The 144,179-nt window shown below is 44.4% G+C and overlaps 1 protein-coding gene across 1 annotated transcript; it reads right to left on the reverse strand.

The window, feature by feature from the left end:
• Nucleotides 1-7,412: 7,412 nt before the first annotated feature.
• LOC147897222 (GABA transporter 1-like) lies at nucleotides 7,413-110,195 on the reverse strand. The gene is made up of 7 exons (XM_087381773.1): nucleotides 109,845-110,195; nucleotides 109,526-109,756; nucleotides 78,185-78,282; nucleotides 38,309-38,498; nucleotides 28,957-29,087; nucleotides 8,278-8,514; nucleotides 7,413-7,884 (listed from the first exon to the last, which is right to left on the reverse strand). The coding sequence occupies exons 1-7, from the start codon at nucleotides 109,954-109,956 to the stop codon at nucleotides 7,495-7,497; spliced, it is 1,389 nt and encodes a 462-aa protein (XP_087237899.1). The 5' UTR covers nucleotides 109,957-110,195; the 3' UTR covers nucleotides 7,413-7,494.
• Between the last annotated feature and the right edge of the window lie 33,984 nt (nucleotides 110,196-144,179).

Consider the following 144,179-nt stretch of genomic DNA (forward strand, 5'->3'; position numbering starts at 1 on the left):
TGTGTAGAGATCATATGGAATTGTGTCAATCTCTGTGGAGAATGCCACCAATGCAGAATAGCAGTGGTGCCAATCTCATATTATGACCTGAAAACATGCACAAGGAATCCTAAACTCACATGTGCATTGGCACTTTTGCCATTATCCTACTGTAGCCAATAAAACTAGTGGAATGTCAATCTATAGGTTTAGTTTATCTAGATTACCACTAGGGAGAATGGCAGTGATGCCAATCTCATGCTGGCAACTACATAATGACACTGAGATCATCAAACTCACATGTGGAATGGAATAGGACACCACTCTCCTATGATCACTGGAATACCCCTCCTAGAATAGTAGGGTAAACATTTGTAGAAGTGGAGAATGGCAGTGATGCCAATCTCTTACTAGCCCCTAAGAAATGGCATTGAGAAGCCTAAACTCACATGTGCATTCTTTTATGTAGTGATCACTCTCTCCGTTGTGTAGAGATCATATGGAATTGTGTTAATCTCTGTGGAGAATGCCACCAGTGGAGAATGGCAGTGGTGCCAATCTCATACCATGACCCAAAAACATGCAGAAGGAATCCTAAACTCACATGTGCATTGGCAATCCTACTGCACCCAATAAAATTAGAGGAATGTCAATCTATAGGAGAGTGGCAGTGATGCCAATCTCTTATTAGGCCCTAAGAAATGGCATTGAGAAGCCTAAACTCACATGTGCATTCTTCTATGTAGTGATCACTGTCTCCGGTGTGTAGAGATCATATGGAATTGTGTCAACCTCTGTGGAGAATGCCACCAGTGGAGAATGGCAGTGGTGCCAATCTCATATTATGACCTGAAAACATGCACAAGGAATCCTAAACTCACATGTGCATTAGCACTTCTGCCATTATCCTACTGTAGCCAATAAAACTAGTGGAATGTCAATCTATAGGTTTAGTTTGTCTAGATTACCACTAGCGGAGAATGGCAGTGATGCCAATCTCATGCTGGCAACTACATAATGATACTGAGATCATCAAACTCACATGTCGAATGGAATAGGACACCACTCTCCTATGATCACTGGAATACCCCTCCTAGAATAGTAGGGTAAACTCACATGTGCATTGGCACTTTTGCCATTATCCAACTGTAGCCAATAAAACTAGTGGAATGTCAATCTATAGGTTTAGTTTGTCTAGATTACCACTAGCGGAGAATGGCAGTGATGCCAATCTCATGCTGGCAACTACATAATGACACTGATATCATCAAACTCACATGTGGAATGGAATAGGACACCACTCTACTATGATCACTGGAATACCCCTCCTAGAATAGTAGGGTAAACATTTGTACAAGTGGAGAGTGGCAGTGATGCCAATCTCTTATTAGGCCCTAGGAAATGGCATTAAGAAGCCTAAACTCACATTTGCATTTTTCTATGTAGTGATCACTGTCTCCACTGTGTAGAGATCATATGGAATTGTGTCAATCTCTGTGGAGAATGCCACCAGTGGAGAATGGTAGTGGTGCCAATCTCATACCATGAACTGAAAACTTGCACAAGGAATCCTAAATTCACATGTGCATTCTTCTATGTAGTGATCACTGTCTCCACTGTGTAGAGATCATATGGAATTGTGTCAATCTCTGAGATCATCAGACTCACATGTGGAATGGAATAGGACACCACTCGCCTAGGATCACTGGAATACCCCTCGTAGAATAGTAGGGTAAGCATTTGTACAAGTGGAGAATGGCAGTGGTGCCAATCTCTTATTAGGCCCTAAGAAATGCATTGAGAAGCCTAAACTCACATGTGCAGAGATCATATAGATTTGTGTCAATCTCTGTGGATAATGGAACTAGTGCAAAATGGCGGTGGTGCCGATCTGATACCATGACCCGAAAACATGCACAAGGAATCCTAAACTCACATGTGCATTCTTCTATGTAGTGATCACTGTCTCCGCTGTGTAGAGATCATATCGAATTGTGTCAATCTCTGTGGAGAATGCCACCAGTGGAGAATGGCAGTGGTACCAATCTCATACCATGACCTGAAAACATGCACAAGGAATCCTAAACTCACATGTGCATTGGCACTTTTGCCATTATCCTACTGCAGCCAATAAAATTAGTGGAATGTTAGTCTATAGGTTTTGTTTGTCTAATGACTAGTAGCGGAGAAAGGCAGTGATGCCAATCTCATGCTGGCAACTACATAATGACACTGAGATCATCAAACTCACATGTGGAATGGAATAGGACATCATCAAACTTTTACCCTACTATTCTAGGAAGGGTATTCTTAACACAAAACTTGAAACTAAAGTTTTTTTTGTGTTTCTACAGATGACATACAAAAGCTATGATGATCAATTTGTGTTAAACTTCAAAGCTAGGATGATCGTTGATCTCCTTCAATATGCCTCCTTATTACCACAAGAGAAAAGCAGGGAGGAGGAGGAAAACTCTAAGAAATTAGACCGAGCTCAAAATAGATGGAGGACCTCACTCGAGAGCAGGATGAGGACCCTTTGATAGGACTAAAGGACCCTAAGGCCCAACCTCAGATGCCTCCACAATCCACCGAGCTTGGACATGAATGTGGACATGAGTACTCTCATCTAGCCCCTCAAAATACTGAGCCTGGACCTGAGGATCGTGAGCCCCTTCCCCATCCATTTACTAATCTTGGACTTGGGAATACTTTAACTACTTCAGAGCCTCCTAGTTGAGTTGAGGCACAATGTACTCTTGGAAGTTTGTAATGCATAATGACGTTTAATGAAATTCATCTATATATGAGACTCTGGTTTGTAATAGAGCAAGAGCGAGAGAGAGAGAGAGAGAGAGAGAGAGAGAGAGAGAGAGGCTTGACTCATGAATATAGATGTATCTATTACAAACTTTTAATGACAAATTGTTACAATACTAGAGAAACTGATTCTCCATTGTTGTTTCTAAATGATAAAAATATAGTTGCAATGTTGATTATGGATGTAACTTTAGAGCCAAAACTATTGTAGAGCTTCTTTGACTCCAGCAAAATGACCCTATAAAGGCTGAACTACTAGAGAGAAGGTGAGATCAGAACATGGAAAAGAAGGTGGTGGATGAGGAAAAGGCACAACAAAAGCTCCTTGATCAACCTTCTTCATAGGATCATCCTAGGCATTGGATGCCAACTCTTCATAGCATCCACCATCGCCTAAACGGCAGTGATTGTCTGAGAATCATTAGTTTGTTTGACATTATAATGTATAATTTTTATCTGTTTCCTCACAATTTTATACCATGTAAATAATCATTTCGTACCTGTGTGCTGTATTAATACAGTATTTGTGTAATCATGAATTTTGAATTATCTCAATAACCCCATTTGGGATATCTCTACACAGAATTCTCCTTTCCCTTCATTGCAATACCTGTCAACATGTAGTTTTAATCAATGATTCTTTCAAGAATAAATAAAAAACATTGAGTCATATTCAACTCTTTGTTTACCTGCTTGTTATACTAAATGAATGAGAATCTTTCTGCAACAAGGCCCTCTTTCTCCACTTGAATGTCTTGGCATAATTGAGTGAGTGTTTAGCATTGTCTCAGTGATAGAATTGAATGCCACCAGTGGAGAATGGCAGTGGTGCCAATCTCATATTATGACCTGAAAACATGCACAAGGAATCCTAACTCACATGTGCATTGGCACTTTTGCCATTATCCTACTGCAGCCAATAAAACTAGTGGAATGTCAATCTATAGGTTTAGTTTGTCTAGATTACCACTAGCGGAGAATGGCAGTGATGCCAATCTCATGCTGGCAACTACATAATGACACTAAGATCATCAAACTCACATGTGGAACGGAATAGGACACCACTCTCCTATGATCACTGGAATACCCCTCCTAGAATAGTAGGGTAAACTCACATGTGCATTGGCACTTTTGCCATTATCCTACTGCAGCCAATAAAACTAGTGGAATGTCAATCTATAGGTTTAGTTTGTCTAGATTACCACTAGCGGAGAATGGCAGTGATGCCAATCTCATGTTGGCAACTACATAATGACACTGAGATCATCAAACTCACATGTGGAATGGAATAGGACACCACTCTCCTATGATCACTGGAATACCCCTCCTAGAATAGTAGGGTAAACATTTGTACAAGTGGAGAATGGCAGTGATGCCAATCTCTTATTAGGCCCTAAGAAATGACATTGAGAAGCCTAAACTCACATGTGCATTCTTCTATGTAGTGATCACTGTCTCTGTTGTGTAGAGATCATATGGAATTGTGTCAATCTCTGTGGAGAATGCCACCAGTGGAGAATGGCAGTGGTGCCAATCTCATACCATGACCTGAAAACATGCACAAGGAATCCTAAACTCACATGTGCATTGGCACTTTTGCCATTATCCTACTACAGCCAATAAAATTAGAGGAATGTCAATCTATAGGTTTAATTTGTCTAGATTACCACTAGCGGAGAATGGTAGTGATGCCAATCTCATGCTGGCAACTACATAATGACACTGAGATCGTCAAACTCACATGTGGAATGGAATCGGACACCACTCTCCTATGATCACTGGAATACCCCTCCTAGAATAGTAGGGTAAACATTTGTACAAGTGGAGAATGGCAGTAGTGCCAATCTCTTATTAGGCCCTAAGAAATGGCATTGAGAAGCCTAAAATCACATGTGTAGAGATCATATGGATTTGTGTCAATCTCTGTGGAGAATGCCACTAGTGGAGAATGGAAGTGGTGCCAATCTCATACCATGACCTGAAAACATGCACAAGGAATCCTAAACTCACATGTGCATTCTTCTATGTAGTGATCACTGTCTCTGCTGTGTAGAGATCATATGGAATTGTGTCAATCTCTGTGGAGAATGCCACAAGTGGAGAATGGCAGTGGCGCCAATCTCATATCATGACCTGAAAACATGCACAAGGATTACTAAACTCACATGTGCATTGGCACTTTTGCCATTATCCTACTGCAGCCGATAAAACTAGTGGAATGTCAATCTATAGGTTTAGTTTGTCTAGATTACCACTAGCGAAGAATGGCAGTGATGCCAATCTCATGCTGGCAACTACATAATGACACTAAGATCATCAAACGCACATGTGGAATGGAATAGGACACCACTCTCCTATGATCACTGGAATACCCCTCCCAGAATAGTAGGGTAAACTCACATGTGCATTGGCACTTTTGCCATGATCCTACTGTAGCCAATAAAACTAGTGGAATGTCAATCTATAGGTTTCATTTGTCTAGATTAGCACTAGCGAAGAATGGCAGTGATGCCAATCTCATGCTGGCAACTACATAATGACACTGATATCATCAAACTCACATGTGGAATGGAATAGGACACGACTCTGCTATGATCACTGGAATACCCCTCCTAGAATAGTAGTGTAAACATTTGTACAAGTGGAGAGTGGCAGTGATGCCAATCTCTTATTAGGCCCTAAGAAATGGCATTGAGAAGCCTAAACTCACATGTGCATTGTGTCAATCTCTGTGGAGAGACATAAGATCTTGCTTTAGGTATCTCAAATCGGTCCACATTCACATTTACAGTAGGATGTAAGATTGTATGGAGGACTTTAAAAGATATATGCTTCAAAGAGTCAAGATAGTAGCTCAATATTAAAGGAGATAACATTGATCCAAATCCATGGGATGGGGATGTGTGTTTGTACATACATACATACACAATCTTTTTTTTCTCATGAAAACACACACAAAGGATTGAACAAGTGGTTTACATACATCATGTTTTTTTATATTGTAAAGTCATTGGGAAGAAATATTTTCCTTAGTGTCCATCCCACTAAGGAGTTCCCACAATAGAATTTTTTTCCTGAAAAAAAAATGTATTTTAGGTCCTCACTTTGGACATTTTTATTCAATTATTGGTTGACATATCTTGCTATCTATTCCATGTCTAAGCGTGGTTTACATTTCTTTGTACATGTGCACATCATGAGTAGGATCTAGAGTCTTGTGATCTCATTAAGGATTCAAATTTTTGGTGCATGTTCTAACACGGTACCAAAAGCTAGATAAGAGGCCATGTCCTTGGTATTTGAGATGATAATCATCTTATGTTGTGATCCCACAAAATAAGATTGCAAGCTGTCCATGTTGCTAGACTCAAGGTTCTCTCTCTTGGACAACTGTGGCAAGTTGACTTACCAAGGTCCAGCTTTGCAATACAAGGGAAACTGCACCCTCATCATGATAGGCACATTGACGTGGCATGATCTTTTGGTTCTAACACAGCACCCTTAGAGAGATTGGCAACTTGGTTGTGTGCATATTTGGAAGGCCTGTGGTTTGCACATTATTGACGATAAATTTCCAAAAGGTTGACATGCTACTACTACGCTCAGATCTCATTTTAACTGCCTCCAATGGAACATAAGGTGGTTCCAAAGTCAGCTCAAGATTTTTTGAGGAAATAATGGCATTTATTAGATTTTCCAATTCCATTGGGCTATATAATGGCAAGACTTTTCCCTTCTTCTGGTTTTTTTGTCCTGTCTTTCTTTGCCCACACAATCAAAACCTGTGCAACCAGGGAAAGAGACTATTTCCTTTGTCTTTGCACGACTTCTTAGTTCCTTTGGCCTTTACTGTCAGCAAGGTTGTGCAGCAAAGGAAGAATTTTGCTGCTGTATTTTCTCCCAGACTTGTATGCTGAATCACGTGTGACTACAAGAAAACTTTTGATCCACAAATGAAGAATTCAACGTCATGAAGCTTAGAATGTATCTAAATGGCAGCCAGAGCAAAAGGTTTTAAAGAGACCTACATTTGCATGTGTCATCTTGTTATATGAACATATGTGCACAGATGTCAATGCATGCTTGTCTCTGGAAAAGCTTCAGAGATCTCTATTAATTGCATTATTGATTTCCTTCCACATATTTACCTGCAGGGAACTTTGCATTTGTAATCTTATGTGCCTTGATCCTTACAGATGTCTATCAATTGCTATACTATAATCCATGTACTGAGGCAACTACATGCCTCTCAAAAAGCTTCTATTTTCTGTGCATATACTCACAATCGAGCCTTTAAACAGATGTTGGTTGCAAATATGGATGAGTTGGACCTTACCCACATACATGCCACTGCACAGTGACAGCCACAACCTCGCCTGATTATGCAATGCAAGAGAAATCATATTAGACCACCTGTTTCTTGATATTTAGATGAAACAACCTTTTAAATATAGTACTTGAGCTTCCAACATCATTGCAAGTCCAAACTAATGAAGCTTCTCTGTTTAAAGAACCTCTTCGTACAGTGCAAATTTCAACGTGGAAATGTAAGATGCATTATTGCAGACAACTCTTTTTCCTGAATCATTCTACTTGCCCTTGAGATGTGGCAATGCATTTATTATAAATCAAATTCTCGTGGCAGGAAACCAGATACGGAAAGGGCACTGCAGTTGCAAACTGAAATCTGAAAGCTTATGAAAAAATGTCATTAGCAAAGATTTTGTACTTTTTGGCATCAACCGCAAGCTGCCCAATGGCTGCTAAAGAACCTACCAATGTCAGTAAAGAGAACACAATGATCAATCCAAAGTTTAACCAGAATTTGAAACTGCACTTAGAAGGTTTCAAGATTATAAGATAAAAGATGAGTGGAAAGACAAAAACTATAGGGGTGTATCCTAATGCTCCCATTAGTGCATTGATGTCTCCAAAGAAAGGAAGCATGGCTGCAAAAAATGTTGCCAGTCCAACAAACAAAGATCGTCCTAACAAACGAGGTAGCACATTGCGCATGGAGAACTTTCCCTTGTTGACATCTGCAAGATGTCCCTCCAAGACTTCGAAGGCAGGCTGCAGATAGACCTTCACATAGATACAATTGCAACAATAAAATGAGAACAGTGCATCTTCACATTCAAAAGGATAAAATAAAAAGAATGCTTTATATCAGATCCCGCTCTTCCCCCCACCCCCTCCAATCTTCTTAACTTTTATCCATGGAACTCTTGGAGGCCTCCAAAAAGTATAAAAAATGAACTCTTGCAGTGCTGAAGGACTTATTTATTATGAACAGAGAGGGGCAAGCAAACTACAAGAATAGAAAGATGTCAAACTTAGCGCTGGAGAATTTATTTTAACCTTGGGATCCTAAGCAAATCACCATAGCTTTATTGTAACGTCAATGTACAGAAAAAAGTACAAATCCTTTCAAACTTAACCATTGTATGAAGCGTTATCAGAGATTAAAGGGAATACCACTGATATTGCTATCAGCTGCAGAAAGACTAAGGTGTATGCTGTGACAAGTAATGTCCTTGGTACCAAGCGGGCACCATCGCCTGGTGACATGCTGTCAAATATGTTACTTTTTGCAGAGTTTCCAAAAGCCCAATATCCTGACACAGCAACAGAGATGAAAGTGGAGACGACAACACTGTAGCAAAAGCATAAACCCTTCACCATTTTGGCTGTCACAGGAGGAGCTACAGTAGCCTGCAATAAAGGCACATCACAGAACTAAGATGAAAATATGCATTTGACTTTCTATTGGTGACTCCATCCCTTAATTTAAAAACAGAAAGTGACAAGAAGAAATGGAAATTCATTTAAGTGCTTGAACCATCTTCATTTCCTTGGAAAATTGTTGTGCCACCCATTCCCCTGCAAATGCACATACTGCAACCCACAAGGCAAGCCCATACCCATTGCAGGAGAGAAAAATCTCTCTTTCTGGAATTTCCCTCATGTGCTCCAATCACAGAGACATTTTGCACATCCCACCCTTCAAAATGCAACAATAGAACCAACAGCACTATGGCTGGTGTATGCAGAGTACAAGCCTACAAATGCCGGGATCCAAAGAGCAGAGCTGAGACCTTAATAATATCCCTCCAGAAAAGTAAAGTGGTCCTTTCAGTCAACACAAATCAATTGGCACAACCTCTCCAAGAAGTGCCATCCAAATGTTCAATGAACATGTAACAAGGGCCTATTCCCACTACCATTTAGGGAGAACTAGTTAAGGCTGTTATGGAGTGTTCACATGAGTGTGCATTTCCATTCTCATTTAGAGAGTCCAGTTAAATTGAATCTCTTAACAGCTTGTTAAAAATGCTTGCAAATTTGAAACCCAAATGAGGTACTTTAAGGGCTTCTATGAAGAGAAATAAGTTGGAATGTAGAAATTCAATGGTTAAGGCTGAGTAGTGGGAATGCCACTTTAAGCAAGATTCTTGTTAGGAAACTTTCATGGTCAAAGGAAAATCAAAACGACACAACATGGGTACTCTTTTGAAAGGTCTTGAAAAGAGAGTCTATTGTGACCTTCATTTAAAGAACAGAATTTGGATTGATTAAATAAACCATTTTGTTAAAAAAAAAGCCTCAAGACTTTTAGTCAAGACCACTTAGTGAATAACATAGTGGTACCAATGGGAATGTAATTCCCTTGTTATCTTTAATTTAATGGAATTGGTTATGTTAAGCTCACTAATATAGCCTGACTGTATGTGGGGAAGGGCCCTAAATTACCAAATGGCATCAAGCACCCTACAATAAAATCTGCACTGCACACAACTAGGCTGCCTGAGAATCTTTGTTAGAGGTAGTGACCTAAAATCTCATAGGCATGTGCAATGTAACTAATTTGGGGTGGCATGCTATGGCTCCACGCCATAGGGCCACTTATGCAAGGACATAGTTCACTTGGTTGGTATGACACATGTCCGCTATAAGCTGGATATCCACCTACAAAAGACAAGTGCATGCAAAAGAACGTACAAGGACTTGCGAGATGGGACATTGAGTGGGACATCTACAGCCAATAGACAAAAACTAGAACTTACAAATGATTATACAAAGCACGCTATTGTCTTCAAACTTCAGCCTGTACCATTCTCCCCTAATCCTGACATACTCCCTAGTCCTACCATGGTGTCTTTCTTGGTGGAGTCTATGCCCACTCCACTGTCAAGCACAGTTCCCCATTGCTTGGGTGAAACACCTACTCCTCTTCACCATTGGTTGGCAGCTTCCCACCTCTCTTGCCTTGTATACTCATCTTCAGCCAAGCGTGGCATGGATACTCATCTTCAACAAAGTGTGTCTAAACCAGTGGTGGCCAAGCAATTAAGTATGCAATAGAGCAAAGCTAAAATTGACTTCTCAATCCTCTATGGGTACAATGCAATCATGCACTTTTCTAGTGTGTGATCCTCGTGAGGCCGTTGCACAAGTCTTTCCTCTTCATTGGTAATCCCCTTACCTCAATTCATAGTTAGGGAAACACACACAGGGAAATGGGAAATGGAAACGGAAATGGAAACAAAGAAATTCCTACGCTCTGCAGACTAGTAACTAGTCCCAGCCAGCCTAGCATGAGCCCTCAACCTGCGCGTCGAAACTACATCCCTTTTGCTGCAGATGTAGAACGTGTTTCGACTCTATTGGTCATGGTTGTTCCCCGTTGCAGGCCATGCAGTAAGTGGCATGAGGCAAGCAAAAACCTCTTTACTGCTTGTGTTGGCAAAGAATGAGCCAGGCTGGCCGAAGGCATGCACAACCTTTCTGGTGTTTGTGTTGGCGAAAAATAAGCCAGATCCCCGCCAATCAATCTGAAATCTAGTGCTATGAATAGTTACCAGAAACGGCCGTTTCTGGCCTAGAAATGAAACGCCGTTTCGTAATCACTATTTTTTTTTATTTTTTAAGTTTTGTGGGAGAGGGGGGGGGAGGGGGATGGCTCTTTTGATAAAACTGTTTTTGGCCTTCTTTTGATTAAACCGTTTTTCGCCGATTCGTCACCTCTTGTCATCATTTCCGCCGCCTCTCGTGTTCCTGCTCTCCATCCTGTTGCTTTCCAACCTCTCCATCTTTGATTCCTGGGCCCTGGCACCCGCAGCCTGCTCTCCTCTCCATCCCTCCATCCTGCAGGCTGCTCTCCACCCTACAGGCTGCAGCCAACTCTCCATCTTGCAGGTTGGCAGCTGCTCTCCATCGTCAGCCTGCTCTCAGCTCTCTATCCCTCCACTACCTCTCCATCCCCCTTCTACCTCTCATCCTCCTCTGACTCCTTTTACCTCTCCATCCTCTTTCACCTCCCCATCCTCCTTCTACCTCTCCATCCTCTCTCTCACCTCTCCATCCTCCCTCTCAAACTTCAGATTGTTGTAACTTCAAACTTGTTGAAGTGAGTTAGAACTTAGTTCATGACACATGTTGATGGTTGAAGCATCATTCATGCATAATAGATGATACTAGATAGATCAATCATCATAGGAATTTAGAATCATAGATGCATGCATGATGTTTCAAGTATAGATAATTGTATTATGTATAATTTGCACTCTATTGATAATTGTATTATGTATAAAAAATAAAATTTTATACATAAATTGTACCATATTTCCGTTTCCGTTTCCACGGGGGCCGGAAACTCTGTTTCCCTGATTCTTTACGTTTTCGTTCGGCTGGCAACTATGGTGCTATGGACATTTACACATAAACCAAGCAAAGCGGTTCACTTGGGTTCCTAATGGAGGAGTAATTAAGCCTTCATCTCGAGTTTTTTTTTTCTAGTTGCAGAACCGCTGAAGAACCCAACCTTTGCAAGAACCAACAAGCTATTCCTTTTTGGGATTTCTGGGAGTGCTGAAACGGGGAAACACCATGTCATCAAGGGGTTTAGAAAACGTGAGCTCAAACACACTTTAAATACTACATACCTGAAAGAGACATACTTTATAAGGTTCAAACATAGGACGGAACATGGCTTAAGAGTTCTTTTTTAGGGTCATCGTTGTGCCGTGTATGATAACCGGCACGATAATTGTATGTTAAAGGAAAATTCTGAGCTACTCCTGCTCCCTGGCTGCTCCCGCTTCCCGACCTGCCTGCCTCCGCCTCACCATTGCCTCCTCTCCGCCCTTCCGCCTCCACCTCTGCCCCGGCTCCTCTCCGCCTCCTCTCTGCCATCCCTCGCCTCCACCCCCTCTCCGCCTTCTCCCCTGCCTGCATCCCGTCTTCCCTCCTCGACTCCACCTTCATCTCCATCTCCACCTTCGTCTCTGCCCCCGCCTCCACCTCCGTCCCCCTCCACCTCCCTCTCCGTCTCCACCTTCGTCTCCGCCCCCGCCTCCATCTCCGCCCCCCTCCACCTCCTCCGCCTCCTCCCCGCCCCCTTTGCGCCCCTCCCCTGCCTCGTTCCCACTCTCTTTTTGCCTCCTTTCCCGACCCCACGAGTGCGTTCTCCGCCCCACCTCTCCACGCTGCCCCCCGCCTCCTCCCGCTCCTTTCCTGCCTTCCTTCTTCGCCTCCTCCCCCCGCCTTCTCCGCCTCTTCTTCTCCTTCCTTCCTCTCCTTCATTCGTAGCAGGAGCATTTGTGTTTGTTAGGAGAAAGAAGATCTTGGTGGTGACCTTTGGTCTAGCCAGAGGGGCTCTATGGTAGCACCTTCAAATCTCACAGCCATTAAGGTCCTTCTTTCTCCAACCGACAAACAACAGGTACAGCATGCAGTTCAGTCCCTCCAGGACAAGGCGATTGTGGGCCTCACGCCCACAAGGCGACAGGTGCGAGAGTGGATCCACGTGAGCTTAGCACTAGAGGGTGACCACATTTAAGAGGTCACTATCTATGGAAGAGGCGTCTTTCTCATCTAGCTGAGCTCCCCCGATACTGCCTTGACACTTGTGGAGCAGAGCCCCATCCTCCTTGGTCCACATTTGGTGTACCTCTTTCCTTGGTACCATGGCTTTATAGTGGAGGACATGGACTCAACACATCATGTTTCCCGTTTTTCGATTACGCTCCACTTCCCAGGGCTCTCATAGGAGTATAGAGCCATCCTCCCCTCAATTGGTCGGGCATTTGGCACCGTGCTCGAGTCTCCGCCAGATTCGGCCGGATCAGTGGTAGCAAATGATGGGGTCCCCCCCACGATCAGACTGGTTAAAAAGAAAAAGAAACCAAGCAAACATGCCCGAAAGCACCACAAACAAGGGGCTAGAAGCAAAGAGAGAGACACGGTTTTTCGAGAGGCACCTGAGGAGGAGCAACAGCAGGAGCCCTTACATGAAGACCCACCTCCCCCAGCTCTCTCCCTCTCCCTAATTCTCTCTCTCTCTCTCTCCCTCCCTCTCTCTCTCTCTCTCCAGTGAGGCCATCAGGAGGGACCGCCTCATGGAGCTCTTTCCTCTAAATGCTTTGACCCTGTATCCGGTAAGCTGGGGAGATCTCATCAATCTGGAATGCGTGTCCTCCCTAAGTCAACCAAGCCACCACCCCGCAAGTATAGTCCCTCTGAAGACTCTGCATACGGGTCATAATCCTGAGGGCTCCCATTCAAATCCTCGCTACGCTACGCTAGCTCCACAGGCAATGTGGGATCATCTCCAGAAAACCAGCAGAGCAACAATGACACTGCCCCTCCACCCGTATCTGCGCCAACCACAGGCCGATGGGAAAGCATCCGTGGGCAGCCATCCAGAAGAAGTAGATCTTCCTCCGCCGCAAACTGGACCATAAACGCATCCAAAACCTAGAACGGACATCGCGGGACACTCTCTGGGACAATGCCTCTCCCTCGAAGGGGTCCACATCAAAGATGCACTAAGGCATCAAGCCTCGCCTCTGCCTCCATGGGTAATCTGCTAGGTCAATCTCTCTCATCCGCTACCCTACCCCTCATAGAGGCACTAAGGCACCAAGCCTCGCCTCTGCCTCCATGGGTAATCTACCACTGTCCCACTGTGCCCAGCCAATGTGGGTCTGCTGCCCGAGCATACGTCCCTCCTGATCTCGGATCTCGTGGAAACAACGGGCTGACGCTCAAACTCCTCTCTACATCTGAATTGGGCACAAATAAGGCCCCTTGCTAATCTCTACTAGACCCTATGGAGGTTCCTCATCAAGGGGGAACCCTTCCCTGTAAGGGGAGCCTCTGAGAAGATCCTTCTGTGTGAATGTTGCCACTGCCCCCCACTGTATGGGGTGTTCCTGAGAATCCCTCGCTGTAAGAGGAGCTTCCAAGGCTCTACACTTGGGGTGAGGCCACAAACAACCAACTTGCCTAAAAGGGCTCTGCTCTGCATCTTCGGATCAATGATACCCAAGCCTTCCAGTGCCTATGGTATGGTCACTGTCTGCCAAGCAACCCGGGCTCTAGTATTCCTCGTGCCATTTGAACCTGCCCAGAGGAAGTTTCAAACCAACCATCGTAGTTGCCCAATGCACCCTCTGTGAAAACACCAGTAGGAGGTGATAAACCAGGCCATGGCAAGAAGGAGGACCTGGTTTGCCACCAAGGCACGGCCCAATAGGCAGAGTTTGATCGAGCTCTAGTAGAGAAGCTTGCGCCGAACACTCTCGAGGACCGAGGCGATCTGTTGCTCTGCTGTAATGTCAATACGAACTTGACATCCGAGGTATCTCGTTGTCTGGCCCCACGGTATCCATTTGAAGCCAAAGTCGCTCCCCCACTCATGAGTGTCCTATGTCTCCTCAGAGTTTGTGAAGAAACCTATGGACTTTGTCCAGTTGACTCGCACACCCAAGGCGTCACAGTAGATAGCCAGGGCTCCCCTGACTCTCTCCAAACTCGTTGTGGTGTCCTCTACATACAAGGCCGTGTCATGCAAACTCAGAGTCCATTAGCTCATCCTCCTGCCTGATTGGGAGCCTCAACCCTGTGAGGCCCGCCACCTGTGATGTCAAGTAGTAGCCCAAAGCCTCCGCCACAAACAAGAAGAGGAAGGGAGAGAGGGGGCAGCCCTAGCAGACCGAGCGAGAGAGAGGAAAGGCCTCGCTCGTATGTCCTCCAATAAGCATCTGGCTAGAGCTCCCCGTATAAAGCACAAAAACTTCTTTGATCCATCTGTCTGAAAAACCCAATCTCCACATAGTAACCTCCAAGAAAGACCACTCCACCCTAGCATAGGCCTTCTCAAAATCCAAGAGAAGTACGGACAACGGCTATGACTCCTCCCTGGACCAATCCACTGCCTCCCAGAACATGAAGATGTTGTCGAGGATGTTGCGCTCCTAGACGAGCCCGATCTGTGTCGTGAATGATGTCAGTAAGATGGGGCCATAACCACAAACTCAAGACCTTGGCGAGGATCTTGTATGCAGTATCAAGCCAAGTGATTGGTCTCCACTGTCGGATGTCTGACCTATCTCCCCCTTTCGGGATCAAACAAATCCACCCTGCCCAAAAACCATGGGGTAAGGCAGCATGAGACAGCATACTACGGACTCTATTTTAAATAGTCCGATTTGTTCGCTCTGCAACTCCATTCTGTGGAGGATTATGAGGGGGCTTGTGAGTTCCCTCTTTATCCCTTTCATGTCACAAAATTCCTGAAATATTTTGGAGACATATTCTCCACCATTATCAGAGCGTAAGCATTTCAATTTCTTGCCTGTCTGATTTTTAACCAAGGCAACAAACTTTTGAAATGCACCAAAAACTTCATCCTTCCTCTTGATGAAATAGACCCACACTTTCCTTGTGGCATCATCTGTAAATGTAACAAAGTATTCATGACCACCCATAGACAACTGAGGCATTTGACATACATCACTATGTACCAAATCTAAGGGTGTCAATCTTTGTTGGAATGTCACTTTATGTGGTGACTGTGAATGCTTACCAAAAATGCAATGCTCACAATGCTTAAATTCTGAAAATTTCAGAGACGGTAAATAACCCAATTGAGATAGTACTTGCATTCCTTTAACACTCATGTGTCCTAACCGGCCATGCCACAATGAAACCTTTGGCACCTCAGTTACGGCAACCACATGATTCTTTACATCAGGAACATGCAAAGTATACAAAGTATCACACTTGTACCCCTTTGCAATGACTCTGGCTCCCTTGGTTATCTTCCACCTACTATTACCAAACACAGTGTAGTAGCCTTGATCATCCCATAGACCAGTACTAACCAAGTTCTTTTTCAGCTTTGGCACATGCTTAACATCATGAAGTATAAAATGTGTGCCATCAGAAAATGCAAGTTTCACATCTCCGATCCCTGCAATAGAGCATGCATAATTCTTTCCAAGATGCACAACACCCTGTAAACCACCATTATATGAGCAAAACCACTCCCTGTGTGGTGTCACATGAAAGGAAGCACCTGAATCAATGATCCAAGTAGTCATGTCACCGTCTTCTTCTGTGACCAAAGCATGTGCATCAAGTGATGAAACAAACAAAATGTCATCCTCACTCTCATGAGTGACTGCATGTACCTCTTCAATCTTCACACCACTATTACTACTCTCTACTTGTTGCTTGCCTTTATCATATTTGGCATCCTGATTGTTGTTGTTGCTCTTTTTCAGCTATCTTTTCAGCTTAAAGCAATCTTTCTTCATGTGCCCCTTTTTGCCACAGTGAAAACATTCAATATCCTTCTTAGGACGTGACTTATTGCGGGATCTGTTCCTTTGGCTGTCATTGCCTCTATTCTGAGGTCTTCCTCTTGTGTTAAGGGCAGTGGAAGACTTACTTGAAGAATTGTTCTTCTTGTTCATCTCCTCCATGAGAAGCTGACTCTCAACATCTACATAAATAAGAATAGGATTTGAATTGCTCAAAGCTGTTCTGAAAATATCCCAACTCTCAGGAAGAGTGCAAAGCAAGAATGTTGCTTTAAACTCTCATCAATGTTGAATTTCTGATTTGCCAACTGCTTGATGATAGAGTTGAACTCATTGAGGTGCACACTCATAGTTGTGCCCTCCTTCATCCTAAGATCCATGAGCTTCTTGAGCCAATAAACCTTGCTTGCTGCACTTTGTTGAGCATACAAGTCTTCCAACCTTTTCCACATATCCCATGCAGTGTTCTCATTTTCAACATTAAATAGAAGCACATCTGAAATAGAAAGCATGATTGTAGATCGTGCCAATTCATCAACACTTTCCCAATCATCATCTAATATATTTGCCGGCTTCACTCCCTTTTCCTTGATAGGACGGGGCTTGATGCTTTTGAAGAAGCACATTATAGCACTGCTTTTGCCAAATGGCAAAATTGTGTGCTCCTTCCAACTTCTTGATGTTAAGAAGTGAACCACCTTCACTCCCACTTGAAGCCATATCTCAGTAAATAAAAAATCAGCAAAGGAAATTAAAAAAGCTTGTAAAATCTGTCCTCTACTGGAGAGAACTTGCAGCCAATATATATTCCAACTTTGAATGCATAAACAGTACCAAAACTGTAATTAATTTCCTGCACCGATATAACTCCAAAACTGAGTGAAATATGCCTGCAAAACTGAGTGTAACTCACTCAAAATTCTGTCCCAACTTGTGACAGAGATAGAGGCATCCAAAACTCAGAGAAACTGTCCCAAAATGACAGTAAAAACAGTCATAAATCTGCAGCAAACAATATTCTTGTTTTTCTCAACACAAAGGCATCCAAAATTGGCATCCAAGACACTATTCCAGTGTCACAAAAATTGCTGAGCACTTGTGCACCAAAAGCCCCAATTTCTGAGATCAAAAGTCAAACTTTGACTACCACAAATGTGCACAATCCAAGCATAAAGGAAATCAATACCGCTTTTGCAACAATGTCAATGCATCCAAGTGCTCCAAGCACTACTTCACAAATGCATAACCTCTGGCATCAAGCTCAAGGAATATTCTTGGAATATTCTGAATTCTTTGAGATTCCTCTTCCAATGTGTCCCAAACTGAGAATTTCTTGCTTCAATGTGCAAGAGCAAGCTTTCCAATGCATAAAATTGCAAAAGCCCCAAATTTATGTGCCTTATCCACTGCCACGTGTCACTTTCTGAAAGGCTGAACCCTAAAAGTGATGATAACTCAGCACCACGAAGGCGAAATTCAACCAAACTTGGCAGACAGTGTCCCTTCAAGTAGGCGACCACTTTTATGATGTCAAATCAGCAGTAGAATGTGCGAAATCCACAGATGTGCAACTTGCCCTGTGGCTGGAAACTAAAAATCAGCAAGAACTTCACAACGGGCAGTCAAAATCCAACCAAACTTGGCAGGATTCCTCTACAGGTGTAGGCGACCAGATTTAGTGCAAAAACTGGAGGAAAAACCCCAAAATGACAGACGAAATTCAGCTCCTGTGTGGCTGAAAACTGTCGCCCAGCATAAACAGCACCAGATCTGACCAAATGTGATCCAAATGTAGTCGCCCTGCTGTAGGAGGTGTAGCAATACCAAAAGCTCCAACTGGAAAGTGTCCTTGACCACTTTCTCGCTGTATTTCACTTGCTACAGCCCAAAAACCAGTCAAAAATGCTGAAAAACAGCAAGTACACTCACCCAAAAGATGTCTCCAAGGAGCACGAGAATAGAAGTGATTCATGCGATGAAACTCCACGAAACAACTGGGGGCAGCGAGGGAGAGTGGCTGGACTGCGTGGGCAGCAAGAACAAGTGACTTCCTGCGATGGAGAGGTCACACAGTGCGAGGGGAGGCTAGGGAACGAGGAGAAGCTGGTGGGTAGGGAGGCTCTGATACCAATTGATGGGAGCAAGGAGCGGAAGCAAGAGGGAGATGGAGAAAGGTGAGAGAGAAAAAGAGAGAACACAAGTTTGTGGGAAGCAAAAGTCTACGATGTGACTTCCCTTATTGCCTTTTATACAAAGAATAGAAAAGGTGATGACGTGGCATTATAAGTACCACTTATACAAGGGATAGCACATTATGCCTTTATCCCCAACACTAACGTTTGCAGCCTCTACCATCACAGCGTCGAGAGCTCCTGGGGCTCGCTACTGATGCAAGGGTGAATGTGGATGATGAATCTCCATTACGGGAGGATTATCTAGCTGGACAGTGGCTTCTTCTGAGATGGAGAGGACACCCCTCCTTCTCCGGAGGACAGCGTATGGGAGGTAGTAGCCAGTATCACTGTGTGGAACATTTGGGTTGCTCGCTACAGTCTGGTGATGGGTGAGCATCCAGTTCCACCCTCAGCTACCATAGTCGCCATCTAGCAAGATATCATCTACACCCTCCGCTCCACCTGAGAGCATGGGAGCCCAAGCTCTAGGGCGACTGTGTCGCAAGGCGTGCTCGATTCTGCAAGGCTTGGCCTGCAGGAGTTTTTTACATTTTCACTCCGCGAGGGATTCGCTGGTTGTATAGTTCCCCCCACCTAGCTGTTAGCCCCAGTACCGGAGATCCCCTAGGTAGTGAGCTGGGTTTCTCTGGAACAGGCCGGTTTTTCTTTCAGCCTTTTCCGGGTTTATAGTCCGGATTCGTTGGTTGTATAGTCCCCCCACCTGGCTGTTAGCCCTAGTACCAGAGATCCCCTAGGCAGTGAGCTAGGTTTCTCTAGAACAGGCCGATTTTTCTTTCAACCTTTTCCGGTCTTTCCCATACTCAGCACCTTCGGGGCTGCTGTTTTGTATGAAGCCTTTCAAGCATTAATAGAAGGTTCTTTTCTTTTTCTTTTTTTGGGGGGGAGGGGGGGGAGAACGGAAGAGAGAGCTCAAGTCCGAAAGAGAGAGCTTAAAGAGGGGGCTAAAGGAGGGTTGAAAGAGGGCTGAAAGAGAGGGCTGAAGCAATGGAGGCCGAGTGAAGGATGATGGAGGAGGGCTGAAGCAGCCTGCACGAGTGAAAGGACTTCAAAGGAGAGAATGCGGCACCAGGAGGGCTGGAAAACCCTCAGAAGTGCAAGAGTTTGAGGCTGGAGTCGAGGGAGTGCAAGGCTGGAAGTGGAGGCCAAAATGGAGGTAGAAACAGCAAAAGGAAGGAGTGGAGGGGGTGATTGTCTGAAACGGTACATTTTAGCTGGCTCAAATGCGTTTCAGACCTGACTGAAACGTTTGAAACACTGTTTCAAAAGTCTAAAACGTTTCAAACCTGGACCCTTTCTAAAACGCCATTTTGGGGCAGGCTAGGCCCGGAAACGCGTTTCAGCATAACTATGTCTTGGTTACTCCTCCTGAAGCGCAGTTGGCTTCACTCCACAACACGGGTCTCCTACCACCTAGAGTTCACCTTTAGGCCACTAAGTGCCCAATCTCTATGCTATCTCAGACCTATCTCCTAGCCACCAAGCAGTCACCTACATGCTACCTAGCTCTTGGTCACCAAGTAGTTGACTCTTTGCTACCGTTCGTGGCTGCCAAGCAGCTCCTGCATTTAATGGTTGTGCTTACTGCATACTTTGCTTTTATTTTTTCCCTTGCTGCATCTCTTCTTACATGCGAACATCTTGGGTGAGGCATGGTATACAGTGGAGGGAGCAACAAGACAATGTAGGCAGACGAAAGTGACGAGTGCACTACTGCAGCATTGAAGAGTTGCTTGTGTCCAAACAAGTGGAATTGATCGGAATGATCATGCCAAATGTGTGGATAGCCTTGTGTACCCATGTATTATGGGATCTAGTATGTCTCAGTGTAGAGTATGAGATCTTTTCCATGAAGGTCGTGGTGAAGTTGCCTCATTAGGACATATTCATGTTTCCATCCTAAAAAGCAACTGAAAAAACACTAATGGTCCAAAGCAGTGTATCCCTATTTAATGAGAGGAAAGATTTGCATGCACCTCCATGTCACCTACCCTAAGGTGCATACAAAGTATCGTGCCACGAGATATGGTTTGCATGGTTAGGGACGCATTATACATGTTTTTCACCAGTATCATGCACAAGGGTCAGAAAACACGCTTTTGGGTAGCTTATTCAAACGTGTGAGTCTCTAATGAGTACAATACTTTGCACGCATGCATTGCAAGATGCACATGAGGATACCCTTGTCTTTGATGTTCAGTCAGGAGGCAGACTTATCAGATCTTCTAATGGTATTCTTTTGGAGGTTGCATTTCAGTCTGACAGGATTGCAGGATTCATGGCGTGGGGCAGGGATTCACAGTGGTATCTTGACCCTGATCCTATTCTCCTTGCACTAGGGTCTTGGAGACTCTGGCTGTATGGTGGTTCCCCTATTAGGTTCTTGCAGTGGGACCCAAGGGAGTGGGAATGGATTGATGAGGAGCACCGAGAGAAGAGCTTTCCCTTCTTTCGCTACACAGTTAGAAATGCCCGAAGGTTTTAGCTCATCAGTTGAGATTGGAGGCCCTCCAAAGTGCCACATTGGGATAGTTTTCAGATTTCCGCAGTTGTGCAGAAGAACTTTTGGCGTAGGCTCTAGAAATCCCTCAGGAATAGAAAGATCACTCTTTTATTTTGGCTTTCTATTCATGGAGGGATTGCAGTGAACCTGTGGAGATCCAGGTTCGAGGCTGACCCTACTTGTCCTCGTCGTCACATGGCAATTGAGTCAATACAACATTGCCTTTGGGAGTGCAAACATGCAAGGACGATCTGGAAAGGTGTTGCTAGGATTTTCAGCATCTTTCATACAGCACCTTTCTATATGACCTGGAGTTCAGTGGCTTGGTTATCTCTTACTGGCCCACAGGTGTTTTTCGAGGGACATGATCCAGATCCAGCTTTCATTGTACGACAACACTCAGTGGAGTCTTGTTCCCTCCAGGATGTTCCCCTCACTCCTTTCAGAGCTGCTCATGCCTTAGTAGACACGTCTTGGGAGATTTTGGCTAGCATTGCAACTTGGCATATTTGGAGAGCTTGGTGTACAGAGGCGATGGAGGGTATCCAAGTTCACCCTTCCCAGACTATGGCCAGTATTTGGACCGGCACAGTACACACTCTGATGGCCATTTGAGCGAGCATGCAAGGATCCTCTAGAGCAACCACTACCAGGAGAGTTACTTTTTTCAGAGATTGGAGGGGATCTCCTTTCTTCTCTGATTTTCCTTCAGGGTTGAGATGGCATTTTTAGCCTCCTCCTTGGTTCTTTATTAGCTCACTTTGAGCTGTTTTTTCCTCATGCATTGCATGATGTACTCCCGCATTTAAGCTTGCTCTCGCGGTTTTCATTCATACTTAATGAAGTAATTTTATTGAAAAAAAAAAAAGCTCTGTGATGTGCATGACCAAACCTGGCATGCTATAAATCACTAGGAGTAGCATATGAGACAGCCAAAGCATGCTGATTATAGGGCTGAGCATCAAGCTTGTAAAGACCCATGCTGGCCTCATAAGAGCCTGTAGCCACAATCTCATACCCTTTCTTTGGATCCTTGATCCTGCATTGATCATCCTGAAATTCCACAAGCATGTGTTGATCATGGGTAAGTACAAACTGGAAGAGGCTCGAAATGAGCGGACGCAAGGACCAAGGCAAGAGCTGGAGCAAGTGAAACGTACGGCAGAAGTGTACGGCTGGTCCATACACTTGTACGGATTGGTACGGACAGAGTCGAGGCAAATGTTGGTACGGTGTTGAGGCTGATGGCGAGCTGCAAGTCCGGGAGATGATGGCGAGCTGCCGGACTGTACGAAAACAGTCCGTAGAGTTGTACGGACTGTTACGACTGTTGTGCGGGAAGATTGCGGGCAAATGCAGGCCGGTTCTAATGGTGAGCTTTGTTGTGGGGCCTAAATCTGCAAATGAGCTCAAGGGAGCTGGTACAATCGCTCACACACACTGAGGTGAGCTAAAGAGTAGTCAGCCACCAGCAATGGAACTTTCTTCTTAGGGATAGAAGAGTAACAGAAGCATGCGGGAGAGCGGGAAGGAAGTAGTTTTGATCGACTAGCTCTAATACCATATGAGGGAACAATAATGGAGATATATTGTGAACACAAGAGAACAAGAAGTGAACACAAGTGAACTCCAACTGAAATGTTCAACCAAACGAAGTACAAGTACTTGGTATATAGACGAAGTCCTAGTCTATCCTACACCACCATATCATTGCATATCTCTACAAAATCCTCATCCTCTGTATACTGGTCCTTCATTGCATCCAAGTTCCAACTCATGGTAGTATGCAATGGATACTGTTGAAACCTGCAGCTTCCTTCACAATGCATCAGCCAAAACATTTCTTTTACCCTCTACAGGCACTAAAGGAAAGTGAAACATGAACAAGATATTGGACAAATGCATATGCTTCTCAAACAACTTAGACTGAATGAAGAAACATCTCAAGGTCTGGTGATCTGTTTGCACAATGAAATCAGCCCCTAGTAGATAATACTTCCATATAGAGAGAGCATGAATTACAGCCAACAAATCTTTCTACTATATCCACAAATTCCTTTTAGCATCCTGAAACACTCTACTCTCATAGGCAACAACCCGTCCATCCTGCATGAGAACTGCACTAATGTTGTTTCCACATGTGTCACATGGGACAACAAAAGCTTTTCGGAGATCTGGCAATATCAACACTAGATCCAACGTGAGCTTTTCTTTCAGCTTCTCAAATGCTGCAATTTTATTTTCAGCCCAAGTAATGACACTCCCTCTTCTGCAACGAGTTAAGGGCTGAGGCAATTCAGCAAAATGGCGTATGAACCATCCATAGTAGGAGCATAAACCCAAAAAGCTACGTACATCATGCAAGGTCCTCAACTGTTGGCCAACTAGAAATTGCCTCTATCTTAGAAGGCAAAAAGAATTCACTTTTCTTTGCAATTATGACCAGCTTATGCTTTCCAAGTTCAGCAAATTGCCAAATGCTTCCTATGCACGTTAAACACAATCACGTCATCAAAGAAAGTGCCAACAAAAGATCAATGCTCACGAAAGATTCTAACCATCATTTGGTTAAAATTGACGGGAGCATTTATGAGTCCAAATCCCAAAAGTGATCCTAAAAGCTGTCTTTGACACATCCTCAAGCCGAATGCGTATATGATGATACCCAGTCTTAAGATGGAAATGGCTGATCCCTCCAAACGATCCAAGCTCTCATGGGGAATCAATTAATGATTGTTATCTTGTCCAATATGTGATAGTGTACGCACATTCGCCATGAACCATCCCTTTTCTAGACCAACAACACTAGTGAACAATAGGGAGATGAACTGCGGGGACGTGATGGCAAAGTGATTAAACTAACCGCCACTGAATTTGGCCTAGGGGTGCCAAGCTAGGGGCATTAATTAATGTCCAAAGGGTACCTATGATTGAATGTGCAACAAGTGCAACTCCAAGTGCTATTAGCTTGGTCCTATTCTCTAGTCATTGGTTTTGTTCACTAGGGTCATGTTTTAAAAGGTGACCCACTAGAGGTCCTATTTACTAGGGTCACTGGTTCTATACACTAGGGTCATGACTTAAAAGGTGACCCCCTAGGGGCATTAATTTCCCACGTCCAATTTGCCATGTGTCCTGAGTGTGTGCATGCTTGTGCTATATGCTTGACTTGTGGCCCCTATGTGTCCCATCTAAAAGCACCTGGAAGGTCCTAGAGCTCTACCCTAGCCTACGCTGGGTCTTCATCCCTACCATAGGAGTCTTTTGGAGAGAGTGGCGGATTTTTGCAGCTCTCCCTTTGCTGGCTGAAGACGTTTTTGAAGATTTCTCCGCAACACATCTCCCGTTGGTGTTTCTTGCTGCAAGCATGCTCCCTAGGCCTGGGCGTCTCTATTCTGGGCCTTTTCTGAAGCTTTTCTCGACATTCTTCATGACAAAGTCCTTCCTTTTCATTGTCTGAGGCCATATTCATGATCGCCTAACTCCTGGCTCCTGCCTGGTTCTTTGTGCATTGAATTCTGAGGTTGCTATGGGCTGAAATCCTCACTTTGGTTGACGAATTCATGGCGGATTGGTTGCTGATTGCTGGACGACTTCTCTTGTGACCTTGTCTAGTGTTGGAAGGCAGTCAAGGACAGCACCCTCCTGCCAGAGTCTGCTATCTGCTGGTCGACCATCTTTTGAGGCTGTTTCGAGCTGAAACAGGCTCCATTTGCTGGCCGAATTCTTGTCTTCTTCTTCTGCCATGTGCATCTGCTACTCTTGCTGAGTTTTGTAAGGTTAAATGCTCTGCCATTGGCCCAGAAGAGAATTGGGGCGTCTAGATACACGTACAATTAGACAATCTCCACTACCCCTACAAAATAGGTGAAGTCGGCCAATAAAGATCAAGAATTCGTTTATCGAGATTCCCTTCTATTCCAACTAGCACAAATTTCTTGGATTGACTCTAAATACCTTGGAACCTTTGATGTGGCTGGCATCAATACTACGTCATCTCCATATAGCAACAGGAACAATTGACTATCAAACGGATAACCCATCCCTGCCAAAGTGTCAACCAAGCATTCCACCTCATCAATGTAAATCCCTAACAATATAAGAGACAATGGGCAGCCTCGTTTCACATTGGTGGTGCTAACCACCTCCTCAGACATGCCCCATGCCATGCAATCCCTCCATGCCCATGCATTTGATTGTGTATCAATATCCAAGTCTAGGATTTGTGAGATGAGCTGAGCTCATCAAAGGACCTTTTGGAAGTATATAAAATAACAATATGCTCTTTAATCCCGATGTCTAGCATCCTTTATGATGCCCCATAGTGTGAAGAAAGAAAGAAAGAAAGAAGAAAGTTAATTAAGTCTTCGGAAGACCGATGGGTCTATGAGACTGTGAAAAACCTGGTACAAAACGAGCTGTGAGGGTGGAGCTACTAAACGAGCATCCACGCCAATGCAGAATGCAAAAAATGCAAAATGATAGTACTAAGTACAACATAGTCATGTCAATGGTTGACTACATCTCAATCTCATCATCATCATCATCATCATCATCATTAGGATATCAAGGTGGATGAGGCAATAGAGACATGAAATGGGCGATAAAGTGTTGTCGGTTGCTCACGGGTGCGGCCTTGCGACGTCTCGTGGTCATAGTTGTGCACCTAATAAGGGCCACAGTAACCCCTGTAACACATGTCGGCCGGGCTCCGACTCTAAACAAAGAGGGGCTATCCCCAAGTGTAATCTACGCGTCAATCCTCTGTCTGAGCTATCGAGACACTGGCTCTGGGTCACGATCATGTCGAGGCCTCATCTTGTGGGGGTCCATGTGATTAGCAATCGCAATTTTCCTTCAGCAAGTACCTTTCTCTAGATCCCACCTCAAGCTTTGATAGTTGCATTCACCAAATAACTTTTTTTATCTTTGTCCCACATCAGATGCTCAAAGAGCAACAGATTGCAATTAGCATACAAAAAGAGACATCACCACTTAGTGCTCGTGTGGAAGAGGAAAGCAAAAATACATGAGGCCAGTACTTACCCTTGGCACATATAGACATTGTACATAAGTTCTTTTACATAACTGTGGAATATCCACATTCTCACAAATGTTAACGTAGATGGTACCTTGTGGATCTAGTGTGGATCACAAGGAGCCTTGATCACTGTAAGGCTGAGAGCCTTTGATCTTCTATTCTTCCTTACCTTATCTCTTGTCCCACATTGGCTCTAGCTTGCTCATCTTCTTGCTTCTAGCTTCTCTGCATGGTATCAGAGCCATGTGAGTGCCCTTTATGCTAGTGACCTATGCATAGTTTGTATTCTCTACTTGAGAAGAAAGTTATTTGTGATACACTGTTGTCCATGGATGTGTCTCAAAGCTTCAAGTGTTATATTGGTCTATCTCATTTCTAAAAGGTCTTCTAGCATGTCATCGACACTTCAATTTTTGTACATGTTGAGTTTCTACCACAGATAAGCCATGGGTCACTGTTTGTCATGACACCTTTATCAACAGCTGCATCCTGGCTTCTTCAGTCTGCATCCACGCTAGTGCTTTTCGGAGGCAGCAATACAAGAGCGTCTTGTTTTTTCAAAAGCCCGTCAAGATTTTGCTGGTTTTTTATGGGTTTTTTTTTGTTTCGTTGGAGCATTCTTCTATTCTGCTGATCAATGGCTATTCTCAGAACACAAACGTTTTTTATCACTAACAATATGTATCTAAAGGCTTGAGAAAGACTAAGGGATGTTTCCGTCTTGGCCTATGGTAGTTTCATCTCAAGTGAAGCTTCTGTAGTTCTGAGCGTCTACAACTAACTTATTACACAGATTTGACTCTGTTCTTGTCGCGGCTGTCTATCAGTCCTTAGAAACTCAGAAACGCTGCGGAACTGCTATATCTTATCTAGTCATCTTTGACTGCTCTATATTCTCAATCGCCATAGAAGCCGCACTTTCAATATATTTTGTTTCTTTTTTTCCTTCAGAGCATTTGTTTTATTTGCAGCATCATCTTAAACAGTGGAAAGTCTCTTAAATCTTATCTACGAATGTCCAAAGGACTTTGTGAGCTTTGAGTCATCGTCCTCTTCTGTTTCCGGATAGTTTATTAGAGTCTGCTTCAATTTATTTATTTATTTATTTGGATTGCAGCCTCTCAATCATTCTCTGATCACAGTTGGCTAGATCTCTTCAAGTGACAATTTCTGGGACGACCAACGCCTCCACGCATTCTCTGTGTTTTTCAGTGGCGTCTTTCCATTGCTTTTGGCTTGACTAACGTCCAAAGTTTCCTAAAAGACATTTGGCAGTATTTCCTAACCTTATATCAAAGGTTTCCAAGGTCTTCCTTTTTGTTGGTAAACCTTATATTTGACCAGTCCTCTTTAAGACCTATTGGCAATCTTATGAAGGTCCAGTTTTTCCCTCACACTTTGCCAACATTTCATTCAACTATTTTCCCCAAAGTCAAAAATCTTGATACACTATTTATCAAAACATTAAATCATAAGCGCCCTTTTTTTCAAATTACATGGTCCATTCAAGCTTACTCGCAATTAAGTACTTGTTAAAGATTCTTTTAATCATGGTTAGTTCAATGGCTAAAGAAATGTCATCCATTTATAAATTCAATCGTGAAGGGTTTCATTCTTGGCAGGCACAAATCAAATACTTGCTCATGTTCAAAATCTTGTGGACTTATGTAATTAGGAAGAAGACGCCGGATCCTGCAAATGCTAATCAGTCACAATGTTCAGAAGGATGAGCGAGCGCATGCAACCATAATGATTACCATTGATAAAGCTCTCGTTCATCACATAGATGAGCTTAAAACGGCTATGTTGAAGTGGGATGAAATGGGGAAAATTTACAGTGCCAAAGGTCAAGGTGACGTTGGTACTTTATTTCACGCATGAAGGGTCTCATGGCCCACTAGCTTTTACAAATGCTAACCATTGATGAAGAGATGCAATCGCAGTGCTCCTCAAGACCATGGCCAAACCATACTCTGATCAAGTCATGAGTTTGAAGAATGTGCCTAATCCAACATTCAAGGGGGTAATCTCCTCTCTTCTTGATGAGGAGAAGTAGAGCAAGCTCACTAGGGCATCTACATCAAATGCAACACCTCTAAAGAAGCATTGTATACCTTAAATGCTCTTACTATAAAAAGAAGGGCATACCAAAGCTAAATGCTTCAAGAAGCACCCTATACGTCAAATATGTGGAAAAGTTGGCGAGCAAGGCCACTTGAATAAAGAGTGTACCAAAAAAAGGGAAATTCATCTCTTCTTCCTTGCCAGATACACTTCTCTGGACTTTTTGTACTTGTTTGCGTGTCTTTGTAATCGACCAAAACCTTGTAATAAGCATGTTATTGATAAAGTCTTCTCTCATTTTTATCACCCCATATTAGTGCAATACTCTACGCATTTTGTATTGAGGGGGAGTGTTGAGATTTCACATCAACGTTAGTAGAGGAGTGTAACCACACCCATGTGATTATTGGACATGGATGATGGATAAGATTTGGATTGAGTAATGAAGGCTAGGTAGCTTATAAGATAGGTGGTACCTTGTGGATCTAGTGTGGATCACAAGAAGCCTTGATCATTGTAAGGCTGATAACCAACGCGGACCCTTTCTCGTTTAGCTTGCTTTAATCTTGTGGTCTTCCTTACCTTATCTCGTGTCCCATGTCGCCGCTCTAGCTTGCTCATCTTCTTGCTTCTTCTAGCTTCTCTACAACACTTTCTAGAACCCCAAGGCCATTCTTTCAACAATAACATTACGACACACTTGGCCCTTTATTAGCCTCAACTTGGTGAGATAGGAAGAGAACGCACCTGAATTTCTGCAACGATAGCATTTCCAAAGCTATTAGCTATAATTGCAAGTGAACCAAAAACACCAAAAAGCTTGTGCACTAGATCTCCTTTTACATGATAATCCCTTTGAGGAGCATTTTGAGAGAATCCTGCACCAAATTACATTCATGAGACAAGCTGCATGAGAGCGTGGTTATTTAAAAATCTTGTAAAGTAGTTCATGCTTATTTTCATCATAGTATACAGTTTTTCAGAAAAGAGGATACGCCTACATGAGAACCATATTATTCTCAAACAATATTCTATAATGGGATGGAGTAATAAGAACATATCGCATATTATAAGGAAAATCTATCTTGAAAAGATAAGACTTTGAGAAACTAAAACACGAGATTCTATTGTCGTGTATGTTAGGGACCATCCCCCTTTGAATTATCCTAAAAAGCCAAAAAAATAGAGACTGGTACTCTTGATAAACATCACAAAAGCACGTGAACATAGTGCACGCGTTACCGTTATTGGGCATGGATAAATTGAAAGAGATTGAGGTGGATAATACCATGTGTTGCCTGGTACTGGCCATGTAGAAGCCAACGTTTGGACCTCTTGAATGAATCAAAATATGAGAGGGCACAAAGTACAATGATTGACTAATGATAATGCAATATATAATCTTTTGAACTATTTGATAGTTAATAGAGTAAAGGTTCCAAAAAGCCTAATGCACACAATATATTATGTCAAGGGGAAAATCCAAGGATATTAGATTTTTTATTTATGTAAATGCGGGCCCAGCTATTGTTAACAAAATTTGAACATGTCAACCCATTTAGAGAATCCAAGTGGAAACATTATTCTTAACTCTCTACTTTGTTTCACCATGAACCTACTACCCCAAAGGCAATACTTTATGGAGGTCCATGTGCTTTTCTTTCAAGAGAAGTTGTTGAACCAATGAAGAAATTTTGCATGGTTGGAAATTGTTTGAAAAGAGATTGAAGAAATGGGGAGCAAGTGGACTTCATGGATTGTCGCACTTGGAAGAGAATTTCTCCATAACTTGGGACATACTTCATGGAGGAGTCATCTTAATATCTCCAACATGTTTGAAAAAGAGAGTAAGGTCTTCTAGGTGCAAGGGGAACATGATTACCAAACTCTCAGCTTATTTGTTCAATGGAGCTAGAACGACTTTTGCAATGAGCTGAAGACGAGGTATGTCTTATTCCATATGAGAAAAAGCCTTTTTCGAGTACTATTAAAAAGCATAACGTTCCCCCTCATGGTTGAAAAATAATATGTTTGATGGTGTGCTTCCACAGTGAGATGTAGATCATAGTACAGAAATAAATACTAGATCTACCCCTGTTTGAAAAACAACCTATTCAATATCTTAGAAAAGAGCAAATTCAAATTCTCCATGTGCTTCACCAATCCTTTAGTGAAGAAAAAAGAAGCTACTATGCACCTATGCACAGATTACCATGCATTAAATAAAATCACAATAAAGAATAAATACCCTTGCATTGATGAGCTCTTTGATAAAGTACAAGGAGCCGAATATTTTACTTAAGGTCAGTAGTGCTCATGACCTCGTCTGTCCACCCCGACCCTGCCCGAACTCTGCCTGAGACTCTCTCGTAAAGTGCCATGACAGCCCAAATAATCTCCTAGTCATAACCTAAATCCTATAGGCACCAGAGGAGACGGGCTCTCGGGACCGTATCAAATGCTTTGCGGAAGTTCACAAAGCAATAGTAAACCCTCTGCTTCTGTGCCCTCGCCTCCTCGATGATACACCTGAGCATGAGAATGTGATTCATGGTCCCATGATCTGGCCGAAATCCATCCTGCCCTGCTGCTCTAAGTCCTCGACACTCTGCGAATTGACTGACCTCAAAATCCAGCATTGATGCATAAATTTTGGACATGACATGTCCAATCATAATGGTCCTATAGTTCTCCGGGCTCATGGAATCCCCTGCCTTGTGGATGGGTGAAATAGTGTTAATGGTTGAGGTGCGTGGAAACCCCAAGCAAACAGCTTCATTAAAGAGCTTTGCTATAAGGTCTCGGGGGCTAGAAGATTAATCCCGTATGCAATGAACTTTGTGCATAGCCCCTCATGATCCTTCACTCAGCCATTATGAAGTTTCATTACAGCATCCTTCACTCCCCCCCTAGTGCAGAGGGTGTAGGAAGTGGGGCGTGGTATATGTGAGGTCAAGGACTGGCTGATTTGGGACGTCATATATTGTGCGTGCATAGTTATGTCAGACCTGGGTGTCAGTGAGAGGTGAGGGGGACCGTCCCTCTAGAAATCTCCGCCAAAAGTCCTTAGAGTTGTTACTAAACACAATGTTCAGTAGTTCCTCGTTCCGGCGAACCAAATCTAGAGGGATCTTGGAAGGGATATGGAGTAGTGTAGGAGCTGCAATAGTGTAGGACTGGAGCAATGTAGGAGCTAGAGCAAGCACCAACGATGCAAAACGGCAAAAAAAGTCACCGTTTGGGACTTTTTACCAGGCTGCCTAAAACCCTAACTCGGAATGCCAACATCAGGGCTGCAACACATTCCGGGAACACTGGAATGGCATTCTGTCACCACAATGTAAATATCCTAAGTCAAAGTACAGTTGACCATTTATTTAATCATAATTAAAGAGTTTTTCCATCTGGGTTCATTATGGTCAAAATAGTTTTTCTATTGGTCAAAGAATTGACTACAGTCAAAGATACTTGACTCTGGTCAAGTAAGCCTGACTTCGATCAGGGAGACTTGGTTTATTGCCAAGAGGGTTAACTACGGTTAACCAAGATGTGCCAACTTCGGTTGGAGAGTTGTGCCAACTTCGGTTGGAGAGACTTGACTATAATTAAGGCGCCTTGACCCTTAGTCAAAGCCTCTTAATTATAATCAAGAGCGTTGACTTCGGTCAACCAGAGAATAAATATATATTTTTATATTTGTTATATATGCACATGTGTTCAGTGGGGACGCCCACCGTGACTAGAATTAGTCCACAGTGTGTTATTTGCATGCAAAGCGCTAACAATTAATGGGTACCATGGTGGTGCGCTTTAATTAATTGTTGCAGGTATTAGGAAGAGTTATTTTCCTAAGCGCAATGGAGCCTAACAAGAGTCTAGGAGGCAGTTTGCGTAACCAAGTGCTTCGAAGACTCCAGAGTTGCCCTTAGTGGCATGTAATTAGGAAAGTAATGTAGAAATTGACAAGTGGCTTGTTGCCAAGAAGGGGAGCCTGAGAGCTCATGTAATTTGAATTCACGTATGAACAACTTCCACGCTGAACTCATGTACTGCATTTTCTCTTTGATGAATAAAAACCTTCGGGGGGGTCCAGCCCAACGATTGTCCTAGGCCCTAGTGTATCTATTGAGAGAAGGAGAGAGGGAGAGAAAATGAGTGTGTCTTTGCTGTCTTTTACAAAGTGGAGTTTCACATTCCCTGGTAACACCCTACCCTGAGTTCATTATGGTCAAAATAGTTTTTCTATTGGTCAAAGAATTGACTACAGTCAAAGACACTTGACTCTGGTCAAGTAAGCTTGACTTCGATCGGGGAGACTTGGTTTATTGCCAAGAGGGTTAACTACAGTTAACCAAGATGTGCCAACTTCGATTGGAGAGACTTAACTATAATTAAGGTGCCTTGACCCTTGGTCAAAGCCTCTTAATTATAATCAAGAGCGTTGACTTTGGTCAACCAGAGAATAAATATATATTTTTATATTTGTTACGTATGCACATGTGTTCAGTGGGGACGCCCACCGTGACTAGAATTAGTCCACAGTGTGTTATTTGCATGCAAAGCGCTAACAAGTAATGGGTACCATGGTGGTGGGCTTTAATTAATTGTTGCAGGTACTAGGAAGAGTTATTTTCCTAAGCGCAATGGAGCCTAACAAGAGTCTATGAGGTGGTTCGCGTGACCAAGTGCTTCGAAGACTCCAGAGTTGCCCTTAGTGGCATGTAATTAGCAAAGTAATGTAGAAATTGACAGGTGGCTTGTTGCCGAGAGCTCATGTAATTTGAATTCACGTTTGGATTTTGTATGAACGGCTTCCACGTTGAACTCATGTATTGCATTTTCTCTCTTATGAATAAAAACCTTCGGGGGGGTCCAGCCCGACGATTGTCCTGGGCCCTAGTGTATCTGTTGAGAGAGGAAGAGAGGGAGAGAAAATGAGAGTGTCTTTGCTGTCTTTTACGAAGTGGGATTTCATTGGTATCAGAGCCTGTTTTCGAGGCTTCTTCAAGCTTTGAATGGCCTGAGTTGAAAACTGTGCATGAAATCCGTAGTTTTTTGGGACTTTGCTCCTACAATAGGAGATTCATCAGGCATTTTGTTGATATCGCAGCTCCATTACATGACCTTACTAAGAAAAGTGCAGCCTTTACATGGGGAATATCACAAAAGAAAGCATTAAATACACTCAAGGAGAAGTTGACTACAGAGCCTATTCTTGTAGTCTTGGATCTTTATCAACCTTTTGATGTTGATTGCGATGCTTGTGGAGAGTGTGTTGGGGCTGCATTACATCAGAATGGACATGTAGTAGCATACGAGAGCCGAAGATTGCGTGATGCTGAAAGATATCTGGGAATCTATGAAAAAGAATTATTGGCTGTAGTTCATGCTGTGAACACTCGAAGCACTATCTTTTGGGTGCAGATTTTACTGTTAAAACAGATCACCAAAGTCTGAAATATTTTCTAACTCAGACAAAACTTTCCGAGAAGCATATGAAATGGGAAAATATGCTGTCAATGTATCATTTTCAGATTGTCCATACTCTAGGAATTCAAAACAGAGTGGCAGATGCCTTGTCCCGAAGACCCCAGGTCAACAATGTGACTATTGCTAATGATGCAGATTTTGGTGAGATTTTACAGCAAATGCAAGAGGGGCAGTCCACCAGTCACTATTCCCTGAAAGACTAGAATCTAATGAAAGATGACTGCCTATGCATCAACCAAAAGATGAGGAAAAAGATTTTGGAGGAATGCCATGCACCTCCCTATGCTGGACATAGAGGAATTACAGCAACAACTCTAGCACTAGTGAGGTATTTCTTTTGGCCAGGGATGCGGAAAGATATACATCAGTTTGTTACTGAATGCCTTACATGTCAGAAAGTGAAGTATGATAGACAGAAGGCACTTGGCCTACTTATGCCTCTTCCTGTGCCTCAGGCACCGTGGGAAAGTATTACAATGGACTTCATTTTTGATTTGCCAAGATCAAAGTCAAGGAATGATGGGATTTGGACTATCATTGATAGATTCAACAAGCAAGCTCATTTCATTCTGGTTCGCAAAACCATAAAGGCAGATCATATGCTAAGCTTTTCATGGCACAGATCTTTAAGCATCACGGTATGCCTAAGTCCATTGTCAGTGATCGAGATCCCAGAATGACCAGTCTATTCTGGAGAGCTTTATTTGATAATATGGGGACAAATCTGAATTTTTCTTCTTCTTTCCATCCCCAGACAAATGGTCAAAGTGAAGTAGCAAGCATTGGATATGCTGAAATGCTACATGGGTGACCAAGGTTCAGATTGGAAAAAGTACCTACCATTGGTAGAGTTTGCTTAGAATAATACAATACACAGCTCTACAGGCATACAGGTTGGCATTGCCAGAGCATTGGAGGATTCACAATGCATTCCATGTGAGTCTTTTAAAGAAATTCCAGGGGCCAGAGCCTACAGAGCCAATATCAGAGGATCCACCAAAAGTGGATGAGCTAGAGGAGGTCCTTCAGCCAGAGCAGATTGTGTACTATACTGTACGCAAAGGCCCTCAAGGCAAGGAATTTTACAGGTATCATGTAAAATTCAAGAATTATACGGCATTGGATGCCAAGTGGATAGATAAAGACATGTTGTCCGATCATCCACAACTTTTGGATGTTTACAAGGAAGCTTTTCAGTTAAGGTCAACTGAATAGAAGCCGAGGGGATGTCCCCACAATGTAAATATCCTAAGTCAAAGTACAGTTGACCATTTATTTGATCATAATTAAAGAGTTTTTCCATCTGGGTTCATTATGGTCAAAATAGTTTTTCTATTGGTCAAAGAATTGACTACAGTCAAAGATACTTGACTCTGGTCAAGTAAGCCTGACTTCGATCGGGGAGACTTGGTTTATTGCCAAGAGGGTTAACTACGGTTAACCAAGATGTGCCAACTTCGGTTGGAGAGTTGTGCCAACTTCGGTTGGAGAGACTTGACTATAATTAAGGCGCCTCGACCCTTAGTCAAAGCCTCTTAATTATAATCAAGAGCGTTGACTTCGGTCAACCAGAGAATAAATATATATTTTTATATTTATTATGTATGCACATGTGTTCAGTGGGGACGCCCACCGTGACTAGAATTAGTCCACAATGTGTTATTTGCATGCAAAGCGCTAACAATTAATGGGTACCACCGTGGTGCGCTTTAATTAATTGTTACAGGTATTAGGAAGAGTTATTTTCCTAAGCGCAATGGAGCCTAACAAGAGTCTAGGAGGCAGTTCACGTAACCAAGTGCTTCGAAGACTCCAGAGTTGCCCTTAGTGGCATGTAATTAGGAAAGTAATGTAGAAATTAACAAGTGGCTTGTTGCCAAGAAGGGGAGCCTGAGAGCTCATGTAATTTGAATTCACGTATGAACAACTTCCACGCTGAACTCATGTACTACATTTTCTCTTTGATGAATAAAAACCTTCGGGGGGTCCAGCCCGACGATTGTCCTGGGCCCTAGTGTATCTATTGAGAGAAGGAGAGAGGGAGAGAAAATGAGTGTGTCTTTGCTGTCTTTTACGAAGTGGAGTTTCACATTCCCTGGTAACACCCTACCTAGGAACGTTTCGGGCACACTCCAGGCCTTACCTGCATGTCCTCTAGCCAAAACGGCGTTCCAAATGTTTGAGTTAAGTTGGAGGAAGGCCCTACTCTCATGAATAGTAACCTATTGAATGTAATCAATTTCTGATGCTAGGATCGCTTGAATAAAGTCCTAATTCTATCATCATGTAGGAGTGAGGCCAACAATGCACACAACCAAAACTCTATTTTGCATGGCTTGAACAAGTTTCTATCCTTGTTATTTGCCTCAAGGCAAAGGGAAATATGAATGGTAGTGGGAATACAGAACGTTGCCCATTTGATCTCCTCTGGCCAGAACAACTCATGACCTTCTAAACCTCCTTCCCCTTGTCAAATAAAGATCCCTAGAAATAAATAATTTTTTTAAACACTCGCAAAAGAACAAAAAGACCTATGAGATCAATATCTTGAATACATCATGCCGTAGCTACTTAGAGACACCCATGGATGCAATGAGGCGACCTAGAGCTATCAGGAGAGTACCCTAAATGGGGCATCCACTATTTGGCCTTGTGTCTCAAGGCTCCAAATTGCATGCTCAACAAAGGCCACTAAGTGTAGCTACTCTTCAGTGGAAAAGTAAGTGATCCATTGCTCTGTGCTCTTGGCCAAGTGCCGATCACATGAGTATGTGTCTAAATCACGTGACCTTTGACATAAAGAGAGCGACACATTGTTGGTCCGGATAGTTAATAATTTGACACGTGTCGTAAAACCCTTGCTCCAAAAGACATTAGTATCTCCCACATATCTCATTATGTAGGGAAGAACAATGGAGCGAAATGGAATGGATGAGAAGATAGTACAGGGAGGAAGAAGAAGAAAGTTTATTATAGTCTTCGAAAAACCGATGAGAAACCTGATAAAGTAAGTTGAAAGGGTGGAGCTACTAACTAAGCATCAACACCCATGCAAAAGCAAAAAGCTAAATACTACATAATCATATCAGAATAATCCTCTACATCATCAATATCATCCTCATCATCACATCATCTACCATCTGTATACAAAGTGAAATATGCTCTGGTGTCACGAATGTGGTCTCCTCTATCTCCCCTCATCAAAAGTGAGGGAACGGGAACATGAAATCAGAGATAGAACGCTAAACTCTACGTCTAACAAGAACGACAATGACCCCTATCGGTTGCGCTTCAACTCTCAACAAGGAGGGAATGTTGCCAAGTGTAATATGTGCGTCAACCCTCTATGTGAGTTGTTGCGTCATTGGCTCTGGGTCCCAATCATGTCGAGGGCCTATAGGGTGGAAGCCTGTATGATCGGGCTGAAAAACTCTATAATCCTAATCTAAGAAGGGTCTACCAGGGTACGATGCTCCTGTCTGTGTAATTGAATTAGCTACTCACGATGTCTGATTGCCTCGTGAATCAACGCAACCGAGCATCTCTGCTCTGGAAAAGAGAGGAAGCAGGATAACAACTCGGAGCTATTTCTGAATAGACAACAGAAGCACCCTCACATCTCATAGTACACAGGGCATTTGAAAATGAAATGCTCCTCATACTCAATCTCCTATAGGTCACATAAGGTGCATATGTGTCTCTCCCTGGGTAAACCCTCTGCCTGGTGACTCTCGATACGGAGTCTATGTGAAGAGAAAGAGGAAGGCACAGAGAGCCCAAAGGGAAGGAAGGGATGAGAAGAAACGGAGACAGTTCCAAATCCAACAATGGGCTTGTGGAAGGGAAGAAGGCATGACTGAGAGAAAGGGGAGGGTGCGTGGGTGGGTGTGTGGGTTGGGGGGGGGGGGGGGGGGGATAATGGTGGGGGCAAGAAAGATCCAATGTATAGGAAAAGTAGAGGCATAAAAAACGTATGAGATGCCATGCATTTAATGTACTTTTAAGGGGAGTACCTCGGAATGCAAATGCAAATAAGTCTTGCTACGAAGCAGCTTTTCACTTTTGCAAAAGATTCTTTTTACGGAGAAAAGCAGGTTTGGCATAAACTTAATGAATATTACATTACACAGACAATCATGGGCATAACCCTACCAATAGGAAAGGGGTGAGAAAGAGGCAAGCCACTTTCAAAGCCAGCCCACGAGTTGTGGTGGAAGGGAAGAAGGTATGACTAGGCCCAAGGCCGATTGGGGAGGGTGTTTGAGAGAAAGGGGGGGGGAACCCAGGAAAGGGGGAGTAGGATGAAATGTATACGAGAGGGAAGGCCCAAAAAACGTATAAGATTGTCATGCATGGTGGTTCAACCTATAGGTCTTGTTATGAAGCAGTTGTTCACTATTTCAAAAGATTCTCTTTTAAGGAGAAGAGGAGGGTGGCATTAAGTTAATGGAATAAAATCACCTACCAAAGATTCCAAATGGATCCGATTCTCAATTTTGGTACATTGTACAAGCACTCAAATTATCAGAGCGCACAGCTAAGATTACCACCCAAATATGTGAAATACATGAATACGCTTCAAAAAAATGACAAATAGCATTTTGCATACCTGCAAGGATAGATCCGCAAGTTGCACATAAGCTGTAGCCAAGGCAAAGCAAGAGGGACACAAAGTTCACATGTCTCAAGGAATGGAATGACGGAAGTTGTGAGAGTGCTGCAGTGAGAGCTCCAAATATAACAATGAACTGATAGAGCTTCAAAGGACCACTCCGCCCGTCATAGATCAGGTAAATTTCCTACACAAAATCAATCGATTTAACATCCTGAACTAGCAAGATAAGCATCTTTATCATCAAGCTTAAAAGGATTTTCATTGAACATCTTTTGAAGAGAGAGTCAATAGTAACAAAATAACAATAAAGCAATAATTCAAATAGCAATATTTTCTCCTAGTAAAATCTGAAAGAAAAATTAAATCCAATAAATCTAGACTCCATGCTGCCTCCCTGCCCTCTCCGCAAATCCCCGTGCCTTCCACTCTGCTCCCCCACTATTTCACTCATTTACTGCTCCGTGCATTGATAGACTCACATCCGGCATCGTTCCTCTTTGGTGTTGTGATTGAGATGGGCTAGTGTGTGTGAGGGACTCAATGCCACAAGCTCATGCCTAACTCCTAATGAGTAGCACCCTCATAAGGAACTACTTTTGGACTTGACGAGACTAAAAGCCAAGTCATCTCTGACCTAACCACTTCATTTGACATCCACTGTAAGGTCTGATGCCCTACACATTAGTGTACTTTCCATTATTCATTATTGTGCCTGAGAAGAGACAGAGTCATGAGGCAAACTCGAAGCTATGCATTTGACTGGCTCCATTTATGTGTGCAGAGTGGGATTTATTGTAGATTTATTTCTATTTTTCACGCTAATTTGGAACTATCAATTGCTATTTAGACAGATTGTCCATCACAGTGGACCAATGTATTGTTGACTCCCTACATCTCCGCACTTGGATTTCTATTGTTGGGTATTACATTTGGCCATTTCTACTGGATACCGTACCACTCTTGTGTGCTTTGCTTTGGTCCCCCGTTCATGAATATAGAAGCTTTCAAGGGTCATAACTTTTTTTGGTTGATAATGTGATGTCGTGCAGCAGAATAGCAAACATCCAGCACTGCACCTTGTACCAAGAGAGGAGAGTCTCCCGATCCACATAGGGTCTTTGTCTTGGATTCGTTTTCTGAAAACTTACTAAAGAAATTTGTTTGAAGCATGAATCCTTTATATGTGGCATGTGCATTTGTTTGCTTTTATTGTTTATCAAATGGAGCTCACCTTGCTTGTGAATGTGAAACACACCATTTCTATAGCTTGATACCCACCTTTTGCAGTGATCTACAACCTTTACTTGCTTGGATGACTACCTAGTTACCTCCATCTAGCCTAGAACTTGCACAAAGACTTCACCTAGCACTCGTTCTTCATGAGAACGCTCCTTCTGCAAAGCCACATCACCTAATATACAGAGTCGATCATCTCAAAGAGATATTTGGATGATTTGATTGCTGGAGACTCTATAATCAATTGCAATTCGGATCCGGGATTCAATTAGAAGCTTATGGCCACTTCCTAGAACTATTATTTCATCCTAGAGCATTGATTTGATGTTTTTTGAATTATGGCACCTAGGATTGACAGACAGTTTGTACAACAAGTTTTGGCTGAGATTTGTTGATTTCTTGTTTTATTTTTCAAAAGAGAGACCTTCTATTAAGTATGACGAAAATATGGACTCCTGTAAGAACCTCATACAAAACCAAGGAGAAAAGTATGAGGTTGTTGCAACCAATCCAGAGCTTGCTGATGCTTTGCTTGTTTTTTTTTCAAGAAAATTACTTCATTAAGTATGAATGAAAACCGCGAGAGCAAGCTCAAATGCGGGAATATATCATGCTATGCATGAGGAAACAAATAGCTAAAAAGGACCTAATAAAAAACCAAGGCAGAGGCTGAAAATTCCACCTCAACCCTGAGGGATACTCTGAGAAGAAAGGAGATCCTCTCCAAACTCTGAAAAAAGCAACTCTCGTGGCAATGGCTGCAATGCTCTGCTTATTGCTCCACTGATGTTGCTTTGCTGCTGCTGCTACTACTACTGCACCGCTACTTGGTGCTATTGTCGTGTTGTTGTCCAGCTCATGCCCACACCACTACTTTCCACTGACGCCCATGCTGTTACTCCATTGATGCTTCTGTTGCTCCACTGAGGCTGCTGCTAGTAGCTATTGTGTCGCTTCTGTTTGTTGCTCTATTCGAAGTCCCTCACTCAGCAAGAGACTCATTACAGGTCATCTGCTCAATGGAACTTGGTTGTGCATCAGTGGAACTTATGATTTGAGAAAATCAATGATGTGAAGCACAAGCAAACATGGCTATTTGTTGACAGATGAGTTGGGTGTTTTTTGCCAACAAAGGCCTACGCTATATGCATTGACAGATAACCTCGGTGATTGGAATTGCCAACGCTCTGACTCATGGGATGTAAATGAACATGCGTGATAGTGTGACGACAGAGCAATTTGGGTGATTAGCAATCACCAGCATTTGGCTGTTGCCACAGACAGGTTTTGGTTTTGGCTTAGCATCACATTGAATATTACAACATCGACGAAGCTTCCTATCCGATAAAGTGGACTCCTTATTGGTAGAGCCTAGGTTGGCTATGGATCTGGTTCGTACATGGAGACTAAGGATTTATGGAGGGGTCCCAATAAAGTATTTGCAGTGGGATCCCAAGGAATGGGAATGGATTGATGCAGGGCATCGAGAGAAGAGCCTCCCCTTCTTTTGATACACGGTGAGTAATGCCAGGAAATTTCAGCTCAGCTTTGAGAGCCTGGACGCCTACGAGAGTGCCTCAATGGGAGAACTTTCAGGAATAGTAAGATCACTCTTTTTTTTTTTGGCATTCTATGCATGCAGGGTTGCAATGAACCAGTGGAGGTCAAGGTTCAGCGCAAATTCCAGTAGTACTCGAAGAGCTAGGGGAGCCCGGAGGTGCAAGCAAGAAGCTAGAACACAAAGTGCAAGGTCTAATAGGAGGTGCAAAAGCAAGAAGGTAGAACACAAAATGCAATGGCAGAAGACTAAAAAGCTGAAAATATTAAACTGATCTAGACTAAATCAGAGAAAAGCTGAAAAGCACAATATGTTAAATCTGTAATTACATCAGAAAGCTAAAGAAGTAGTTAAATACTAATCAAGTAATTAGGATTAACAAGTATTAAAGCATAGGTTAACCTAGCCTTGAGTCAAGATTTAGAGCTGATTAAACGAGCTATTTAAAAACATACCCCATTATAATTGATTAATTAAACAAGGTAAATAAACAATTCCTTATCCTAGGCTTCCTAGGTTCATAACAGGTACTTCGAGGAAGGGGAGATTGAGGGGGGAGAGAATAAACCCCAACGCTTGGATGCAAAAACAAGAAACATCAACAAGCATGATCCGGGGTAATCAATTCCTCTCCAATATACATAGTCTTCCTTACCTTTATCATACCACACGCTCTCCAAGACATTATCCTCACTCCTTGGGAGATAAGTCATATGATGCCGAGATTCGATTCCTTCAGTACTCACCAACACGATATCATGCTTACAACGGTTGCAGCACGGCCTCATACAATATTCCCTTTCACAGTATCATGTACCTCGAGAGAGTCTGGGTTACATGTACTCTCGCACAGTGCACTGTGTGGAATAGATGTTCGCAACGGTGGCTACAATTGGCTAAATATATTGAAGACTACATCTGCACATGGGATGTGACGACCCACATGGACGCTCTGACCGACGGTCTAATTGTGTAATGGCAGCTGGCTGATCTGTGGACTGTGGACAGGTGATTGCGCATTTCGCAGGAGCTGAATGCCTGCATGTGTGCTCTGTTTGTAGTGCCTGTTACTTGGCAACGACCAGAATGATGTTGACTGTGACCTGTCCTATGACAATTGTTTGACTAGCCTGGCTCGATTGAAGTATGGTAAGTGTTGATTGGCTGATGTGGTCTTTTGTGGATGTTCAACATTGGTTGGCCTTGGTTGGTCACGCTATCTACTCGTAGTGGTTGAACCATGGGGGGATATTGGAATATGGGGCCTTCGGGACTTTGTCTGTGGTTCTAACCCCCCTCCTAGTGCCTAGGAATTGTGTGTGATTAATGAAAAATGGAGTGTTCAAACAAGAACTTGTTGGGGCATTGAAGGGCATGTGGTAGTGGAGGACTTAGTCCCATAAGCAATTGTGTCGAATAAGAAACCTTGGAAATATAGAAGCTATAAATCCTCCAAAGTTATCCCTTCTTGGGCCTTTTTGGTGACTTTGAAGGTCTCTGTGTCTATGGGCGGGATTTGTGTGGCTATGGACGGTATTTTTGCAGCATGGCTATGGGGCCACCTGGTGCTTGCAAGTGAAGACACATGGCGATCTGCCATGTTTTCCAACAACATTACTAACATGGAGGGCTTTCATCATCTACACAGATGGCAATTGATGGGGATGAGACGTACTGCTATTCATGTGCTATGAGATGTTTCCATTCTCAAGGCATGTCCATTGATCACCTCCCTCATACCAATATTCTCTAGATGCAGCCACTCTGTGTCTAACATGATACATTACCTCCCCTCCAGAAGCTCATGATGTTGAATATTAGGTTTCCACAAGCGAAAATGTTCAAAAAGTCTTGTGATAATAAGTCCACTAGATTACTAGAGATGATTTATGGAAAGTCTATATCAACAAACATGGGTGTCTCCAAGACCTCCACATGCCATAAAATGGCATTTTAAAGGAAGAGTTCATTATGTGAGTAAAAACGGCTTCATCCAACCTCCAAGATAGCTTTTTTTTTTCTATAGAAAATAATTTTGTATTAATATATATACCTCATAAGATTGGAATATATCCAATCTTACAAATTATATATTTTTATGGAACAAGCACAACAACAAAGGAAATTTTTTTTTTAATGAGTAAATGAGAAAAATAAAAGAGAAGAAAAATAACTTAGTAAGCAAAGCTACACTTATGTTCGCATCACTAACCAAGCATAAGCCGCCATCTCGGATTCGAAAGATTCTGGAATCTCTTGGATAAACCCAGTGCTTACTAAGTTTTGAAATTGCAACCAAACAACAAAAACTGTGAAAGCAAAAAGGAAGAAATAAGCAAAAAACTAGAAGAAGAAATGCAAAGAGAGAGAGAGAGAGAGAGAGAGTTTATTAAAGTCTTTGGAAGACCCACGGGTATATGAGACTGTGAAAAACCTAGTACAAACGAGCTGTGGTAATAGAGCTACTAAACAAGCATCCACACAAATGCAAAATGCCAAAAATGCAGAATGGTAGTACTAAGTCCTAAGTACAACATAGTCATGTCGATGGTCGACTATATATCAATCTCATCATCATCATCATCATGAGGACATTAGGGTGGACTAGGAAATGGGAGCATGAAATTGGCAATAGAGTGTTGTTGGCCACTCAAAGGTGCAGTCCTCGCACATCTCCTGGTCGTAGCTCTGCATCTAACCAGGGCTACTGTGACCCCCGTCGGTCGAGCTCCAACTCTAAACAGGGAGGGGATGTCCCCAAGTGTGATCTGTGTGTCAACCCTTTGTCTGAACTGTCAGGTCACACGCTCCGGGTCACGGTCATGTTGAGGCCTTGTCTCGTGGGGGTCCATGTGATCTAGCTGAAAAAACTCTGTAATAGAACAGCTCTGAGAGAAATCAGCCAAGGAAAAACTCTGCTCATGTCTCCGTGCTCAGAGTATCCTCTCGCGGTGTTTGAGTACCTCATGAATGAAGCTTGCCAAACATCGTTGGTCTAGGTAGGAGAGAAATCAGGCCAAAATCCCATAGCTATCTCTGAAGAGACAGTATAAACGCCCTCGGATCTCATAGTAAACAAGACACCTGAAGATGAAGTGCTCCTCTATCTCAACCTCCTGCATGTCACACAATGTGCAAATGCGCCTCTCCCTAGGTAGTCGCTCTGCTCTACTGCTCTCGATACGAAGTCTATGTGAAGAGACCTGAAACTGCCCAAGAGAGATCCTCACTGAGTGAGGTAGGTAAATCTGCAAGTCGAAATGTATGTAACTGTAATAGATCCTCACGGATACCTTGGTTGATCTCGTGTGATAGGAGAGGAGGAAACGGAGCATCCATGCTGTACTGGAAGGAAGGTAGTCTATCCATGCGGAGCCTCAGTTGCTCAACCATCTCTCTGTGCGTGCATACCAGTACCTCTGGTCCCCTTCTGCTGCAAGTGCCATAGAAGAGGACAAAGCTAGCCATGGTAGCTTGCTACGCCCAGAGGTGTAATTCCCATACTGCCTACTCGGTACAGATACGTGATGACCTGAAATCCAGCATCTAGCCGTAATGGGGATGACTCAAACTCAGCCTGAATGATCTCATGAGGAACCAATGGCTTACCACGAATCATCCGTGAAAGCATGAGAACCTGTAGCCGCTCCACACGGGCCCACTCTGTATCCGACGAGTCTGGCTCCCAATATGGGTTGCCGTATATTCCCGTTGGATGGACCAAGGAGTCAAAAAGCAACCCCTTGGTCCGTGGATCCTAAAACTGCGAGCGAAAGCACTGCCTCTCTAGTCTGGCCAACGAAGCATTATCCTCTGCTCAAGCATGCCTGCATCGCAGGTCTCATAGTGAAGATGGGTCCTGAAAGACAACCCTAAGATATGTGTATGATGAAACTATCTCAACAGGTGACCCATCAAATGTGAATTGCTCTTGGTGCATGACGGCTCGAGATGTATTGAAGATCCAGATTGATCTTCAAATCATGAGACTCATAAAAGGACTGTAGTGCGTCAAGGTGCCTCTGGAGCTCCTCTGTTGAGGAAGACAAGAGAGCCACGTCATCTGCGTAAAGCAATATCCGGATCAACGTGCCCACAAGAGAGCAACCTACCCACTTCCTACTACTTTCAATCTAAGTGACAGAGATCTTTATCACAAGCAAATGAACATTAAAAAGAAGCTATTATGCCAAGAGACACCACCATACTTTCCTCCTTTAGATGAGAATGAATATGGTAACATCCCAAGTGATGTTGTACTCAAGCATAGGCAGAAGGAAAGAATCAGCGAAGGCCATAATCTCAGCAAGCCGGTCTATGCCAAAGAGGAGCGATATGTTCTTGAAAGAAGATCTTGCGGCTTAACATCACATGAACTGATATATATCGAGGAGTTTTTAGTTTGAAGGGGCTGATTGGGTCGAATGGGTAGGTTCCGGGGAGACATTACACGTCCTTCATAGATACCTTTACAATTAGCTCAAAACACTCTACAAACTGTCATCAGACACAAAGGCCTATACCTTCCAACAGAGACATGATATCAAGGATTCAAACACATTTAGAGATGCGCCTTGAAATGGGCTTCGCTCTTATATAATTTTTATAATAAACAGAGAAGCGGTCGGAAAGATATGAGCAGTTTACTGAAGGGGGTAAAAACTAGCATAAACACAGACACAGAGACTCATAACGCTTTGGATTTGTATCATACACAAGATATAATCACACAATGCAATGCGCCTTAAAGAGAGCTTCACGCTGATATAACTTTCGTCAAAATCGTACTACCAAGCAAAACGTTATGAGCAAAACACTAACAGAGGGCCAAACAGTCATGAAAACCACACACTCCTTCTACTGGTGCCGACTTCGGAGAATACTCCCTTCATGCTTAGGCTTTATCAACGATCCAAAGCCCATAGAGGTCGCCTAGAGAGAGGAAAGAATACCCTTCGTGACTTGGGAAATGGGTGGACCATGTGCGCACAATGAGCATCCGAGTAAGAAGCACTTTGAAGACTTTGAAAGGAAGAAAAGAACAATCGAACAAGAGAAGACTCAAGGGAGGTAATCTGAAGTGACTTTCATTTCCAATAAAGTGAGACTCTACTCAAATGCAACTCCATATGATATACACTGAAGAGAGAAAAAAAGGTTTCATACATACAAGAGGGAGTCGGAGCTCCAAGACTACTCATAGAAAGAGAATAAACTAGAGAGATATGGACTCAAGAGTCTACATGAGAGGATGTCTACAAGAGAGAGAAAGAAAGAGAGAGAGAGAGAGAGAGAGAGAGCTCATGAAAGAGGCTTGAGGAGACTAGAGCTACAGCAGCATGAGGCTCAATGGTGGAAGAGAGATGTTGAACAAGGGAGATGAGGGCTCCTTTTATAGAGATTTTGTCACCCTCCTTCATCCATTTACAATTGCTGCCTGTAGATTCCTTTTCCCATCAATCACATAAGCCCGTATGTCACCATCCATGTCCTTTTTGGCTACTCTTGCCATGCGTCCCATCAAAAGATGCTCAAGACTCTTAAAATATTGAGAAAGTCAAGAATCTTCCCACATAGAGCCCATAGGGACCCTCTCTTTTCCATATGTCTACATCCTCCTTATTCCACATAGGAATTCTAGAAGGATTCCTCTTGACTCCACACTCCTCCACATGCCTTCCACACGCTTGGCATGTGATCTCTCTTATATTATTGGAACACATGGACATGAGACCCACCTCTTTATATGACTCACTCTTGCTATTTTCTAAAAAACCCCATAATATCCCATACACAAATAACTCTCACCCCATACCAAGGTATTTATCATCATAGTTACCAGCCGAAACGGAAACGGAAGAAACGGAAGAAATGGAGTTTCCGGGCCCCTCCGAAACGAAAACGGAAGAAACGGCAATATGATACAATTTATGTATAAAAATTTATTTTTTATACATAATATAATTATCAATAGAGTGCAAATCATACATAATACAAATTACAATTATCTATACTTGAAGGCTGAAGCTTCAGGCTTCAGCCTTCAAGCATCAATGCATCATTCATGATTCATGCCTCTATGATTCTAAATTCTTGAATGATGCTTCAATAATCTGAAATCAACATGTATCATGAGTCATGACTAACAAGTTTGGCATTACAAGAATCTGAAATTTAGAAGTTTGAAGTACTTAAAAGTTTAAACTTAGCACACAAGTTGAAACTTGAAACTTGAAACTTGAAAGTATTCAATGTCCAGACTCCATAGATGATCATGATTCATGGTCCACAAATTTCATGATCATGATTCATGACTCATGACTCATGAGTCATGCAAGACTCAAAATAAAAGCACTCATGGATGATATAAAAAAAAGCAGCAGGACTACTGATCATCTGCATCATCCATGGACTCCTCGTCATCGTCATCCTCTGTGTCCTCAGATAAGTTCGAGGCATCTGTGTCACTGTCTGAAGAAGAATCATCAACATCAGGATCAGGACCATCGGGTGCAACTGAAGTACTAGCACCATCTCCAGATGGTTGAGTGTATGATCGTGTGTGGTGTGCTGGTGCTGACAGCTCCTCATACAACATGGTGTATATGTCCAGCTCCTCCCGTGGGATATCTGGTATGACCTCCATCTTCTCCACGTCCACCTTGTCTACATTCACTTGGCGAGGTTCGAGGCATCCGGCGGTGAACTCAAGGAGACGGAGGTTGCAATGACAAAACACCAACCGCTCCAATTGAGCCGTGCTCAATCTGTTCCTCTTCTTTGTGTGAAAGAGGGCCCAAGTGCTCCAGTTCCTCTCACAAGGACCGGAACTGCAGTCCTGTGAGAGAACACGTATAGCAAGGCGTTTTTGCCATAAGCCAATTAAGCCGAGATAAGTATCAGGAACTTAATAACTTTAAACATATTTGTAGTAGATAAAACTTCAAATTACTTAACGACTAAGCTCCAACTAGTGGCGTTGAAACTTGTCTCTTAGACTCTTACCAAAGTAGGAGTACAGTTGCCATATTTCTCCCACCAGGAGACAGGTTGCAACTGTGTCTCTCGGAGCCTAGCCGTAGGTCGACCAAAGGAGAGGCTGTGTTTGCGGAACAATAGAAGTTCATCCTCCAGTCTTCGTTGCACCTCCAAGTCACCACCCGTCCAATTTTGTAGATACTCTTGCATCCCCTCCTCCAACTCGTCATTCTCATATTGCTCTTAACTGCGCCAGAGCGGAAGCAATACATGTGCCACCGCATGGATTGGGCGGTGGAACCAATTCCACCGCTTATTCCATATAGCACGGATGGACTCAACCCTAAATCATGCCACAAGAAATTAGAATGCATTATGCATGCAAAATTCATAGACTATAGATAATAGTACATACATAATATATATCTGAAAATTCCAGGCTTCATGATAACAAATTGCCATTTAGTAACTGCAATAATTATACATATTACAAAAGTAAAAAGTCTTACTTATCAGGCGATAGGGAAGTGTTTCTGTTGAGGGCCTCTCCAATCTTGTCCATAAACTCGTACAAGAGCCCTAATGTGCTTCCCTCCATGTCTGTGATGCGAAGCACCGTGTAGATAGGATTAATCGATTTGATTAATGCCTCCGCCTGATTCCACCAAGACTCATCCATGATCATGCGAAAAAATTTGATAGACTTTGCTTGGCCTCTATCATCCCAATCTCCCCACTCCCGAGACACAACCGTGCGCAACAAGCCCTGGCGCACTCGCACAAGCCTCTCCACCACTATGAACATGTAAGCAAACCTTGTGGTTGGAGGTTTCAATAGCTCAAGGTCACTGTAAGCCCAATAGATGCTGAGGACTTTGGGTCTCTTCGTGACAAACTTCACGATATTACGGGCTGTGGAGAAGATGGCATCAATCCAAGGTATCTTCCCTAGGTCCTCGATCAAAAGATCAAGGCAATGTGAGGCACAGGGTGTCCACACAATCTTAGGGAACTCATCTTCTAACATGGCACCCATTGACACACAATTGCTGCCATTATCTGTCACCACCTGCACCACATACTCAACACCTATCTCCATAATGGCTGCCCATAAATGCTCCCAAATATACAGCCCTGTAATCACTGTACCTGCAGTGGAAGCGTCAATGGCTCTCAAGAACATGGTTCCCTTGCAAGAAGACACTAAAATATTGTACACATTCCTCTTGCGTGCATCTGACCATCCATCGCATAAGAGTGTGCATCCATATTTTTTCCAAGTCTCTTTCAAGGGCTTCATTTGGTCTTCCACACATTCCCTCTCTCTTCTTAGCTCTCTTGTCCGCAAGGCCTCATATGTAGGCCCTTCCCATTCATACCCAATGCGGCTTACGGCTCTCATGGCCTTCCTCCATCGTGTAGTCTTCGCCACATGAAAGGGTATTGCACATTGTATGAAGAGCTTTGTGAGCTCACTAGTGGCCTCCTTCACTGCTTGCTTTTGCAAGCGTGCTTGAATGCTAGACCTTTGCAGTGATCCTCTTTTCCCCGCACTAGCATCCACACTAATTGATCCATGTGGCAAGGGTGTTCTTGTGGCACTAGGACCCGCGCTCGATGTAGTTGATGCCCCTCTACTTCTCTTTGCAGAACCCAATGTGCTGGCATCATCCAATGGCTCAGTGTCAGCAGCCTCTTCTTCATCTTGCAGCCCTTGTCCTCCACTTTTTGCAGCCAAGGCTGCCATACGCGCACGCTTCCATTCTGTTAGGCCACCTTTCACTGCAGTAGGCACGAACTCACAAGGTCCTACATCCTTGCAGGGAACACCTGCTAGATGGTCTTTCACCCGTGTGACAGACCCCGTCTTGCTTATGCCGCAATAGTTGCATCTCCACTTCTTGGAGCCACCGCCTCCTTTATAACTATCCAGGAGGGAGACATGGACCCAATAAGCATCTCTCGGCATTGAGGAGGATGGAGAGGTGAGAAGGAGGATGGAGAGGCCACAAGTGACTCGTGAGAAAGGATGGGAGGTAGACCGTAGAAGGAGGATGGAGAGATAGAGGTAAAAGAGGATGGAGAGGATGGAGAGGTAGAAGTGAAGGAGAATGGAGAGGAGGAGGATGGAGAGGTAGAAGGTAAGATTAAAGAGAGGATGGAGAGAAGAAGGATGGAGGGATGGAGTCAGGAGAGCAGGCTGCCAAGCTGCAGGCTGCAGCTTGCAGGATGGAGAAGATGGAGCAAAGGATGAAGAGGATGGAGAGAGCTCAGAGAAGGATGGAGGTGAGGGTAGGTCCAAGAGCAAAGGATGGGATGGAGAGAGCTTGAAGAAGGTGGAGAGAGGAGGAAGGATGCACAAAGGATGCGGGAGGCGGCGAAAGACGAAGGCGGCGAAACTTCGAAAGAAATCCCGTTTTTAGGGTTTTTGAAAAAACAAAAAATACGAAACGCCGTTTCTTGACGAAACGGCGTTTCTGTTTCTACCCACGAAACGCGCGTTTCGTGCAACTATGTTTATCATTCATACACATGGTCTTTATAATAATCCATTCCACTCATCCTCTCAATCCCATACAATATCTTAGAAAATAGAAAAAAGTGAGAGCCGCTAGGCTATCACTTGATACTCAAACTCTTATCAAACATAGAGAAAAACAATACCAATGCCTAATAAAATATATCAATTTTTGGCATCACATCTTTCCTCCCCGAGCAAATCCTCTCTAGTAACAAAGAGGGTGTGTTGGCCCTCAAGGTGGTCGAGCATAGAAGACCTTAAGGCGATACTCATTGGTGCGTCCGAGTATCACCATGCCATCAACATCCTCACGCTGATAGGTTCCTTCTGTTTATATAAACAAACTTGCAAAAATCAAACTGACTACATAGTGTCATAACCTTCTGATTAAGCTTCTTCAAATGAGAACTTCTTGTCTTGTAATGCCCTTGCATTTGCTTTATAATTAGCTGAGAATATACTCTTACTTCTAATTCTTTAACTTGACTTTGAAGACAACCCTCCAAACCAAGAATCAAAACATTATACTCAGCTGCATTATTAGTTGTGATACCTGGAAGCTCTTGTCCTCTTTCCCATACCTCTTGTCCTTGAGAATTCGTCAAGACCATCCACCCGGCTCCTTGTTGGCGTGAAGGACTAAAAGCCCCATCAAAATACAAAACAAAAGCTGTTAGTGGTGTCTCCCTTTCATCTTTAATGCTCTCCTTACATTTCTTTTCTTCTCCCAGATTCTCCCGTCCTGTAAGCAAATCTGCCATAATGGACCTAGTGGTATTTTCAATGACAAAAGATAAAGAGAACTCTTGAAGCTCTGACAACCATTTTTGCAAATCTCCCCCCAAGATTAGGCTTGCGAACTAAATATGCTAATATAGACTAAGAGGTAAGGAAGAAAAATGTTCGAGGCAATAAATAGAATCAAAACTTTTTGACTGAAAATACCAAAAAGAGAGCTTGCTGCTCCATTTCTTCATACCTTGTTTCCACCTTGGTATGCTGTCGGCTGGCATAATAGATAGGTTGCATTCTATCTGCCTCTCCTGTACAGCACCAACTGAATGCAAAGATATACTTGGATTTATATAAATGTCTTGAGACCAATTAGGAAGCTCAATATTGGGCCCTACTCATGACCTCCTTAAGCTCCTAAAATTGTTTCCACCTCTATAAGCTGTCGGCTGGCATAATAGATAGGTTGCATTCTATCTGTCTCTCTTGTATAGCACCAACTGAATGCAAAGATACACTTGGATTTACATAAAAGTCTTGAGACCAATCAAAGGGCTTCAATATTGAGCCCTTACTCATGGCCTCCTTAAGCTCCTAAAAAGACTCATGTTGTTCCACACCCCATTGGAAAGAAACTCATTTTCTTGTCAATAAGTTCATTGGATGCACTATCTCTGTGAAATCATCACAAAAGCATTGATAATACTTGCTCTTTCCTAGAATTCTGCGAGCACCAGTCACACTATCAGGACTAGGCAATGCCATGATTGCTTGAACCTTGTCAGGATCCATTTGCAAGCCTTCTTTAGACACAATATGCCCCAACAAGACTACTTCTGTCATGGTGCCTCCTCCTTTTGGGGGAGAAGGTCTGAGGTGTGGTATCAGTAGTAGGTAGGAGTGGGGGTGTGTTGATTTTCATAGCCGAGTCTTTGGAGTCCTGAGATGTGCCCATGGTAATTTGGATTTGTAGGTACCCTGGTGCCTGGATGAACCTGTCGTCGCTCAAGTGAAGAAAATGCGCTATAGAAGGCCATCTTTGTTGCATGTGCCTATAGGAAGGCTATCCATATAGTATCAATCCTAGCTAAGGCCATCTTTAACTTCTCCATGTGATCTATGCGCCGAGAATAAATGCAAAAATCATCTAAAAACACCCTTATGAACTTTCCCAAGTAAGGCTCCAGTACTTGACTCATGAACCTTTGAAATGTAGCTGATGCATTGGTCAATCTAAAAGGCATCACTCTATAAGCAAAAACTCCCCAAGGTGTGACAAATAATGTCTTCCTTTGATCTTCCTCCCGAATGTGAGTTTGAAAGTATCCAAAATACCAATCACATGGAGTTGAGTACGGATCAGTTGCCTACGATGGCAATGAGATATACCACCGAGGCCTTGTATCTTCCAACTAACAATCCTCATTGGTGAGAGGAAGTAGCATGGAATACCTTATCTAACCTAGTGGCAGAAACAAACCCCTCAATAGGGAAAGATCTTATGCTCGAAGAGCGGGGGAGAGAAGCAAGCAGAGGAAAATCTATGGCTGAAAGACCTGTCCACCTGAGGAGGGAGTTAACTTGGGATTGAAAGGAAGACCAACCATTGTCTCACCAAAGGTGAAAGGCACGAAATCCTCGTTAGGAAAGTCCGCTAGATCTGCTAGGGCCGAAAAAGAATTCTTGAAGTTCAAGAATGGCGTCGCATACGTAAGATGCATGTAGTCAAGACTGGAGAGATGGTGGCTGCAACCCCTTCCCTCTATCTAGGAGGTAAGATGAAGACGAAGGATGAGCCTACTCGTAAGAACCATAACCACGAAGATCTGCAATAGGGTCAAGGAAGGGAGCTGAAATAGGGGTAGCATCTTGAGCAGCATCCTGAAGTAAGCAGGGGGTAACATAAAGTATCATCGGTAGGGGGACTGAAGTCTAGAAAGCCTCTTAGGCAAGAGTATCCGAAACTGCAGAAGACGTAGCAATGGAGGTCCCAACGAACAAGGACAGTAGTCTCACCGGGGCCATCCACAAGAACGGAAATGTCCAATGGGAGAAACCTCCAGAACAGCAATCGTGTCATCTATTGGCAATGGAGGTGAGACCGGAGCCCATCGAAGAACAACAGGTACCGCAGGAGCTAGTCGTGTAGAACCTGAGGTCGGTGCCAGAGGAGCTCGAGCACTCATGAGGAGGTCGAGGAGGAGCTACCCAAAAGGATTTTTAGGCCTCTTCTTCTTTCTAGGGCCATATCTAGCAAAGTGCCCAAAGGTCCTACAAATCCTGCACAGATCCTGTTTGCCCGCAATTTCGACTCTCTGTCAAAAAGGAACCATCCGGGTGTTGTAGCATGATATTTTCATCAAATATATGTTCGGATCATCAACGATGACCCTAACTCTAGGTACCCCATATAATTTAATTGCCTCTGCTGCACTAGAAGGCAACCCAGGGAGAGGGGATCTCAGTGACAACCCCGCACCGCTCTTCAATAAGGGCAAGAAGGCGATGATAATCCAGAAAGTTTGTAGAATCTGATCAAGAGGGAGGTGCCATGCCTATTCTCTTCTACTCGGTCAAAGCCTAGTGTGAAGGGAGTCAAAAAAATGCTCATATAGCCCAACTGCAGAGAGCCGGCTTTGAGCAAGGTGCTCAAGAATCAAAAACTACCTGGAAATGCTGGCCATAGTCTGGGAAGGGTGAGCCTCGATACCCTCCATCACCTCTGTACACCTGGCTCTCCAAATATGCCACACTGCAATGCTAGCCAAAATCTCTGAAGACGTGTCTACTGAGGCATGAGCAGCTTTGAAAGGAGTGAAGGGAACATCCTAGAGGGAACAAGACTCCACTGAGTGTCGCCGTACAATGAAAGTTGGATCTGGATCATGTCCATCGAAAAACACCTATGGGCCAGTAAGAGATAACCAAGCCACTGAACCCTAGGTCATATAGAAAGGTGTTGTATGAAAGATGCTGAAAATCCTAGCAACACCTTTGCAGATCGTCCTCATCTGTCCGCACTCCCAAAGGCAATGCTTGTTGACCCTACCTCCCGTCTGAGTCCAAAATGACTCTCTGGCATGAAAGGCATACTTTGCTCTCTGATCTAATAGTGACTACTGCTGAGCCCTTGGTGCAGCAAGGTGCTCCTAAATCCAAGCATCTGTAGGTCTCTTCTGCTCCTCCCTCTGGAGGGTAGCCAACTGCTGGTGGATACCTATCTCACACCTGAGGATCTCACCCCTCCTGATACGAGCAATTAAAAGATAAAAGTCACTAATATCAAAGAGGGCTGCGGCTAAGTCTGAAGGAGAAAGCTACCCATCCTGCAAATGAGATACCCAGGTTCTCAACACTGTCTCTATAAGGCCCTCCTCTGCATAAAAAGAATATGGAATCCTATGTAGGAACAAAGTGGAGACAGGTTGTGAACACAAGTGAGAAAGAGTGCACACACAAGAAAGCTCCAATAGAAATGTTCAAATAAAACAATACAAGTACTTGATATATATAGTACCCAAGTACTACTGGTCAACCATAGGGTTGACTTTATGCCTACAACACCATATCTTTGTAATGTCTCAAAGATATGACTGAAAGTACCCTGGAAACGTCTCAGGTGTAGTCTACACTACCTAAAGTACCATGGTTGCACAAATTCATCCAGATGGATATGCAACCTATGGGAGTACATGAAAACAATGTCATTGTGCATCACTTCACAACCCCCCTTGACATTGTGAGAATGTCTCTAATCCCCAAGCCATGTCTAAGTCATAAGAAAAGATCTGCTGACAAGGCTTTGGTGAAGATATCCGCTACATTCTCCTCAGATGGACAATAGATGAGATCAGTGAAGCCATCAGAAATACAATCCCGTACATAATGATAATGATTTTCAATGTGTTTCATGCGAGCATGAAAGACAGGATTGTTGGCTATGGCAATGCAACTCTGGCTGTCACATAAGATAGAGTTTACTTCGTCATCCTGTGCATGATGCAAGTCATGCAAAAGCTTCCTTAACCACATTAACTCCGTAGTGGCTGAATTTGCAACTTTGTACTCTGCTTCACTGGAGGAAAGAGAGACTCACTCTTGCTTCTTACTGAGCCATGAGATACAAGCTGAACCCAATGAGAAGCAATAGCCAGTAGTGGACCGTCTATCGTCAATGTCCCCTAACTAATCTAAGTCGGTGAAACCACTCAGCTGTACCAACATGACCAATTCTGATTTTTGCTACAAAACATACAGATTTGGCTCTGTATGAGTGTTTACGAAGCCCTAGGACAGCAAAAACTGATGTACCTTCTGATACCACGCACGAGGTGCTTGCTTCAACCCATATAGAGCCTTCCTAAGCTTGCATACCTTGTGCTCTTGTCCCTTCACCTCAAAACCTTGGGGCTGATGTATATAGACCTCTTTAAGATCTCCATTGAGGAAAGCGGTCTTGACATCCATCTAGTACACTGACCAACCATAAAACGCAGCAAGAGAGATGACAGAACGAATGGTGGTCATCTTGGCCACTGAAGCAAAAGTCTCCTCATAATCTATCCCCTCCTCTTGTGCATACCCCTTGGCAACCAAACGGCCTTTGTATTTCTCAACTGTGCCATCTGAATGGTATTTCACCTTATAAATCCATTTCGTGCCAACCATATTTTTCCCAATGGACGCATCAACCAAGTCCCATGTGGCATTCTTCTCAATGGATTTAATCTCAGCTTCCATAGCTTTCTGCCATGCCAAATTATGCTGAGCATCCTTGAAGCTCTGAGGCTCATTTTCAGCTTCCATCACTGAGGTCATCAAAGCAAAATTGACCTTTTTCTGATTTTTTTGAGTGCTGGCCCTAGTTTTTCCCAAAGTAGGCTGATCCTTAGCATCTTGAATGGTCAACCTTGCCCAACGTGGAATAGATTTCTTTGCTGTACTACTCGGGGCTGCATCAACATCTTTAGTGGCCTCACAATGTTGATAATGTTTCCAAACATGAGGCTGTCTATTCTCAATAATTGGCTGCAAATCTGAAACATTTGAGGGAGAGCCATCCTCAACATGTGGCAATCCATCTGAACTATGAGAAGTAGAAGGGGAAGCATCAAGAGACTCCATCTCATCATCCTCAAACTGGATGATGTCCAAAGAGGTGTCATCGTATGGTGGCAAGCCTGCACTAGCGGGTTGCATGCACTCATTCTCAGCAAAGAGAACGTCTCTGCTGATTATTACCTTCCTAGTAGCGGGATTATAAAGCCTAAATCCCCTGCTTTCAGTGCTATACCCCACGAAAATGCATTTAACACTCTTGTCATCAAGCTTTGTCCGATGTGCATCTGGAACCAAAGCATATGCCACTGAGCCAAAAACTCTGAAATGACTAACCTTTGGCTTAAAGCCATACAAAGCCTCAAATGGAGTCACATTAACCAAAGCTTTTGTAGGGCATCTGTTCTGAATGTAAGTGGCTGTCACAACTGCTTCTCCCCAAAAAACCTTTGAGAGTCTCTTGAATTTCAGCATGCATCTCGTCATCTCCATGAGAATACGATTCTTCCTCTCAGAGTGGATTATGCTGTGGTGTGTAAGGGCATGTCAAGTGATGTTTAATCCCATGCTGCTTCAAAAATCCCTGGAATGCATGTGACATGTACTCTCCCCCTCTATCTGAGTTGAGTGTTCCAATTCTAGAATTGGTTTGGTTCTCAGCCATAGCTTTGAACTCCTGAAACCAATATAACACCTCAAATTTTCCCTTCATGATAAAAAGCCATGTGAACCTGGAGAAGTCATCTATAAAGGTCACAAAGTACCTTGCTCCTCTATGCGTGGGAATAGTCATGGGGCCACATACATCACTGTGCACTATCTACAACACTCTGGTTGCCTTGACCCAATTCTTGCCTTGTTTACTGAATGGCAAGCGATGCAATTTGCCAAGTGCACACCCCTCACACACTTCATTTGTAGGTTGCTGCAATTTCGGCATTCCCTGAGTCATATTATTGTTCTCAGCCATAGCTTTGAACTCTTGAAACCAATAAAACACCTCAGATTTTTTCTTCATGAGAAAAAGCCATGTGAACTTGGAGAAGTCATCTATAAAGGTCACAAAGTATCTTGCTTCTCTATGCGTGGGAATAGTCATGGGGCCACATACATCACTGTGCACTATCTGCAACACTCTGGTCGCCTTGACCCAATTCTTGCCTTGTTTACTGAATGACAAGCGATGCAATTTGCCAAGTGCACACCCCTCACACACTTCATTTGCAGGTTGCTGCAATTTTGGCATTCCCTAAGTCATATTATTGTTGTACAAGTAGGACAATGCCCTCTGATGGACATGTCCAAACCTGACATGCCATAAATCAGCCTGGGAAGTGTTTGCTACAGCCAATACCTTCTGATCATAAGGCTGATCATCAAGCTTGTAAAAGCCTCTGTCATATGTGCATGTTGCTACAACCTCATACCCTTTCTTTGGATCCTTGATCCTGCATTGGTTATCCTGAAATTCGACCAACATATGTTGATCATGGGCAATATTTGAAACTGAAATCAGATTTTGCCTCAAATCTGGAACATACCAAACATCTCAGATATACTTAACTTTCCCATTATCAAGCTGAATAGGAATGTGCCCATGTCTTGAGAAGTATCATTGGCACACGTAACCTGTCTGCCATGAATAGGTGTGATGCTCTCAAACCACTCATGGCGAGGAGTCGTGTACTTAGTAGCATCACTGTCGATATACCATGTATCACTTGCAACAAGGGAAGCATCCCTTGATTGATTTTCAGCATTCAAATCCCCCCCGGCATCCATCATCTCATTAAATGCAGCAAACACAAAATCTCTATCACCTTGGGCAAGAGGAGCTTCACCATGTGCATCTGAAGCATGAGTTTTAGTGGGGGCAACAAAATTACTGCTACAGCTGTCCCTTTTCCTTTTCTTTTCATTGGCAATCCTTTTCTGACACTCTACGATGTAATATCCTGGCTTCTTGCAATAGTTGCATTTGCCCTTTTTCTGATTTTTGCTTGAACTGCTTGCATTCCCCTCCTTGGGCTGAGTTGTATGGCTGTGTTTTGGCTCAAACTTTTTCTAAAATTTGCCCTTTCCTTCCATGGCAAGCGCTTGCTCATCCTGACGAGAGGCTTGGGCAAAATTTGAGCATCTCTCCTCTTCCTGCAACAAAAGCCCAACTAACTCATCGAACGAGAGTGGGGCTGCCCTGAGAATAATGATCAATGAAGTGACGAATGTGCCATATGAGGGCGCTAAGCTATTGAGAGTAATAGAGACGAGCTTCTTGTCTTCTATTTCCTCATCAATACTTGCGAGCTGATCACGTAGATCAGTGATCCTGACAATATGATCAGTGATAGCCTGGCCTTCCTGCATGTTGAGATCCTTGAGTTGATTTGTCAAGGCAATGGCCCTTGCCTCATTCATAGCATGATACATGTTTGCTAATCTTTCCCATGCTGCCTTTGCATCCTTGCACGACTTGATAGTCATCATAATATGCCTCTTCACACTTGTGGCAATTAAAAACATTGCTTGGACACTGCGGCGGTCAAACTTCTTCTGCTCCTCCGTCGATGCTATGGGACTAGCAGAAGGGGCTGTAGCAGACTGTTGTCTGCCTATAGTCTGACCCGAAGAAGCTGTGCTAGATGTAGATGAGCCTGTTGGCCTCACCTCATCCCCACTGACAATATCCAACAAGCCACTATCAAAATTATGGGGAGCAAATCCCAAACTAATACTGACAACAAATGCAAAGTACGACTGGCTGCTCTAAAATACCACTGACTACGCAATGCAATCACTGCAAAAATGGCATCAACCAATCACTGCACTCTGCTGCAATCTAAAGTGCAATCCCAAACTGACAATGCACAACCCAAATCTGAAATAGTACACCCACGAGCCCATCCTCTTGCACTCTTAGGTGCATTTGCAGATACTCTACATTGTTGGGTGCATTTGCAGTTACTTTACAATTATGGATGCCTTTGAGCTCCGTTGATGCATTTGAGCATTGCAAACACAATCCTGAAGCGAAATACACAGCTCAAAACACTTACTGAAAGCGCACCTTGGCCGAAACCACCTGCAAAATAGTCCACTAACTGTGTGGGCAAGCTGGAGATGACAAAGGAGCTGAAGTGTGCTGTTTGGAGCTCAATGAAGCTGTCGCGAGTACTTCTGAATACAATACACATGTAGGGAAGAGCCTGGAGAAGTATGGAGACGCCTGAGCTGCTGAAACACACCCGAGAGACTGGAGCTGAAAAGAGTCCAGATCTGAGCAAAAACGCCGAAAAACAGCCAAAAAACTGCTCGAATCGCCTTCTAACAAGTCGTACGGAGTCAAAATCACCTTCCGACAAGTCGTACGGACTCCCAGCACTGTCGCGCAATTGTACGAACAAGTCCATAACGGACATCCGTACAACTATACGGATAAAAAATCAAAATATGTTTTCGCCTGAAATGGTGCGGGACAGGTTTGTTTGTATGCGGGCAACTCAAAAATTTCAAAAAACGTCAAAATCAGACCTCAAAAGGTCAAAAAACAGCCGCTGGACTGTTTTTTTTTCCCTGCTCTAAAACAAGTTTCTGGCGACGAAACGAGGCACCGGACTGAACTAGAGAAGGAGCTGAATGTTGGAGCTACCTCAAATGAAAGCTGGAGAGCTGAATGTGAGAACCAGGAATGCGCACTGGAGCACCAAGCTTGCGGGTGTTTGGAAGCAAGCGCGGGAATGGGCTCTAGAGACGGAAGCGCTCTGATACCAAATGTAGAAACAAAGTGGAGACAGGTTGTGAACACAAGTGAGCAAGAGTGCATACACAAGAAAGCTCCAATAGAAATGTTCAAATGAAACAATACAAGTACTTGGTATATATAGTACCCAAGTACTACTGGTCAACCATAGGGTTGACTTTATGCCTACAACAGCATATCTTTGTAATGTCTTACATCCTAACACTGGCAGAGCGGCGCCTCACTTGGGGATCTAAGACCATCAAAACCACTAGAAAATGATCCGAAGTGGACACCCCAGCTGCTATGCAAACAGTACCACCTCTATCAAGAGCCCAATCATCCACATGAAATCTATCAATCCGTGCATGTATAGGCATCTGCAATCTCCAATTCGACCAAGAAAACAGGAGAGAAAGTGGCCGAGTGTGAAAAGCATCATCATGCCAAGCATCCTTACCACTATACTAAAAAAGAAAGGCATCCCACGCTGCTCCCTCTAGGGAGTGAATGCCACCTTCTCTACCACCCTTTTGTCTGAGGGCATTTCAAACATGTTGAAATCGCCTCCTATAATCCAAGCATCTGCAATATGTGAGCAAGAGAGCAGTTCCTTCCACAAAAACAGGATCCCCTCTAGAATTAGGTGCATACAAGTTTAAAAGACCAACCTTATGCCCACCAATCAAAAGTAAAATCCACTGAGCTTTGGAAGGGACTATGATCCTGTGTCCAATCACCAAGGGGAGTGTAGAAGAAGAAACACGAAATGCAAGTACCTCCCCTGGTGCCCAAGGCGGGTGACCAAAAAGTATGGCATGAAAGAAGCTTACCCGACTTGGCACAATCCCTGACATCCAATTTGTGTTCATGAATCATCAAAATGTCCATGGGACCCCAAGTTACACGTGGATGAAGTTGGTTATGAATCAGCTGCCTATGGCGGCGGTGAGGTACACCTCCGAGGCCCTGAACGTTCCAACTGACAATCCTCATCTACGAGAGGAGGCGGCCGGATGGAATATCCTACCCGACTTGGTTGCAGAGAAAGCCCTCTCCTGCGAAAAGTTCCTCCTATCAAGAGGAGGAAAGTCAACCGGGAAAAGCTCACCCATACCTACTAAGGAAAAAACTCTGTCCACGGATGTCTGAGAGATGTGCTCCCCAAGCGTTGAGGGTATAAACTCCTCCTCTACCTCAAACTTAGCCAAGTCTGCCAGAACTAAAAATGAATTTCTGTGAAGTACCTCTGGCGTAAGAGTGCAAAGAAGCCCTATGGAAGGAGGAGTGGAACCAATAACCCCCTTACCTCTGTCAGGTGTAGACAGACGTGTAAGAGAAGAAGGGGATTGTTGCTGCATGACCTCTACATGAATCTTCGTGACCTCAACCACGACTTTGGCATTGTTCTCAAGTAAGGCACGGGTCTCTGCAGAAAGGTTCTCCCTAGGTAAGCGCTCGTGAACATGAATAGGGACAGAAGCAGTCTCATCTGCACATGGAACCAGGACAAGAATGTCTCCTGCCTAAAGAGACGGGTCCGCGGCCCCATCAGTGGTAGCCTGAGGTACTCGCTCCCCAACTCTAACAGACACCCAATGGGAGACGACTGAAGCAGGACGTGCTAACTGTCCTGTCCGCACTATAGAAGTACCAGGATGAGAGGCTGATGGTCCTGGCTGTGAAGTCGAAGGTCTAGCAACACGTGAGGCGGTAGGAACTGGTCCTGAAGAAGGTCCAAGTCGGGTGAAGCTATGAGACGCACCTGTTGATCTTTTTGGTCTTTTCTTTTTCCTTGGGCAATCTCTAGCAAAGTGCCCAAGGGTCCTGCAAATCCTACACTGATCTTGTCTCCTTGCAATCTCGACTCTCTGTCTGAAGAAGGAGCCATTTGGACGCCGAAGCATAATGTGGTCATCCGAGATGTTAGGGTCAGAGACAATGACCCTAACACGCGGTACCCCATCGGACCTGACTACCTCTGTTGCTGAAGTAGGCATCTCAAGGAGAGGGGGGATCTCAATAACCACTCCAAAGGTGGCTCCAATGGAATGTAGCAATCGATGGTACACTTGAGGAAGGCCTGAAAATCTGATGAAGAGTGACGTCGTTCGGCTGACCTCCTCGACAGGATCAAACCCCAAAGACAAAGGGGTCAAAAGAATCCTCCTGGAGCCCAGTGCTAACGGGCTAGCCTGTAGCACTATACGTGCTACCTCCAAGGAGTCAAAAACAATCTGGAAGAAACCTCGCCCAAGCAGACGAATATCTGTGAAGTGCCCTGCGAGGTCTCCAGGTAGAGTGGCGAGCACCCATTCCCTGGCTTGTAACCTAGAAGGGTGGGACCCATAGATGCGAGCAAAGAGCGATGTCAAACTCTCTTGCTCAGTATCTTTTTTGAGCTGCTGCAACTCGTCTTTTTAGGGTATTTTAATATGGTTGAGAGCTCAAAGGACAGATAGCTACAAAAAGGTTCTGTACTTAGAGGCCCTGAACTTCAACTTTGGGAAGACCTCAAGGAAAATCTTCAAGTGATTGACATAGGTTCACCTAGCATTTACACTTGGTGCAATAGACAGACAGATAATCTAAGAAGAGAAGCTAGGTTGGACAGAGTTTACATTGCTCAATCTTTGGTAGATCAGGCTTTGGAAGTCAAGCAAAGAACCTTCTCTCTCACTCTTTCAGATCACAAGCCAGTGCTAGCTTGGATTGACTTGGGAAATGGGAAAAAGGGCAACTCATTTTTCTGTTTTGCGTATTTTCCGTCATTAACTTCTGTAGCTCATCTGCATCAAATGTACCTCATCTGCAAATGTAGCTCCATCTGCATCAACAAGCAAATGCCAACTGCCTTTATCGTCGCCACCCAGAATAGGCTCAAAGCAGCCTGCAAAGCTGTCTTGCCTTATCGTCCGCTCCCATCGTGTACGTTGTCTTATCGTGGAGATTCAGAGTATCTCGCAACAACACTCTGCAACTTGCTTCCCTCGCGACCACGTAAATGACCAGATGCATTGTGAATTGAACGATCCGATCATCTGATTTGCTCCTGCACCCCGCCGCCTCCTCTTGTAACAGGTCAGACATGTTGTCCTTTTACACCCTTCCTCGGAAGATTGAAATTTGAGATTTGAAATACTTTGGGAGTCCGGGAGCGCATCTCGCAGCTGGCTGTTGCTGTAGTGTACTACTACTGTGCTTCGGGCATGGATTGTCGCGACGCAGGATTTAGTAATTTACCACCAGACGGAAGTCGTCAAATGCTGCTTCATTGGACAAAACTTGCGATGGTTTTCTCTGCGCCAGCACATTTCCAGTTTTACGAGCTCCATCGATTCATTGTACTAAGGTAAGCGGTGGGGCTACCGAACAGTCTGTCGAACAATCCACAAGTTATTGAGAGATGAAATCTTGCTTTCTTTGCAACAGAATCTTGTTCTCAGGGATGGCAAGATGTTGTAGCAAGTGTGCAAACAATTCTAAAAGAGGCCAAAGAGTACAGGGCTGCTATCAAGGCAAGGAGAATGGATAAGTTGAAGATGGAGTTGGAACTACTTGAACAAAGAGCAAGAATGAATGGCATCAATGCTCAGCAACAACTTCTGAAAAAGAGAAATGATATCAGAATCCAGGAGCACATCAAGATTCATAATGCCAAGACATATTTCAGGGAATGGTGGGTAGGAAAAGTTGATAGACCAACTAAGGAAAAATTCATGAGAATCAGAAAAAAGAGAAACCAAGAGGAAATCCCTCTTTTGCAGAAGGAAGATGGTGAGATGGCCAGAACAGAAGACGAAAATGTGGAGATTATTGTCAATCATTTCAAGAACTACCAAGTACAGTTGACACAACTGATGATAAAGTTCTGGAGGCTAGAGACAGATGCCAAACAGTCAAGCAATGTAAAGTTTAGCTTGGATAGGATGCAACTAGAAAATGACCTTTCTCTGAAGGAACTTAAAGAGGCAGCCTTCTCTATGGCTGATGGAAAAACTCCAGGGGAGGATGGGCTTCAAGTAGAGTTTTACAAGTTTTTCTCGGACACAGTGGGCCCTTCTCTAATGGCGGTTTGGAGAGAGAGTGCTGAACATGGCTCTTTACCTAACCACTTAAATGGAGGTGTTATAAAACTCATCCCAAAAGATGGTGACAGAACAATATTAAAAAATTGGAGATCCCTAACCATGTTAAACTATTCTTCCAAGATCTATGCCAAAGCTCTTGCATTGAGATTGATATGTAAAAATGGATGATTGTATTCTGCAAGAACAAAAAGGCTTTATAAAAAACAGGCATCTTTTGGAGGCAATTCTTAATCTATGGGAAGGTTGCACACATGCTCAGGAGAGTAATCAAGAGGTTTGTCTAATAAAGATTGACTTTAACAAAGCCTATGATAGGCTTAATTGGGATTTTCTTCTGCAATCCCTTAACAGTTTGGGGCTTGGAACCAAGTTCACTTCCTTTATTGCCCTATTGCTCTCCAATGCATCAGCAAAGGTTTGTGTGAATGGAGAAATGTCTCAAAGCTTCATGCTAAAAAGAGATCAATAAGACAAGCCTGCCCTTTGGCCCCGCTCTTATTTGCCATAGCTACTGATGCTTTGGGATGGTTAATAAAATATCAAGTGTCAAGTGGTGACATCAGAGGTAGCAAGAAGGAGAGTTGTTCTAAACCATTGCATATACCCAATAGCTATTTTTTATCTCTCCTGTTGGTGTCCCTCTAAAACAGGATTAGAAAAGTTCATCAGAGTCTGCAGATCCTTCTTGTGGGGGGGGAGTGACACAAGAAGGAAATATCAAAGGTCAAATGGTCCTTTTGTACCAGACTCAGAAAGGAAGGAGGTGGGAGTGATTAATATACAGTTGGCAGCATATAAACTTGGAGCCACATGGATAATAAAAGCCATCACCTCTCCTGACAGTGACTAGGCTAACCTCCTACTTAGAAACTTTAAATTTGTCAGACCCTACACGGCCCCTAGGTGGAAGGATTTTCCTCTCCTCTCTGCTATTGGTAACCCAGAGCCCTGTATGACTAAGGAGAGTCAACTTTGGAAAACCTTATGGGGGGCCCTTGAACAGCTCAAGAGTCACATTGTTCTCATTGGTAAAGGGAGTTTCATGATGCTAGACTCAATCTAGGTGTCTATTTTCTTTACCAAACAGCAATTAAGTGATGAGGATTTTTTTATAAGCATGGTAACTCTCAAAGAAGGGGCTAATCAACTTAGAGATTTGTGGGACAAAACCAACTTCAAATGGAAGACATGGCTGGAGATAAGAAGGGAATACAGAATCAGTAGTGCAGATCAAGAGCTGGTTATGAGCAGATTATAATTGTGGGAGGGAGACATTACCTGGAAAGGGGGCAGGGTCTTAAACTTCACTACAGAGTTCAGCTGGGTTGGCAGTTCATCTTTCTTACCTATACCTACTCCTTTTGAGGGCATTGAAGAGGTTGTTTCCACACGCAATGCTAGATGGAATCTTGCTAATGCTGAAAGGAAATGGGATATCAAGTTCTCATTGATCTGGGATAGAAGGATACCATAGAAAATGTCTACTTTTTTGTGGCTAATTCTGCATAAAGCTGTCTCGACTAATTACAGAAGCCTCAGGATTGGTAAGGGAGAATGCACCTGTAAATCCTATTTTGGACTCAAAGAAGACATATTCCATCTTTTTATCTCATGCCCCAGGGCAAGAAAAGTCTGGAAAGTGGTTCAGTTAATGCTAGGGGAACCAATCAACTGGAAGTCACTTCTTTTGGGAAATGCACTCAAGCAGCCTTATGCCACATGGGTGTACATCAGGGCACATGCTTTATAGTTTATTTGGATTGCCAGAAATGCTTATCAATTTAATGATGAGGTCATGCATGCTGATCAATTAATTTTGAATTGGTATTGAAGGTATTTTCTTACTAACTAATCACTACCTTCTGTGGTCCAAGCCAAATTCTTGCTGGATCAAGAATTCCATAACTTTAATGAGTAGATTCCACAATTGCAGGCTGAACTCGAGGACCATATCAGAGATGTTAGGAGGTGCACAAACTCTAGTGTGGATCTTCAAGCACAGCTCTTACCGTCCCTTTTCCCTGTCAAAGATGAACCTACAATCTGAATGCGCACCCTGTTCTTCTGTCATGATGCTGTGTGGATGCTGCCAAGTCACTAGAAGCAGCTTTTTTTTTGTTTTTTTCCTGTGATCAGGAGATATCTTGGCTACAGACTGCCTATTCCTCTCATGAAATGAATATCTTGCTTATTTTGACCACAATTTGTGTACTCGCTTTTGAATATCTTGCTTATTTTGACCACAACTTGTGTACTCACTCTTGGAGTCCAAGGTCAGTGTGAGGTAACGAGGTTGGGGAAGGTGGGGACAAGGTGAAGGAGGGGGACGAGAAGGGAGGGGCGCGGGGCGTGACAACGGGAGGGGGGGGGGTAGCAAGGGAGAGGGGAGGGAGGAGGCAAGGGGGGGGGAGGGATGCAACGGCGGGATGGGGGGTATGAGGGAGGGCGATGGGTGTGGGCAGGGCAAGTAAGGGGGAGGGTGACGAGGGTGGAGGGGGATTGGAGGGGTTACGACGGGGGCACCCCATGTATGTTCCTCGGATAAGCCCTTCCCAATAAGGGGCGCCTCTGAGAAGAACCTTTGATGAAACTATTGCCATTGGCCACCTGTGTGGGCGGGTCCAGAGAAGCCTTAGTTGAAGCAAGAGTCCGAGTATGGAGTGAGTTCACGCACTACTAGCTTTGTCAAAAGGACTCTCCTCTACATCTCCAGTTTGTTAATGCCAATTCCTCCATCTACCTGAAGCAATATCACCATCTATCAGATGACCCTGGCTCTAGTATTCTCATGTCATTCAATCCCGCTTACAAGAAGTTGCATACCAGGCGCTTTAGTAGTCCCACGCATCCTCTATGAAAAAATAAGCATGAGGCTATATGCCACGCCTTGTCTAAGAGGACTATCACGTGCGCCCACCTTGCTAGGGAGAGAGTGATCTAGGCCTAGTATGCATGCATCTCAAAACGGTTTGACAAACATGGCATTCAGATCGGTCGTCTCCCCCCCTTCCAGTATAGTTTGGATGCTCTTGATCCTCTTGTCCTAGGGGATGAGATCAACCATATCATACAGTTAGACCTGCTTCAGCTCTATACGTCACGGACATGGGGAGGGGATCAGGAATTTCCCACTAAGACCAGATTCTATTGCGACCATTTCTTGAGAGTACCAGGACGGAGTGATCATCAGGCCCCAATATTTGGAGGACAGGTTAGTCTCGCATCCCCTTAGGATTGCCATTGGGCAGATGCGAGTCTCATCACATCAACTGAGGATTGAGGCAAGGAGAGCCGCAAGCAGGAGCATCGGATTTACAAACTAAGCACATTGGGTGAGGTAGAGACGGAGGAGCATTTCTTATGTATCTGCCCCATTTACTATAAGATCCAAGGGCGCTATCACTACCTTTTCTAGGAGGGACTTGGATTCGGGCCTCTCTCCAAATTGATTCACTTCCAGGACTAGGTCTGTGTCAGTCTCTCTTGATGGAGATGAGACGTCATAGAGAGACCCTTTTGCGTCATATCATAGAGCGAGACAGGGCCACTCACCAAGGGACTGTGGTGGATCGAGCCAGCAACACGTCACAAACTTCTACACATTCAAGTCTGCCCCCGGACATGTTGGGATAGAGGAGGAGGAGATCGACGACATGAGAGCGGCATGGACTAGTGAAACGTGATGACAACGAGGAGAGATACAGCCAGAGACACTGTAGCCACCCATGATGCGGCGATGGACCAGAGTACGCATGAAGAAGGTCCAACTCCTTAAGCTTTGCTGGGGGTGAGCATGCACATAGCCAGAAGAGGAGGAATATCAGCCACCCCTAAATGAAGAGTTGAATACAATTAAACAATAGGTCAAATCCCTTCAAGATTAAGAGGAAAAGAAGACGAATAAAGCACTAGAAAAACTCAAAATGGGACATTAGAAGGAGATGCCTGCCATTCAAGCCAATATGGAGGGAAAACATGCAGAGTACATTCAACAAATAGCTTTTTAGAGTGGAAAGAAGTGGTTAAAAAGGGTGCATCAGCCCTAAAGAAGGCATTCATATTTAATACCCTAGAAAAGGAGAAAAGACGGAGCACCAAGACTCTAAATGTCTTAGTAAGAGGTGCACGCGAAAGCACTCATTACAAGATGGGTGTCAACCTCATCTTTAAGGGTGCATGGAGAGTGGGGAAGGATGACGCACTGACAAGGCCGATAGTAATATTCAGGGATGCACCATGGATAGATCCACCTTTATGAACATAAGGGCTACGCCAAAGGGATCCATATCATATAAGGATGATGACCTCACGCTCTTGCAGCAGGAGCATTGAAGAGAGGGAATGGTATGTGTAATGGCAGCCAAAGAAAAGGGAAATGAGCTGACTAAAGAGATGGGAAAGTCATTATCCAAGAGAGGGCAGCGGAGCAGAATGGAATGTGGATAGGGGGACAGCACGGATTGAAGATGGCAGTATGGAACTGCAATAGCACCTTATAGTCTGATCTAGGAGGTTTTTCCCAAACTTACACCGATAGCGAGATGATATTCTACACTGAGACACATGCGTAGTCACAAGATACACTTGGGAGTTAGTCTACAGACAAGAGAAGAGAAGAGAAAGTTGGGTACGAGGTTCTAGATGGGTAGCAGTTGTCACGGGGACGTGAATTTCATCTGTAGCTACTTCCGTGGTTACTTTGGCTGAGGGGACTGGCCTAGAGGAAGCACCCAGTTCCTAGAAGTCCCTACTCTAATTTTCAGTGCACCTACTGGGCCCAAATGCTAGGGGTTGAGGGGTCTAAATGTTAGGCCCAAGAGAAACCAATGTTTCATTGCTTTAGAGGGTTAAGATTTTAATGTGAGGGGCAAACCAATGTTTCACTGGTTTTGGTGGGTTAGAGCATTGGGCCACGTGGTAGCCCCTCAAGCATGCCCACCTACCCTTTCCTCTCCTTCCAAGACTAAGTGTATGGATTTGGCGTTTACTCCTCCTTGGTTTCATTCTCACGCATCCTGAGGTCCTTTCTTGTCTTTTTGCCTTCACCTTTGTCTCTAAGGTCCATTGCTAAGGCTTCCGTACGGCTGTACGGAAGCATTTATTGCTAAGGTACAGACTTGTACAGCTGTTGCACACTATTCAAGGTAGACTGTGCGGATTTCTCCTCGCTGTGCGGACTGGGGTTGCTGCTGTTCGGGCTGTTTTGGAGCTGGCACACTCTTCAGGGCAGGTTTTCGGAGCTGCTCCGGACCTTCAGCCAACATCTACGTTGACTTTCCTTGGTGCTCAAAAACTTTGCAGCAGCCTTGACTCCATGAAATTGTTTTTGGTGCTGGAAACAGTCCAGAAACTGTTTTTTGACATTTTCAGGTCCGATTTCGATTTTTTTCGCAGTTTTTGACCTGTTTCCGCAAAAATGACGACACTCCACACCTAACCGTACATGTCCACACGGTCCGCGTTGTACAAACTCAGAGTCTTCCATTTCAAAGCCATTTTCAACAGGTGTATGTCTGAGTACATTCATCATGTTCAGATGATCCATGATAGCATCTCCCTCTGTCATGTTGAGATTGTCCAATTGTACCTTTAGATTGAGGCGGGTCACCAAAGCTTTGCCCTCATAAATGGAAAGCAGTGTCTTCCATACGTTTGATGCTTTTCACAAAGCCATGTTCTTGAGGCATGTTACGAAAATTCCAATGGCTTTACATTTAGCACATCATAGGCATATTTATTGGCTTATGGTGCATTAAAAGCTAGTACAAGCCGTTGTAGTGCATTTTGTGGGGCACAAGCATTGTTCCTTCAACTAATTACTACACATTCTATCTTGCAAAGATCTTTTTTATCTGTCATTTTTTGATTTGGAAGTTGTTCCCATCAAAGGGTAGGCAGACTGGTAGTGGGCTTTAAAAAACCAATAGTAGTGGACAAGGGAGCCTGGTAGTAAATGGGGATCAAAGAGGAGTGAAACCTTGGAGGGGGGACAATCCATTGTGTGAGAGGTACCGGGAACAAAGTCGGAGGTTGAGGTTGGCTAGCCAAGCCTCAAGGGTGTGTAAGCGTCTCAGGGTGTGATGATACCTCCAAGGGAGCTGAGGTAGTACCATCCTTGTACACAGTGGTACTGTCAATATGATTCCCGCTTCAGCCCACTCTCAAGTTGATTTTGTCCTTTGTACTGTCGGAAACCTTCCCTTTCTTCTTCTCTTTCTTCTTCTCATGTTGTCAGTTTGCTTTACTCTATGGTTGGCCATGGATTCGCATCACAAATTTCAGAGAAAAAGTGCTCTTTTTCTATATCCTTGGCCATGTTGGCAGCTGGTCATATCTCCAAAGAAAAAGGATAAGATGAAAGGGTGAATATCCACCTATCCTATCCTCTAATTCCTCCTCTGACAATGAGTCACTTGCTGCTGCTCCCCGCTCCTCCTGCTGCTCTTCCTCTCCCTGCTCCTCCTGCTGCTCCTCCTGCTGCTCCTCCTGCTCCCCTCCTCGCTGCCCCCTCCCTTCCCTCCTCCCTGCTGCTGCTCCTCTCCCTGCTCCTCCTGCTGCTCCTCCTGCTCCCTCCTCGCTGCCCCTGCTGCTCCTCCTGCTCCCCTCCTCGCTGCCCCCTCCCTTCCCTCCTGCTGCTCCTCCTCCCTGCTGCTGCTCCTCTCCCCGCTCCTCCTGCTGCTCCTCCTTCTCCCTCCTCGCTGCCCCCTCCCTTCCCTCCTCGCTGCCCTCTCCCCTGCGCGCTGCCCCTCCCTCCTACCTGCTGCAGCCTCCCCCCCCTGCACTGCAGTCTGCTCCCCCCCTGCGCCTGCTGCTGCTCCCCCCCCCGCTGCAGCCTACTCCCCCGTGCTGCTGCCTGCACGTCCCCGCCCGTCCCCTCCTCTCCCCCCCTGCTCTTCCTTGCTCCCCCCCCCCCCCCCCCGCTCCAGGCCCCCTCTCCTCCCCTCTCCTCTCTTCCTCTCCTCCTCTCCTCCTCCCCCTCTCCTCTACTCCTCCTCTCCTCTATCCTCCCCTCCTCTCCCCTCCTCCTCCTTGCTGCCCCCTTGACTCCTCCTTGGCTTCTTCTTCTCTCTCCCTTCTTCCTTCACCCACTCCTTTATATGGAGTACCCCTATTCTCTTATAGGGATCTCCTGGGTTTCAGGAAAGCGGACAGAGTTTTTTATTTTTTGTGTTTGAATTGGCCAACACACCTCCATTGACGAATGGGTTCCCATTCAGTCAATCCATCTCCGCTCACACCGGCTGCGAGAACTGTCACTTTTTCAAAAGACGAGCTGCAGCAGTTGCAAAAGGATTTGGAGCATGAGTGTTCCACGACTCTCTTCGCACGCATTCATGGCTCACACCCCTCGAGGTCACAAGCTAGAGATTGGATGCTGGCGGCGCTTCCTCAGGACCTCGCCCCCCACCTCAAGGATGTTTGTTTGTTGGGACGGGGTTTCTTTCAGGTGTGCCTAGATTCCCCGGACGTCATGAGAGACCTGCTACAGGCCAGGTTTCTACTTCTAGGATACAGGAGGATTTTTTTGCTTCCTTTTCAACTGGGATTTGACCCAGTTGAAGAGGACAAGCAGGGAGTTTCTGTTTTCATCAGGTTCCCTGGTCTTCCCTCAGTTTATCACCGGCTTCTTTCAGTTATTGGCGAGAGGTTTGGTGTGGTATCAGAGATCCCCCCTCTCCCTGGCGAGCCCTCTTCGACTGTTGAGGCGGTCAGGATGGATGGGGTACCCAGGGTTAGGATCATTGTCCAGGACCCCAATATTTCAGATGGCCACATCATGCTACAGCGACCCGATGGGTCTTTCTTCCGCCAGAGATTTGAGGTTGCAGGTCGGCAGGACCAGTGCAGGATTTGCAAATCCTCGGGGCACTTCGCCAGAGATTGCCCAAAGAAGAAAAAGAGACCCAGAAAGCAACCAACTCGTACTAGCTTACGACAGAGAGTAGGAGCAGAACCTACCGCTCCACAGACACGGCGGCCTCAAACACGGGCTCCCCCCCCTCCTAGGGCTACTCGAGTCCCTTCGGCACCCCGCACCCCACCTCTGGCCCACGGTGGGTTCCAATCGCGGTTAGGCCCTCTACTTTAGTTCACAACTCCACCTCTTCGGAGGCTACCCCTTTGGAGCCTCAGGAGGAGACTAGTGTTCAGAAGCCTTGTTCGACTCCACCCTTGGATCAGGCTGTACCTTCCTCAGCATCCCAGGTTGTTGACACCTCGTCTGCACCACTTTTTGATCAGGATCCAGTACAGGTGCCTCCCTCTTTGGACAGAGGGAAGGGGGTCTTACATTCTCTTCCTGCTTCGGTAGAAATCCTTCGTACCCCCTCCCCAGGACTGGCTCAGCGGAACTCATTTTTCGCTTTGGAGGACCTCTCTAGCCTCCCAGATGATGATTTTGTACCCTCTACTTTTGGAGAGCCAGTTATCGGCATCCCTCTTGAGAGATCCTTCTCTCTCTCCCCTGTGGATTTTCCTCCCCTTGGACCTCGTGTGTATGGCAGGAGGTCTGCTCCGGTAGAGGTTTCTTTTTCCGCCACCAGGTCGGGTAAGGTATTCCAACCCACTTCCTCCTGCTGATGAGGATAGCCAGTTGGAATATACAGGGACTGGGCGGCATCCCTCATCGCCGTCGCAGACAGCTGATCAGGAATCAGCTCCATCCAGGTGTTTCAGGTGGTTCCCTAGACATTCTTTTTCTTCAGGAACACAAACTGGATGTCAGAGATTGCTCCAAGTCAGGTAAGTTGCTCTCAGGCCGGACTTTTTGGCTTCCTGCCTTGGGAACCAGAGGAGGTACATGCATTTCAATTTCAGATTCTATTCTCCCTCTGGTCATTGGACATGGTACCATAACCCCCTCCAGGGCCCAGTGGGTTTTACTTCTGATTGAAGGACATAAGGTTGGTTTCCTCAACCTCTATGCTCCGAACAACAGAGGGGACCGTGTTTTGTTTTGGAAAGAGTTGCTCTCGTGGGCTGACATTGCGGATTAGTGGATTATTGGAGGTGACTTCAACATGGTTGAGGCACCTTCTGATAAGAAAGGGGGCACAGAAGGTGGTATCCACTCCCTTGAGAGAGCAGCCTGGGATGCCTTCTTGTTCAGGTTCAGTGGCAGAGATGTTTGGTCAGATGATGCATTCTTATTCAGTCTCAGTCACTTTTGTTTTCCTGGTCGAACCATAGGGTGCAGATGCCTATCCATGCTCGGATTGACAGATTCTATGTGGGTGACTGGGCTCTTGATAGAGGGGGGACAGTTTGCATTGCACCCGGTGTTTCCACTTCAGACCATTTTCCGGTAATTTTGTCCATCTCAGAGCCTCATCTGAGAGGACGGTCTCACAGTGTCAGGATCCCCGACGCCTTATACACGGATGAGACTCTCACAGAGGCAGTGTTGGAGATCTGGGTTTCTCATATGCAAGGGGGGTGGCCGGTCCTTCACATGTGGCCACAGCACTTGCCAGTATCAGCGACTTTTATCACTCTGTTGCTAGTGCTCGGCAAGGTGAGGTACTCAGGCAAGAGATCGGTATCCGCCGACAGTTGGCAGCCTTACAGAGGGAGGAGCAGAAACGACCATCAGATGCTTGGATACAAGAGCGCCTTGCTGCGGCAAGGGCTCACTTGCAGACCTTGCTTGATCAGAGAGCAGAGTATGCCTTCCATGCACGGGAGTCCTTTTGAATACAGATGGGAGGGAGAGTCAATAAACACTTTTTCTCTAAACTTGGTCCCAGACATAGTAGAGAGAGTGTCAGGCAGCTTATTGACTTTGACGGCGTTATGCAGTCCCATCTGGAGACCGTCATGCACTTAGCGACAGCTTTCTATGCCTCCCTACTTTTTGCAGATCCGAACTCACAGGCCAGAGAGGTGGCTAGAGATGAAGTTTGGCAGAGTTTACCTGTGTTGGTCACCCCAGAGATGTTATGCTCACTTGATGCACGCTTTACCAACACAGGATTCAAGACTGCTCTCTCTGCCCTTCATAAGGGCAAATGCCTTGGTTCCGATGGTCTTACTCCTTTTTTTATAGCCTTTTGAGATATGATAGGTGATCATATTACTTCAGCCCTGCAGGGCATTTGGGACTCGGGTGAGATGCCTGACTCACTGACCGAGGGACTCATTCACCTTATCCCGAAAGGTGGCAACAGGAATTTTGTATCCCATTGGAGACCCATCACTCTTTTGGGCACTCTTTACAAAATCCTTGCCAAGGCGATCAGCATCCAATTACTGCCCCTTCTTCCATACCTCATCCATGATACTCAGACAGGATTTGTGCATGGTAGGAGCATTTTTTATAATATCTTTTCCTTTTGGGAAGCCACAGAGTGGGCTATGCAGAGTGGGCAGAGGCTAGCAGTTCTACTCCTGGACTTCGAGAAAGCCTATGACAGAGTAGATTGGGGTTTTCTTGAGGGCACTCTTCTACGGTTTGGATTTTCAAATGCTTGGATTAGAGGGGTGGCCTCCCTTTAGAGATCAGCCCACAGCCAGGTTTTGATTGGAGGGGTAAGGGGTGACAAGTTTCAGATTTCCAGATCAGTTCGTCAGGGATGCCCTTTAGCCTCCTTCCTCTTTCTTTTTGTGGCAGAAGCTATGAGTATCTTCCTTAGATCTTAGGCTGAGCTTTTTGGGCTGAGATTGCCCTTGAGACAGGAGTAGGAGCTTCTTGACTATGAGTTGGCTGATGACACTGCTATTTTTATTGAGGCCTCTTCGCAGTCACTTGATTCTTTCTGGACAGCCTTGGATATTTTTTGCTCAACTGCAGGGGCACACATTAACTGACATAAATCCTTTGGCTTTTGGATCAGTGATGAGGACACTCCAGGCTGGGGAGTTGACATTGGCTTTTCCTGGATTCAGAGGGGTGTTCCTATAAGGTATTTGGGAATCCAGGTAGGATTGGACATCTCTCCAGCACATCAGTTTGCCCCAGTACTAGAAAGTATAAGGAAAAAGCTCCTTTTCTGGAGCTCTGCCAAACTCGACCTTGCATCTAGAGTTGTGGTAGTGAACCAACTTCTCTTGGCCACCTCCTGGTTTGTGTGTTCTTGCTGGTGCCGGGTCTAGGGATTGCATCACTCAGCTCATCAGACCAGTCAGGAATTTTTTATGGAGTGGACTTGATGGCACAGCAGATGTTGCAGCAAGGGTGGCCTGGGAGACCATTATTCTCCCTACATGTGAAGGGGGCCTTAATGTCATTGACCCGGACTTGCAGTGCAGGGCATTGCTTTGTAAGGTGGTGGTGAGGGGACTCATGCCTGGGCAGGAACCTTAGAAGGATTTCTTTTTTGGACGCATGCAGGCTTGCACACCAACCTTGGGAGATGATTGGGTGGACAGCCCTCGCTGGATTTTCACTTCCTCCCCTCTCAGATCTCCTGCCTCTCCTCTCATGACTGCCATCCTGAAAGCTTGGGGGAGCTTCAGGAACACTCTTCGAAGGATTCCACCTTCTACCGTCGAAGAGATTGATAGGCAGCCGATCATTTGGAATGATAGTATTCTTGACGAGCATGCCAGACCACTGGGCACTTCCCATTACATGCAGTGGTCTAAATGGGAGAGAGGCCCCGCCTACACAGTAGGCACTTGGAAAGCTTTTATCAGGCTACCTGAGGATCAGACACTGCAGTCCGTGAGTCACCTCAGAGGGGTAGCACGCAGGATTCAGCAGATAGGTGCAGCCATCCCGGTGGAATGGACAGTTGAGTTGCCTATTACTTCCACCACTTGGATGGGGGCTTTTTCGAGGACATCAGTTCCTTTACAGGTGATCGCTCTCAGAGGTCTTGGGGAAGACACACTGGTCTTTGACGTTGGGGATGGAGGTTTACTCTCTACATCCAAGGATGGCATTCTTCTTGAGGTTGCCTTTCAGCCTGTCAGGATTGCTGGTTTTGTGGACCATGGAGCGGGCTTGCAGTGGTACTTAGACCCTGACCCTCTGCTCTTGGCCTTGGGATCCTGTAGGTTGTGGTTATATGGAGGTGCACCTATCAGGTGCTTGCAGTGGGACACAGGAGAGTGGGAGTGGATAGATCATGGGCACCGAGAGAGGGGGATTCCCTTCTTTCGTTTCACGGTTGGTAATGCCAAGAGATTTCAGCTGAACAGTAGGGGGGTTGGATTTCCTCCAGAGCCCCCCATTGGGAAAGCTTCTTCATCACCGCAGATTTGCGTAGAAATTTCTGGAGGAGGCTCTGGAAATCCCTCAGAAATAGAAAGATCACTCTTTTCTTTTGGCTTTCTATTCATGGAGGGATTGCAGTGAACCTATGGAGATCACGATTTGGGGCTGATCCCACTTGTCCTCGATGTCATTCTGCAGAGGAGTCAGTGCGACATTGCCTTTGGGACTGCAGTCAGGCGAGGACTATTTGGAAAGGGGTTGCTCGGATACTCAGCATCTTTCACACTTCCCCTTTCTTCATGACTTGGGGCTCGGTCGCATGGTTATCCCTTACCGGGCCCCAGGTGTTTTATGAGGGTGAGCCTTCTTCTTGGGCACTCTCGGTCCGCCGGCAGGTGATAGAGCCCTGCTCTCTTCAGGATGTACCACTTACTCCCTTCAGAGCTTCTCATGCTTCAGTGGACACCTCTTGGGAGATTTTGGCTAGCATTTCCTCTTGGCACATTTGGAGAGCCAGATGTACTGAGGCCTTGGATGGCACCCAGATACACCCATCACAGGTGTTCACAGGTATCTAGACTGACACGGTTCACACTTTGATAGCCATATGGGCTAGCATGCAAGGCCCTTCACGGGCAGCCTCTTCTAGAAGGACTATATTTCTTCGAGTTTGGAGGGGTTCTCCCTTTTTCTCGGAGGTTTCTACCGGATTGAGATGGCACCAATCCTTTCTTTTTGGCTCTTGAGCTTTTCGTGCATTGCATGATGTATCCCGTATGGAGCTTGCTCTAACGGTTTTTCTTTATTACTTAATAGAAGTCTCTTTTTGCACCAAAAAAAAAAATTCCCCCTCTTATCTCATTTCTTAACTCATTGTTTCTCAAGCCTTGGGGTCCAAGAAGTGAGAGACAAGCCCACAAAAGTATGGTCAAGACATCTAATAAGAAAGTCACACCTGATAGGGGGAGAACTGTAGGGCAGAGCTGCTGGTAGAGATGGCACAACAGAAGAGAGTAAAACGGGGATGGAGGGACAACAGTAGGGCAAAGATTTTAGGAAAGGCGGTGCAACAGCAGGGAAGGGGCAAGGAAAAAACAGCAGAATAAAGGTTTTGGGGAAAGGGAGAGAGGCTGTGGGGGAGAGGAAGGGGTTGGGAGCGGTAGGAGAGGTGGTGAGGGGGCTGAAGGGATTGGAAGGGGGCGGAGAGGCTATGACGTATAGAGCTATAGTAGATCCCAACCACATCCTGATGTCATCTTGTGGAATCAGGGGGAATGGGGCATCCAAGCTGTACTGAAAAGGGGAGAGTCGGTCCATCTGAATGGTCTGATTCATTGGTATGAAATGAGGCGGCTCTAGAGGACTATTTACATGTGCAAAGATAATTTCCCATTAGTTTTAACAAAGGGTATTCGGTCCATCTGAATATTCTGATTCATTGGTACGAAATGAGGAGGCTCTAGAGGACTATTTACATGTGCAAAGATGATTTCCCCTTAGTTTTACCTATAATACATTCTTCTTTTCCTTGAAAAAGAATTCTATTAAGTATGAGAGAAACAGCCAAGAGAAGAAACTCACATCATGCGGAGCATGAAAAACCCATTGTAAAATACCACTCAAAAGTCTGAGAAAATGAAAACCCTAATAAGAACCAAGATTGTAACTGGTACACTATGCAGTCTAATAAATTCTTTCTTGTGGGGGAGGAAGATCATGATAATTTTAAAGATTGAATGGGTTTCTTTAAAATGGGCAGCAGAATGTGAGGACCATTTGTCTAATGAAATAAATATAAAGTACCTTCATGCATACCCCACCAACCAAAACAGCTGCAATGACCGTTACAAAACATATTGTAAACTGTAACGGTCCTATTATATAAAAGCTCCATCGGGTCCCTGCACAAACAGTATGTAACCTTAACCCCAAAACAACGTACATGAAAAGGAAACAAGCATAGACGCAAGTGTTCTCATCATATCATAGTTAAGATTTATGTTTATTGCTTCAGACTGCCTATGCTAAGACAAATAGCGAAAACAACATTATCTGCATGTTTAAACACTGGATTAAAAAACAATCTCAATCTATGTCATGCCCTCACACTTGCCTTAACTTTGTGTCATTGTGAAGTTTGTTCGCCACAGCCAAGCAAAGAAGTGATGCCTGGTACTTCTACCTGTTATACCTTCTCTCCCTCTTTGATTTAATCCTGATACTAGCAAATCGTCCTCTGGAGTGAGGCTCAAGGACCATTAAAACCACCAGAAAATGATACGATGTGGAAACCCTGGTGAAATGCATATCGAGCCACATCTATCCAAAGCCCAATAATCGAGATAGAATTTGTCAATACGCGCATGAATGGGCATCTGAGGTTTGTTTTTTGACCACGACAATAGGACTAACTGTGACTGAGTGTGAAAGGCATCACTAAACCAAGCATCTCTTCCACTGAACCAAAAAAGGAAGGCATCCCACTCCTCTCAAGTGAATGAATGCCTCCTCCTCTACCTCCCTGCTTGCTTGAGAACAACTCCACCATGTTGAAGTCACACTTAATAATAAATGAGTCTATTATAGGTACCCAAGAGAGAAGTTTCTTCCAAAAAGGAACATGATTCCCTCTATGTTTTGGGGCATACAGATTGAGAAGACCAACCTTCTAACCACCAAACGAAGAAAGGAAACTGAAAATTGTTGGAGAAATCATAGCCAAAGAGCGAGAGGTCTAGTAGCGGTTTTATGTGTGAGTGCCACGTGTCACCATGGAACCTATCCCATATGCACTTGGTGCTAGTATGTGTGTGTGTGTAGCCTATAAATGCTTGTACTTCACTTGTCTCATATGATGATGATGATGATGAATAAATGAAAGCCTTCCATGGTGTCTACATTTGAGTACCACTTCTGGCGGAGATTTCTAGAAGGACGATCGCCCCCACCACTCACTGACACTCAGGTATGGTCTGATTATGCACGCAAGCTCTATGATATCCCAAATCAGCCAGCCCCTAACCTATCACATATGCCACGCCCCACATCCTGCACCCTCTTCACTAGGAGGGGGTAAAGGATGCCGTAATGAAACTTCGTAATGGCCGAGCGAAGGATCATGAGGGACTATGCACTGAGTTCATTGCATATGGGATTAACCTCCTAGTCCCGATCTTAGCCAAGCTATTTAATGAAGCTGTTTTCTTGGGGTTTCCACGCACATGGACCATCAACACTATCTCACCCATCCACAAGGCAGGGGATCCCATGAACCCGGAGAACTACAGGACCATTATGATTGGACATGTCATGTCCAAGATTTATGCATCAGTACTTGATTCTGAGGTCAGTAGATTTGCAGAGTGTCGAGGACTCAGAGCAACAGGACAGGCTGGTTTCAGACGGGACCATGGACCATATTCTCGCGCTCAGATGTATCATCGAGGAGGCGAGGGCACAGAAGCAGAGGGTTTACAATTGCTTTGCTTCACAAGACATTTGACACTATTTCAAGAGCCCTCCTCATATGTCGCCTATAGGATTTGGGTTATGACTAGGAGATCATTTGGGCTGTCATGGCACTTTATGAGCGAGTTTTCAAGCAGAGTCGGGACAGGATCTGGATGGACAGACGAGATCATGAGCACTATCCGGGTCAAACAAGGGTGCCCATTATCACCTACCTTGTTTGGCCTCTACATCAACGAGCTCAAGACAGTGATGCAGGCACAGGGTGGGGTAGGTTGCTCCCTCGCGGGCACGCTGATCCGAATATTGCTTTACGCAGATGATGTGGCTCTCTTGTCTTCCTCACAGCAGAGGGGCTTTAGAGACACCTTGACGCACTACAATCCTTTTGTGAGTCTCATGATTTGAAGGTCAACTTGGGTAAAACCAAGGTTATGATCTTCAATACATCTCGAGCCATCATGCGCGATGAGCATTTTACATTTGATGGGTCCCCTGTTGAGGTAGTTTCATCATACACCTATCTTGGGGTCGTCTTTTCCAGACCCATCTTCACTATGAGACCCGCAAAGCATGCACGCCTAAGCAGAGGATATGCTTCATTGGCTAGACTAGAGAGGCAATGCTTCCGCTCTCACTTTCCGGATCCACGGAGCAAAGGGTTGCTTTTTGACTCCTTGGTCCGCCGCCCAGCAAGGATGTATGGCAATCCATGCTGGGAACCGGATTTGTCAGATACAGTGTGGGCCAAGATGGAACGGCTACAGGTTCTCATGTTATCACGGATGATCCATGGTAAGCCATCCGTCCCTCAACAGATCATCCAGGCGGAGTTTGGGTCACCCCCATTACATCTAGATGCTGCATTTCAAGTCATTACGTATCTGTGCCGAGTCGAGGAGTATGGGGATTACACATCCGGGCGTAGCACGATACCATGGCTAGCACTGTCCTCTTCTATGGCACTTGCAGCAGGGGGGGACCAGAGGTGTTGGTATGCACGCATAGAGAGATGGTTTGCAGGACTAGGGCTCCACATGGACAGACTACCTCCTTTCCAGTACAGCATGGATGCTCCTTTCTCTCCCCTCCTATCACACAAGGTCAACCAGGTTATTCATGAGGATCTACTACAGCTACACACATTCCGAACTCAGTTGGGCCCAAGTGATCTTCCAGTGAAGCTGGACTTCTACAGAGATCACTTCTTACATATCACAGTGAAGCGTTTCATTGATCCATCAGGATACACGTAGATTCATCTACCCCACTCGCTGAGGATCTCTCTTGGGCAGTTCCGGATCTCTTCTCACAAACTTCGTATTAAGAGCGGCAGAGCAGAGCGGTTACCCCGGGGGAGGCGCATATGCACACTGTGTGACATGCAGGAGGTTGAGATAGAGGAGCATTTCATATTCAGATGCCCTGTTTACTATGAGATCCGTGGGCGTTTCTACTGCCTCTTCAGAGATAGTTATGGGGTTTTGGCCCGTTTCCTCTCCTACCCAGACCAGCGATGTTTGGCCGGTTTCATTCATGAGGTGCTTAAACACCGAGATAGGATACTCCGAGCACAGAGATAGGAGCAGACTTCTCCCCCGACTAATATCTCTCAGAGCTCTATCACGGAGTTCTTTCAGCCAGATCACATAGACCCCCACGAGGCGAGACCTCGACGTGACCGTGACCCGGAGCCTGTGACCGGACAGCTCAGACAAAGGGTTGACTCACAGATCATACTTGGGGACATCCCCTCCTTGTTTAGGGTCGGAGCCCGCGACCGACAGGGGTCACAGTGGCCCTGGTTAGACGCAGAGCTACGACCAGGAGACGTACCAAGACTGCACTCTTAGGGGGGCGACAACACTCTATTGCTGACCTCGTGCCTCCACCTCCACAGCCTCATCCATCTTGATGTCCTGATGATGATGATGATGATGATGATGGTTATGATGATGTCGACGATGATGCTGAGATTGATTGATATATACAATCAAGATATGACTATGTTGTACTTAGGATTTAGTACTACCATTTTGCATTTTTTGCATTCTGCATTGGTGTGGATGCTCGTTTAGTAGCTCCACTACCACAGTTCATTGTATCAGGTTTTTCACAGTCTCATAGACCCATCGGTCTTCTGAAGACTTGAATAAACTTTCTTTCTTTCTTTCTCCCTAGCCTCTCTCTCTGTCTCACTCTCACCATGTTTCTAACATGATATCAGAGCAGATCAATCCTACCTGCCCTAATCCGCCCTGCCACATCATCATCCTTTCAAACCTAACCCTAACTCTACTCAGCTTCCTCCTCCTTGCAATCGCCTCAGCTTCCTCCTCCTTGCAGCCGCCTCATTTTGCCGCCTCCATAGCCAACCGCCTCTTCATTTCTTGCTGCCTTCATAGCTGCCTTCATTCAAGCCCTCTTGGAACTGTAGCTAGGCCCTTGGCAGCCTCCTTGCTTGCTGGTCGGTACTTCCTGCATGAGGTGCAGGTCATTCGAGAATCTTTTGGAGCCTCTCCATCACCAAAAACAGAGTTGTATATGCTGTTGTTGCATAACCATGACCAACAGAGTCATCTCCAAGCAGTTTCTTGGCCTCTAGCACATCTACAACAGCCGATTTCAGACTAGTGTCCTGCTACAACATTTTGGACCTGTTCTAGGGAGCCGCCTTTCACATTGGTGACCTACTTTTGCAATTCGGACTGTCCTGCTGAGCCACCTTGCTCATTTCAGACGTACTGCAGCATTTCGAGCAGTTATCTCGCCCACAAGGGCTCCTCTCTGGTTCAGCTCTACATTTTGGAGCATATTCTTGCTATGTTTTGCTTAGGTTTTGTATTTGGAGCACCACCAGCTTCCTATATCTGCCTTCTTGCATACACGGAGTCTCCTATTGTGTTTCAAAGCCCTAGACCAGCCCCTTCATTTGCTGGTTATTCATTCCAGCTTGCTAGTCTGGTGCTGCATAATTTGTTACCTCAGTTTGCTACTATGGAGCCTCGTCCTCGTGGTGAAGACCTATTAGCACTACTCCCAGCATGGGATGAGCATAACGACAGAGCACTGGCACTTCTTGTTGGTGTGAGGCTGGCTAACAATTTACTTCATCATCTTGACCTCACTATTTCAGTCAAGGAGACACCAGACAAGCTCCATAATATTTACGCCACATCTAGTGGATCTGAGGAGCAAGCTTTGTCTGCTATATTGCATGATTGATCCCTCTCTAAGGTGGTGTATTGCTATGTGTTTTTGTATTGCTTTGAGTTGTCCCTCTAAAATCAATGATCATCTTGACCTCACTACTTCAGCTAAGGAGACACTGGACAAGCTCGAGAATATTTACACGACATCTATTGGACCTGAGGAGCAAGCTTTATCTGCTATATTGCATGATCTATCCCGCTCTGAGGTGGTTTAGTGCTATGTGTTTTTGTGTTGAGCCAATAAAGGTTCTCAACCTTGAGTTACCCCTCTAAAATAAATGTATTTGGAGTCAATAAGAGGTACTCTGTCCTGGGTTGTCCCCCAAAAATGATTGTATGGTTCTTTACTTTGGTATGATGGTATTGACCACCCAATTTAGACTAAGGAGGGTAAATGAGCGATGGTCTACCCTTGCCGGTCGCAAACTGACTGAGAAGTCACCATCACACGGGAGGTGTTGGATAGTTGGACTTGCTCTTTGCAGTACTGCGGTGGAGGGAGGATTGGTCTACTCCTTACGTGTTGGGTCTCACACTCTTTGCTCTAAAGGGGGGTATTGGAGAAATCATAGCAAAGGAGTGTGTATGTGTATGTGATGTGTTGTACTAGAGATCTAGTAGTGGTTTGATGTGTGAGTGCCACGTGTCTTATCCCATATGCACTTGGTGCTAGTACGTGTATGTGTTGCCTATAAAGGCTTGTACTTAACTTGTCTCATTTGATGCTGATGATGATTATGAATGAATGAAATCCTTTTATGATGTCTACATTTGAGTATCACTTATTCTCTCTCTCACTCTCACCATGTTTCTAACAAAAAGAAAATGCATATTCCTCCTCTGGTGCCCAGCCAACAAGTATGACTAGATAGGAATCTACCTGACTTTGTAGAATCCCTAGCATCTAGCTTGCGTTCCTAAATAAAAAGTATATCAATAGGACCCCAGTCACACATGGATGAAGCTAATTACAAACCAATATCCTGCGGCATACCACCGAGGCCTTGAACATTCATGTGACAATCCTCATCGGCGTGATGAAGAAGGCAATAAAACCCTACCCAACCTGCTAGTGGAAACACTCCCCTCCTACACATGGAGTCTCCTACCATAATGTTGTTGCAAAGGAGGAAGTCCATAGGGACAAGCATCCCCAATATCATCCAAGGGATTGAGGGAGTTTCTCTAGACCACATGTGGCTCTAGAGTCCGTAAAATCCCCAATTGTGAGATAGAAGCCACACTCTTCCCACGATCCAGAAATGAAGGCTATAGAGCATATGTGGAAGGGGGCTGCTGAGTCCCCAGTGCATGTAACCTCTAGAAGCAGCCCCGGCTGCTGGCGCATTTCTTGAGACAGCTGTACGGCTGTGGTGCATTCCTCGAGGCAGATTTTGTGCTAAAACAGGCCGTACAGCCTTGTACAGACAGGGGCATAGTTCCCAAGGAGGCTGCTGAGGCTGGTTGAAGTGAGGATTAAAGGCCAGATCCCGAGGCTTTGGGGCAGAGATCCTCTATAGCTCTTTCTTGCTCACCCTCCACTCTCTATCTTCATTTTCTCTCTTATCTTGATTGTTGGAAGCCACTTGCACCCTGCGAGGAGCCTCGACAAAGGATAAGTGTGAGGGAGGAGCTTGCCCCTCTGCCACAAACAGTGAGAATTGGTTCCAGTTCAGTTTTTCATTGTTCTTTCCTGTTTTTGAGCTTTCTGCAATGCATGTGTGTTGTTTAAAGTCCTTTCAGGACTCCTACAGGTTCTTGCAAGCACCCAAAGGCAAGGGTGTTCCTGTGGAAGGCCTGAGGACAGTGTGGATGCATGTGATAGCCTTGAGGCTGCATTGAGCTCAGTTTGGGAGGCTAACGGAAACAGAGAACAAAGGAGCATCATCCCTAGCCTCGACAGAAGAGCCAGATTTCATAGCTTGAGGTAAATCAGGAGTATCACTAGCTGCGACAAGAACATGAATATACATAGCTACAATAGGAATAGTGCCAGTGGCAAGAGACTGTGGGGCCACCTAACCATCCAAGGGTGGAGGAAGAACTCTAACTGGACCCCACTATGGTAGCATGTGGAGGACGCACAACTTGTGCAGGACCTAAAGCTAGTGGGAGAGAAGCACTCTATTGAAGTCAAGAAGGAGTTGCATCAAAAGGCCTTTTGGGCCTCCTCTTCTTTCTTGGGCAATCCCTGGCAAAACGCCCATAGGTCCTACAAATCCTGCACTGGTCCTATCTACCTGGAATCTCGACTCTCTGCCGAAATAGAGAACCATTAGGGCGCTAAAGCATAATGTAGTCATCTAGAATGTTAGGGTCAAAAACAAGGATATTAACTCTGAAAACCCCATCTGATCTAACTGCATGTATTGTTGAAGAGAATAAGTCAAGAAGGGGGGAGATCTTAGTAACCAATCCAAATGTAGCTCCAATCGTGACAAAGAGCCGATGGTAAACTTGAAGCAGACTTGAGAATCTAATGAAGAGAGACGTTGTCTTCCTGTCCTCCTCTATAGTGTCAAAGCCAAGTGAGAAGGGTTACAAAAGGTCAGGAGATCTTGGAGGAGCTCCGTCTGATGCTGCCCCCCGCCATCGTTCGTCGCCATCAGCCACCCCTGGCAGCGCCCTACCCCTTGGCCGCGACCTGCTCCCTTGGCAGCGCCCTGCTGCCTAGGCCGCGCAGGCTTCCCTTGGCAGCGCCCCTTGCTCAGGTCGCCCCCCCTTGCTCGCTCGCGTTGCGCCTCCTCTTAGCCCGTTTGGCTACTGCAGGTGCGCCCTGATGGTCGAGCCCCCCCCTTAGCCTGTTCGCGTTGCGCCCCCCCCTCAGCCCGACTGGCTGTGCAGGTCGCGCCCTGCTGGTCGAGCTCCCCTTGCCCCTTTAGGTCGCCCCTTCAGGCTGCCATCTAGGCCGCCCTTCAGGCCACCAATAGCTGCCGTCGGCTCCCTCCCTTGCACTTCAGGTTGGGCTTCAGGGCCCTCTTCCGGGACTGTTCTGCGTGTGTTCCGGGGAACTGTGTTCCTGGGCTGCTTCCAAGCATTGGTGGAGCTTTCTGCTTCTGCATTGAGCGGTCTGTTGTCATTCCACGCAGGCTGAAGTTGGGAGCATTCTTTAACCAGGGGGTTTTTTGGGGATTCTAGTGGTTGGTTGCAAGTTCTTGGTGGGCATTTTCAGCAGAGATAGCTCCTCCCCTCAGGACAGCGCAAGCTGAGACAATGGAGGACACTAATGCCACTCCCGTCGCCGAACCTGAGGAGATCGAAGTCACAGTTTCTTTTCCTCCTGACATTGTGCAGATTATTGAGGTAGCACAGGAGGGTTTTCGTTTGACGCACATCATTGGCTTTCTCCCCGGTAGAGGCCAACAGTTACGTGATTGGGTGTACACCAGCATGGCCTCATTGGGTGTCTCAGTTACAGTTTTTCAATTGCTTGGCAGAGGGTACTTTTCTTTTGGCCTTCAGTCCGTAGAGCAAGCTCAAAGAGTACTTATGAGCTCTCCGATTCAGTTTCAAAGCAGAGTCATCCATTTGTGGCCTTGGCAGAAGCACTTCAGTACTACATCCCCGGGACCGCGTCAGGTCTCTTTTTGGATGCTTTTCCCTGGACTTCCTGATGAGGTTAGTACAGTCATAGAGCTGTGGAGCATATGGCTAGCGTGGCAAGTACAGTCATCCCATCAGGTGCTAGACTTTCCTATGCTCAGTCACTTGCTGGTACAGGTGTTACGAGGGTCAAACTCACTTCAGAGTTCCCCCCTCCTCGACCTTTGCCTACTTTGATTTTGTACTCCACGGGAGATGGGGTCCAGATGTAGGTCCAGATGTAGCAGAGGGTTTTGTACGAGGGGCTTCCTAATCAGTGTCTTTTCTGTCGGAAGAGAGGTCACTTTATTAGGGATTGCCCCAGTCGTCGGCCTCGATCAGAGACTCCGGATCCTTCTCATCCTACGAGAGACACAGAGCCTTCAATTCAGCCTCCAGGGGTCTCTGAGCCTGCTTCGACTCATTCAGCAGAACGAGAGGAGACTCCTTTGGGGGAGCCTCCAGTGGAATCAGAGGACCTGGAGGTGCCTCCAGTGGAACAGCTTTCACGGAGAGCTCGGAGGAGACGGAGACAGAGGGAGAGCCAGCAGTACGAGCAGCCCCAGGTACGAGCTCACAGATGGCAGAGAGTTGAGACTTATGTGCAGGAGACCCCGGAAAGGGGAGATGCAGAGGACCATCCGCAGGCAGGTCTTGACACGGTGCAGGAGACGGTCGCTCAGGGAGTCCAGTCACATGTGCAGGAGACCCCAGAAAGGGGAGTTGTAGAGGACCATCCGCACGCAGGTCTTGACACTGTGCAGGAGACGGTAGATCAAGGAGTCGAGATACATGTGCAAGAGACCCCGGAAAGGGGAGATGCGGAGGACCATCCACAGGCAGGTCTTCTCACTGAGCAGGAGACAGTAGTTCAGGATTTGATGACTCTAGACACCACTACCCCGGAGGTTCAGATATTGGTTACGGAGACAGTTATTCAGCAGGAGACTGCTCAGGCTGCAGTTACGGTGATGGATGCCTCTCTCGAGCAGCCCGTTGAGAGAGTGGTATTTTACGACACAGGTCAGAGTCAGAGCCCGTCCCAGGATCTCATGCCCCTGTACGAGGTTCCCTCGAGACCCCTTTCACAGCCCCGTCGCACAGTACCTTCTTTTGTTGCTATGCGGACCGTCCTTTTGGACACCCCTCCCAGCACAACCTCGTCCTCGCAGCTTTTCACTCCTGGTGTATCCAGATCTTTTGCGAGTGCGGTCACCGATTTTGCTCAGTACCCAGACAGGCGTGAGGATTGGGAGATCCTAGCAGATGAGATCGAGAGAGAGTTTTAGTCACCCATGCGGACAGACACCTCGTCGCAGATTCTTCCTCTCCCTCTCACCTATTCCAGGAGCAGAGTCAGGACGGCTCAGCCCTTTTCAGCTCTTCTGACTCCTAGACCTGACCCCAGGATGGTTGACAGAGATCTGCCCGTTGAGTTTTGGCCCTTTTTGGCTCGAGGGGTTATCACAGACTCCCTCACTCGATTGGAACTTCTACCGGTGTTTTGCCGACAGTCAGAGGAGGTAGAGGAGTACTTGGGATCAGCTACCCTCTCCAGAGAGGGGCATGTTCTTCGTTTCTCCGCAGATAGCTTTCGATCTCGGGGGAGCGAAAGCTGGTCAGCTGAGTTACGAGATTGCTAGACAGCTTATGAGCATGACTCAGTTTTCATCGGTTCACCGTTTTGTCGGTTCGCAGATTCATTCTTGCCCTAGGACTCTTCGACCTAGCTTCGGTGGCAAGGCCTTTCTGTTTCTGTTCTTTGAGATTCAGGGAGACTTTGATTTGCCCAGGAGTGCTGGTTGGTTTGACTTTCAGCTCCTTGGTTCGCGCCAGAGTACTATTCCCTTGGATGGAGCTATTTTACACGAGTTGGGGCAGATTTGGAGTTTGATCACAGACCGACTTTGGATTGACCCGTCAGAGAGAGAGTTTTGTGCCGTTGCCACTGGCACACCCTCACTTCCATCTGATGTCTAGGTTGTCCATCATTTCTTAGAATGTGAGAGGACTGAACGGCCGCAGATTTACCTCAGATGCAGATGGTCGTAGATTGGGAGTTCCTAGATTGCAGTTGCTTAGGGACTCCCTTCGGTTTATTTCCTCAAGGTCCCCTCCAGACATTGTGCTTATCCAGGAGCATAAGCTCTCCTAGGACAGGATTGACAAATGCAGATCCTTACTCAGAGGACAGAGCCGGACTTATTGGAGCCCAGTGGATGGCACGAGGGGAGGAGTTTGCATTTCAGTTTCAGCTAGGTGGGCCTCAGAGATCACCCAAGAGGGTACACTAGTGGAGAGCAGAGCATGCTATGTTATTCTTCATATTGAGAACACAGTAGTTGGTGTTCTCAATGTGTATGCTCCCACGGATCCAGCTCACAGACGTGCTTTTTGGAGACAGCTTAGAGAGTCCCTTCCTCAGGCAGACACCTGGATTGTTGGAGGTGATTTCAACATGGTTGAATTCACTAAAGATAAGTCGGGTCAGACAGAGGGTGGCCTTTCCGATAGGGAGAGAGTGGAGTGGGATAGTTTTGTTTTGCTTGCTGGACTTCATGATGCTGCTCGATTGGACGACTTTCGTCAATTGGCAGACAGTCTTCGGTTCTCTTGGTCCGGGGTTTCCATGGCTCTCTTTCTTTGGTCAGACTTGACAGGTTTTATATTGGCCATTGGGGTAAGGCCAGAGGAGGACAGATTGGGATCCACCCGGGTTATGTTTTATCTGACCATGCTCCAGTCCTATTACAGATTCTTCCTACCTCTCGATTGGAGAGCACAGGCTCTGTCAGAGTTCCGGACTTTGTTTTTCAGGATACAGAGTTCGTGGAACGGTTGAGAGAGACTTGGTTGTCAGTGGACACTCCTGTGGATCAGGGCTGGTTGTTGTGGATAGAGGGGGCTTTGGCTAGAGTCAGCATGGCCTGCCAGTTGAGGGCAAAAGAGGAGAAGGAAAAGCTCAGAATCAGAGATCGGAATGCAAGAGCGGAGGTATCCAGACTTTAGAGATTGATTCAGAGTTTTCCTCATTCTCTTTTCATCAAAGGGCAGCTTTCGGAGGCTCAGGAGAGACTAGAGGAGATTCAGGGCAGGAGGGCCCAGTTCAAGTTTTACTCTCAGCAGACTTTCTGGATTCAGAAGGGGGATAGATGCTCTAAAGAATTCTTCAGGGCAGTGGGTCAGTTTAGTTCACATTCTCACCTAATTGAGCAAACAGTACATATAAAGAAAGTTCACACATGTGCTATGTTATCATAATAATGCCTAACTTATTTATATCATTGTTTCTTTTTCCATGCACTTTCTTGAAATAAGGCTTATGTATATTTTAAATGGAGACCACCATCAAACCAGCTAGCATGCCCTTTTGCCTATTTGGAAATTTCCACCATTTGGGTACCTAGAAACCAAATTCATAACATGCAAGACTAGCAAGTGGTACCAATTCTACCCATCTAATGGTTGGAGAGAGAGAGAGAGAGAGAGGAGTGCATATCAAAATATTACTAAGTATACAATACTTTAGAAGTGAATATAAGGGCATAGGGCATGTAAAAATCGGACTTACCAGTGTAGTGCAACTTACCACATCCTTGAGATACTCTTCGGACAGTCTTCGTAGACTTGTGGATGAGGCCGGGTCTCTTTAGACGGACCCTCACCGTCTTGTTGAGATCACTTCTGATTTCTATTCCACTCTTTACACCGGCGATCCAGTCACCAAGGAGATGATCAGAGCCAGAGAGGAGATTTGGAGCCATGTCCCCCTGATGGTCTCGGAGGACGGTTTGTCGCCACTTCTTTTTAGAGCTCTTTGGGATACGATTGGGCCTCATCTACTCTCTGCCTTTTCAGAGGCTCTTGATACAGGATCTTTGGGCGAGACATTATGCACAGGTATGATTTGTCTCATCCCGAAAGGGGGAGACAAGACAGTCCTACGTAATTGGAGACCCATTACACTTCTAGGGACAGCCTACAAGATCCTAGCGAAGACCTTGGCTCTTCGCCTAAAGCCTATGCTGCCACATATCATCAGAGCTACTCAGACAGGATTTGTCCAAGATCGGGGTATCTTGGATAACATCTTCACTTTTTGGGAGGCCAGTCACTGGGCGAAGGAGAGTCAGCAAGAGATTGCAGTTCTTCTCCTCGATTTTTAGAAGGCTTATGATAGGGTGGACTGGGGTTTCTTGGAGGGCACTATGAGGAGGCTAGGCTTCAGTGATAGATGGATTTCTTGGGTCTCCTCACTTTACTCCCACTCTTCTAGCAGGGGGGTGGTCTGTGGAGGCAGAGGACCGGCTTTTCAGCTATCCAGATCGGTACGACAGGGATGCCCGCTTGCACCTTACCTTTTCCTTTTCGTAGCGGAGGCTATGGGATACTTTATGCAGGCTACCAGTCATGGCACTTTGGGCCTCCATCTGCCTATCCGGCAAAAGCAGGAGCTTCTGGACACTGAGTTTGCTGACGACACGACACTGACAGTCAGAGGAGATGCATATAGTCTTGCTACTGCTGCGGATTCAATTGACAAGTTCTGCCTAGCCTCAGGAGGACTTGTCAATTGGAACAAATCAAAAGGCATCTGGACAGGAGCTCAGCAGGATACCCCAGCATGGGGAGGAGACAGAGGCTTTGTATGGATTCCCAGAGGCACCTCCACGAGATATCTAGGCTTTCAGGTTGGCATTGAGATGTCCCCGATGCAACACTTTGCCCCAGTTCTTGAGAGCATCCGGAGAAAGCTAGCCTACTGGAGCATGGCTAGACTTTCTTTGGCCGGAAGAGCATTGGTACTCAACCAGGTTCTACTAGCGACTATGTGGTACGTTGCGTCATGTTGGTGCTTTCATGCTGACTCGATCCGTCAGGTGAGGAGATTGCTCCGGAACTTCCTGTGGAGTGGTGGTGATGGTTCTGAGGACACTAGGGCCAGGGTTTCATGGGATACTATCACTTTACCCGTCGCAGGGAGGACTTGGAGTTCTTGATCCTGAGATGCAGAGCAGAGCCCTTTTAGTCAAACTTCTTGATAGAGGTTTGACTCCAGGAGATCAACCGTGGAAGCAGTTCCTACTGCATGGGATTCACCAGTGCACCACCAGAGCAGCAGGCCAGTGGGCAGGTAGAGTCAGTTGGATCTTCTTGACGGACCAGCATTCTCAGCCTTTCTCACCACTTGTGAAAAGGCTTATTCAGATATGGGATCTTTTTCGACAACACCTCATCAGAGCAGTTCCCTCCTCCAGAGAGGAAATTGCCCGACAGCCACTATATCATAACCCCCTGGTTCTGTATCAGGGATCTTTCCCTGGTACAGAACTTAGGACTCCCTTGGCCAGATGGCATGCTCAGGGGGTTGTGACAGTCGGAGATTGGTTCAGGGGAGGTGTGGAGATGTCAGAGGAGGAGATCAGAGATAGACACAGGCCACTTGGACAGATTGCTGCCACCAGATTACTGATCATGAGAGCTATTCCTCACGGGTGGAGGGATATGCTTACAGATCCAGCCTATGTTCATCCCATCTCTACTTGGTCAGGTTGTTTTAGTGAGGCTGGGCTATGCATTGGAGTTCGTTTAGGACCGGCACCGTTTACTTATTTTGAGACAGACTCCTCTCACAGATTGTATCCCACTCAGCCCCTGGATCGACAGGAGCTCCTTTGGTAGAGAGTCAGGGTCATTGGTTGCCTTGGTAAGGAATGGGCCACAAATCCTTCCAGGTTGACCATTGCAGAGGATCCTAGATGGAGACTTTGGATCTTTCAGGGTCGACCTCTTGCGGAGCTCGACTGGGACCCAGGTGAGTGGGCGTGGCTTGCTCCGGTGGCAGGCGCTCGTCCTCTTTATTTTTTCCAGTACTCGACGAGGGCAAGTTACAGGCTTCAGCAGAGAGACTCTCATCACCTACCATCTGCCTCACAGCATTGGCACGCACAGGGACTTATTGCAGAGCTCTTGCTGAGCTACTCGACTCACTTTTGGGGCATCAGTAGAGCCAGGAAAGTCTCCTACTTTCTTTGGCTCACTATTCATAGGGGTATACCTGTGGGTACTTGGCTTCAACAAATGGGTAGACCCTCCTTGTATATGTGTTGTGCAGAGGAATCTAGTAAGCATTGTTTATGGAGCTGCCCCAGCTCTAGAGTGGTTTGGACAAGTATCTTCAGGATGTTCTCATATGTTACATCCGAGTCCTTTCTGATGACATGGGGCGCTGCCCTTTGGGGGAGAGGATTTGGAGCCTTTGCCCTCTATGAGTCAGAGCCAGGAGACCACGGTTTCTTCATGCAGTGTCGCCAGAGACGGGGTCCCACAGATGTTAGCATCATGGAGCCGCAGGACTTACTTTTGGTACCAATACCAGCTCAGGATTCCAAGCCTACTTCACCTGCAAGGTCAGCCTGGGAGGTGATTTCTAGTATTACCCTTTGGCGGATATGGTGTTCGCGATGTTCTTTTGTCCTTGGGGGCCATTTATGCACGGAGGCTGAAACTCTTGCTTCCATTTGGGCGGAGATTATCTTCACTCTCAGGAGTCAGTGGGAGCGGTGTACAGGCACCTCTTTGGCAGCTCGTGGGAGACTTTTATCCTTCATGAGGACATGGGACTGCTCATTATTTTTTCATTTGACCCCTTTTGGGATGTCGTGGCATTTTAGACCACCACCATGGCTTTTTTGCCACATTGTTGAGGCTAGGGATAGAGTACTTTCTCTCCCACCTGTTGTATGATTCGTTTTGAATGGAATATATCACCTTTTATTTTAAAAGTGAGAAGGGTTGAGGAAATTGTTCCTGGAGCCGAGCACTAAAGGATTGGCTTTGAGCACTGTGCTCACAACTTTGGGAGGACCAAAAGCCACCTGAAAGAAACCTCGTCCCAAAAGAGAAATATCAACGAGATGTCAAGTGAGATTTGAAGGTAAGGCCACCAGTATCTAGTTCCTAGCATGTAATCTGAAAGTGCAGGACTCACAAATACATGCGAATAGTATAGTTGGACTCGACATTTGTTTGAAACTGCTAAAGATCATCTTTAAAAAATAATCGTTCTCGCAGCAACAGTGGTTGGGGCCTTCCCTGGCCTTGAAAGTAGACCACAAACTAGGCTGAAATAGCCTCGAACATTAGTAGCAGAAACGGCAACGATTTCAATAGTAGAAATGGCTATATTTTTCTAGGCTACTTGTTGAAGCGAGCGCTGAGGGAGGAATGAAGGCAAGGAGATGAGGGGTGTTAAAGTGGGGATCTTGCCTAGCCTAGTCTACATACATGAAGAGCAAGATGATCAAGGAGGATCAAAGCACATAAGAAACACCATGAGAGAGACATAGGATAGGCAACATTCAACCTGTTGCAAATGTACTTATCAATAATACAAGAGAAGCTTCTTATAGAGAGAGCCTTTAGAATAGTCAACCCATGTGGTATCCTCTGATCCACAACTCTCCTAGTGGTAGCGCTTGCTCCACATCATCTTCGCATGTAGTCCACATTCTTGGGTCGCTACTTTAATTCACAGAACACCATACCTTAGCTCATACCTTTGTCTCTAATTATGTGCACATGGCACCATATCTCTCAGCACCTCCCTTAGTGGCATGATGCATTAGTTACTACAAGGTGATCAGATGTGAGTTTACAAAAGCCCATTACTTCCCCTTAGTGTATGCTTCCTACTTAAGATTCTCAAGTTTAGTATCACAACATGATCAATACCTCCTCTGGGAGCTTACATAGCTACTCGCAGGTGCTCGAATTTGATACCTGGAAACTAAGGTATACTCATTTGATGACCTTGACAAAATACAGACTAAATATCGCAAGGTTTGCTTATTTATAAATTATGTCGTTGTCGTTGTTCTGCTCATTGCTTCATGATGACTCCACATAGTTAACTTGCTAATGCTTCACTCTGCATTCTTCTTCTTTGTGTCCCAGCGTCATACAATGATTATACTTTGGCTTGTTTTTCAATCTGCAATCACTTTGATAGTGACCTATTCTTCCGCAATGGTAACACTTCTTTGTTGCTTTGTTGAACGATGCTTGTTCTTCATTGTTGTTATTGCGTGTTGATGTAGATCTCGATGTACATGCCTTTAACTCTCTTTCTTTCTCACGAAGAGATGACACGCATTCCTCAAACTTTGGATCTGAAAGATTCTTTAAGGTTGTTGTCAATGCATTATATTCTTTAGGCATGCTTTTGAGGAGGATAGCACGTACATCCTTTTCTCCTACCTTTGCGTCTATACCATCCAATTGGGTTATGATACTTTTGATCTTGTTCACAAATTGTGCCATAGATTTATTATAATTCATGTGCAAACCATAGAATTCAATCTTTTTATAAATTTCTTGGTTCTTTGCTTTATCTCTGTCATGTTGATGTGTGGCTAAGTTTGACACATGGCTAATTTCAGACCAAGGATTAAACTAAGCCTAAACCCCATCTGTCAAAAGTCAAGAAGATGAAGAGCATGTGAGGGGCCAATGCCAATGGCGACTTGAAAATGGCGATGAAGCGTTGGCTAAGAGAAGTTGTTGGGCATAACTTGGCCAAGGCATGGGAGTCTTAGGCACAGAAGGATGCCTACACTGCTCTTCGGTGCTTTTTCTTTGCAGAGGACATTCCTCATTGGAAAGTGAGGAGTCCATATTTTTTGGAAGTTGCGCCTAGCTTTAAGCCTCCATTTTTTGGAAGTTGCGCCTAGCTTTAAGCCTTGCGCACTTAGGAGCTGAAAAATGAGGTGGTATGCATAGATCAAGAGTTGCTGCATTTTCGAGAGAAATGGAAAAAGAATGGATGCAGCATATTGTGTGATGGCTGGTCTGACACTCGGCGTAGGCCTATCATTAATATCATGGTCTCATGCATTTTTGGATCAGTCTTCTTGAAGTCTCTGGATACTAGTGGGCAGTATTAAGCAAAGGAATACATTTTTGGGATATTAAAAGATGCCACTGTTGATGTTGGGCCAGATAATATGGTGCAGGTGTGCATGGACAATGCATCTAACTACGTGCAAGCAGGAGAATTGGTAGAGTGGCCTCATATTTTCTATACTAGATGCACATGTCATTGCCTTGACCTCTTGTTTGAGGACATTGGGCAGCGCGCAGTGTTAACACATGCCAACATGATTGTCACATTAATTACTCGGAAGCACACTGTGTTAGCATTATATAGAGCTTTCAGCAAGAAGGAATTAGTAAAACCTGCATAGACTCGGTTTGCTTACATGTGAATCATGTTAGCAAACTTGTTGGATGACAGATTCTACAATGGATTGCGTCGTATGGTTGTGAGTGATGAGTACTGTAGGAAGAAAGTATCATGCACTGTGAAAGCACAACAGGTGTCTTCCATTGTATTGGGTGGCAAGAAGCAAGAGTCATAGTGAAGATATGTGCATCTATTCTAAAGATCCTTCGTTTGGCTGATAGGAAAGGGGTTACCATGGGACTTGTATATGAGCTCACTGATCGGATGGTGGAGAAGATACATACTATAGATGGCATAGACGACTCCAAGTTGGCTGATGTCAGAGCCTTGTGTGTTAATAGGTGGGATATGATGCACTCTCCTTTACATGTTGCATCTTTTGTTCTCCATCCTATTTGGAGAGAGAAAATCCAAATGGTGATAAGGAGGTGCATGATGGGTGGATGGATGTCATTGACAAGTACACGAAGTATGATATTGAGAGGCAAGGTATCTTATTTGATGAGTTTGATGTTTACAAGTCCATGTCAGGCACATTTGCTCGAGCAATTGCGAAAGATGATAAGAGGATGCACCAAGGGGTTAAGTGGTGGGAGACATTTGGGGCTCACACTCCAAATTTGCAGCAGCAGTTGGCTATTCAAGTGCTCTCGCAGCGGACATGTGCTTCTCATTGTGAGAGGAACTGGAGCACGTTCTCTCTTATACATACCAAAAGAAGGAATAGGCTACTTCCAAAGAATACATAATAATTAGTATACATCCATACTAATTTGCGACTGATCTCCAAAATCAAGGAAAGGGGATTTGAGAAGATAGAAGTGACCTTGGAAATAATCAACAAGGAGAAGGATGATAAGAGGCTGCTTGCTTTGCAAGAGACTACAGAGGGAGAAGAGGAGATTCCAGCCGGACCAGACCCTCTTGTTACAGGAAGGATGAATACTGCTGCAGCTTCAAGCAGCTCCAGTATTTTGGAGTCCCATGGCAAGGCAGATGAGATTGATAGTGTGAGGAGGAGGACGAGGAGAAGGAGGAGGAGGATGGCACTGATGCTGATGATGATGAGGATGCGGATGCATCTTGAGGCTTGAGCCTCATCAGTTGTGATGCATTTTAGTTTTGTTTCCTGGCTGTGGCAGCTTGTAGGCTAGCAGCCTTTTCAGTTTGTTACATGATGTTTTCCAACTTGCCTTTGATGTAGTATCTGCAGCCTACAGGCTTCTTTCACTGTTCTAGTATCTACTACCTACTACCTTTGATGATTGATCATGATGTTTTGGTGTCTATCACTATGTATCAGATGACAGAATCCAGTCCCTGGACTATTCCATGAATCATGTAAATGTGTACAATGTAAAAGTTTGAAGTTTGAAGTTTGAAGTTTGAAGTTGAAAGTTTTGTAGTTCTCTCTCAAGTAAATGTGTACAATGTATATTTTCCTAGTTTTTTTTTTTGTAAAATTAGGGTCACGTCCCCAGAGGTTGAACCATACTCCAATCATACTTCCGTACCCGTATGACGTATGCTTATGATAACGTATGGAAAAAAATATGGTCGAGTCTGTAGGCTGTAGTAGTCGTTGCTGTGAGCGGTCTGGCTTTGGTTGTCACTTGTTGAGGTCATCTCAGTTGTATTGCTATCAATGCTGGTACAGTCCGTGGTAGGGCTTCACTTACGTGTCGTGCTTTTAAGGTAGTCACCGATGTTCTATTCACATCCCGTGTCATGATTATTGCGGTCTGCAGCAGTTGCTACTTATTGAGCATGATGCTAGTCGTAGAAGGCGCTTTAGCGAGGTCTATCAATAACTCCGTGTTAAGGCATTCACTTGCACATTTATTGTAGCTTGATGCATAGCTAGCATCGTTGGCTTTGTTGTATTGCTTGTTGCTCTTTGTCTTGTGTAGCTGCTTGTTGCTCTTTGTCTTGTGTAGCTGCTTCTACGCTGAGGTTGTTGCTTGTGGTCGCAGCTGGCTAAGGCTCTTTGCTTGCCGCGGCATGGCTGAGCTCTTGGCCGATCGTTGCTTTGCTCAAGCTTTTGTTGTCGTTCAAGCTGCCCTAGTTCGCTTTGTTTGCCTTTTGTCGATTGCTAGCTGCTTTGTGTAGACATGCTGTAAGCCGCTTGCTTGCATGTGGAATGGCTCGCTATCTTTTCGTTGTGCGTTATAGAGTGGCTAGCTTGCGTAGATTGCTCTTTGGTAGGTACTGCCGCTCTTTGTTAGGCTTCCCTTGGTCGTTGTTTGCTTGCATTCGTCTAGCCTTTGGTGTGCCTCGCTTGCTAAGGGTTGAGCTAGGATAGATATTCCGAGAATTCTCTCTCAAGGCATAGGGCTTCTTTCATAGTACAACTAAATTATCTAAATAAGATCGTCTCTACCTCTCAAGGTGGAAGGTTTTCTCAGTCTTTCTTGAACTAGCAAAAATGGTGAACAAACTCTCACGAATCTCTCATGAAGAATGATCACAAAGGAATCTCAACAACCTAAAACTAATCTAGGCTTAGCTCAAGCTATACTCTGATACAATATTAACGTGCGGATCGTGCCTAGCCTAATCTACATACATGAAGAGCAAGATAATCAAGGAGGATCAAAGCACATAAGAAACGCCATGAGAGAGACATAGGGTAGGCAACACTAAATTATCTAAATAGTACAACTAAATTATCTAAATAGGATAGTCTCTATCTCTCAAGGTGGAAGGGTTTCTTTCTCACAAAAGACTTTCACTAGTAGAAATGGTAAACAAACTCTCACGAATCTCTCACGAAGAATGCTCACAAAGGAATCTCAACAACCTAAAACTAATCTAGGCTTAGCTCAAGCTATGCTCTAATACAATGTTAAAGTGTGGATCGTGCCTAGCCTAATCTACATACATGAAGTGCAAGATGATAGGAGAATCAAAGCAAATAAGAAACGCCATGAGAGAGACTAGGCAACACTCAATCTATTCCAAATGTATGTAACAACAATATAAGAGAGGATTCTTACATACTTTTTTCCATTCGTTACCATAAGCATACGTCATAAGGGTACGAAAGTATGATTGCAGTATGGTTCCGGCCCTGGGACTAAATCATACGTGACCACGTGACCCTAATTTTACCCCAAAAAAACTAGGAAAATATACATTGTACACATTTACTTGAGAGAGACCTACAAAACTTTCAACTTCAAACTTTTATCGGTTTTGAAGTCATGAATCAAAGGCAAGCTGGAAAACATCATATAGCAAACTGAAAAGGCTGCCAGCCTGCAGGCTGCCACAGCCACGAAACAAAACTGAAATGCATCACAACTGCTGAGGCTCAAGCCTCAAGGCGCATCCTCATCCTATGGCTCATCCTCATCATCATCAGCATCAGTGCCATCCTCATCACTGTCAATCTCATATGCCTCGCCATGGGACTCCAAAATACTGAAGCTGCTTTAAGCTGCAGCAACATTCATTTTTCGTGTAACAAGAGGGGCTGGTCCGGCTGGAATCTCTTCTCCCTCTGTAGTCTCTTGCAAAGCAAGCAGCCTCTCATCATCCTTCTCCTTGTTGATCATTTCCAAGGTCACTTCTATCTTCTCAAATCCCCTTTCCTTGATTTTGGAGATCAGTCGCAAATGAGTATGGATGTATACTAATTGTTATGTATTCTTTGGAAACAGCCTATTCCTTCTTTTGGTATGTATAAGAGAGAACGTGCTCCAGTTCCTCTCACAAGGAGAAGCACATGCCCCCTGCAAGAGCACTCGAATAGCCAACTGCTGCAAATTTGGAGTTTGAGCCCCAAATGTCTCCCACCACTTATCATCCTTCGCAATTGCCCGAGCAAATGTGCCTGACATGGACTTGTAAACGTCAAACTCATCAAATAAGATGCCCTGCCTCTCAACATCATACTTCGTGTACTGCTCAATGACATCCATCCACCCATCATGCACCTCCTTATCATCATTTGGATTATTCTCTCTCCAAACAGGATGGAGAACAAAAGCTGTTGCATGTCAAGGAGAGTGCATCATATCCCACCTATTAACACACAAGGCTCTGACATCAACCAACTTGGAGGAGTCTATGCCATCTATAGTATGTATCTTCTCCACCATTCGATCATCAGTGAGCTCATATACAAGTCCCATGGTAACCCCTTCCCTATCAATCAAACAAAGGTGTAAGAAAATAATACGTCTGTGCTCAACAGATAACACGATCTCGTATGCAAGAGAGAAAAGCAGATAGTATGGAGAATCAAAAATTTGATTAATGTAACACTGATACAATAGATGGCGCTGCCTCCCAACCGTGCGCTCCTGTGTGAGAAGCTTCTAAATCGTGCTGTAGCCAGTGATGATAATGGGCTTCACGGGCTTGCTCTTATATAGCCACCAGTCGTGGTCGATTAGACCACCCAATTGGGTGACCGACCCAGTCCGCCTAAAACGGCCGACTGGGGATCGGTCCCGAAATAGGCCACCGACCACACGATAGAACCGTGGCGCAAAATAGAGCAACTAACCCGTTCGGCCCAGAGCGGGATCATCTGGGGCTCCAAACGGGCCCCGCAACCCGAGAGTGAACTGAGAGAAATGCTCCGTCTACCCTCAGTGGGGTCATTCATAAGATGCCCTCCCGCACTTGCATGTGGCCTAGTTGGCAATGTGCCAACTCTATCTGAAGCCGTCCAGCCATCAAGCCACACATGGCTCCCATCTGGTGTCCAAACCAGGACCTACCGAATAACCTGGGGGGCTTACAAGTAGAGTTAGCTGATTTTCGCGTAGTTACACGAGAGTGGAGCATTGATATCTAACACCCCCCTCGATGTCCACCTACAACTGAACTTTCTTTTTCGGCCCAATGCCAAGTCGATGAAGATGCCTCTCCAGCAAGTCTCTTCCAAGAGCCTTCGTGAAAATGTCCGCAGCATTCTCTGTAGTCAAACAGTACACCAAGTCGACCTCTCCATCCATGATGAGCTCGCGTACAAAGTGATATTGAATCTCAATGTGTTTTGTGCGAGCGTGGAACACGGGGTTCTTTGCAATTGCCATGCAACTCTGATTGTCACATGATAACTGCGTAGGCTTGTTTTGCACTGCACCCATGTCCCCTAAAATCCTCCTTAACCACACTGCCTCACAAGAAGCAAAACATGCTGATTTGTACTCAGCCTCGGTAGAAGAAAAAGCAACTGTAGGTTGCTTCTTGCTGACCCATGACACAGCTCCAAATCCAAGTGAGAAACAGTAACATGTCACTGATCTCCTACTGTCCATGTCTCCTGCCCAATCCGAGTCACAGAATCCGATCAAGATGTTGCCCTTGGTATAGGTGATGCCATAATGAAGTGTGTCTTTAATGTATTTCAACACCCGCATCCCTGCCCTTCAATGGTTCTCCCGAGGCTTATTGAAAAACCTGCTTAGTACATCAGTCACAAAACTGAAGTCCGACCACGTGTTGCATAAGTAAATCAAACTGTCCACAAGCCTTCTGTACTTCGCTTCGTCTACCAGTGGTGATGAATCCTCATTTGAGAGCTTCACGTCAACCTCCATAGGGGTGCCAACTGTCTTGCACTCAACCATGCCAAATGCCTTCAGTATCTCTCCAGCATACTTCAGCTATGAGATGAAGATCTATTTTGACTCTTGCCAAACTTCAATCCCCAAACAGAAATGCATCAGTCCGAGATCTGTCATTTCAAACTCTCTTCCTAGCAAATGCTTTGACTGCAAGATCTTCTCTTCATGGTTCCCTGTTATGACAAGGTCGTCCACATAAAGAACCACGATCATACACCTGCCTCCTTCTCTAAAGATATACAAATTTGCATCAGATGGGCTCCTGAACCTGTTTTGCAGAAAGTAGGCATCAACCCGCTGGTACCACGCTCTTGGAACCTGTTTCAGCCCGTAAAGTGCCTTCTTCAGTTTACAGACTTTACCTTCTGAACCGGGGATCACGAAACCTGGTGGTTGTTCCACGTATACCTTCTCCTTGAGATCTCCATTCAGAAAGGCGAATTTTACATCCATCTGAAACACGAACCAACTTCCCTGGGCTGCTAAAGCCAAAACACTACGAATTGTGATTAGTCGAGCTGTGGGAGCAAAAGTATCATGATAATCAAAACCATGTACCTGTGCGAATCCTTTTGCCACGAGCCGAGTCTTGTACTTATCCAACGTGCCGTCGGACTTGTACTTGGTCTTGTACACCTACTTGGTGCCGATTACCTTACGTTTTGGTGGTCGATCCACAAGGTCCCAAGTGTTATTCTTCATTATGGAGCCATACTCCGACTGCATAGCCTCCATCCACCTATCATCACCTTGTGCCTCTTCAAGACACTTGGGTTCTCCAGCACGGATCACCTCTGTCATCAAAGCGTAGTTGACCAAGTGTTCATGCGCCCTTCTTTGCTCCTCTAATCTCTTGGACCGACGGTATTCGGATGGTTCCTCCTCAATGGTTGGAGGTTCTCTACCGTCCAAAAGCTGCTTTACCCACTTCAAGAATGACCATTGCCATTGTGGTTCTGCAAGCTCTTCTTCCTCTTCTTTATCTTGAATCCTCCCAAGCACCGTTGAGAGAGTTCGATCTGCTGTTGGTGGTTGTACTGGTTGGATATCCTGATCCTGGTTGTCTGGGAAGGAAGCATCCTCCTCCAATTGATGCGGCTGTTCTGAGAAGACCACATCGCGACTTACTATTACCTTCTTGGTAACAAAATTATAGAGACGATAACCCTTCGCCTCTTCACTGTAGCCCAAGAAAATACACTTCCGGCTCTTCGGTTCCCATTTGATCCTGTTAGCATCAGGGACATGCACAAAACAGTCACATCCAAAAACTCTGAAATGTGCAGCTGAAGGTTTCTTACCATAAAAGACCTGCAATGGAGTCATCCCGTTCACAGCCTTCGTGTAGCTACGATTCAGAATGTAAACTGCCGTGTTACATGCTTCAACCCAGAAAGTCTTTGGCAAATTTTTCCCTTTCATCATACTTTTTCCATTTCTCTCGAAACTGCAGCAACTCTTGATCTATGCATACCACCTCATTTTTTAGCTCCGATGTGCACAAGGCTTTATAAGATGGAGGCTTAAAGCTAGGCCCAACTTGGCCAATTGCATGGACCATTTCCAAAATATATGGACTCCTCACTTTCCAATGAGAAATGTCCTTTGCGAAGAAAAAGCACCGAAGAGCACTGTAGACATCCTTCCGTGCCTGGGACTACCATGCCTTAGCCAACGCTCCCTTTAACACCTTTTGTTTCTTCTATTTTGGTTCATGTGCAAATGCACTTGCACTTGCAGCACCACTCTCCCAGGCATCTCCCAAATCAGCCACATCTGCATCAAGCTCTTCTACAAATTTATTTGCAGCCTTCTGCAAGTGTCTTTCACATTTTCAAGGGGGGAGGTGCGAGGGTCAACCCCAAGGCCTGTCAGCCCAAGAAAGTGTGCTCTTATGCGGGTAGCTCCTCCATCCCATTTGTGAGGGCAGTACTTGCATCTACAAGTGAACTGCCCCTTTCCCAAAGGCTTCAGTGTCTCAACAAATTCCCATTCTTCTCCTTTCTTTCTTCCCATCCGCCAGCGAGAGAGAGAGAGAGAGAGAGAGATGAGAATCTGAATTTCAGAATGAGAAGAAACTTCAAGACCCAAGATTCAACAGAGGACATGGGAGAGATAAGAGAGAGTGACCTCGGTCCTCCTTCATTCGAATCTTGAAGGCTGAGGTAACGAGAGAATCTCGACTCTCCACTTATTGAAGGCCACATAGCTCAAGGTAGACTCGTTAGGCTTTAGCTGCATCAACAGTTGGCACTTGGAGGGCTGGCTGTACGGCAGGAACTTGGTACGGCTGGCAGACTAGCTGTACGGCTGGCTAGCCTGCTGCCTGGCTGTATGGAAATGTGCACGGCTGGCTGTACGGAAATGCGTACGGATGGCTAGGTGGAGCTTGGAGAAATGTGCCTGCAGCCTCGAAATGCAGACGAATACCTGTACGGACGGCGTCAAAGCCTCCTAATCGATTTTTTTGCCCCCCAAAAAAAAGCGTATGGAATGGTATTCCATACGGTACGGTCAACCGTATGGAATCGTATTCCGTACAATACAGTCAACCGTACGCGTACGGTTCCAACTAGGGCTTCTTATATAGAGAGAGCCTTTAAAATAGTCAACCCATGTGTTATCCTCTGATCCACATCTCCCCTAATGGTAGCTCTTGCTCCACATCATCTTCTTATGTAGTCCACATTCCTGGGTGGCTTCTTTAATTCACACAACACCATACCTTAGCTTATACCTTTGCCTCTAATTATGTGCACATGGCACCATATCTCTCAACAAGGGGCTAGGAAGGATCAAGGGGCTAAGGGCTAGGACCTGGAGGAGCTAGGGGAGACGACGGGGAGCTTCAGCTTCACTTCGTCTAGGCACATTGGAAGCTAGAGATCTGCAATTTGAAATGGAAACAGCTTTGATAGCACTTTTTGAAAATACACTACTGAGGAGGCTTGAAGTACAACAAGGCTGATATGAAAGATGTCAACAAGAGGCAGAGCTAGTTTATTCAAAGTGGAAGATGCCTTTAGTAGGCCGAAGATACAATCATATAACATCACATATGAACTCACATCTTAAATCTTGAAGTTTCTCCATAATCCCCTTGATTCTCTCAATCAACCTAGGTGGCAACCAACTTCCACCAAATTAATCACACCAACCACTCATACATCACGTATCACCTTATACAAACACACTTTCACAAGCACACACATGTTTGCTTATGGAAACTTTATTTAATAGCATCATCATTTTCAATAAGACCCATTGTGAGCATCAGAGGATTGTGTTTGTTTTGGTTAAAGAAAGCCATGCTTTTGTTTGCATTAAAGAAAAGCAATTCATGTGGGAAAACCAATATTTCTCTATCAACTAGATTTTATTATTCCGGGCAGCAAACAAGTGTTTATAGAACCAAAGGAGGACCATGTTTTTGATTGATCCAGCATTAAACCCGCGCGTTGCCATGTAAAGGGCATGTGAATTTAAGCGGCATATCATGTAAATGCTTGCCTAAAGAATAGATCGATTCACTGGACGCATGTGGGCTTGTGCATGTGCATCATATTTGACACATTGGAGAGTCTGCTACATTGTATTTCCATCAAACCATATCAACTTGTATTGTGTTGCTACTCCCATGTGGCTACATGCTTTCAAGATGCTAACAAACATGACCAAGTTTGGACGGATGACCTTGTGTTGCATTCATTTAAGCAATTAAAAGCCTTTTGCCATGCCTGGGCTTATCATCATCTATGCTTATTGCATAGTTGAGAGCAGGATGATGGCTACCATGGTTGTGAGGATGAAGGTATCAACATTGGATTGGTGGTGTTAATCTATCTTTTTACCCAACCAAAATGACAATTATAAATCTCTTTAATATAGACCCCATAATGCAACATGATTTTCACATTAACGGGAAGATTTTGCATTAAAGGAGAAGAGAAGGTCATGGCCAAGGATTCATGCGTGGACAAAAGAAGACGTAGGGATGGTTGTTTGAGCCTTGTGACCTTGGAAAGGGAGCCAAGTCAAAAACCACCCAAAGAAAGTGTACATGCAGATGGATAGCGTAGCATGGTGGCCACATGCATCAAAAACAAAGGAGGGTGGGCGCACTGTTACGTGGTTAGGTCATATTTCTAAGGAAAGAGAAGTTACAATGGATCTCTACAAGCTAAAATGGCAGACTTGAAGTTAGTCATTGAACTAAATCATTTTTTGGTCTATGCACTCATTACAAGAGATTCATATATCCTTTTGCCCTACAGCATCTGTTGGAAAGGTCACCTCCCCATCTGTAAGCCCCCAAATGAGGAGTGCGTGGGGGAGGGAGACCTAGGGCAGAAGATGCCCAGAGAAGAAAGAGAGAGGGGGCTGCCACATGGGCAGCACCTCACAAGAGAAGAAGGCTGCAAAGGACGGAACCTGTGGAAGGAGCAGAAGGCGGGGACAGCAAGCCCTAGATCTGACCTGGCAGGGCGCGATAACATCAGCAGCGTACGGCTCTGCACGGAACTGGGAGAGGGCCTGGCAGAGGCGCAGTTATGGCAGCATGTGCAGAAGGAAAAGTGGCTGTCAGTGGGCAGGAGGCAGGCCTTTTATAGGCTGGATACCTACCTTGAATGGAGGGCCAAAAGACCCTGGAAGTTTGGGCCAGAAAGCCCTGGGAAGTGTGCCCTTTTAGGGCTGGACCAGCCACAGACTGGTCGGCCAGTCTGTACCAGGCTGGTCGGTTTTTTTCCAGCCCCCTTGGGGGGCCTATAAAAAGAGAGGCCTCAGGCCTCATTTCACATCCAGCTTCCAGCAGATCCAGGGCAGAAAGGAGCAGCAGGCAGCCACCCTCTGGACCTACATTCAGGAGGATAGAGAGGTGCTTGAAGGGCTGCAGACTTAGCCAGGAAAGGGCTGGGACCTTGGCTGTCATCAAGGGCAGCAAGGTGCTGAGATCACTATATCACTTGCAGCAGCAGTTCAGGGAGCAGAAGGAGCAGCAGAACAGGCACCTGTGGGCCTCTCTCTAGAAGGTGACAAGAGAGCTGTAGAGCTGCAGACCTAGCTCAGAGTGCTGCCCACCTAGGCTGGTGCAAAGACAGCAAGGTGGAAGGGATCTAGACGGAAAGTCTACTTACGCTCGAGGTGGAGCACGCGGGCTTGAGTCTAGAGATAGCCAGCAGATAGGAGAAGTACCTCGTGGTAAGATCAGAGGACCACACCATTGGTGGGACTCTGGATCTGTCTCTTTTGTATTGTGTCCATAGTTGTGGACGGAAATATATATTTTGGTGGTTTCTCTATCTGGTTGGTTCATTGTCTATTGATGAGTCTGCACACCTATTGTATGCACATAAGTAAAGAAGTCTGTGATTCCACACCCACACCGCACACTGTGTGAGCTCCTGGGCATTACTATAAGTCTTCCGCTGCGTGTACCCTCTGTTGGGTATTTTCTAACAGCATCTCCTCTGCATGATTTGAGAGAGAAAGGATGGATTTCACATGCCTAACCTCCAAAATCCTTTTGTGATATAAGCAAATGCCAATGCTGCTTGCATTGCAATGGCCAGAATTGAAAGCTAAATCATTTTTCGGTCTATGCTCTTATCGCAAGAGGTTCATACATCGTGTTGCTCATACAGCATCTCCTCTACACAATTTGAGAAACAAGCGCATAATTTTCACATGCCTGACCTCCAAAAGCCTTTTGTGGTATAAGCAGATGCGAATGCTGCTTGCATTCATATAAACTTATAACAAGATGGTTGTGCAATAGGCTTACGAAAGCCATAGATTGAAAGGAACTGAACTCAACATTGATGCATATGAGAAAGAGTTGCTTGTAGTGATTCATGCCTTGAGGATATGAAAGTATTTTCTTAGGATTGAATTTCTACTTTATTTCTTTCATCAAACATTGATCGAGGAAAAAAGCATATAAAATGGGCATATTTTTTCAAAGCCTTAAATATCAGACAGCATGCTCCAGGCAGGGATAACATTGTTGCAGATAGTTTGTTAGGACAACCTCAAGTCAGTTTAATTTCAGCAGCACACTCAGAGAATTTAGTAGTGTGATGAAAGAGGCATACAAGGGGATCCAGATTAATGGATCAATGTTGATATGGAAATTTGTAAGCTGAGAACAGGGGCGGCAACGTGTTTATGAGAATTCTTCAAGGTGTGCAGGTGGCCAACTTTCTCGTCAACCAAGGACCAAGGCCAAGTTGTCGCCCCGCCATTTTTGCTTTGGCAAACCTGGTGCCAGCTCAAGGTCACCCTACCAAGCTCAACCTTCTGGCCCACCTGCAGGTTCGACAGCCAATGCTTTGGCAATTTTGCTTTTTCTGTCAGTCACGACAATATTCAGTTCTGATGAAAGAGGCATACAAGGGGATCCAGATTAATGGATCAATGTTGATATGGAAATTTGTAAGCTGAGAACAGGGGCGGCAACGTGTTTATGAGAATTCTTCAAGGTGTGCAGGTGGCCAACTTTCTCGTCAACCAAGGACCAAGGCCAAGTTGTCGCCCCGCCATTTTTGCTTTGGCAAACCTGGTGCCAGCTCAAGGTCACCCTACCAAGCTCAACCTTCTGGCCCACCTGCAGGTTCGACAGCCAATGCTTTGGCAATTTTGCTTTTTCTGTCAGTCACGACAATATTCTGTTCTGTATCGACAACCGCAACAGCAAGCTGACTTTTATTAGTCTCTCATCCACTTGAAGATAAAAAAAGGAAATCCATCAACTAAATCCAAAAGTTCTGGATTCTCAGGAGTCGTGATAAGATATGGCGTTTCACGTGCCAACAAAGGAGGATTGCTACTCCAAGGCAGACATCCGGCTCTTTTTTCAAAGGAGGATATACCTAGATGAATCCAGGAACATTCCCAAACTCATCCTCTAAAAACATAACATAGTGCTACTCCAAGGCAGGCATCCCACCCTTTTTCAAAGAAGGATTGCTACTCCAAGGCAGACATCCGGCTCTTTTTTCAAAGGAGGATATACCTAGATGAATCCAAGAACATTCCCAAACTCATCCTCTAAAAACACAACATAGTGCTACTCCAAGGCAGGCATCCGACCCTTTTTTCAAAGGAGGATTGCTACTCCAAGGCAGACATCCGACCTTTTTTTACCAAGCACTTTCTTCAGACCCTTGGGATTCGCATAGCACGGCCATTGGAGTCTACTCTCCTTATTTGGAGACAAATTCTCAGAGTCACGATACGATTGTCCTCAGGACTAAGGAGAGACGTCCAGATTCCGGATTGTTAATTAGTGGCAGCCTATAGCAATAAAGTAAGAAAGCTGAAGAAACTAGCCGGATTCCCATTAAAACTTTGTAACAGACTAGAGGCCGGAGTGGCTAAATACACTTGTTTCTGTACATGCGTGCATGATTTTGATGATTCCGACACTGGACGCCAAAAACTTAAGCCGTTTGTTAGAGCAAGGGCAAATCCACGCTCCACGGAAGAATTGGAAGACACATAAAAAGATTCCCTTCCAAGCATGAGAAGAAAGCGAGTTCAAATTTGGAACGGATCCAAGTGATGAAACAGAGGCCTCCCCGGAAGTGGCTCATCGGCATAATCGTCCGTACATCGCCTTGCTGTGCAGGGCAAAAAATAACGTAGGCTAGAGGATGCAAGCGTCCTTTGCCTGCCAAAGTTCAACTCCAATGGTCGTTTTCAACTATGCCCGGGAAAAGTCTACATAATGCTTGGTTAATATCTACTTTCGTCGTCGGATTCTCTGTCACACAAGTGATAGAAAAAGCGACTGTAAATCTACTTTCAAAGAAAATCACTGCGTTGAACGCCTGCAGGCACAGTCTACATTCGTCAAGCTCTTGACGCACTTCTACAAAGGTGGTGCTTCCTATGTAAGCAAGCTGATTTCTAACGTTCCGGTTCCTGCGCTCCTGTCACGACTTCAAGCAGGCACAAAGGTTTCTACAGAGCATCAATCGTGAAACGCGCAGCCTGACAATTTCAAAGAACAACTGGAATGTCATGTCCGTGAACTTTGAAAGAGCATCAAACTCACCCATGACATAATCAGCAAGGTCTCGAAACCGGATGAATCTTCTGCCCTGGAATTCCAAGTGTTCTAATACAGCGATTAGCACATAATATGAGTAGAAAGAAATTCCAGCGCCCAGCAAGAGGCCAAGGATACCAGGACCCCATCCGATCAAAGTGAATGCGAAGGGCAGGCTTAGAAGCGCAGGTCCAGCCGTCGCCCCCGTCAGGTGATATCCTGCATGAAGCCACGACCCTGAAAAAAGAGCAACCGATCGTGAGTGACGCCACCGGGGTAGCAAAATGCTGGAGATGTTCAATGATACAGTGTGAATTGGAGTCACCTTTAGCCTCGAGGACAAGCAGAGCACCAGCGTGTTTCTCGTGAGAATGAGAATGCATATGGCCATTGGCGTCTAGAGAAGGATGGTTGTCCGCGGTCCAATCTTTCTCCATCTGAGAAGATTCAGAGCAAAACTGAAATGATCGGTTGGGAAATGCTGCGACAGCTGAAGATAAAGGTCGTGGGGAAGGAGGTATAGAGCGGGAGCGATATATTTATATATTGTAGAAAGACGGAGAAGCAGCTGCTGCAAGAAGATGATGAACGAACAAGGAGTCGCAGCTCCGTCAATGCGGTGGTAGCAGTGCTGCAACGTGTGCGCTTCATTCTTTATTCTTAACTTTTTGGTAACATGTCATGCTACATCCGCCGTCCCCCCTTGCGAAAAAGTTCGGTTCCTTCTTAAAAAGCTTCCACATAATAAGAGACTCAGAGTCCCTGATTAACATAAGGTCCGCCATAATAATTTCGTTTGTTCCAGGGGCTGTTACGCTTCCTTTTCACGTCGGTCTCTGTCTCTCCCTGCCTCCTGCTTTGTGGGATGATGATATATATTATATGTTCCTATGTGTGTCATCATAATAATATGTTGTTAATGTTGTTAGTTACTGCGTCCTCGCGCCTCTCACGCTACTTTCTTTTTTGCCACCACCCAACCATGATGCCACGTTTTACAACCTACGGTTTTTTGCTCCTCTCAAAAAAAAGTTGCAATGACGCTCCTCGATTGAATTGCCAACGTGGCTTAAGTTGGGTGCCCACGCTAGCAAAATTAAAGGGATAATCTCCCCAAGATAGGCCCTTACACAAAGATTCCACTCGAATCATCCTAATCCTCTCCTATCTCATGAAAACGCTTCCTTCTAATAGGCCCAAATTCAATATGGATCCTAATAGAGATAAAAATGATAAGTGGCTCAACAACAAGGAAGCATTTCTTTTCATTCCAAATAGGTGCCTTCCTAAAAATACCTTTCATGCCAAGGCTACAAATATGGACTCACAACCTCAATAGGGAGCTTGTTGGTGAAAAATGTCCAATAATATAAGAGAGGTCGCATGCCAAGCATGTGGAACGCATGTGGAGGAGTGTGGAGTCAAGAGGAATCCTTCTAGAATTCCTATGTGGAATAAGGAGGATGTGGACATATGGAAAAGAGAGGGTCCTTATGGGCTCCATGTGGGGAGACTCTTGACTTTCTCAATATTTTAAGAGTCTTGAGCATCTTTTGATGGGACACATGGAAAGAGTAGCCAAAAAGGACATGGATGGTGACATACGGGCTTATGTGATTGATGGGAAAAGGAATCTACAGGCAGCAATTGTAAATGGGTAAAGGAGGGTGACAAAATCTCTATAAAAGGAGCCCTCCTCTCCCTTGTTCATCATCTCTTCCACCATTAGGCCTCATGTTGCTGTAGCTCTAGTCTCCTCAAGCCTTTTCCATGAGCCTTCTCTCCCTCTTGTAGATATTCTCTTATGTAGACTCTTGAGTCCATCTCTCTCTAGTTCATTCTCTCTCTATAGGTAGTCTTGGAGCTTCCCCTCCCCCTTGTACGTATGAAACCTCTTCTTCTCCCTTGTGTTTGTAGTATTTTAAGTTGCATTGGAGTGGAGTCTCACTCTATTGGTATTCAGGTTCTCTCTCTTGAGTGTCTCTTTCCTTTTACCATTGTTTTCTCTTCCAAAGTGCTCAAAAGTGATGTCTATTCGGCCGCTCATTGCGCATACATGGTTTATCTATTTCCCAAGCCACAAAGGAGCTCTTCCTTCCCTCCTAGACGACCTCTATGGGACTTGGATCGTTGATGAAGTCTAAGCATGGAGGTAGTATTCTCCCAAGTCGGTACCAGTAGGAGTAGGTGTTTTTCATGACAGTTTGACCGCCTGTCAGTATTTTGCTCATAACTTTTTGCTTGGTGGTCCGATTTGGACGAAACTTATATCAACGCGAAGCTCTCTTCATCATCCTATGTCTTCAGTTATTGTATTAGATTTCAAACCAAAAATCTATGACTCTTTGTGTGTGATTGTTTCTTTTTCAAACAGTTTTTACCCCCATCCAGTAAACTGCCATATCTTTCCGACCGCTTCTCTGTTTCTTATGAAACTTATATCAGAGCGAAGCTCATTTCAAGGCGCATCTAGATATGTGTTTGAATATTTAATATCATGTCTCTGCTGAAAGTTATGGGTCTCTGTGTCTTATGACAGTTTGGAGAGTGTTTTGAGCTAAGTGTAAAGGTGTCTATGAAGGTGGTGCAATGTTTCCTCGGAACCTACCCATCCGACCCAATTAGCCCCTTCAAACTCCTCGATATATATCAGTTCATGTCATGTTGAGCTGCAAGATCTTCTTTCAACAACGTATCGCTCTTCTCTTCGGTGCAGACCGGCTTGCTGAGATTATGGCCTCCGTTGATCCTTTCCTTCTCCCTATGCTTGAGTACAACATCACTTGGGATGTTACCATCTTCATTCTCATCTAAGGTAGGAAAGACTGGTGTGGTCTCTTGGTATAAAAGCTTCTTTTTAATGTCCCTTTCCCAGTGATAACTATCTCTATCACTTAGTTCGAAAGCAGTAGGAAGTAAAGAGGTGCGTGAAGTTTATTACCCCCAATTTCATGTCACATCTTTTGGTAGAGACGCCGTGTACGTTTGGTATTGGATTCATCCCATCTTACTAAATGATCTTGGGTATACTTGATTGCATGTTATGCCTAGTATAGGCATGTGTTTTCTGATGTGATAAAGAAGATGCCTGAAAGAACTCCGTTAGAAGAGATTGCAGCCCGTTTAAGAGAACTAGAAGATTGTGAAGGTGATGCTCCAGCTATTTGCATGGTCATCATGATCATATCCTTTATGTTTACACTCTTGAATTTATTGGTGAATTGACAACGCCGACAGCAGGCACAATGATGGATTGGGGATTGTTTCATGCACTAGCAACTTGGTGTGAAGAAGAGTTGAGTCTTTGGGTAGTTTTTGACTATACAGTGGAGTGGTGATTCTCAATGCTTTCAACTTCTTTTGCTATGCAAATGATGTTGACTCTGTGCCAACATGAACTTATGAAGAAAGAGAAGGTGATACAACTTTGTGATACAACTTTGTGTTACAACTTTGTGTTACAACTTCTAGACACAACTTTGTGTTACGACTTTGTGATACAACTTTGTGTTACAAGTTTGTCTACATGAAGAGAGAGAATGTGTTACGACTTTGTGACACAACTTTGTGTTACAACTTCTACATGTAGAGAGAGAATGTGTTACAACTTTGTGATACAACTTTGTGTTACAACTTTGTGTAGCAACTTTGTGATACGACTTTGTGTTACATGCAGAGAGAGAAGCTCTCCAACTTGTATAAATACCCCATAATGGAATGAAGCCCACACTCTTGGGGCATTGTGTTGAGTCTACATTGGTATTCCAAGCATTTGTCTCAAGTGTCCATGCTTCCTTGCACTGCACGTCCAAAAGCATGTCCTAACCTTGCAACCCTTCTCCCCTCTCCTCCAACCCTGCAACCCACCCTCTCCCTCTCCTCCTCCCTCCTCCTCCCCCTCCTCCTCCTCCTCCTCCCTCCTCCTCCTCCTCCTCTCTCCTCTCCCTCCCTGCTCCTCTTCCCTCCTCCTCCTTCCTCCTCTCTCTTCTTTCACCCATGCTCTTACACCTTCTTCCTCTCCCACTCCTATGCTTTCCTAAACCCTTAAACTCCATGATCTACGAGGGAGACGAGTTCTCCACCATGTACTCTACTCTGAACCTTGGATCCTCCTTCTAACCCTGGACTCCTTCTAAACCTTGGAACCTCCTTCTAAACCCTGGAACTCTTTCTGAACCCTGGAACCTCCTTCTGAACCCTGGAACTTCTCCTAAACCCTTGAACTCTTTCTAAACCCTACAACCTCCTTCTGAACCCTTAAACTCCTCCTAAACCCTACAACCCCCAATGAAGGCGAAAGCCTTCATTACCCCAACAACAATGGTTTACGTGCCTTTTACACATGCTTGCATTTTGTTTACTTACCACACTTAAGCCTACGTCTCTCACCGGAACACGACTCGAGGTCCTAAGCTACACATATACTACAACGACAATCCCAATATATCTGTAGGTGACAAAAAGCCTCGGAACCCTGCAACATAGAATACCCAGCTCTTCCTACGAAAGCAGTAGGAAAGAGCCAACAAATGATGAAGAGTACAATATCTTGAAGTTGTCATGTGCACTTCCAATTGTGAGAAGGGTGATTCTTGAATGCATTTATACACAATGTTTTCATGGTGCTAGTTGGTCACTTATTTTTGAAGATTTTGTTGAGGATCACATTGTGGAGGGTTCTCAACAACTGGTTATGCATAATAAGTTGGTCTTGGTATACTAAGGCTTTAGGGGATCTTGTTTGGATCTTGTTTGGGATATTATTTGGATTTTGGTGTTTCCTTTTTGTGTTTCATCATGGTGAAGATTCCAGTGTTTCGAGGGACCCAAGGGGAAGACCCGGAGTCTTATCTTCAGGATTTTGTTCAAGGATGCCGACTTTTTGGATGGCCCATGAAAGATCGGCAGAGATTTTACCTGATTTTCTTGAAGGTGTAGCCTTGAGTTGGCATGAGGCCTTGCCGGACTCTACCAAGGAGGACTGGGACCAAGTGGTGGCTGCAATGAAGCAAAGATTTGGGGCAGTGGAGTCGCCAAATGCTTTGATGTTGCAGTTAGACCAGTTTTATCAAGGAGAGGGTGAGATGGTCTCTGCGTTGGCAATCCGATATGAAACTTCATGGACAAAGTATGAAAGGGCAGCTTTGCGAGCTATGGCATTTGCATCATCGGTCCCTCAAAGTCTCTCAGGAATGGAGCACTTAAAGATGAACAAATTTGTTATGGCTTTGGAGCCTCGTCTTCACTCAAAAGTAATGAGTAAAGATCCAACAACATACGTGGAGGCACTTTGCATTGCAACCAAGAAAGAAGCTTCTCTAAAGATCGAACCCTCTTTTGTGTCTTCAATAGCTTCAACTTCTAAGGTGGAGGTAATGGGCACTTCTCAGGTACCAAAGTCCTCTAAGTTAGATCATAATATCTCCCAATTGATGGCAGAGTTTACTGATTTGAAATTGCATTTGGTTAATGCACGACAACCTAGAGCACCAAAGAGTGAGGATAGGCCTCGAAATAAGAGTGGGGTCACTTGCTATGAATGTAATGAAAAAGGTTACTATCGCCCCGAGTGTCCTAGATTGAGAAAGAAAGAAGAAAAACAAGTATCTTTGTTAGAAGCTTCTTCAGGGGATGAGGAAAGAGAGGTAATGATGGCTAAACGGGAGCGTGGTAAAGCAAAAGAAGAAGAAGAAAGCAAGGAAGAAGTAGATGAGGAACATCAGGAAGAGGAACACCGTAGTAAGAAAAAGAAGGCATCTAGAAGGAGAATTAGCCAGTCAGACTTTCCTTTAGGACAAGGCATTGGAAGCTATGACTTGTTGTCCGACCTTAAAGAAAAGGCAACTCATATCACCTTTGGTCAATCACTTGCTTTGTCTCCAAAACTATGGAAGGAATGGGGAAAGCTAGCAAGCACAAGAGTGTCAAAGAAGAAAAAGAAGAAAAGTGCCATTCCTGTTGTTCAAAAGGTAGATATAGATGTTGGTGATGATGTACCTGTGGTTGATGTGATCATTGATGGTCAAGTGACTTTTAATGTGTACATTGATGGAGGTTCATCGATTAATGTCATGAGTGAGAAGACCATGATAGATGCTGATTTAAAATACTCTAGTACTACCTTTCCTTATCGCATCAAATTGGCTGACAACACTAGGGTTAAGACCTTGGGAGTTGTGAAGAACCTAGAAGTGGATGTATGTGGAATTTCTGTGCCGACTACTTTTCAAGTGATCCCTACCAAGAAAGATGCACGTGCCTATCCATTGATTTTGGGAAGGCCTTGGCTACGCAAGGTGAAGCCTGTTCAAAAGTGGAATACTGGAGAATTGATTTTGCAGGGAAATGATAAGAAGGTGCGCTACAACATCAGAAGTCGCAAAAAGGAAGTTGTCAAGGAGGAGTCTTCAACATTAGAAAGTTCGTGAGCTCTGACTTAAAGAAGAAGAGACAGGGTGTAGCTCCGAGGAGTCCAGCTCAAAGGGTGAGGTGGAAGGAGTGGCCTTTGGTCTTTCTCTTGGTGCTGATCACGGGATGAGTCAGGAGGGAACAAGGTGGTGGTACAAGAAGATCCTGTAGAAACACTTCATGTGGAGGATGTGAAGCACACTAAACGACGCCAACACAATGAAGAGCTTCTTGGTGATTCTCTATATCAGGTAGTGAGAAGCTAGAGTACTTGGATATGTTAGATGATTTTCCATGTCTCTTTGCAACAAGCTATTCACAAGTTCGACCAGTCTCTCTTGTGAAGCACAAGATTGAGTTGAATCTTGAAAGCAAAAGCCAGTTGTGCAACGCTTAAGGCGATTGGGGGTGATCCAAGTTGAGGCACTAAAGAAAGAGGTAACACAACTACTTGAGGCGGGATTCATCTTTCCTGTTGATGATTCAGAATGGATATCTCCTGTAGTTATCACACCAAAGAAAGGAAATAAGTGGCGGGTTTGTGTGGACTTTCGTCCTTTGAATGCATGCACTAAGAGGGATCATTTTCCTTTGCCATTCCAAGATGAAATACTAGACCAAGTAGCAGGGCATGAGATGTATTCTGTATGTGATGTGTATTCTGGGTACTTTCAAATTCGTATTCGGGAGGAAGATCAAAAGAAAACATCATTTGTGAGTGATGCCTTTTGGGTTAACGAATGCACCAGCTACATTTCAAAAGTTCATGAGTTAAGTGCTCGAGCCTTACTTTGGAAAGTTCATAAGGGTGTTTTTGGATGATTTTTGCATTTATTCTCGATGCATAGATCACATGGAGAAGTTAAAGATGGCCTTAGCTAGGATTGATGAAGCAAAAGGGTGTCTAAATCCTAGCAAGTGTCATTCGGCTCAAACAAAAGTAGCCTTGTTGGCACATATTGTGTCTGAAGAAGGCCTGCAAATGGATCCTGACAAGGTTCAAGCAATCATGGCATTGCCAAGTCTTGAGAGTGTCATTGGTGTTCACAGAATTCTAGGAAAGAGCAAGTATTATCAACGCTTTTGTGATGATTTCACAGAGATAGTGCATCCCATGAACTTGTTGACAAGAAAAGGAGTTTCTTTCCAATGGGCATGGAGCAACAAGAGTCTTTTCAGCAACTTAAGGAGGCCATGAGTAAGGGCCCAATATTGAAGCCCCCTGATTGGTCTCAAGACTTTTATGTAAATCCAAGTGTATCTTTGCATTCAGTTGGTGCTGTATTGCTACAAAAAGGAGAGGCATGTAGAATGCAACCCATTTATTATGCAAGCCGACAGCTTACAGAGGTGGAAACAAGGTATGAAGAAATGGACCAGCAAGCCCTCTCTTTGGTATTTTTGGTTAGAAAGTTTCGCTCCTATTTATTACCTCGGCCATTTTTCTTCCTTACCTCCTCTTAGTCTGTATTAGCATATCTAGTTCACAAGCCTAATCCTGGGGGGAAATTTGCAAAATGGTTGTTAGAGCTTCAAGAGTTCTCTTTCTCTTTTGTCACTGAAAATACCACTAGGTCCGCTATGGTAGATTTGATCACGAGACAGCAGGATCTAAGAGAAGAAAAGAAATATAAGAAGGACATTAATGATGAAAGGGAGACACCACCAACAGCTTTTGTCTTGTATTTTGATGGGGCTTTTAGTCCTTCACGCCAACAAGGAGCCGAGGGGATAGTCTTGATGAGTTTTGAAGGTCAAGAGGTATGGGCAAGAGGACAAGAGCTTCCAGGTATCACAACTAATAATGCAGCTGAGTATAATGCTTTGGTTCTTGGTTTGGAGGGTTGTCTTCAAAGTCAAGTTAAAGAATTGGAAGTAAGAGGAGATTCTCAGCTTATTATAATGCAAATGCAAGGGCATTACAAGACAAGAAGTCCTTATTTGAAGGAGCTTAATCAAAAGGCTATGGCATTACAGTGATTATGGAATTCCATATATAGAATTCACTAAACTTGAAACTCAAATGCAAAATATAGAAACACAGCTAAGAGTTATTAGTAGTGAAACACTAAAAACCCTAGCTAAGCTATAACTAAGATAGCCGATTCTCAATCGGTATTTATTACTGAAAAATCGCCAATTTCTCCTAATCAAGTTGAGAGGTCCACCTCTTGACTTAGAGAAACCTCGAACATCCTTAAGGACTTAAAATCGCCAATTTTTAATGGGGAAGAAAAGGAGCGTAATAAAGATTCGATAAATACGTTCTTGCAAAAGTGGCAAGACTTCCACCAACTCAGGAATACACCTCCTGAAAATCAAGTCGTGGAAGCAAGCCTTTCCCTTGGAAATAAAGCCTATAAATGGTGGATGAGCCTCAGGGAGAGTGATAGAATTCCTAAATATTGGACTGAGTTTGAACAAGCCTTTCTAAAAGAGTTTTTACCGGAAAATGAATGAGAAAGAGCGTGGGAGGCTTGGGACAATTGCACTATGGATAAAAACACTCTAGTCCAGTACATAGCGAATTATAGGGAGGCATTTCTTAAGCTGAAGGGAATTTTTCAAAAGATAAGGGGTTTCATGAGAGGTCTTAAAGACACTTATAAGGTTGAGGTGAAAAGAAATTCTCCCGAGGAAGCCATTAAGTATGCCCAAATATACAATGATACGACGGGGAAATTCAGAGTTGGAACTTCAGAGCAAACAGGTTTTGTTCCAAAGTTCAATAAATTTTCCAATTTGAAAAGGAAGGGGCACTTTAAGAAGGAGGTTCCTCGGGCACCACCTAAGAAACCTCAAACACAAAATTATCCTCTCTTGAAGAAAGAGGATTATGAAAGGGCCAGGCAAGAAAATCTTTGCTTCAAATGTTTGGGCAAAGACCATGCTACTTGGAATTGTCCTAAAAATAAACCAGTGGGAGCTAAAGCCCCAAATAGACCTCCCTAAAGACAAGTGCATGTTCGAGGTTTCTCTAAGTCAAGAGGTGGACCTCTCAACTTGATTAGGAGAAATTGGCGATTTTTCAGTAATAAATACCGATTGAGAATCGGCTATCTTAGTTATAGCTTAGCTAGGGTTTTTAGTGTTTCACTACTAATAACTCTTAGCTGTGTTTCTATGTTTTGCATTTGAGTTTCAAGTTTAGTGAATTCTATATATGGAATTTCATAATCACTGTAATGCCATAGCCTTTTGATTAAGCTCCTTCAAATAAGGATTTCTTGTCTTGTAATGCCCTTGCATTTGCATTATAATAAGCTGAGAATCTCCTCTTACTTCCAATTCTTTAACTTGACTTTGAAGACAACCCTCCAAACCAAGAACCAAAGCATTATACTCAGCTGCATTATTAGTTGTGATACCTGGAAGCTCTTGTTCTCTTGCCCATACCTCTTGACCTTCAAAACTCATCAAGACTATCCCCTCGGCTCCTTGTTGGCGTGAAGGACTAAAAGCCCCATCAAAATACAAGACAAAAGCTGTTGGTGGTGTCTCCCTTTCATCATTAATGTCCTTCTTATATTTCTTTTCTTCTCTTAGATCCTGCTGTCTCGTGATCAAATCTACCATAGCGGACCTAGTGGTATTTTCAGTGACAAAAGAGAAAGAGAACTCTTGAAGCTCTAACAACCATTTTGCAAATTTCCCCCCAGGATTAGGCTTGTGAACTAGATATGCTAATACAGACTAAGAGGAGGTAAGGAAGAAAAATGGCCGAGGTAATAAATAGGAGCGAAACTTTCTAACCAAAAATATCAAAGGGAGGGCTTGCTAGTCCATTTCTTCATACCTTGTTTCCACCTCTGTAAGCTGTCGGCTTGCATAATAAATGGGTTGCATTCTACATGCCTCTCCTTTTTGTAGCAATACAGCACCAACTGAATGCAAAGATACACTTGGATTTACATAAAAGTCTTGAGACCAATCAAAGGGCTTCAATATTGGGCCCTTACTCCATGCTTAAGTTGCTGAAAAGACACTTGTTGCTCCATGCCCATTGGAAAGAAACTCCTTTTCTTGTCAACAAGTTCATGGGATGCACTATCTCTGTGAAATCATCACAAAAGCGTTGATAATACTTGCTCTTTCCTAGAATTCTGTGAACACCAATGACACTCTCAAGACTTGGCAATGCCATGATTGCTTGAACCTTGTCAGGATCCATTTGCAGGCCTTCTTCAGACACAATATGTGCCAACAAGGCTACTTTTGTTTGAGCCGAATGACACTTGCTAGGATTTAGACACCCTTTTGCTTCATCAATCCTAGCTAAGGCCATCTTTAACTTCTCCATGTGATCTATGCATCGAGAATAAATGCAAAAATCATCCAAAAACACCCTTATGAACTTTCCAAAGTAAGGCTCGAGCACTTAACTCATGAACTTTTGAAATGTAGCTGGTGCATTCGTTAACCCAAAAGGCATCACTCACAAATGATGTTTTCTTTTGATCTTCCTCCCGAATACGAATTTGAAAGTACCCAGAATACCCATCACATACAGAATACATCTCATGCCCTGCTACTTGGTCTAGTATTTCATCTTGGAATGGCAAAGGAAAATGATCCCTCTTAGTGCATGCATTCAAAGGACGAAAGTCCACACAAACTCAGGAATACACCTCCTGAAAATCAAGTCGTGGAAGCAAGTCTTTCCCTTGGAAATAAAGCCTATAAATGGTGGATGAGCCTCAGGGAGAGTGATAGAATTCCTAAATATTGGACTGAGTTTGAACAAGCCTTTCTAAAAGAGTTTTTACCGGAAAATGAATGAGAAAGAGCATGGGAGGCTTGGGACAATTGCACTATGGATAAAAACACTCTAGTCCAGTACATAGCAAATTATAGGGAGGCATTTCTTAAGCTGAAGGGAATTTTTCAAAAGATAAGGGGTTTCGTGAGAGGTCTTAAAGACACTTATAAGGTTGAGGTGAAAAGAAATTCTCCCGAGGAAGCCATTAAGTATGCCCAAATATACAATGATACGACGGGGAAATTCAGAGTTGGAACTTCAGAGCAAACAGGTTTTGTTCCAAAGTTCAATAAATTTTCCAATTTGAAAAGGAAGGGGCACTTTAAGAAGGAAGTTCCTCGGGCACCACCTAAGAAACCTCAAACACAAAATTATCCTCTCTTGAAGAAAGAGGATTATGAAAGGGCCAGGCAAGAAAATCTTTGCTTCAAATGTTTGGGCAAAGACCATGCTACTTGGAATTGTCCTAAAAATAAACCAGTGGGAGCTAAAGCCCCAAATAGACCTCCCTAAAGACAAGTGCATGCGGTGCAAGTGTTACTGCTTAATGGTACTGAAAAGTACACTGAGGTAGAGGTCTATCATGAGGATAGCACCCACATGTGATGTCTATCATTAGCAATGTGGCAGCCCACCTTGGTCCTCATGATTTAATGAGGATGCAAGGAAAAAATAAGGGGCAAAGAGTAAGAGTGATGGTCAATGATAGTGCAACACATAATTTCTTGAACTACTCGTTAGTTAAGAAATTAAAATTGCCTGAGAGGCCTAGTGCCCATAAATATGTGGTCTCTTTGGCAAAGGGCAGTGATAAAAAAGTTTGGGACACCATGATATATGGTGTAGAGGTGGATATTCAAGGCTATCAGGATGCCTTGGATTTCCAAATCATGCATCTTGATCGCACAGATGTAGTGCTTGGTTAAGAATGGCTGTATAGTCTTGGGCATAGCTTACACAGGATTTATCTTAATAACAAAATTATGTTTGAAAAAGAGGGTAGAGTCTTCTAGATTCAAGGAGAACATGATGTGCCTAACTCTCCTCTTATTTGTTCGATGGAACGACTACTACACCAAGAAGAATGCAAGGTATATCTTTGTGAACTTACTTTTATTGGTGATTTTATGTCTTCTGCATCGGAAAGAAGTAATGTTGTTTTTATAATGTTAAAAAGTATAAATCTTCTTTCAATGATTTAATGTTTGAATTTAAAGATGTTTTCCCGTCTGATTTACCTAATGGTTTACCTCCTGAGAGAGAAGTAGATCATAAAATAGATTTAATTCCTGGATCTACCCTTGTTTGTAAACCCCCGTATAGGCTTAATCAAACGGAGGAACGTGAGGTCAAAAGACAGTTAACGGAATATCTTAGGAAGGGCCAAATCCAAACAAGTAGCTCACCTTGCTCTGCACCAGTTTTACTGGTAAAGAAAAAGGATGGTACTATGCGTTTATGCATAGATTACCGAGCACTAAATAAAATCACCATAAAAATAAGTATCCTATGCCTTGCATTGATGATCTCTTTGATCAATTGCAAGAGGAAAAATACTTTACTAAAATTGATTTAAGATCAGGATATCACCAAGTACGAATTATGGAAGAGGATGTCCCTAAGACATCATTTCGTACTAGGTATGGGCATTATCAATTTAAAGTAATGCCATTTGGATTAACAAATTCTCCAGCAACTTTCATGACACTTATGAATAGTGTCTTAAGGCCATATCTAGGGAAATTTGATGTAGTATTCTTAGATGATATCCTTATTTATAGTAAAACTAGGAAAAAGCATTTGGAACATTTGCGGAAAGTGTTCCAATTGCTTAGGGATAATTCACTCTTTGCTAAAGAATCCAAATGTAAATTCTTTGCAAAAGAAGTGAAATACTTGGGACATATAATATCCCGAGAAGGGGTGCGTATGGATCCTGACAAAGTAAGGGCCATATTGGAATGGCCACATCCTACAAATCTAGAAGAATTACAGATATTCTTAGGTTTGTCAGGATTCTATAGAAGATTCATCCAAGATTACGCTAGGATTACTGTTTCGATGACGAACCAGCTTAAGGGGAAGGGAAGCACCTTCATATGGGATGAACCTCAAAAGAGAAGTTTTGAAAAATTAAAGGCAGCTATAGTGGCAGCTCCTGTCTTAAAAGTAGTGGATCCCAATGAACCGTTCGTGGTGGTTGAGACAGATGCTAGTGATTTTGTTGTTGGGGCGGTACTTATACAAAAAGGTCGACCAGTGGCTTTTGAAAGCAAAAAGTTAGATCATGCCCAACGAAATTACTCGGCATATGAGAAGGAACTATATGCTATAGTCTATGCTTTAAAAAAAGTGGAGGCACTATTTATATGGTGCAAAATTTGAGATCATCTTTGATCAGGAGAGCATTAAGTGGATTTGTAATTAGCCAAAGCTTAAAGGTAGAAAAGCTAGATGGGCAGAGTTAATGCAAGAGTTTGATATACAATTGACATATAGGAAAGGGAAGTTCAATGTGGTATAGCAGACTCTCTTAGCCGAATGCCAATTGTTAATGAATTTGAGTTTTACTCAATTTCAGAATGATTTCCTAGAGTCCTTAAAGGGGAAATGTGAGTTTGATCCTCACTTCTTTGAAATATGGAAAGCAATTAAAAATAGGAATCCAACTAATCGAGAGGCTTTCACTAAGGAGTCACATGGAAATGGCGACACACCACAGGTTGGTGATAAAGGACTCAAGTGGAAAAAATATACTATTGAAGATGGCTACCTGCTCTACAAGGGTAGAGTATGTGTCCCAGATGATAATGAAATTAGGCGCCAAATCCTTTTTGAATGTCATGATAGTCCGAGTGCTGAATACCCGAGAATTCAAAAGACATATGTGCTTCTAAAAAGACAATTCTTTTGGCCTGGAATAGGTAAGGACGTCCAAGATTATGTATTGAAGTGTCAAAAATGCCAGGTCAATAAGGCTAAACGCCTTAAGGTAGGAGGTCTCCTACACCCATTGGAGATTCCATCTAGCAAATGGGAAAGCATCTCCATGGATTTCATTGTGGGGTTACCTAGGACACAGAGGGGGCACAACTATGTGTGGGTAATTATGGATCGGTTGACCAAGATGGCTCATTTTATTCCTGTCAGTGAAGATGTTAAAACTCTAGAATTAGCTAGGCTATTTGTGGAGCATATCTATAGACTATATGGGCTACCAACCGGTATTGTTAGTGACCGGGATAGCAAATTTAACAGCCACTTTTGAAGGGCTGTGTTTAAGAGGTTGGAAACTTCATTGAATATGAGCACCGCGGATCATCCAACAGAGTGATGGTCAAACTGAAAGGGTCAATCTGATCATTGAGGATATGCTTCAAGCATATGTAAGTAAACGGCAAACTAATTGGGAACAATATCTGCCCATATTAGAATTTGCATATAATAGTGCCAAACATTCAACTACAGGTTTTAGTCCATTCATGATGATGTATGGATTTCAACCAAGAGCCCTAATGACAGTGGGACTCGAAAAAGAGAAGGTTCAAGCGGCCAAAGACTTTCTTGAAGATATGAATCAAATGCTTGAGTTAGCTAAAGATAGAATAAGAAGAACTCAAGATAGAGCACGAAGTTATGCAAACCCCCACCGTAGAAAGTTGGAGTTTGAAGTAAATGAGAAAGTCTACCTTAAGGTACCTGAATCTTTAGAATCTCTAAAGATAGGTAAATGTCCGAAGTTGTCTCCTAGGTATTGTGGACCATTCACAATACTTAAGAGGATTGGAGAACTTGCTTACAAATTAGCCTTACCTAAGGGATGTAGAGTACATCTAGTTTTTCATGTTAGTAGGCTAAAAAGAAAATTAGGAGATGATGATAATCTCATTGGAAATGAAGTCCTAGTTGAACTCATTGAACCTGCATCTTTACCACATGAACCAAAAAGAATTTTAGATAGACAAGAAAAAAGAACAAGAATGTCTGGTTAAGTGGAAAGATAGATCTGAAGAGAGTTCAACATGGGAAAGGGTAAGCAGTCTCCAAAGGAGGTTTCCCAATTTTGTTTTCGAGGACGTAAACCATTCTTAAGGGGAAGGGAATGTTATGTCGGCTTGGTTTCCCATGGCCTTAACCGATGAGGCGTCTAAATGGTACCTAGACCTTCTAGAAGGGGAATCCATGGTGGCAGGGTGGTTTATGGAGAGTTGAGCCCTTCTTTGAGGTGTGGCAACAACAGTAGGGTTGTTATCATGGTCCTCAATGTTTTAGGACCTATACTCTCCTCTCCTTGAGTTTAGCAAATATAGACTCTCCTAGACACGTATTATAGTGCCATTATGAAGGTCCTAAATGTTTAGCAACTATAGACTTTCCTCTTTTCTTCTCGTTCTTGCCTTTTCCTCTTCTAGCCTTCTACTATTCACCTAGCCTTGCCTCTTGTCCTAGTCTTGCCCTAGCTTCACTCTTGCTCTCAACTTAATCTCTACTTGCCTCCTCTATCAAGTGACACACTGACTCTACTAAAGCATATTTTGAGAGTATGATATGACCTACCATAGCTCCAATATGTCTTCCATGTACCTAGTTGCAAGTACTCCTATATCTTGATCTCTCTCCCACAACATGAGCTGAGGGGGATGCACATGTTGTTGCCTACTCCTACATCCTCATAGCCTTCCACTAACCTTGCTCCCATGACATGAGCCAAGGAGGGAGCTCTCAACCATGCCACTCCAAAGGTTGGTTGCAAAGGAGTGGATGTCTTGTCATTAAACGTTTGGGTATCATCCATGTGACTTAAAACAATTCTTTAATAATTCAAAATTGCACATGAGATGTTCTAAAATGGATAATTTTTTGTTAGCTTTCTTCTTAGAGTTTTCTTTACATTGCTTACTTTATCACTTTGTAACAATCCTATGGGTTAGATTCAAAGCAAAACTTGCTAGCGATGCTAGCATGAAAACAAATCAAATAGCATTGGCATGCAACCAATGTTAGGCCTAGATAATTCAAATAGCATCACAAAACGATGAAATTTCGTAGTGCTACAAGAGTCACTAAATGACTTGATAATATAGAGACATATTGTAGAGTTTTTATCAAGGTCCTCAATGTTTTAGGACCTGTACTCTCCTCTCCTTGAGTTTAGCAGATATAAACTCTCCTAGACATGCATTATAGTGCCATTATGAAGGTCATAAATGTTTAGCAACTATAAAGTCTCCTCGTCAATTCTCATTCTTGCCTTTTCCTCTTGCCCTAGTTTTTGGCATTCTACTATTCACCTAGCCTTGCCTCTTGCCCTAGCCTTGCCCTAGCCTTTGCTCTTGCTCTCACCTTAATATCGACCCTCCTCTATCAAGTGAAACACTGACTCTACTAAAGCATAGTTTTAGAGTATGGTGCACCCTACCATAGCTCCAATATCTCTCCCATATACCTAGCTATGTACTCCTATATCTTGATCTCAATATCCCACAACATGAGCCAAGGGGGATGCACATGTTATTGCCTACTCATGCATCCTCATAGCCTTCCACTAACCTTGCTCCCATGACATGAGCCAAGCAGGATTCTGTGAAGAGATGCGAGCAGCTCTAATACAAGGAAACAAAACAAGACAATAACAATGACGCAATGGAAGAGGGAGAATCTTGAGCTCTACAATCGCACAAGTATACACATAAGAGAGAATTTCTTCATTCACAAGAGAGGTGGAGGCACACACAACCCTTTGGCCACAATACAACTAGCTGCTCAACAATGGCTCCTCTACACACACAACAACTCCACAACAATACACTACCTCAACACAATAACTATAGTCCCCCCTACTCACCAAACAAAGGTGAACCAGTAAGTATGGGGCTGGCTATTAGGTTTAGGGCTACCATCAATCACACTACATCCCACCTAATCTGTCATGCTGGTGGTTATAGGGCCCACTACCGAGGTGGGCAATCATGTGGTGAGTTCAATATTTCAACACTCCCCCTCAACCCAAACTCCACAACACCCAACATGCTCTGTCAAAATTTTGGGTGCTTCTCTGCACCCAATGATTTTGTGAATATGTCAGCCACCTACTCATCTGTCCTGACATATGTCAAATCAATCTCTTCAGCAAGGGCATTCTCCCTCACATAATGATGATGCACTTCTATGTGCTTTGTCCTTGCATGATATACTGGGTTGTGTTGCTCATGTGACTTCTTTGGCAACATCTTCTCCCCAAGTCATACAGTAGCTTCCTCAACCAAGATATCTCACATGCTTCCATTGAACCGCCTGTGTAGTCAGCCTCAGTACTTAGGGGCCAACTAAGAAATATGTAAGATAGCACGTGCGATCAACAAAAGGGGTTATATATTTTAATGGAGTTACATAAAACATACATACGTAAGGGGTTTTTATATTGAAAACGTGAAAATTTTCATACATAAGGGATATTTTAATCATCTCAAAATTTACAGAAGGGGTGTATATAGGTTATAAAAAGTCGTAGGTATGGGGTTTTTAAATACCCCTTGATTGCATGTGCTATATGGGGCTTTTTACATAGTGACCCCCCCCCCTTAGTACCAGACAATGCAACATTCGGTTGCTTCTTACTGCTCCAAATCACCATGCCACTACCAAAACTAAATGCATAGCCACTAGTCAATATTTTATCATAAGAGCTACATGCCCAATTTGCATCAGTGTATCCAAAAACCTCTATGGTTGTACCATATGCATAAAATAGCCCATAATTCAGCATCGTACTGTAGCATCTTCATGCTGCATCCAAATGTGGCTTCCAAATTGACTCAGACTTCCTGTATCAAGACACCCTCAAGATACATATTTGGCCTAGTCAAGGTAGCATACAACAAACTTTCAACCATCTTCATGTACATGGTTGGATTGTCCAACTCCTCTTCAACATCAAGTTGTAACTTATCAAATTCACTTCCATTGGTGTGGCAATTGGCTTACATGCTGTCATCCCAACTTCTGGAGCATATCCAATATATACTTCCATTGTAACATCCATATCCCATGAAAAGTACAAATTACTTCAATTTTTAAGTAGTACCTTAGCTCACCAAGGTCATTCATATCAAATTCCACACAGAGCATGCTCTTTGCATGTGCTATTTCTGTTGCATCACTTCTTGTATTTATTAAGTCATCTGTCACATACCAGTTGGAGGATGTACATGTGTGAAAGAATGATGCATAAATTGAGAAGCATTGGCCCTCCAAATGGGGTGGAAGGAGTGCCCACATGAGTGTACTTTTGCCGTTGACAACTCTACCATGCTCATGCAATCCACAAACCACATATGAATGCCTAATGCCTCATACACACATTCCATGCATACGAGAGGTCACAACCTCTCATGCCTCTTGGGATCTATCCTTTGGGCATACCCCATTATTCTACCCTTAGCCTATGACAGTTTTATGTCTACCATTTATTTATGCAGCCATGCATTCCTACCCATTCCTATCCTAGGACCTACACGTGTGAGTGCACCATTTATATTAATCAATTATCCTATCCAATACATTATCCATATGGCATTTAGCCATTTAAACCTACCTAGCCTACCTTCTAATTATTACATTTAATCATGCTAGCCTAATACATTCTAGACTACAAAATCGTGTCGTGAGATGCCCTCTGTCTTGGGACATAGATGTCCTCATCTATTAGGTACTCTTCTTTGACTTCATGATCTTTAGCACTCTTTAGGTTCCTGTATAAACTTCCATATAGCAACTTTAATCTTTCATCTTCATGTTAGGTACTCCTGCCAAACAAGTCCAACATTAGTATGTTCCTTTAAATCAAATTTCCAAATAAATCAATAAGAAAGACATAGTACTTATCTTCCATGTTGTGTTATCCATGTACTCCTTTGCTTTGGACATTCCTACAAAGACTAATTCAACTTTATCCATTAGGGTTAGTAGAGGAATCCATTTCTATTCTACTTTTCCTTTCCAATAAGATACCATTTCCTAATCTATCTCTCTCATATGCTTGCGTTGGTCCAAGTTCCAAGTGACCAATTAGGAACCATTAGTTTTAGGTTGATCAGACCCAAAACTTACATAATAGGCCTAACTTACAAGATCAAGATCACCAGATCTTGCTTGAGTACTCATTCTAGACCACCAGGTCTAATTGTGGATCCACCCATAGTCATGCATCACCAATTACTTGAGATCTCTCTAAGGTCACGAGACCTTACTAAGAGTTTACATATCCACCACCTATGGCCATGTATAGCACCCTCTTGCTTGGGAAGAGCCCAAGTACTACTTTGGGCTCATCAACCCAACCTAAGAGAATGGCTTAACCATCTCTAATACTCCAACTTCAAGACTCTTAGCACCATGGATGCCTTCCAAAGCCCAGCTTGCCAATGTTTCTATACGATACCATTGTGTACATTTCCAAGGTAATAATTGTGCACCTACTCAATTCTTGAGTTTTCTTTTACTACATGATCCTACATGCAAAGCATTTATTACTTCATTATCCTACATGCAAATGCATTATTAATTCATTATCCTAAATGCTCATCTTAAGTTTAAGTAGATCAATCCTTTGACCCTTGTCATCATCATGCAATTGTGTATTCTATTCTTTTCTAGATGACGAGTCACTTTTGTAGCCTTCATTCAAGTTTCCTCCACTTTTGTACCCTTTCTTAGTGTCTGCCAATTTTTTTATTTTTTTATTTTAATAGTAGTATTATATTTCCTTTTCTCTCCCTCTTCTTTTGTGAAGCAACCATGCTTCGTCAATCTACTTCATATATGTCTAACTCTTTAAACAAAATAAAATCTCATCAATCTTTTGCTTTCTTATTTTTCTTTTCTTACCCCTTTAAATATTATCTAATCTCTATTCCTTTATATTCTTTTAATCTCAATTTCCCTTAAGCTCCTTGTTTTAACTCCTTTTAATTCTATCTTTTCCTCTTATTATATATATATATATATATATATATATATATATCTTTTATCTTTTATCTTTTTTTCTTTTTCATGCCGTCTTTTATAGGGGGAAATTTTTTTTAAAAAAAAGAGGGAACTAAATATTATTAAGACTAAGACTACGACTAAGTAGTAGTAGTAAAGAGAGGGGGTACTTAGAGCCTTAGAGGAAAATGAGGACTTAGAGAGGGACTAATAAGGAGAGGGAACTAACCAAGGAGAGGGGTTAACTAAGGAAAGGGGGCTAACTAACGAGGGGGGAGGGGGATTTGAAAATACGAGGGAAGGGGGGTGATTTTTAAAGTACGAGTGAAGGGGACTAACGAGAGGGGAGGGGGGTTTGAAATACGAGGGGGTACTTAGAGGAGGGGGAAAAGAGTTAATGATAGGGGGGGGGAATTTAATACGGATTGCGCGAGGGGGCAGAGGCGGCTGGCGAGGCGCAGGGTGCAGGGCACAAGGCATAAGGCTGGTGGGCCTACAAGTGGCGATGGCGGCTGATGGCAAGGCAGAAGGGCAGCAAGGGCTGCATGCCACATGGGGTAAGGCTACAAGGACTGCACGACCACTGCTGTAGTCTACGTGGCTAGCAAGGGAAGCACGTGGTAGCTGCAAGGGCTGGATATGGCTCCCAGGCATAAGTCACGGTGTACTTCGCGGTGCTATGTGCCACGTGGGTAAGGCCTGCTACACACAAGCCCTTTCCAAAAGGCCTACACAAGGCCTTATATAAAGGCTTCCCACTTCAGGGACTGCGCCTGGTCGAGGTAGTTAATGTAGCCCACGGATTGCACAAGGGCCCTGAAGGCCCGCGATTGGCGCCACGGGGCCAGTTCCCCACAAATATATATTTCTTTGACTATCGACAAAAAAGAAAGCGACTTTCAGAGAGGGAAAAGGAAGTCCCTTGGTGATTTCTTGAAGGGTGAATCTTCATTCTCTTTGATGACTTCATGCCGATGTCAGCGACTGTTGCAACTTCCACATGGTAGACTCTCACATTTAGAGGATCTTGGCTCTGATACCACTTGTCACGTACCGGTAGGATGCACATGTGTGAAAGAATGATGCATAAATTGAGAAGTATTGGCCTTCCAAATGGGGTGGAAGGAGTGCCCACGTGAGTGTACTTTTGCTGTTGATAACTCTACCATGCTCATGTAATCCACAAACCACATATGAATGCCTAATGCCTCATACACACATTCCATGCATATGAGAGGTCACAACCTCTCATGCCTCTTGGGATCCATACCTTGGGCATACCCCATTATTCTACCCTTAGCCTATGACACTTTTATGTTTACTGTTTATTAATGCACCCATGCATTCCTACCCATTCGTATCCTAGGACCTACATGTGTGAGTGCACCATTTATATTAATCAATTAACATATCCAATACATTATCCATCTGGCATTTAGCCATTTAAACCTACCTAGCCTATCTTCTAATTATTACATTTAATCATGCTAGCCTAATACATTCTAGACTACAAATTCATATTTTGTCATGGTATCAGAGCTCCCTTGCCTTCTGCTAAGGCATTGTGATCCTAGAGAGAGTTAGAGTGATTGAGTGATTGAGAGTTCTCTTGAGTGTTCTCCGTGCAAGGCCACTTCCAGTGAGAGATCTTTCATCCATTCCTTGAGAGAAGATTTGGGTTCATTTCTTTTAGAATTTCCGTTCATACATTTCATGAGAGATTAGTTGAGAGTTCTTTTAGAGAATTTACGTCCCGTTCCATTGACTGAGAGGTGTTTATTCTTGAGAGATTTTCGTTCTCTCTTGAGTGTTTGTGATTTCACTTCATAGTCTTCTGTGTATCTTTGTGTGTGTGTGAGAGAGAGAGAGAGAGAGAGAGAGAGAGAGAGAGAGAGAGAGAGAGCTTAATGCTCTTAGTGGAGAAAATCGAGCAGCTTTCATGCAAGAGCTGGCGACTCTCACTGATAGACCAACCCTGACTAGTCATACACTGGAAAGCAAGCTCCAGCTAGTCCCAACCAGCCCCTTGCTTCCTCAACGACTTGCTCTAGCCCCTGGCTTCCTCAATAGAGCAGTTTTAGTGCCAAACTACTCCTATGCATCTACAACAACTTCCTCCAGGTCCAACGACTACACCATAGTGACTAGCGGCTCCTACTCACTCCATCAACTCACAGGCAATGGCTCCAAATGCAGCTCCTATGAAGCAAATTAGTCATGACTCTTGCACATCAAGCTCTCCAACACATCTGGTGACCATCTTAGAGGCCAAAGCCATAGCTCTCACGAGTAGCAAATGAGTTGCCTCCAATGCCAACAGGTCAGACCTGTCGCCAGAGACTCATTTGCTCCAGACCAAATAGCAGCGTTCCCAGCCTCTCCTCCATGGGATCTGCAGACTCCAGTAAGCCAACCATGGGCTTCGATGCCTCTAGCATCACCTACATCGACTCCTCTTACGCGGTTGCAACCAACCTCCAATTCTGAGAGCTTCTACAGCACCAACGGGCTCGAAAGCTTAGGCTCCACCATCAACATGCCATAGCTTCTGTGTCAAGCATTATTGCACATAAGCCCCCATATACGGTACTCACCTAGCAACCATTAGCTACTATGACCTACCCACGGCTCTGCAAATAAGGACCTGCAAATGTTTCCTACGACATGTGCTCCAACAGCCAAGCTCATCTAGCAGCCAACGGGTCTCCAGCGATGGTCATCCAGTTGACTCCACAGAAGCGCCATCTCTGAATTATGCTCCTCCAACGCTGTCCAATAGGCCACGCTACATGAATGTCAACACGCCTCCTACGACATAGCTCACGGGCTCACAAGTGATCTCGACATCACATTGCGGTAAGGCTATTGGGAGTTCATTACTGGAGTTGAACAAGAACCACTTATTCCTAATGTTCCGAATCAATAGGAGTTGCAGGCATTTAAAGGCTGGCATGAGAAAGCCAAAAAAGTTATGTACTAGCTGTCTATCAGTATTTCAGATTCTATGATTGTGCACATTCAAGATGCAAGCACGCCGAAGGATGTGTGGGATAGTTTGACAAAAATGTATAGCACAGATACGCCAGCCAGGAAAATGCAGCTCAAGCAGGAGTTGCATAATGTGCAGAGAGAAAATATGAGCATCAATGACTACCACATGAAGGTGAAGAAGATTGCAGATGCACTTGCTTCTATTGGGTCACCAGTGGAAGATGATGATTTAGTTTCTGTGACCTTGAATGGTTAGGAAAGGATTATGCACAATTCCGGACATCCATCGCCATCCATGAGAATTTTCCTGATTTTGAGGAGTTGATTGATCTAATTTTCGAAGAGCAAAGAAATGGTGGTGCATCTTCTTCAGGAGGAACTTCAAAAGAAGCTGTCTTCTACTCAAATGCTGGAAGAGGTAGAGGTAGAGGTAGAGCAAGCCAACTTGGAGGTTGTGGCAGAAATCAAAATATGCAGCAAATTCAAGAAAACCAGTCCTATGGAGGAGGACGTGGTAACTTTAGAGGCAGGGGGAGCCAAAGAGGTTGTGGTGGATGGCAGAGAGGCCAAAATGCAAACAACAATGTTGAATGCTACTACTATGGTAAAATGGGTCATATGGTTAAAGACTGCTATAAAAAGCAGAATGACATCATGACTAGAAAATTGCAGCAAGGCAATTATGCATCCTCTAGTAGAGAGGGTGATGACAGAAATGAGCATCTGTTTATGGTGCAGCACATGACCAATTCTGTGACAAGTGCAGAAGAAATCAATGATGCACATGTGGTATGTTGACTCAGGTGCATCAAACCACATGACAGGTCATGCAAAATGGATACAAGATGCAAGAAAAATGGAAAGACCAGGATTTGTGGAGATTGGTGATGATACTGCACATCCTATTGTGCAGATTAGTAAAATTCCTTTGTCTATGCAGGATGGAAAAAAGAAATACCTCTCTGATGTATTTCATGTCCCGAATATCACCAAGAACCTGGTTTCTATTGGTCAAATGGTTGAGCAGGGCTTGCAGGTCATATTTAATCCTCATGGATGCTTTGTTGAGGATATGAAAAATAAAGGTCGCTTGACAGCAAAAGGGAAGAAGAAGGGTAGGATGTTTACGTTGGATGTGGACATGCCTGAATTGAGTGCAGCAATGTTTGCACATGGGACCGGTGTAGTTGCAGATATTGATATCTGGCATAAACACATTGGTCATGTTAATGTACAACAACTTAAATTAATGTAGGCCCAAAATATTGTTGCAGGATTGCCTAAGTTCAAGGTTGTAGAAATGCATAAGGTATGTGAAGCCTGTCAATTTGGAAAATAGGCAAGGAAACCATTTCCTAGACATGTTCAAGAGAGTAAGAGGCCATTGGAATTGATCCACTTTGATGTGTGGACTACTAAAGCTACATCTATTTGAGGCTATCATTATTTTGTCACTTTTATTGATGACTACAGCATAAAAGTTTGGGTGTATTTTATGAAAAAGAAAAGTGAAGTGTTTAGGCATTTCAAATCTTTTAAAGCTATGGTTGAAAAAGAAACAAGCCTGCAAATAAAATTCCTAAGGTTAGATGGAGGGAGAGAGTACCTCTCAAATGAATTTGCAAGTTTCCTGCAGGAGCATGGCATAAAGCAGCAATATTCATGAGTCATACTCCACAGCAAAATGGACTTGCAAAAAGGAAAAACACGCATATTGGAGAGGTATCTCGTGCCATGCTCAACGAAAAAGACCTGCCAGATTATTATTGGGCTGAAGTAGCTGCTACAGCAGTTTTCATAATGAACAGGACTCCCAATGTAGCAATACATGGCATGATGCGAGAGGAGAGGTATACTAATAGGAAACTAGATATTTCTCATTTGAAAGTTTTTGGTTGCATTGCCTATGTTCATGTGCCAGATGAGTTGAGATCCAAGTTGGATCCAAAAGCTGAGAAGTGCATCTTTATTGGTTATTCTCTGCAGGAGAAAGGGTATAGATGCTATAACCCTTCTACTCGTAAGTTTACAGTGAGCAGAGATGTTGTTTTTGATGAGATGAGCAGCTGGTATAAACTAGTAAATGTGATTGATGATGTAGATGCACAAAATGGTAATGATGCATAGAATTCACAGCAGTAATCAAAAAATATTAGTGGACCTGTAGTGTCCTCTAGTAGGGGTTCACATACTTCACCATGGACAGGCAGACTGAGATCAGAAGGATCTCCTCAAAGCAATGCAGATAGTGGTATGCAAGTATCATGAAAAGGAAAAGAGAAAGTAGATTAGTCCATGGTTGATGTGAATGTAGGTCACTCTTATGTGGATGGTGAATCTAGTGGCTCGAGAACAGAGCCTTGATGATGAGTTGGGTATTCCTTCTGTTGTTACACCTAGAGTAAGGAAGACAAGGGATGTTTTGAGAGCACCTGGTAGTGAGCCTATTTTGCACAGGTCTACCAGAGCTAGGTATCCTGTGGATAGGCTGAAATATGATGGATTTACAGCCATTCACTATGCCTATATGGTCAAAGTGATACATGAACCAGAACCCACTTCTTTTGAGCAAGCCATGGGAAAGCAGAAAGCCATGGATGAAGAAATGGATGCCTTGGAAGCAAATGCTAGATGGGAATTGGTGCCTTTGGCTAAAGACAAGAATGCAATTGGTTGCAAGTGGGTTTATAAGGTGAAGCACAATGCAGATGGTTCTGTGAACAGATACAAGGCAAGATTAGTTGTCAAAGGGTATGCACAGACATATGGCATTGAGTATGAAGAAACATTCAGTCCGATTGCAAGGATGGCAACCGTAAGCGCAGTAATTGCTATGGCTGCATCAAAGGGATGGTCTTTACATCAGATGGGTGTAAAGAATGCTTTCTTGCATGGTGATTTGCAAGAAGAGGTCTATATGGAGCAGCCACCAGGTTATGTTCATGCTGTTCATCCTGAGTTTGTTTGCAAGTTGAAGAAAGCCTTGAATGGCTTGAAGCAAGCACCCAGAGCATGGTCTGACAAGATAGGACAATATCTTGTCACTATTGGCTTTCAGATTTCCAAGGCAGATTTCTCACTTTATGTGAGAAAAATAGAGAAAGGAATTATGCTGCTGGTCATTTATGTTGATGATTTGATCATCACAGGTGATAGTGATGAAGATATCCTTCATGTGAAAATGCTATTGAAGCAGAAGTTTGAGATGAAGGATTTGGGAGAGTTGCGTTACTTCTTGGGCATTGAGGTGATTAGATGCACAAGTGGGATATGGCTCTTGCAGAGGCAGTATGGATTGGACATGCTGTCCAAATATGGGATGACAGGCTATAAGCCTATTTCAGTTCCTTTGGAGCAGAATGTGAAGTTGAGCACAGATGCAGGTGAGCTTCTGGAAGACCCTACTATGTATAGACACATAGTAGGAAGTTTGATTTATATGACTATTACCAGGCCAGATTTGAGCTATGCTGTTGGGTTGGTAAGTTAGTTTATACAGGCTCCAAGGAAACTGCATTTGGTTGCGGCTAGACACATACTGAGGTATGTGAAGTCCACATTGCAGTATGGACTATTTTATGAGAATGGGGTTTAGATACAGTTGCATGGATACACTGATGTTGATTGGGCTAGTAGTATTTCTGATAGACGATCTACAAGTGGATATATGTTCTCTTTTGAGAGTGCTGCAGTCACTTGGAGCAACAAGAAACAGCCTACAGTTGCCTTGTTGAGCACAGAGGCTGAGTACAGGGGTGCAGCAATGGCTGCATGTGAGGTAGCTTGGTTGCATAAGCTACTTTATGATATGCATCAATCTACAGATGGGCCAGTTGTCATTTATTGTGACAACATGAGCAGTATACACTTGGCAAATAACCCAGTCTATCATGCTAGAACAAAGCCCATTGAGGTGCATTATCACGATGTGCGGGAGAAGGTTCTAGTAGGTTTTGTTGATCTAGTTTATGTCAGCACAAAGGATCAGGTAGTTGACATATTCATGAAGGCATTGGGCACAGAGAAGCTGCGCAAGTTCAGAGACCTGCTTGTTGGTGTGCAGGAATTGGGATTGAGCTTAAGGGGGAGTGTTGAGATATCGAGCTCCACTCGTGATATGCCAGGGTGACCGTTGTGCATTTATGTCACTGACTTGTTAGCTACAGATTCTGTTGGTACACTGCCCATGAATAATAGTTGGATGACAGCTATCTTTATGTACTTTAGTTAGTGGCTCAGTTAGTATGCCACCTTAGTTAGCTGAGTTTGGTTTGAGACCCACATATAGGGTTCACCTATTCTTTTGTACTTAGAGTTCGTTTTGGCTTTCACAACTAAGAAGAGGAAAACTGTTTTCAACCTCCACCTTTGTGTATATTCCCCCATTGTGTATGTGAGAAAACTACAAGTGAGACTCCTTCCTTCTCTCTCACTCTCTTCACTCTCCTCCTCGATAACAACTTTGGGATATGCTACATGAGTTGTTTCAAAATTGCTTGCCAAGGACTCATGTGAGTCTTGGAGAGCTGGTAGCACTTGATTGAATAGAATGATAATACCGAGGGGATGGTAGGCAACTAAGTGTCCTTGAGTTTGAACTATGGAGTCTTGACCATAGGTCTGCATCCAGTCGATGTTAGCTTGAATGCTTTCGAGAGTGCAAACCCATGAGCTCAACTCATCAGGCTTGGCTAGCTACATCAAGTCATCGTCTTGTAGATAATTTGTGGACTCAGTGATGATAACTCACCACCACGCCTTGAAATTTAGGAGGATGGGGTCAGCGGCTAGGGTCTGGAAATCAGAGGGTCGGGTGAGGGATATATTAGCAGGCTGTAGTTCTAAGGAAAAGTAAGACATGGCTAAAATGGGTTGACAAGGGTCGGGGTTGTGAGACGGAGGATGGTCTGAAGTGTGTGGGGCGGGAGAGGAGCGGTGAGATCTACGTGGAAGATGAGGTTTTGTGCGTGGAATGCATCAAAGTGCATCTGAAGTGTTTGGGGGATGGTGCGTGGGGATAGGGTGTAGGTGGCGAGTTGTGCGGAGACCTCCCTATACATTTAAACTCCTACTGCTCTTTGTGTTCCAACGTGGATACCTTCGGGCGGCTAGAGGAGTGAAGTTGCTCATTGGTGGCTTGCATGTTGATTGTGAGGGCTCGCTCCTATGCGAGGAGATCCTAAAGCATTTGGATCTATTGGTTGAGTCCCTCCTTGAGCCTAGTGTACTCTGCCTTGGATTGTGCCTGTTGTTCTTGCATGGTACAGAGGCTTGATTTTGCCTTGTCCAATTGGTCCATCATGGTTTGAACTAGGGATTCACTGGCAAAGATCTCATCTTTGCACTTCATGAGAGTGACCTCTAGCTCTTCAACCTTTTCCCAGTACTCCTCTATCCTAGCGAGGGCGGTTTACCAGGTAAATTGTGTGGCAACCATGAGGGTGTGATTGCCGCACACCCTAACTTGTACTTGTAGCAAGGAGGAGGATAGTTGGGAGGCATGCTACTGACTCTTGTGCAAAATTGTGCACAGTACCTAAGGGAGCTAGACCATTGCATCCACCAGTTGGAGCTCCATATGGTTTGCCTTTGATAGCTTCTTCGCTGACATGACACTGTAGCCTCCAGGCGTTCTCAGTACTTAGGTGGCTACAAAACTCTAGGGCTTGTGTGAGCCCCCAGCCCATGGAGACAAGGAAGAGCCTCTGATGAAGGAATCGGGCTCTTGGAGTTGTACAAAAACCGTGGTCATGGCTTGGGGAGTAGAGGGGGTGGGTGGAATGCTTGGTTGCCCAAGGGTGGAGGCCATTATGTATAGTATTGTCCCCATGAAAATCTTCCACATCGATGGGGTCCTGGTTGGCTATCTTTCCCTTAGAGTGGTGGACGGAGGCCTTGAGACATTGTTGCCTCCTCAAGAATTCTTGCTCCTAGTGGTCTTCGTATTGCTGTTGTAGTTGACTATCAAGTGGCTATTGCATGGGATGACTGGAGGGGGTAGCACTCGAATCAACTCTAAGCCTCTTCGGGGGGGCCACGACTAGCTCTTCTTCTATTGGGGCATGTCCCGTGGATTCCTTATCGTCCAATCTATAACTGATGGGTGGTTGTTGCTCCAACATATGGTAAAGTACGGACATGACCATGGTTGTTGCTCCAACATATGGGTGGTTGTTGCTCCAACAAGATGTGACCCTATGTTTTTAGGTCCTCCCTCATCTTCATGCATAAATAATCAGCCCAGTTGGTGACCTAAGCTCCGCCAGCCTAGTGAGGACGTTTAGTACTATGGACTGATGGTGGTCCATGTTCTTAATATGGGTCAACCACCAAAGCACTCTTGTTGACTTCTCCCCACTAGCTCGGGCACTATTAGCTCGAAGAAGTAGATATGGCCCTTGCTCTTCTTCCTGCCGTAGTTGTAGACTTTGATGAGGGGCTCATGTAGATTCTTCTTATTTGAATATTTCTCTGTAATGACTTGGAGGCCAAAGGCACACATCAGAAGTGGGGATCCTTGTTGCATCACGGAGTACACCGACATGCGAGTTGGAGTTGTACGTGTTGAGAACTCCCCGAGCAACTTCATGTTGACGTGACATGGCAGGCAGTCCGCCAATGGCTTGAGACCTATCTGCACCAGGGATGCTTCTACCTCCGGATCATGGAATGCCTCCCCGAGCAGGGAGTGTGTGAGTGATCGCACGACCTTGTACTCCCCTTGTGTTGGAGCTGGTGCATGCTTCTTGGATGATTGGGAGGGAGGCATTGCAGCCGTTGTTGTAGGTGGCATTTGAGGTACTTACTGAGTTGAGATCTCCTACTCCGTTTGAAGCTCAGGTCCCTTTCAAATTCGAAGAATTTGTTCTCAAGATCCATGGGGAAGAAGGAAGATAGGCAGGTAACAAATGAGTCGGTGGAGGAGGATGAGATTGAGGACATCCAAATGTGGAGGGGAGGCAGTATGGAATGTTAAATATAGTGTAGATTGTACTATCTACATAGGGCATAGGGGGAAACCCTAACCCTACAGTTAGTATCTTGTGTGCACTCCTCTCTCTCTCCCTCTCTCACTTTTGCTATCATGGTATTAGAGCACTAGGTGCTCCCACTCCCTTCACGAGTGTCAAACCCTCCTTTGTGAGGCATCCTCCTTTGAGAGATATTTCCATCAGAGAGAGTGAAAGCCCTTGTTCCATCAAGGCATGCAAGGCCTTGCTCAGTCAAGGCACAACCCCTCTCCAAGGAAATTTTCTCAATCTCTAGCTCTCATCATAGAGCTCATTCTCATCTTCAATTTGAGATTCCACTTCTTGCAGCTCGAGATATCCTCTCTTGAGTGATGATGTCCATTTTTTGAGAGATTTAAGAGAGGTTTCTTTATTTCTGTTAGAGAGAGTTATACCTTGCTTTGACTTAGTTCAAACACCTTCTCCAACAAGCCTCAATGCCTTCATGGCTCCTCAGCTCTCCTAGAATACAACGCCTCAATAGCTGAGCTTTCAACCTCTTGGTCGCGGCACCTCCTAGCCAAGAGTTCATTTGTTGGGCACCTTCTAGCACTAGCCCAATGGCTCTAGCCCCAAATTACGAAGGCTCCTATAATAACGCCTTGACAAGACCTGTGTTCTACACCGACAACCCTTGCAACTAAGCTCTCAGCTTCAATGTGGCCTCCTCCATCAACAATGGAAAGCACTCCAACAAACGATACAAGCTCCACCCGGTTGACTGATTGTGCAACGAGCTTATGTGTGCCTCCAGCTGCCACAAACGTCTCACGAATAGCCATCAACCTTCTTCACTGAACGGCTCATCCTCATCCACGCTCTCACAGTAGCTCTTGATCACAACCTCCATGGCTCTATAAGCCAACCCTTCGACTCAGCTAAGGCACTCCAACTACAACCGGCCAAGGTAATCAAACTGGCAGCCCGTCCTCCATGATCTTGCAAAGCAAGCCTTTCCACCTTCTACAACAACTAATGGCCAAACAACTCCAACACGCCTTCTCAAATCGATAGATGCACTCCTATAGCGACTAAGGCAAAATGGAAAATGACCTTGCAGCCTTGCCTTCATCATCACAATGCCAACTATGACATGACAAACGAGCTGGAGACCTCCACGTCTACTCCACAACAAAGGAAGCTCACGAAGTGATCCATAACTCAACGACTCAGCTACCCACCAATAGCACCCTTCAACTCCATTACGAGACCTCATCTTGACTAAAGGTTAGCCGACCTGCATGCGGTAGCAACCATGCTCCATGAGCATCTTGTCGTTGGCTCACCATCACAAAGCAAACAGTAGAAGCATTGTGAACACCCATGCTCCATTGACGCCTATGCCATCAGCGCCACAAAGCACCTCGCCATAGCAAACGAGCTCAATAAATACGGGAGCAAGGCAACGACCCTCATGGGTAGCCAGAATGCATGCAAGCTAAAAGAGACTACAACAACTACTCCATGCAACTGCCTCAACAGTTCCATGCAACTACCTCAACAACACGCTCAGCCTCCACCTCCTCCACCGGAGATGACCTCATAGCACCTGTAAGGAAAACTCTCTGTAAACAAAAACCTCCCATGACATCAATGGAGAAGATGATGGAATCTCCAAGATCCTTTTAGAATCTCAAAGATTCTGCTAACCTCACGGCTATGACACATGGCAAAGAGGGAGCATCCTTACCTTAACCTCACCACACACTGACGTGTGATCAAGCAGTTGACACGTGGCATACTACCACATCAGCACTATTTGCCATGTCAACTTGTAGGCCTCAACTATTGCATGATCAAGGCGGACCTAGTGCTGCATCACCATGGGCTGTGTGCCACATCATCAATTTTCCCTATCATCATGACATGTGGCAAGTGCCATGTCACCTGAGCCTACCTAGTCAGTAGAGCCATGTCACCATGTGCCACCTCAGCACACCCTCACAGGCACAATTTGCTTTTAGCATGTGACCTCAGTCTCCCACATCATCTTCCATGCCACATCATCATTTTTTATCATGCTCCATGCCACATCATCATTTTTTATCACCCTATGGGGATCAAAAATTGGCCATCCTTTGAAGAGTCATAACTTTTGATCTAGGGGGAATCTGGAGGTAATCCAAAAAATAAAAATGCTCGCCAGATCATGCTGTACATATTGTATAAAAGTGAGAGATCAAGGAGGACCAAAACACCATGACAGAGACATAGAGTAGAAAACACTCAATCTATTTCAACAATACAAGAAGGCTTCTTATATTGAGAGATCCCTTCGAATAGTTAACACTTGTGGGATCGTCTGATCCACATCTCTCCTTGTGGATGTCCTCGATCCACATCCTCACATCATGTAGTCCACATCCTAGGGTGGCTACTTTAATACATTCCTATACCATACCTTAGCCTCTAATATGTGCACATGGCACCATATCTCAACACCTTCCCTTGGTGCCATGATCCATTTGCTACTGCAAGGTGATTAGATGTGAGTTACAAGATCAAATCCTCCCCTGGGTGCTTACATGGCTACTCTTAGGTGGTCAGGTTTGCTAATGGCTTGATGATGACTCCATGTAGTTGACCTGTTGGTTCTTCAATTTGTAATCTTCTTCCTTGTGTCCTAGCTTCTTGCAATGGTGACACTTTGGTTTGTTCTTCAGTCTGCAGTCACTTTGATAGTGACCCATCCTTCTGCAATGGTAACACTTCGTTGATGTTTTACTGAACAATGCTTGTTATTCATTATTGCTGTTGCATGTTGATGTAGATGTCGATGCCTTTCAACTCTCTTTCTTTTTCAAGAAGAGAGGATACACATTCCTCAAACTTTGGATCTGGGAGATTCTTCAAAGTGGTTGTCAGTGCACTGTACTCTATAGTCATGCTTTTAAGAAGGATTGCAAGTGCATCTTTTTCCCCTAATTTTGCATTTATGACTTCTAGTTGGGTCATAATTGTTTTGATTTTGTTGACAAATTGTGCCATGGATTCATTGAAGCTCATGTGAAAACCATAGAATTCAATCTTAAGATGAATTTCTTGGTTTTTGGCTTTTGCACCAAACACTATGTTCAACTCATCCCATGCATCTTTGGCATGATCCTTGGAGTCTATATGATGAATTATGTTTGGACCCAAGTGCAAGCCAATGAGTGATAATGCTACTTTGTCTTTTTCCTTCCAAGCTTCATTTTGTGCAGTGGGTATGTCTTCTTTTACAATCTTCCAAGCTTTTGATGCATCAAGAGATACCTCATTTGTGTAGATTAAGTGTGAAAGCCTTCCCCAATGAACTTCTCAATAGTTGGGGTGCGTATCGTCATTGCAAAGGTCTTACTAGTTGAATAAACTTTCAACTTTGGTAGTGTCTAATTGCTAACAATGATTCTAACTTAACAGGCATGTAGAGCTCAAAAAGATGATCACTTTTCCCTTTTAGAGTGTGTGCAAATTCTTTTTGGATTGAAAGTTGCAGTTGGTCGAAGTTTTTAGGAGGAAGAGGTGGCCTTTGATGATGTGGCACAGGCTGTTCACATGCAGCTTACAAATTGTGCTTGGCAAGGGGTTACTGTGCTAAGGTGGCCCTATGCCACGTGGCAATCTTCTAGCCCAACTAGGTTAACCCAAGGCTACATAAACTTTACCATGATCTAACTAAACCAAGCAGTTGAACCTAACCATAAACTTAACCCAGGTCATGGGCTTATCTGCCACGTGTCTTTGCCATGGGGTTGCCATGTATCCTAACGTTACACCTTAGAGAAGAAAAAAAGAAAAACTTTGAGTCTTCTCTGCACCAACGATGGCGACACGGTGGGGAGGTGGTTGATGTTGATGGAGCTCTGCGGAACTGGTTCGTTGCATGCGGAGACTGAAGCGTAGATGGTAGGATTGGTGGACTGCGAATTCGGGGGTTGCTAGAGCGGAGGCGTTGTAGAGTCTTGGCAGTCACAAGCTTGTTGGTGGATTGCATTGGCAAATGAAGCTTGCATGTGGAGTCCGTTGGTGGAGCGACCCATTGGTTGATGGTCACTAAGCCTCATAGTTGGTTGTGGGTCGTAGATGCTTGCTTGCTTTGCCGGTCAATGCATGACTAGAGTTTTTGGGCACTGCTATGGGGACGATAGAGCCCGACTAGACGGGCTATGTAGACGGAGCTTGGGTTTTGAAGGCGTGTAGGAGCATCGTGAGCAACTGATAGAGCCATGGCTGGAGGTGGCCACTGTGGGAGGCGACTTGGTGAAGGTATGTTAAGGTGTGTTCATGGAGCCTTTGCCCCGCTGCTCATTTGGAGGTCGTGTGTAGGGCCTAAAACCACATGGGTTTAGCCCCAAGTAGGGATGCCAAGAGGTGTGTGCACATGGGAATACCAAGAGGCACGTGTGTGGGCAATGAAGGGGCATAGACCTCTCTCTACACATATGCATGCAATGCAAGAGCAACAAATGAATCAGTTATCTTTCTTCATTCTTGTTCCGTGTATCTTCTTGATCTCTATTCTGAG

Source organism: Dipteris shenzhenensis, chromosome 11 (assembly GCF_047967505.1).
Source record: "Dipteris shenzhenensis isolate YYH24624 ecotype China chromosome 11, Dip_SZ_1.0, whole genome shotgun sequence".
NCBI lineage: Eukaryota > Viridiplantae > Streptophyta > Polypodiopsida > Gleicheniales > Dipteridaceae > Dipteris > Dipteris shenzhenensis.

Coding starts and splice junctions, on each gene's coding strand:
- LOC147897222 (XM_087381773.1), bottom strand. CDS start 109,956: ATGGAGAAAGATTGGACCGCGGACAACCATCCTTCTCTAGACGCCAAT. Junction 109,757..109,844: donor GCTTGTCCTCGAGGCTAAAG/GTGACTCCAATT, acceptor CTCTTTTTTCAG/GGTCGTGGCTTCATGCAGGA. Junction 29,088..38,308: donor TTGCGGATCTATCCTTGCAG/GTATGCAAAATG, acceptor AATTTGGTGCAG/GATTCTCTCAAAATGCTCCT.